Source organism: Scomber japonicus, chromosome 12 (genome assembly GCF_027409825.1).
Source record: "Scomber japonicus isolate fScoJap1 chromosome 12, fScoJap1.pri, whole genome shotgun sequence".
NCBI lineage: Eukaryota > Metazoa > Chordata > Actinopteri > Scombriformes > Scombridae > Scomber > Scomber japonicus.
In genome coordinates, this window is record NC_070589.1 from 20730301 (window position 1) to 20869771 (window position 139471).

General features: G+C 39.3%; 6 protein-coding genes across 6 annotated transcripts; 3 read left to right on the top strand and 3 right to left on the bottom strand.

Annotated features, from left to right (window-relative positions):
• Positions 1 to 241: 241 nt before the first annotated feature.
• On the bottom strand, positions 242 to 21313 carry wnt9a (wingless-type MMTV integration site family, member 9A). Its single transcript, XM_053330224.1, is given in 4 exon segments — positions 242 to 4106; positions 7446 to 7708; positions 7926 to 8185; positions 21108 to 21313. Coding segments are annotated over 4 exon segments (1218 nt in total). The 3' UTR covers positions 242 to 3617.
• A 10536-nt stretch (positions 21314 to 31849) lies between these two features.
• wnt3a (wingless-type MMTV integration site family, member 3A) lies at positions 31850 to 43732 on the top strand. The gene is made up of 4 exons (XM_053329712.1): positions 31850 to 31962; positions 36892 to 37133; positions 42899 to 43164; positions 43253 to 43732. Exons 1-4 carry the CDS (start codon positions 31871 to 31873, stop codon positions 43730 to 43732), a joined length of 1080 nt encoding a protein of 359 aa, XP_053185687.1. The 5' UTR covers positions 31850 to 31870.
• Positions 43733 to 58707: 14975 nt separating this feature from the next.
• arf1 (ADP-ribosylation factor 1) lies at positions 58708 to 62341 on the top strand. The gene is made up of 5 exons (XM_053329433.1): positions 58708 to 58730; positions 60001 to 60187; positions 60287 to 60397; positions 60500 to 60624; positions 60763 to 62341. Exons 2-5 carry the CDS (start codon positions 60043 to 60045, stop codon positions 60919 to 60921), a joined length of 540 nt encoding a protein of 179 aa, XP_053185408.1. The 5' UTR covers positions 58708 to 58730; positions 60001 to 60042; the 3' UTR covers positions 60922 to 62341.
• Positions 62342 to 63849: 1508 nt separating this feature from the next.
• c12h1orf35 (chromosome 12 C1orf35 homolog) lies at positions 63850 to 69452 on the bottom strand. The gene is made up of 8 exons (XM_053329459.1): positions 68925 to 69452; positions 67630 to 67780; positions 67501 to 67546; positions 67317 to 67399; positions 66643 to 66715; positions 66329 to 66408; positions 66023 to 66151; positions 63850 to 64609 (listed from the first exon to the last, which is right to left on the bottom strand). The coding sequence occupies exons 1-8, from the start codon at positions 69019 to 69021 to the stop codon at positions 64354 to 64356; spliced, it is 915 nt and encodes a 304-aa protein (XP_053185434.1). The 5' UTR covers positions 69022 to 69452; the 3' UTR covers positions 63850 to 64353.
• On the top strand, positions 68593 to 77355 carry guk1a (guanylate kinase 1a). Its single transcript, XM_053329460.1, has 7 exons — positions 68593 to 68796; positions 72782 to 72895; positions 73854 to 73895; positions 74014 to 74249; positions 74405 to 74489; positions 74581 to 74666; positions 75518 to 77355. Exons 1-7 carry the CDS (start codon positions 68775 to 68777, stop codon positions 75554 to 75556), a joined length of 624 nt encoding a protein of 207 aa, XP_053185435.1. The 5' UTR covers positions 68593 to 68774; the 3' UTR covers positions 75557 to 77355.
• A 993-nt stretch (positions 77356 to 78348) lies between these two features.
• Positions 78349 to 134974, bottom strand: obscnb (obscurin, cytoskeletal calmodulin and titin-interacting RhoGEF b). The gene is made up of 78 exons (XM_053329461.1): positions 133903 to 134974; positions 130291 to 130560; positions 129833 to 130093; positions 128999 to 129304; positions 128614 to 128880; positions 128310 to 128416; positions 127993 to 128161; positions 127272 to 127547; positions 126898 to 127179; positions 126205 to 126480; positions 125447 to 125722; positions 124689 to 124964; positions 124317 to 124592; positions 122498 to 122767; positions 121987 to 122262; positions 121625 to 121897; positions 121247 to 121513; positions 120888 to 121157; positions 120528 to 120794; positions 120103 to 120369; positions 119900 to 120012; positions 119604 to 119757; positions 119291 to 119452; positions 119042 to 119146; positions 117782 to 118048; positions 116332 to 116601; positions 115945 to 116211; positions 115567 to 115833; positions 115111 to 115377; positions 114758 to 115027; positions 114404 to 114673; positions 113967 to 114233; positions 112578 to 112844; positions 112066 to 112332; positions 111223 to 111489; positions 109236 to 109502; positions 108720 to 108986; positions 101913 to 102179; positions 101492 to 101758; positions 100924 to 101190; positions 100250 to 100519; positions 99234 to 99500; positions 97996 to 98274; positions 97244 to 97501; positions 96741 to 97007; positions 96134 to 96406; positions 93461 to 93727; positions 92951 to 93226; positions 92544 to 92816; positions 91882 to 92172; positions 90020 to 91345; positions 89517 to 89798; positions 89079 to 89160; positions 88842 to 88963; positions 88532 to 88729; positions 88373 to 88405; positions 88167 to 88265; positions 87779 to 87997; positions 87504 to 87537; positions 87353 to 87405; positions 87136 to 87234; positions 85928 to 85984; positions 84792 to 84931; positions 84200 to 84400; positions 84011 to 84087; positions 83733 to 83903; positions 83380 to 83539; positions 82991 to 83107; positions 82674 to 82838; positions 82421 to 82579; positions 82147 to 82324; positions 81947 to 82060; positions 81640 to 81807; positions 81283 to 81385; positions 81018 to 81147; positions 80692 to 80785; positions 80505 to 80547; positions 78349 to 79895 (listed from the first exon to the last, which is right to left on the bottom strand). The coding sequence occupies exons 1-78, from the start codon at positions 134972 to 134974 to the stop codon at positions 78773 to 78775; spliced, it is 19287 nt and encodes a 6428-aa protein (XP_053185436.1). The 3' UTR covers positions 78349 to 78772.
• Positions 134975 to 139471: the final 4497 nt, after the last annotated feature.

The window sequence follows — 139471 nt, forward strand, 5'->3', positions numbered from 1 at the left end:
TTTAGATGTAAAACTTTAAAATAAGTGCTCACAGCTTCTTCTTTTTTTTTGCATTTCTTCTTTAAAAATAATCATGTTGATTGTTTTTTGTGGATTATTCACATAATAATTTCAGCACCACACATCAATGTGCCAAAATCATAACTAAAACATTATGATTTCAGTGTTATCATATCTCATTGACAGTGATCTTAAACTAACCAAATGTCACTGAAGAATAAAATCACACATAAATAATTTAAAAATTCATTTATTATTTCAGATTTTTTTCGCCTTTGTTATACAAAGATGTTAAATAACTTAAATACATTCTTACCAGTCATTTGTGATCTGTTTATACCTACAAGCTATACACATGAGGTAGAGGAAAATAATTTAGGGTTCCCATAAGACATGAATAAGTGAACATGGAAAAAGCTTTGTTGGTGTAGTGTCATCACAAAGGGCAATACATGGTTGGTGTGTTTTTTATCTTTGTTTTACAAGCACAGCACAAATCCTAACAAAAAGTACATGCACATGTAAAAGTGACACAATCATCAACATTAGCACTTTATACCGTATCATATGGTGATAACCAACATTACAAAGCCAAGAGCCTTTTCACAAAATAGAGGATTATACAAACAGATCAGATGCTATGAAAATATTGATGATGACTGTAATTTAGCTTGAATACTTTCAGAAATGTCTGGTGATCGTGCACAAGAATAAAAGCCAGTTCAAAGTGAGTCGATTCTAAATTTGTTAGGATTTCTTAGTGCTTAGATAACAGCAAATGTTGAGATATGAAATGAAATATATTTAAAGTATACACTGCTTCTTGAAGCCTCCACCCCAAAAGAAACAAACACCCAAAAAGAAAAAAACAGAGTAAAAAACACAGGATATAAAATCAATTTAGACTTTGACGTTATTTACACTAAACACATGCTCATAATATATTTAAAAATAATTTATCTTTTATTTTTTTCTACAAAATAGAATTTTGTACATGATCCACTGACAACTAAACAGTGCAGAGTTTTGGATTTGAGAATATGGACGAGTGTGACAACAACATCTAAAAACCGACTGACTGCTGCATCATGCTCCTCTTTCACGGGAGGACTTTTAGGCCTATATACAATCTATAAACAAACAAAAATGCACTCGGTGAGCATTTGGTATTCCTGTCATGCCTGTTTTGAGTCCATTCAATAGTAGAGAACCTCAGTGTTTTTGGGCCGAGGAGTGTGTTGAGAGCGCACACACCAAAAGCTGTGGGAAGCAGGCATTTATGCTTCGAGTCTCAGCATAGCTATTATGGTTTCCATGTAGCGTGCAAAGTTCTATGTATATGTTTTGACCAGTCTTTATTTGGCATGCCTCCTCATATCAAAATGCTTGGAATTCATCTACCCAGGACAAATAACCCATGCAAGGCTCTCTTCCTGAAGCATGGTTTTGCTGAAGCTGGTTTAATTTCAAATATTGCGATAATCATCTTTAAAGACTAAACTCTCTGTTATAGGTAAAAGCCATTTTTTAAGGATGTTTGGCATGGTGCAGTATCTCTGATTACAATCTGTAACCGTCCTGTTACAGCAGCTGTTTGCTGTATTCATGGTGCACCACCACAAATGTCTAACATTTCTTATTGCTACCAATTTCTGTTGCTTGTGAGAGTTAAACATGTGCCTCACTTTTGTCTATATACCACAGGAGAAGAAACCTTTGCTATTTACATTTTTTTTAAGCGTCTGCACTGCACTGTATCGATAAATACAGATCTTTAAATACTTTATAGGGCTTTGGGGCTTCAGTGCGTGAATGGTGCTATAATACAAAGCTGGGTCCCTCACTCAGTAGTTAATTCACACCCATCTAAAACAAGGCATATAAGGTCCTATATCTTATGGTTTATAACAAAATGTTCCTAGAAGCTAAGTGCTGAGAATACAATGAATTCTTGTCTGCATTGTTTGTGTTAAGTCATCTTTGTGGTCTTTAATTGTCACTGTAGTTGCATGGCAGAGTTCAGTATGCTGTTTTTTGTTAACTGTATCACTGTGTGCCAGGCAACAAGTATAAAATGTGAAAAATCAACTAATGCATTACAAAAATGTCACTGACTTCTTAATGAAGACAGCAGATTTGCTAAACATGACACAAAATATTAGTCTTATAAAACATATATTAGCTATGAAGCTTGCGCATTCATCTTCACTCGAGAAATTCTGCAGACATGTCAAGTTAGATTTCCGTCTCTTTTACCCCACACTGTTTGGACTGACAGACGCAGCTCCTACTGCACATTCTGCATGTCTACATGTTGAATATGGCTCAATCAAATCGTGGCAGCTGAAGAGGAAAGAAGGATGTGAAATGGTAGGGGGCTACATTCCTCCAGTTCTCCACAGTTTTCTTTACAACTTCAAAGTATTCAAAGTTAAACAAAATCCTAATAAGTAGATTTAAGCTCCACAGAGCTCTACAATTTTTGATCTGAGTCACACGTGGACCGTTTGCTGGTCAAGTGATCACCTGTTGCACTAAAGTTGGCTATAATAACAAGGCCACTGTCATCTCCAACTTGGATATATTTAGCATTTGAGCTATTTCTCTCTACTTTATCCAAATAGTAATAGTGGTTTAAGTTATTCCCTGAACACTGGTTCGCTCAAGGCCGAGAATAGCCTAAACTGACTGGTTTAGATATTTTCTGTTAATGCATTGCCTAACAGCTTCATATTATATTATTACAAAAAAAAGTTTTAAAAGAAGAATTGAGATATTTTTCTCCCTGTGAAGGAGTAGTCCCAAAGGATCTATAAATTATCCACAGCAAGACGACGGACACAAGTGTGCTGCTTTCCAAAGGGCCTTGTCAAAAATTATGAAGAAAAATGAGCAAGAGCACACAAACAACAAAACATTTGTGTGGTTAGTGGTTTGTTTTAACATAGTAAGATAAGTGGCTTGTATAATATCATTACAATATAACTGAATTTATTTACATACATATGAAAACACACAATGTGTGTGAGTGTAAATATGTGCGTGTAAAGTAATTCTTACACCCTGTCTTTTTTTTTAGCAGTCTCTGAATATGGTTTTCATTGCCATAGAAGTCGTCATTCAAACCCCCCCATCTCTCACTATCGACTAAATGCTCACGTACAAACACACACAAAAAGAGTGACAAATACAAACACAAACACACACACCATCCTTCTTTGGGCAAGGCCCTAAAACCAGTCTGTAGGTGTTACTGTCCTTGTATTGGATCCACTTTTAATCTCTGTTTTCTTGTGAAAAGATGCAATTGGACATTTTTAAAAGGAAAGTAGAAGCTTCTCTCTTTAAGGCAGCGCTGTGAAAAAAAGCTTGAGATGTTGACCCAGTTGTCTGAGAAGGTTTTTAATTCTGCAAACCCTCAGGACCTCTGAACCCCAACCCACAGAAATCCCTCAAAGTGCTTATTGCTTCTCCAATGGCTCGCTCCCCTTTGTTTGTAGAACACTGTTCTGACAGCAGAAGCAAAACCTTTTTGGAGAACAAACTGACGACTCCTCTCTCATCTTTCACTTGCTCCTCTGGTCAGTAGGCCAAATAGGGGCCAACAGGTGACTGGGTTACCCTTTGCAGGTATAGACCTCCTCCCTCTGCGTACACTGCTTGCAGTCGACGTAGCAGCACCAGCGCACCTGGCACTGGCAAGCCCTGGTCACCTCCCTGCTTTGAGTGTTATGGCCTCGCCCGCAGCAGATAGCATCACAGTTCTTGTCCTTGTAGCACTTTCGGGCTGCGGTGCCCAATGAGTACTTGCTGGGTCTACAGAAACTGGGTGAGTCCTCAATGTGGAGCAAGTCCATAGTGCGGGGGATCTGGTCGTTTAGGCCAGGCAGAGACTGAGGCTGTGGCTGGCTTCGGCCAGTGGAGATTTCTCCCTCCCCCGTGGCCTCGTTGGTGGAGCTTCCGACCTTGACGGAGGTCTCGTAGCGCTGCTTCAGCTGTTTGCTGATCTCCTGGAAGGGTAGGAGCTGCCTCCAGCAGGTCTGAACGGTGCAGGAGCCGGAGACGCCGTGGCATTTGCAAGTGGTCTCCACACCGGCCTTAATTACCTGGTTCAGAGATGGAGAAATGCTGTTAACTGCCAAGAAACATTAAAGGAACATAATGAAACGTGATTTAATGTGCCTTTGCAGCACTTCAAAGAGCCAAATTACCCAAATATGCTCACAGTTAGCCGATTAGGGTGGAGCACAGCAGTTTGGGAGGAATATGAAGACACAATGGAAAATTATTACACTCGCTGCTCTGTTTGATATCATAATAGAAGGGAAAAATCCACGTCTTCACTTATTGCTCATGAACTATCATCAAAATAATTCCAAGGGGAACAATATAACATTTTGTCTAAGGCTTCACATAAACAAGTGAATAATAGTTGGTAGGCGGATTGATTTTGTTTATGATAACCACGGATGACATTTTGATTAAACTCAATAACTGTTATTATGAAAAGTGAGGGGAGGTTAGCACTATATAATAGATCCATTCAGAGAGCCATGTGAAAAAGAAGATACTTAGGATACTGGGCACTATTCTCGTCCTTTTACTGTAAATTTGTTTTCTAAACCCTGAGTTGATCAACCTAATCTTTGTAAATATGTCATAACAGATACGTTAAGTCATGCAAATAGTTGGCAAGAGAAAGAATAGTAAAGAAAGTCATCCCTTTTTTAAACTCATACATAATTGCAAATGAAATAAAGAGGTTGTCAGCTAAAAAGACCACTACTCATTATTGTAAAGGTACTTGACCTCTTAGTGGACAGCCAAAGTTCACTGGAGAATCAACCACAATGTTGAAAAGCAGTGTGGGCGTGGAAATCGATGACAATAACACATTGTCTTAGGAGGGGATTGGATAACATCTACAGTACTTTTCTCAGACTGCGAAAGAGATCGGGGAGCAGGAAGTGCATATTCATCACACCAGCAGGTCAAGAAAATTTGATAGGTCAGCTTTTAAATGTCGGGGGGGATGCAGAGGCAAGCACATTCCAGTTTCGTCCTCTGTGTGGGAATTTATCCCGAATGCGGTACACCTCACTACATGTGCAAATCAAAAAAAAAAGAGAGAGAAAAAACAATGTTGTAAATCTTTTATCACAAATAAAATCTCATGAGAGATTGGATTTTGGAGAGCCAAGCTGAAAAGGAAGAGCCTGCATTGGTCTTTCGGGAGAGTTTTGTGTCTGCTAACATTTGGGAAGTGTGCCTCTGCTATAATTCATTTTGAAACCAAAATGAAAATGGCTACAATATGAGAAAACCCGAATAAAAGTAACAGATTCCAGACTTTTAGTTTGCTTTGGCTTGACAGATTAAGACCATTCCCTCTTTTTTATTTTACTATTAAAAATGCTTCCAAGACGAAAAGCCCATATTTGCTCACCACAAACAATTGCTGAATTGTGCCAAAGCACAAATGAGAGTCATTGCCTATCTAATCTGAGAGTGAAAACCAAATATTGACTAATGAGCACTTTCAAATTTACAGTAGCAATTACTTTAATCAGTTTGGGTTTTTCTTTTTCCAGCTTTCATGGAGATGCTTGAACCTCTACAGTATTTTTTCAGTAATTTTACTCTCCAGGGATACTCTCTGTTGAACTCTATCAATGTCATTCTGTTGCGGTCAAATTAAATTCCTCTGAAGTCATTTTAACTATATATATTTGGACAGTGTGTTTTGTCTTGGACAGCAGTCATATACCAGCACTGTAATGTTTAAACTCCAGCATTGCAAAAGCAATACCAAGATATGGTATAAAAGTATATCCCTGATAAGGTGCACAATGAACTGGCACTTCATACTGTTGTTTATCTACATAATTAAACAGGGCTCAGACTGTATTGTCTTATCACCATTTTCCCACCATTTAACTGATTCATGTGAGCAATTAGCCAACATTACTGTTTAAATACTGTCTGTGACTCCAAATGAACTCTGACCATATTTGAACCAGTCTTTTTATGAGTGTTTCCTGGTTGGCCTCATTTATGGTTTATAACTCTAACTCAGTATTAAATTATTTAAATTATTACTTTAATAAAAAGCAAAGTGGCAGATATAATAACATCAATAATGAATATACTGCTATAAGATGATTGTATGATTAAATGTTTTCTTTCCTTTGAATGAAACTCCCTAAAATGTTATGAATCATTGGCTAACGCAACTTAAATTAAGTCATATTTTAATGTCTTAGATATCTTATCAGCTAATAAAATACTGTTGCTATCACAGTCACAGACAAGGAATGAATGGAAAATAAAACAGGACCTTAAAAGGGAACCATTCCATGAAATTGTGGCAATCACCTGAGTCACATTAAAACAAGACTGATCAAAATCGATCCAGCAGAGGCTCCATTTGTACATTAATCATTAATTTCTTCCACTTTTTGTGAGGGAAGACTTTTATTATGACTATTACTCTACTATTTACTCTCTGCTACTCTTTGTAGTTTTTGCCATGCTTCCTTAAACTGGCAGGAAGAGCCAGACATAGGTGACCTTTCAGCTTATTGGGCTAAAATTTCAAGAACATGGTCACGCAATATGAATTACATTTACACCTGACTGAGATCACAGTGCGTATCTGATCGCATCATTCCGATCACAATTAATGCATTTACACCTTGGGTTAACATGTGTTTTTCCTTACCCAGATAACATATCCAGATGCAGATTGCCTTTTAATGCCAGTAGTAAAAGGGGTATGAGTCCCTAATACTGCTTGGGTTAACTTGGCTGAAGCTCCAAAAACACTGGATTCTACACTTCCCATATTGCAGCCTGATAGTGTTTTTCTTTGACCCTCACTGGTAATTAGTACCCACATTGTTTCAACTCTACAACCCTACTTTGTAACACAGTGAGGAAAAAGTTTGCAGTTTCCAGACCGAGATTACATAAACCTGCAAAAGTTCATTTTTTGGCCACTTGGGAACAGCAAAAAAGCTGTTAACACAACACATTATCATATTATCACTTTGTAAATTTATCATGGCAGAATTATTAGCAAACATTTGCTTATTTACACCATGCCAAGTAAGTAGCATACAGAGTCTTTTCACTGAAAACAGCTGCCTGCTGCGGTGAGAGTGAACCAAAACAATAAAGCTGCGAGCTGTAAAACCGAACAAATGCTAACGTGCTAAAACACTCCAGAGAGCTGAGGGGAACTGCAGAGTCAGGTGATAATCCTTTGTGGGTCTGTGATTACGAGCGACCCTTTCACATTACACATAGTCATTTGAGCCAGTCATATTATAAAAATATTGATTAGAGTAGCTGTAAGTCACAGTTTGAGTTGTGCCCCTCAGAACTATGTTGACTTTGACCCTAACCCTTTAATAAACCATCATCTTCTGATCCTATGTGCTTACCTTCATGCCCACATTTGTGTTGTGCATGTCCACACGTGCACGGAGGTCCTTGTTGGAGCGTTTGCCCAGGAAGTCCTTGACAAATTTGTTGGCGTATTTGAGATTGTCTCCGCAGCCTCCCCACTGCCATGCCTTGCGGTTCTCCAGGTCCGGGGCCTCGTCACACGTGCAACGCTCCATCCGTCCTGCGCTGCACGCTTTGGCCATCGCATGGGTTAGGCCCGCCGAGGAGATGGCATACAAGAAGGCTGTCTCTTTAAATCCTGCAGGAGTACAGGGGAGTGTGAGAGATTAAATGCAGCTCAATTTCAAAGTTCAAATTTTGTTTGTTTCTTTCAGTTCTTGTTTTAAGCACAGTTGAGTAAAATACACTGATTTTATACCATCATCAGTGTGCAATATTGAAAAACAGATATGGCCTACCACTTCCTTTGAGTTCAGTATAAAAAGAAAGATCTGTAACAACATATTTTCCCATACCTCTCTTTAGTATGTTGGCTCGGTGGCGCCCCTCTAAGGTGCAGTTCCACCTCTCAAAGCGGAATTGATACTGGCATTCTATGGCGCTCATGGTGATGGCCTCTCTCAGGGTCTCTGCTACACCCGGGTCTCGTCTACACATCCTTCGCTGCTTCTTTTCCAGTTTGAGCCGGTCGCACAGCTTGTAGTGGGCCCTGCCCATGTTCTCCTCTGGTAGAGAGTTCAGTGGCAGGATAGACAACGGTTCATTACCTGTCAACCTAGAGTGAAAGATTGCAAACACAAAGACACGCTCAGTTGAAACAGTGCACAAGGAGGGAATGGATACATCTTGATAAAGGTTCCAATAAAGCTCAGGATGCTGACCTTCCTGGATAAACAATAAAAGTTGCAAAGATATACTACATAAACAGCACAGGAAGAACAGCTGGGGCATATAATGCTCAAAAGTTTGGTTAATGTTCAAATGAATTCAGCTGTTCGGTGGTTAATGTTCAGGGGAATTCAACATTAGCTGGAGATTGAGATCAACCTCCAGCACAGGCGTGTCTGTGTATAGAGCAAATTCTCTGCAGAGGTGGAAGAGTTCTTTCTTTTCATCATGTTCCTGAAGCTGTTTTGTCCCTGTTCGGATCTCTATCACTCCAATCAAATCACAGCACCAGCAGTTCAGCCTGCAGTATTTAATACTGCAGTTTGAGATAATACATAGTGTATTATTAATAATAAAGTGTTCAGCTGGTATGAACACATATTCAAAACGATGGTATGCAGTGAACGTGACAGCCATACCAAATGCATGTGAAACAGTAGCCAACAGATACTTGGTTTAATATTTATATCATACCCTGAGGGGGGGGAATGTCACTCACAGCAGCATTGTATAGATTTCAACATGATCACACAGCAGGATTTACACTCTCATTATAGACTCCCCATAGAGAAGTCCACTATTCAGGATCTTAAAGCTGCAATCAATTTGAAATATAACAAGCAGAAGTCTTAGTTCTAAACATGGTATGGAGAACATGTGGTAGACTTGCACTCCTTTCGTCAGTTTATTTAAGGGAAGCGTATATAAAACACACAAGCGGGGACTGCCACATAGCTGGCAAAACCGAAGACCAGCGTTCTGAGGTTGTGATGGGGAAAGCAGAGCATTACTTTCATAAACACACACAGGGGACATGACTGTCAGCCTGTGACCATTTTGGTCACAGCAACTGACAGGATTGGCACCGTAGTTGTTCATTATGTGTAATTTCTGGCCTCCTTTACACCCTTAAAGTGAAACTGTAGAATAAATGGATTTACAGAACTCACAAAAGCACAAGTCTTCAGGCCAACGTGCATTCGCACACGGCTTTGGGACACTTGTGTGCGTGAATTGACACTTCATTTAGTGCTGCATTGATCAACCATTGATGCAACATTTTCCATCAATTGCAGGTTGCAGTCCAATTTTGAATGCTTGTATAAAAAATAAAAAAAGATCCCCCCCCACCCCCCCCACACACACACACACACATACAACATGTAGCTTTACAATGAATGTCCTATACAGTACATGACAGTTAATGGAGCTAAGGAGGTGCTAATCATTATGGTTATTTTGATATGGTAATCTGAAAATCGCAATGTGAAATTAAACTGAAATTTAAATTACAATTAATTGTATTTCTTATTTCAGTTTTCACAACCAATTTGCTTGTTATCATCAATTTAGGCAAAATAAGCTTATATTATGAGATCACAGCATTATTTAATTGTAGTCCATGCCTTCTTCTTGAGTGTATAAAGTCAACATTCAAAATAAATTAGAGAAACGTACAACTACGACTAGGAAGAGTAACCACAGCAAACGGGAACCCTGCCACAGACTTTAATTCAGCCAAGCAGTGTAAAAGAAATTATTCTTCAGAGCACCTGCTGGATGTCTATGCTGGTTTAGTTAATGTTAACCTGAATTGCCAAGTCATCCTTGGAGACTGTTTGGAAAAGGGCAGGCACTTTCAAAAAATACTTGGCTGGTGATTGGATGAACCATCGGTCTACCACCATCTGTCTTACCTTGGGAGGTAGCTGGATTCGCAGCACGGATTGGTCCGAACCCCTGGTGGTTCAGACACAAGCGCATAACTTAAAGCCTGATCTTAAATCCAGCTGTCTCACAAGGTGAAGTTAATGTATCAAAAGTGTTGACCGGTGATCTACATTACTTACATTTTTGACTTCATTACTGTTTTTCTGAGAAGCTTCTGTCACCACTCATATGCGTCTACCAGAAGGTCACAAGGGTTGTTTAACAAGAGATTTGTTTTATTAAGTCCAATAACTGACTGAAATGATTCCCCTCAAGTCTTCAGTTTCATACCAGTGGACTTAATAGTTCACATATGCTATATGATATTGTCTTATAATGCATTCACAGCTTGGTTGAGGATCTGAGCAGTCAAATCAAACAGGGAGCGTCAGGATTTGCTTTCAGATTGGGTCAAATGGTTTCCTTTTTACAAAGTGTGTTTGCCTTCCCTTAACTTGTCTGACAGCTATGAATTTTCAAATGGAAACCTGGCAAGCTGTGTCTTGACAAAGATTGCTCTCCCAACACACTTAAGAGAGAAAAATGTATGGTCTGAGGCGTACAGAAGGAGGCATACACAATGCGCGAGCACAATGTCTCTGTGAATAACTGGCATTTTCCTCGTAATTGTTTCAAGCTTTGTTAAAAAACACTCTGCTAACAATGCCAAGGAAACATGTTTAAAGAGCCAAAACAAACAAATCCAATTGAACCAGTATGTTACAAATGACTGACAACCGTTCCACAACATTTCATGGCAGGGTAGTTGAGGATTGAATGATGGCGCCCCGTGGAATACCTGCTTAATTCCATTTGCAACATCAATAAGGAAGAAAAATCACGACAATTCAAGATATTAAAATCCACACATGCACCAAGAAGCAGCAATATTTCTGGATACGTGTGTAATTTAAAAAAATAAGTACATACTGATTCTAATTTGTACTTCGTATTGCTTAACAAAAAGATCCAAGTCTTAACTGGTGGTCTTAATTTACTCAATACCACCAACATGACGTGCACATTCCTCACTAAGACATGCATAGTAACACCATTCAGCGTCAAATCTTCCGAAAGCCTGCATGCCTGCCAAAGAGACCATTAGAATGACAGCCCTCAACTGTCTGTGTGACGTCTGCCTGTCTGAGACAAAAAGATGGTCTGAGCAAAGCTTGGAGGGAGGCCAAAGATGACATGACACTGCTCTCAGCGCTACTGTCTCCTTAGTTTCTTTCTTTTTCTTTTTTTTTTGTACACAAAGGCATATTTCTAGCTAGTTCCAAAGACAGCCTGGGGGCAAAGTGCGGAGGAGAGAGATTTGAGAGCGGAGAAACACTTTACGTCTCCAGAGAAGAAACTACTGGCCAGGGTTAGCGCTTGTGCATGTTTCCGCTCTGTGGCAGACCAGAAAACAGTCAAATTGTATCACAGATGTACGCTGACATTTCCTCTGTATTTGTATTTAAAGGACCTCCTGTTTATCAGCAGATGCACTTTTAAAAAATATTTTTACAACGCTAAAAGCAGAGTTTGATGTCAATCATTACTTTTAAATTCAAGTTTGCATGAAATTAAAGATAATATTTTCATTGGATCCGAAAAATGTGACCCCCGCTGTCACAGAAAAAAAATGGGTCACACATTCCAATATGGTGATCAGCAATATAAAAAAAATTACTCTGCTGTTTGCTGAAGAACGAACTCAGTCAACTCACTTAGAGGAAAAGAGATTTGGAAAAAGGTAGAGTGGTTGACTCACAAAAATCATTACAAATCTGAACTTGAAATCTTTGGTCAAACAGAAACCATTATTGTGTTTTCCCATAACGATGACTACTTTTATGAGGAAAAATGTAATCTCTGACAACTCAGTCAAACTCTATAATATACTCTATAATACAGTATAATGAAGTCTCTTCATCATGAAAGGTAAAGTGCAGGCACTAACACGTTATCTACCCCCTATTAATTTAGAACGCAAGAGCATGAAGCTCTGTGTTTTCTCATCATGGACCATTTTCTGTAGGTGTTTTTGTTTGAGGTGTTGGCACAGCAACACCAATTACACATGGAATATAACACCAACATATAAAACTCATTATTATCCTACACGAGGTGGGATTCTTAGTGGTGTTTGCTCAGCTTTGCTTTTTCCATTCACACACTTGCCTCTACAGACTCCTAGCAGACATCACTGACCTCCTCTCACGCTGCGCCTCCTCCACCGTCTCTCACTTACTAAACTCTGGAGTTTGTTTAGTCCTTTCTCTCTGCATGTCAGCACCTCCTATTGCCTGTGACATTTACTTTATATACATTTTCCAATGCGGCGTGTTTGCGTGAAAACGGCTCACTTCACACCGTGGAGCCTCAGAATCAATCCCTTGAGGAAATCATTGACTAGCACTAAACTTTGCCATCATCACTCCCTCTCTGGCTTTACATTATAGTCATGGAAGTGACATGGAAGTTGGTATGTAAATAGTTAAAGAAGAGTAATAATGTGGAAAACATACGATCACTCATACATTACCGTTTTTGGCCTATATGTAAATGCTTGCTCCATGTATAAGCTACAAACACACAGTGCTTTGTTGCAACTGCTGGTGTTATTCATACACCCATACAGCCATATATAAACAGAACAGCTCGTCCATGTGGTATAGATTAATCTTGGGAGGTTAAAGCAGAAAACTTTACAAATGATTTGCAGATTAATTGATGACTCACAAGTCAATTATCAAGCAAAAAAGACAAACATTCTCAGCTTCTCAAATGTGGTTATTTGCAGCTTTATTCTGTGTTATATCATTGTGAATTTAATATTTGAGTTTTAGACTGTTGGTCAGACTTAAAGTAGTCACTATCTCATTAATGTTTAACATTTGAGATTTCATTAATTGGCTCATTGGTTCAGTCAGTCATCAGCTTTAGCTTTGCAGACATAGTGTGTATGGCTGTTGATGAGTAACAAGAAAATTATGTAACAAATGCCAAAAAAATTAAGCTCATTTAGAAACAGTGTAGTAACCATTATTTGTTTTACAGAGAACAATGAGAAAATCTCCCTGTAAGTACATACAGTATCTCGGTCACAGTTTCTTAAAAACTAATTTAAGAGATCAAAAATGTTGTTTATATATTTACATCAAAAAATTAATGCTGGCAATATATAATTCAATATAGAGATTTTTTAAAACTCTGAAATATTGCATTATTAGTCTCAAAAATATTTGTCAGGCTTTAGTTGCTGCTGTATGCAGATGTTTGTTTCACTCATCACTGAGATTTCACTTGAACTACTGGTGACATACACATTCTTCAAACAACTGATATTACAGACAATAAGACCGTTCCCACTGAGAGGACTGATACTTACTGTCTCCAAAGGAAAATCTCTCTTTGTTGTTGAGCAGTGTCAGTGTAAAAATGTTGAACTCCTTCTACAAGTTAACAGAAATCAAAGAAAATATTTCTGGCATATTGTTATTTTTCAAATTTGGAGATAAGGATGAAAACACTGTTCGGACAATTTTCAGTCACAGGGTCTGTTTATCATCTCCATCCCCCACAGGACTAACAGGTGCTGGCTACGTTTGTGTATGTAGTTACCGTATACATGTGTGCTTGCATGTGCACATGCATATGGGCACTTACTACCTTAAGTCAACACCTATAAGAGTCCGTCGTGGCTGAACGCGCCCAGGCAGAAAAAAGCACAAAAGCCACAGTTTCTCCATCAGCCTGAACTTGCAGATTGTGTGGTCTGGTGTCTCCTAGATCACAAGCAACCCCCCCTACTCTTACTCCTTCTTTTTTTTTTTCTCCCAACTTCTCCTATTCCCACTGGTCAATTACTCTAAATGAATGCCAATCATTCCGCCCAGCTGTTGGCTCCAAACAAAGACCCCTCTAGACAAAACCACTGCTGTCTACAAACGTAACCTACACAAGACAATGACAGACATGAATATGTGTCCTGGAAAAGTTCCGCAGCCTTGAATGCAAACTACTACACTCACCTGAGACTAATCTGTGTATATTAAAACATGTTTGTATTATTCATTAAATTAAACATTAGAGTTTTTGTAGGAAATTAAACTTGCCAGTGCTGATCTCCGTTTCTCTCTTTCACTTTTTCCTCCTGCCTCCACAGCGTTTAAATGCTCCTTTTGGGGGAAAAAAGTGAGTGTTTTTCTCAGAAATGTTGGATGAACTTCAGACCACCCTGCCCAAGTCCCATCTGGTGTATCACAGCCCAAGCCATGCCAGAGGTAGTAGGAATGTGAGTGTGTGTGGTGTTTTCCCTCTGGCCCACTCTAACTATGGCTGACAACGTGCTCCACAGCTTAAACTTTGAATAATTGAAGAAACCATGATTCAGTGTCGAATGACTCTCTGGTTCAGGGAGTCTCTGGGCTATTGTGCGCCTCAAAGAAGTTTATAACAGAAGAAATTCTGCGCTGAATTGCACTTAAAAATCAACATTTTCTTCCCAACCACCATAGAGACACTGCTCCTTCCCCCAAGTCATTAAAACCAGAAATAGGGGAAAGAGTAAACGATTATGTATGAGGCTAAGATAAGATTAGTCAGTGGTTGAAAGCACTGGGTGTTGTGACTACTCCTAACAAGCTGTGACTGACACAGTACAGTAACATGACAAAACCGACTTTGAAAACAAAGTGGTACTGGCTTGGGACTTAGTAAGTCATTATTAGTTGAGTAATGAGCCTTTCTACGTAGTGGGAATGTAATGCAACATCTACAAGAACTGCTATTCACAATTTGAAAGGGGAAAGTCTGCTATCTTGTATGACTTAACAGGATATGACCCAATGTTATGTCATCTGCTGTCCCTTCTGGTCATTTACAACCCACATAGGACATGATGGACCACTCCCACTAATTGACTGATCTGGGCAAGTTCCTGTACATGTACTCTCTTGATATTTCAAATGTGAATGACACGGCGCATTAGATATACTTCCTTTTAAGTCAGAGCAACTTAAAGTGCCTGTCATTGTACTCTCACACAAATGGTTCCACTAGCAAAGCTATTTTTCTTTTTCAATTCATGAAAAAAGTAGAAAAAGTCACTGCTCAGCCTAATTTTTTAATCTACAGCAGTGCAAGCAAGCGCTGGTAGCTGAGCAGTAGGACTACAGGACCTGGGTTTGGGAATGGGAGTGTGGGGCATGGTAAGAGGTTTAACTGCTATGTGAGAACTCAAGGCTTCTAAGGTCAGCAGCTCAGTTATAGTCACTGTGTGACTGGCACAGATTGGGCGCGCAGCAGTGTCCGCATGACTCCCCTGTTCTAGCCTACGCCATGGCACAAAGCAGCCCTGTACCAGCGCACCGACGCACCAAACACGTTCAGGCACACATACTGTACTCGGCTCTCACCGATTCCAACATGCTGACACAAGACTCAGACCACGTTTATTTGGTAAGAGAGGAAAACAATTTGACTATAAACTCAGTGCTCTACTCTACCCTACTCTACTAAGCAGATATTTTAAATGTGTGCAGAAACTGGCGGCTTTGTTCATTTATGTTACACTGGGCAAAAGCACCTCTGTGAATAAACCGAGCATGCAAAGTCAAACCACAAAATCCAAAACAAAACAGTAGCTGTTTTGAATCACTCATGCCTCAGTAACTACAAGTGGCTAAGTTTATTAACGGTTATTTACTCTTACTACTGAAAGATTAGACTTTTCCTCCTGTTCCTAATTGCTAAAAGGCCTACAGAACCCAAATGCAAAACATTAAATGCAAATTATTGTTTGTTATTTGCTGTAAAATATTAAATCTCAATCATTTATTGTCACATTAATTACAAGTTACAGGAGGAAAGTGTTGTTGTTGTTGAGTGTGTGGGTATTTTTGATATTTTCCTGGTATTTTTCATTTACTGCCTGCATTCAGCAGAGTGTTCACTGCAGCAGAGAGAGCTTGCTGTGTCCTGGCTCATTCAAGTTGATTGTGTCCATTGTCAAACTAACGCTCAGACTTTATAGATACATATGCCTTTAAACTTTATTCTATACAATAACACCCATTTGGGAAACACACACATTCAAGTGAAGTGCATGTCAGGTCATATTATTGTGTGTATGCAAGATGATCGCACAGATAAAGTGCAGTAATAGTCTAACCCTGTAGTTTTGAGAAGGTACGGTCAAATGTTTTTCAGTCCTCTGTAAAATCATAAATCTTTACGAACAAGTGTATGAGATTAAAAACTATTTTATGTTGCGCACTGCAGAACGTTTTTTTAATTCTCATATTATGTCAAGAGAAAGGCACAGATATCCTCTTAAAGCCCAAAACCTTTACTGAGGGTTTGTCAATCTGCTAATCTTGGCACATGCGAAGCGTCATCTTTTCTATCCCCACAAACTAGGCAGAGAAATTCGCCTGTGGTCAAGGATGGAAAACACAGGACATAGCGGTCACACTAACTAGCATCATCTCATCAATGCCTGACCACTAAAAGTATCTTGAGTCTATATTAGTTTTCCTGTTTTGCAAATTGCCCATGTCTCCAACCCCATCTGCAAAGATCATCATGTGAGTTTGACCAACAAGAGTTTCCTTCAATGGGAGTTTCCTTCCCATATCTTCTGACCATCCACCAATGAAGTGCTCAGCTGACTAGTGGGACTAAGCCGGAGCTGCCGTCTTTTTAAAATCAAATATGTCTTCACTGCGGTCTCTTCGGCACGCTGATGACACTAGAACTGTAAGTCTTGCGGATGTGAGCACGCCAAACACATTTTAAAAGCCCTACCACACCATGTAATCTTCAAAAACATTCAGTACAACCATGTTATTATACAGTATGAGCCCCTTAACAACCCACCACAGACATCCCTGAAACCTTCATAACAAAGGTGTGTACCAACCTTTACCGTTTCTGATGATTCAGCCTGTAAAATGAACAGTAATGCTGTGCATCACTCAGTTTAGAGAAGACATGAAAAGTGAATTTTCACTCTGTAAGCTAAAGTTCAAAGACACGTTGTACATGTCATGCATGTTGACCACAACTAAGCATATGTAGAACTATTTTCCTTTCCCAAATTATTTTTACACAGGGTTGGCAGTCTTTACATTTTCTGTTTTCACATTTCATTTCCCACTCTCCTACTGTTACACAAAAAGGTTACAAAGTGCTGATTGAGGATCATCCTGCACTCTCAGAAGACGCTGCACCACCCTGTGGCATCCTCAGGCATAGCAGGCCTTTACAGAGGGATGTCATGGAGCATAGTGCTCAAAGCAAAGCACGGCTTAACTCAAATCCGGATGTATCAAACAGAAATTTAAAGAAAACAAAGCTCTCTCTTTTCAGAGGCCATGCGGTCTGTTATCTAAGCCTCCAGGTCTCCGTGATCTCACCACGCTACACGGTCACACCGTCAATGCTGAGAGAATCCTATCTTCTTGGCTCACGGTAAAGTGATACCCTTCGAGGTGTGGCTGTAGCCACAGGATATCCTATGAAGTTGGGAAATCCCTCTATCAACGGTGCTCCCCGCCCTACAGCACGTCAGGGCTAATCAGTCCTTAAGGCCTGGTAATGAGACGCCCGCCACCACTGTCTGCCGGGCAACGCCAGCCTGAGCCCACACTAACTCTGCTGCTCCTAATGAGTGGTAATCACCCAGCAGCTCCCCACAAACCACTGTAGGGATACCAGCACGCACATGAGGCAGGCAAACCAGAGGACAGGAGTGGAGAAAAAGAAGGGAACAAAAGGAAATGTTTACATGGAGCCTCTTAAATAACAACTTGTAACATTTCTGTGCTGTGCTAAAGAAATGAGGCTCTTTTAAATTTGCTGTTTGATACACACCAGCAACTAATTCAGCAGAGTGATAAAAACCTTTTACAGCTGCACACTGAAAAATCACTCCTCCTCAGTAAATTTACACACATCCCATTTGTTAGCGTGTTGTTTTTGGCATGCTGCCTCACTTAATGGAGCGCTGAAAACAATAATACCATCTGAAAGGGCATCAGGAACAAACTGATGATAGAGTGTTTAAGGATATCACAGTAATCAAATAGCAAGTAATAGCAACCACTATATTTGCGTCTTCCAGATACTGTGGTGCCTCAGTGATTGGTAAATCCCAGTTGCATGACTGTGGGCAGCCTTCCTGTATATGTCGCACATGAACTAAATAAAAACAAACTCTTGACTCAGTGTTAGGCCTCACATTCAGCACAGTTTACAAGACCACAGAATGACATGCCTTTTACCAAAACTCAAATTTAAACCGATGGAGTCTCTCAGACAGCACTCTGAGCCTGGACGGGGTCAACTGAGCAAACAAATCACTTCCTTCTTTGACAGTTTACACAATATCTCATCGAGGTGCTGCAACCTATTAAGACAAGTAATGAAAACTCCACGAACATCACTGATTGAGACTCTAATGATAACGGATTTAGCAGAACCAGCACCTGCCACAACAGGCTGAGGGAAAGAAAATGAGTGCTCACATTCTTGTGGCAAAGGATGACAATTTAAGCGGGTGCTTGACTACGCCAGGAATCCCACCCCACCCTCGGCTGCGCAGACTATGGGCAGGAGAGATTGTGTTTATGTTACACTTACGCTCCACCGCACTCTGGAAATTGGGTATGCAACATTGACCCTCTATTTTGAGTAAATCAGTACCCAGGAGCCCTAGGATGCCTCGTGCTCATGGAATATTTATTTGAACAGGTTTGCGTTGTATGTCTCACAGTCAAAGCCAAGCAGGACTGAGCTGGAGTGTCACCGGTGTCGAGTTTCTGGGAAGTTGGCCATAGGGCAGTCACATTTTGTATCTGTGTCACCTGTGCAGACTCTTTCAGTATGTTTCATGTTCCTCAGCTGCAGGGCTAAATCATTTACTGACACTCATTCATATTCCTTTCTCACCGGGCCACGGAATAATAAATCTGGAATATTGTAATACCACATGTCTCTTTGCACTACACAGGCCACAGATAGAGAACAGGCTGACAGAGGGAATTGAAAACAAGTGCTAACTGAATAAGTAAATATGCATTACCATTAGGACCATTAAGACTGATGTGAGTGCCAATTTGGCATGTCAGCCTTAATACATACTGCCTGCCAAGGGCGACTCTGTAACAGGGAGGGAGACATAAACAGGGACCAGGGTTACATTTGTCCTTCTAATGCAACTTTAGAGCTGCGCTGACACTAAAGACAGGAGTCAGAGACAGAGAGAGTACTTGATATGTGCATGAGTGTTACAGATGATGACGTTTTTTACTGAGAAGGGCTGAGATATTTCCATCATACAGAGCTATTACAGGTGCCATACAGCATGTTTGCATCACCCAGTTTCCAGAAACGAGTGCCAACACTTTGGTGTAACACCCAAGAGAATAACATCTACCCAGAGACATGAAAAGCTGGGTGTACACTACAACTAGCCGGTTTATTCAGATGTTTGATATCTAGAACATTTTCAAGTACTTAGGAAATTGCTGTTTCTTTGTTGCTTTTTAACTTTTCATAAGATCTTTACACCAATATATCTTGTTTATGATGACCTTTACATTGAGGAGAAGGTAAAACCCAATTCAACAGGTCTAACACACCAGTCTAACGGCCCCTTAGGGGACACTTCCTATGCTCACAACAGTTCCCAGATCACCTAACACTTCTGGATCCTGCACAACACCCATACCTACCATAAATTTGACTCTGCTGGAAAGACTTCAAGTGTCATCACTCTGCAGTCTACAGCCATTTGTCACTGTGCGGTTCTGCACTGGTAACAGCCAAGGGGAGCACTAACAACATCCAGCAGAGATATTTGTGGATAATATAGGGAAAAAAACAAGATATTGGTTGTGTTTCGTATGAGATGGCAACCATGATTATTTTAAAGATATTGCCTTGTCAAATTGCTAAAGATTAGGTGTCACTCTTTGGGGATTTTTTAATCAAAACTCTTGAGTTCCAGGTAAAACAAGGCTGCGCTCCCACCTTACATGGTGACCACATTTGAATGACTTTAACTTAAATGCTCTTTCAGATTCTTCTATGACTAAGAGCAAAACTGTGAGGAAGCACATGTGAGCACACAAGCTGGAGTTCGGTGCATTAGTAGCCACTCTGAAGTGGAGGTCATAGTGGGCTACACCTAAAAATCCAAGGCGTTCCCTGGGAAAGACTCACTTTGAAATATACACCCTTGTGCTCTTTTTTTAAAATTAAACATTATTGTGTGTATGACATGATTCATGAAACGCTAAATTTTCAAGATTAATTTCCCAACACGTGTTCCAAGTGTTTTTTAAACCTGATGGAGGCAGCAGAAAACCCCTGCCAGAGTTGTGTGATGTTTATGCTGGATGGGGGAATTTTCTGTGCAAGCTGAGCAGACGTTTCGGCCACCAGTTCAGTTCAGTCAGTCAGATTGCTTTATTGTTACCAGCTGTTGAGTCTGAGGCATATACACACACTCACCTTTCGCTCCGCGGCTGTTTTCAGAGTCGACTAAGGATATGATTTTACAAGTGTTTCAGCAAAATAATCACTCGACCGCTACCTGCCATTCAAACGTGCCAGGGGGTTACTTTACAGTGGGCGCTGGCTCAATTGTCAAGGAAAGAATGGGGGGAACTCTCCTCGGCCAACATTGCTCCGAAGCTGCGTATGTCTACCTATATAGGTACTGTGTTTATAAGGATTTTGTTGCCTGCTGGACCCGCCCTGACAGTACCTGTCATAAAATCTGCATTTGTCAGCAGCTTCGGAGAGGTCAAATCATGTGCAGACAACCTGCTGCAGCCACCAGCTGTGAGGCCGCTGAGCGCTGCGCAAACCGCCGCCAAGTGACACCCTACTGATCCGCAGATATGGATGCAACCAAAACAAGTCATTTCATTCTACATGCTTTTTTGGTGTTGTTTTTGTTGAAAAGTTATTGATTGAGCTTATCTTAAAGTCCATTTTCTGTTTGTTTAAAGAGAAAAAAGTTTAGGCTACCTGCTTTTTCAAGAACCAATCAAATCAATGAGAGCAGCATCATGCACATTATGTCTATCAGTGCTTACCCGAAATATGCTGCGGTCGGTCCAGGCAAGTTGAGAAGATACACTATAACTGTGAACGATAACCATCCCAGGAGTAGGTGTCCATCCAGCATTTTGCTGCGGCTCCAGGGCAGATCATTTCGTTTCTCCTGAGTAGCTGTGTAAAATCCCTTGTTGAACGTTCAACACTTCTTATACAGAGAGGAGTTGCGCTGCGCTCCTCCCATCAGCAGTGAGAGAGAGTGAGTGAGTGAGTGAGAGAGAGAGAGAGAGAGAGAGAGAGAGAGGGAGAGAGAGAGAGAGAGAGAGAGAGAGAGAGAGAGAGTTATATGGCAATACAAACTGTCTGAGAGCTGCACTGATTCACAATTCACTCTCAAGTTTCATGCAGATAAATCTTCTCAGTTGTCTTAATTTATGATTGGCTTTTCAGTTTCTCCTCTGTGGGCGTTTTAAGCACCATACCGTCAGTGTTTGTGCAGGCTGAGGTCAGTCTGAGCTGGCCTGCGCTGAATGATAGAATATTTGTTTACCTTCAGTCTGTCTTGCCTCATTTTATTTCCAGAATGGCAAATCCTAAATTGGTTCAATCCAACAGGAGCAGCATAATGCAGCAATACTAGTTTATATACTGGATTGTATGGAAATGTAGTCCAAACTGCCACAATTTTTGTTCTCATTTTAAGCTTTTTCACTTACATTTTCACAAAGTACAGTTTTGACTTACTTGACAAAACAGTCGGATAAAAAGGGCAACTTAACCTGCTGGGGAAGATCATGTGGTCCGATCAAAAACTCCAGAACTGCTACTACTATTCAGTTTAATGGTGATATTTCCAGGATCAAGAATGGACTTTCAATCCAAGACATACTTCAATTTAAGTGACTATTCTTTTACAAAACATTTAAGTGGCAAACACATTTAACTCTTCTTCATCAATTGACAGTTATAGCTACTAGTTTCTGTGAAGATTAAGATTTTATATAGAAAATATATACGTTTACAAAATGTGTTATACTACATTTATTCCATAGTATAAAGCTAAAATTCACTCTACCTTGACCAGCTACAGCAGTACAACACTCACACCGTAATAGTAACAGTAACAATCCAATAACAAAGTATATACTGATACCCTCATGGATCATTCTTTCTGCATAATGAATACTTGTATACACTTCTACACTTTTACATTGTTGTATAATACATATTTTATTTAAGTAAAGGGTCTGAATATTTTGTTCAGCAATGTATACAGTCCAAACTGGCTCAGACCTTGCTTCCAGCCTGTGCATTTTTAAACTAGTTCACCTCTGTGCCCCAACATTGTCAAGTCTGTGTTGATTTCATCATTCAAAAAGACATCATATTACTGCAGAAAGACACCACGTTTAGAAGATTTTGGTTAAGGATTGCCTGTTGAAGTTAAATATCAGTCTGGTCTTGCCTTTTCGAGACATAGTGATCAGCTCTCCCAAACCACATTTGCTGAGGTGAGTTGTGAGTTCATATCCAGTCCACAATGAAGAAAGCAAAAGTTTGTCAGCAAATATAACTGCAGGCAATTGCACAAGAGCAGAAGACGAAACCTTTTAATCACTGCGAAATTTCATATTGAGAACTGTAAATCAATTGGCAAACTATCAATCACTCTGGCAAGTAATCTGAACCATTTGGCAGGCCTGCTCATGAAAAATATTTACTCTTCCTACGCATTTGATTCCTTAAGATATGGAGATTAACGAAAGGTTTAGATATTTTCACAGAAGACTTTCTCTAACATGCAAACAGTACCGACTCACTTACTTCCATATAATAAAGCAAACTTGTTTCATAAAAGGGGGCAAAGGTTAATATTCTGTAATGTAATATGTAAAGAAAAATACTTTAAAAATGGCTAAAGGACAACTATTTTCATGACAACATTTACAGATTTATTCACCAGTGTGTCTGCCATAACATCTAAGAAGCAGCAACACAGATTTGTTGACTAAATTGGCCTCTTGACTTGTAAATAATATCCACCGACTGTTTGGCAGCTGAGAATGTCTTTAGTCAGGGACAACCCTACTTAACTCCTGTGTAAACACCTTTCAGTGGCTCAGCTACCACCTAACATCTTTTGTGTCCACACACACCTTGATTTCTGGCACGAAAATAGAGAGAGGTATCTGAACTTGGTAAAGATCCAGGTTTTCTCAGCTACACCTGGGGAGCGCTGCTGCCAGGATTCGGGATGAAGTCTATTCATTCCCTATCTCAAACAATATCCAGCCCATTCACTGCAGATCACAAACAGCCACATATGGGCCAAGTGGCTTCACAGGGGCCAACTTTTTACTTACTGTGTGTAAACAAAATAGCACCTCAAATTAGAGATTAAAGTGAACGCGGCTGATAATTATGGTTGCACATTTCACATGATACCTACATCTGATGATCACTCCCGTCAACAGATTGCCAGTTTTTAAGCTTTTACACATCGTATAATCATTATTTGAGTATGAGTGAGTATGACAGCATCGTAAAATGATATATAATCTAATTTCCACACAAGAAGACAGATATATCCATGTAGAATAGTATTAGTCAGTGCAGTCACAGCTAAATCCTACAAATGTGCTTTTTGCATGATTTCACTTTCAACTAATGCTCAATATAATTTGAGAATTCATACAGGTGAGCACATGAAAGCACAGGAATGCATTTTTTTTAACATTATAAGCTTGTCACTCAATTCTAAAGGGTATTCAAAAGCCTATATGCCCCCAGTAAGGGCCTTGCTTCTTAATAACACCTGGTTTTAAGGAGATCAGCAGGAGGTTTTGTCAGTACATGACAAGAATGGACACTAATCCCAAGCAATACCCACTGGTCCTGCACGTCTCTTGAGTGGAATAATTGATTCCCACACCCTTCTTAAGACACTCTCGCCCCCCTCTTCTTCTTTTTTTCTCAGACCAGGCAACCAAGAAAGCAGAGCTTGTTTCATTCTGGTGTCGAGGGAACATGAGCATGTGGACAAAAGTGTGTGGTTTCTTACCCGGACTCCTATGAGGATTGAACTGAGGGTTGTCATAAGTGTTGTAGGTGGTAGCAGAAATTTGTTTGGTAATAGACACTAATCTCTTTAGGTTGTCAGAAGTATTTCCCTCCCTGCTGTTGGAGATACCACCCTTCTCTGTGTCTCTGTTTTCAGCAATTCTCACTCAGAAACTGTTCATGCATAGAATTGAATAAAACATATATCATATGTGAATATTAAAGTCCCGTCTAAAAACGGCCATATCAGATATCCATGAGAAAGTCACTCTTAAGTAATAGTGTAGCTTCAGCTCCATATGTGACCAGAATACCGAGTTCAGATTAGAGTGTTAGCCTGCAGTGTTACATTTCTTTGCAATTACAATGAGGTTCCTCTGGGCATTGAGGTTAGTGTGTGCACCGACTATTCAAATGAGATGGAATGTGCTGAAGGATGTTGATGGAGTTGGAGGTATTTCCTTGAAAGGGGCAAAAAACATTCAAAACAGTATATGTTTTTGACAAGCGAAGCATCTGCTACCTGTCAACAAAGATCTGATAAATTGGGAGATCTGCAAAGATAATTACAGTAATATAATGCAAGGCAGATTGTATCTCATGCAATATGGTATTGATTCGTTCTTTTTTTAAATTCAGTTTTAGTAAAGAGCCATTCAGATTATATTCCTCCTCCTCCCTCCCCTCAGAGTCTTATGTATTAGCCTTGGTCTGACCTTGTCTTGATATCACATCCCTGGAGAGGAATGTAAATCGTATCCGTCCAATCCCAACCCAGTTACCACCAAACTCCTCATTCTCACCACCCCTACTCCGCTGCAGGGCCACATGATCTTTTCCATGTACCAGACATAATTTGTGGCTTAGGTTTGGAGGCTGACGGTGCGTCTGCGCCACTCTGCTGTTTCAGGCATCGGGTGCACCATGTGCAGCAGTTCTCAGGATTCTGGATTCAGGAAAAGTCCGTCTTCAGGGGCTGGGGAGGTAGCTGTTGTTTTTGAAACCCAAGAGCACTGTCAACCACCTGTGTTGGTTTGATTGCATTGCAGAGAGCAACAAATCAAAATGCAGAATAAAAGAAGCAAAAAATAGCCAGATCTTTTCACAACTTACAACAAGAAACTAACAAAATGAAGAATCTACACCTCCAAAAAGACATCCACACATCTTAGAGGATTACAAAATGATTGCTTAATAGTGTTTCCTGGATTTACCTTGTGCGCAGAAAGAAAAACAGTAGCATCAGTTTAAAGAGGGAGCACCTTACAATCAAAAACACATTGTAGTGGAACATAATCCAAGTGCTTCATTTATGGCATGTAACCTATGGTCCATGCATATTTTCTAGTGAAGTGTTATGACACACTTGAGCCAAATTGTAAGTGAGCATGCTGTGGCTTGTCCATTCTTGAAGGTGTTTAAGTAGGCACATCTAAGCTGCTGTTGCTGCAGTGTAACCATGGGAGTGTTGGACAGTGAACAACTGGAAGTAACATGAAAAATCTTGGTTGTTTTTTACTAAAGATTAAGTTTGGTGTGATGTTAGAGAAACTTTTTTTTCAAAGGCCTAGTTTGGTTCATTTTTCCAACATTTCCATCCCATTGGCAGCCAACAGCTTTGCTCATCCAAGCATTAGTTACATTTCCTTTCTTGCAAACAATGACATTAATATCTGACAGTAATATCAAACTACACTCTACTAGGTCTTTTATTGCCAAAGCCACAAAATACTATCCATTCTTTGGTTTCCCAGCAACTTGTGAAACAGCATGCTTGAATGGTGTTTACAGAATCACAATTTTCAATTTGCCCTTGAGCAAACACAGCCATTCATCCAGGTTGAGTTTGTTTCACTGGAGAAAGCATCTACAATGACACAACACAGTCTCAACAGTAAGGGTAGTGACACGTTAGCAATCCGAGTACAGGTCGCAACATACGTAGACAGACGATATGGTAGAGGTATAGTGAATGGGTCTCGCTCTTGACCAGCAGATGGTGTTGATGGGATGGTATGATCTGGTTTACTTAGCATTAATGAAACAAGACAGAGTCCAGCTGAGCAGCTGCAGTCGGCACAGCCTTCGCTCTCAGCTGATTGTGACCTGGGATGACCCAGAAGAAAGTGTCATTGTGTGGAAAAGACTAGGGAAGAAGAACAGACTGAAAGAAGGTGGGGAAATGGAGCATCTCTCTCTCTGTCTCGCTCTGAGCACTTGATAGAAAACACTGCACCCTAATATGACAGCAGGGCTGTTCCTGTAATTAAAGCTGTGTTGTCTCTTCTTGTTTTCTGGCCTCCAGAGCTTCATCCCGCTTCCTTAATGTGTGACCTCAGCACTAACACAACTATCTAAGTCCCTCTGAGGAAAAACCTTGTGACCAAAGACTCCCATCATAATATGTTAGAGACTCCAGACTCCAGTTGTAGACAAAATGAGACGTTACATGCTACACATGCAGTTAGGCAAAATGATTTCAGGCCTTCAGGTGCACATGTTTTCAGTCCCTAGAAATCAGTTGTAACCTCTTTACTCATAATACAGATGACAAATTAAGGAGTAGTTTGACATTTTGGGAAATATACATGTTTTCTTGCCAAGAGTTAGATACCTATGGACCTGGAGAGTGGAGATGGTTAACTAAGAATAAAGACTGGAAACAAGGGGAAACACCCTGGGTCCATCCAAAATTAACAAAATCCATCTACCAACACCCCTAAAGCTCACTAATTAACAAGTTATATCTTATTTGTTTAATCCATACAAAAACTGAACAACCTGACACTGACGACAAGACTCCAGGAAGTCACGGAGCCCGGCCAAGAAGTCCATTACTTAACTATTACATAACTTCCCTTTGATCTCAGTTGTCAGTTTTACACTTTGGTTTTTGTACAGAATGGAAATATTTATCATTACTCATTTGTCACTCGTTGTCACCCATACATGGCTGGACTACATATTCATGACCCTGCTCAGTTAGCATAACCTACCATTCAGTGAATGACATGTTATAGGTGTGTAATGTGTTCAAAAGCAACAACTCTGACCTAAGAGATTTCCAAGACAGTTTACATTAAGATTGGAAGTCGTCTCCCATGATTTCCCTTATCAGTCCTTTTTACACCCTGTATTGCCAAGAGGCGAGCTGGGGAGATAGGGACGTCAACGCCTGCGGTAATGCCCATCCTGACGATAAAGTCAAAGCAGAGGCAGACCCTTTGCTTTGTTTCCCATGTCTGGAGACCAACGGAGGAGTGCAAGGGAAAGTAATAAGTTGTTTCCAGGTGTGAGCTCCTAGGGTGTGTCATAACTATGAAGACACACCTCTCCTCCTTTTCCCCATAAAGTTTATAATTCAAACAGAGAATGTAGTCATCATTAGAAGCGCTTTTAGTCATCTTTGCTTTGTCTTTTACATCTGGGTTTGTTTTTGATGATCTTCTACAGAAAAAAAGCATTCAACAACACATCACAGATTATTACTAGTGTGTAGTAAATTCTATCATTGACTTATGTTGTCACAGTGCTCGGTCTGCATTATTTTAGTTTTCTTAAATGCTTGCTTGAACTAAACAGAAACCTTATTTTTCTGAGGCAGGTCCCTGTCAAGATAATCCACCACAGACTGTAACTCAAAACATCTAAAAAATATATTTTTTTTAATTGATATTGTTAAACTGTTGAAGTTGAATTCATATTGAATACGAGCACAAAAGAACACACTTGGACTGATTAAGTACTTCCGTTTTATTACTTTATTTCCAGTCTCCATTTTGGGTCTCATTTCTTTCTTTTTTCTTATCTTTTTTTGTTTCTGTTTTGTTTTTCGTTACTATATTTTATCTTACTTCATATCTATCATTTATTTTATTTCTAATGGATTATATTTAAGAAATGTTTTTTGTGTTTTAAAAAATTGTTCTAATGCTATTTTTGCTTTATGTAAAGCACTTTGAATGGCTTCTGTTTTCGAAAGGTGCTATGAAAATGAACTTGCCTTGCCTTAACGTTTCACAAAAAAAAAATATGGACCACATGTGCTTCCAATTGAGATTTTTTTCTATTCTCAAATTCAGCTATGACAATTGACATTATATAATTCCACTACAATGCTGACATCTAGTGGTGCTGTCACATTTGTACAAACCACTGGTCTTAAATACAGTACACATAAACTGTGCATTAATCAAATGTTTTCTGTGTTTATTGCACCTTATTAGAACCCTTGAATGCACAAATGAGCATTAAAAGCTTCATGGCGCATCAGGAAAATATTCAAGGAAAACTCAGTGAAGTCATGAAAATGTGATTAGTTCAATATTTGTGTATAGCATGATGTTAGTGTGGCTGTGTTATGTCAAGTGGAGGGAGTCTGACTGAGAGCTATGATGCAGAGCAACGACAAGACTCACTTGTCGGACATGACTTGGTGCTAACAGCATGTTGCTAAATGACATCACCATCACAGTGAGGTCACCATGGGCACACAGAGGTGCCATGATGTCCTTCTGTTTGCTCAGTGGGGGGAAATCTGAATGGATCAACTGCAGAGAGGGAGGGACATTATGTTGGTAAAGTGTGTTCACTGACTGAAAATGTGTTGATTTTTATGGTATGAAGGAGTTAAACATATTTGACACAGTTGTTAAGTACTTTAAGATTATCACCAGTGCTCCAGACATACATTTGCTTTACTGAGCTGAACAGGCATCACATTTTTTTCTCATGCATTTAACACCCTTGCTGACTTGGCTTCAGTGCCAGTGCTGACAGCTACTGGGGAGAGGAAAATGCCCATTTCATAACTGCTCTGAATTCTCACTTCATGCCTCCATAGTCCAGATTTCCCCCTCCGCAGCTGCCCAAAACCTATTTACTCCTCTGTGAAGCTCTCCTAGTTTCCAGTAAGTTATCATGGAATTATTGTATTATCAGTAGTGGTGGCAGTAAAACTAGTGGTGGCTGTTGTTGTAATAACAGAGGTAGTATCAGCAGTAGTTGTTGGTGCAGTGCTATAAAAGCAAAAAGTTATGTACAACTTATTTGCCAATTATTCATTTTCCTATTACTATTACAGTTATACTGTAACAACTACTACTTCAGTCATAATCCTTTTCATTGCTGGAATGTTGAGTCTAATTTTAATGTTTGTTTATCAAATGTTATTAATAATCACCCTTGATGTTGTGAACAGTGGTAAAAGACGTGTCCTGGTCAGGTGTTTAAAAAGTAGAAATACCACAAAGTAAAAATACAACATTAAAATAAAAAAAAACATTGATCCATGCATTAAAAATAATGTGTGTTATCTGCAAAACGCACTGAAACTATCAAAAGTAAAACTAATGCAGCAGAATATTCAGGGTTATCATTGTAGATATCATTGTACATTATATAAATGAATTATTATTACTGATGTATTACTAATGTTGTCTACTGTAGGTAACCTACTTTATAATGTGTTTAATGTGTAAAATCTGCAATGTAACTGCAGCTGTCAAAAGGTAGTCACGTAAAAATCATAAATATTTCCCTATGAAATGTAGAGGAGAAGAAGTATAAAGTTGCAGAAAACTAATTCAATACACAAAAAATATTCAAGTAATGGTACCAAAAAAAAGTACCAAAAACTATCCTCAATTAATTTCCAGCACACGGCGTTAAAGTTACATTTCAGTCTCATGTTTTACTTTAAGCTGTAAAGGTCTTGGGTCAATCAGGCTTAGTGCACATGAACGTCCACTAGATGGCACTCACTTCTTTTCTTCACCCTGTCTAAATCGGCTGCTGGATGAATTACCTTACCTCCGGGCAAGTTATTAACGTTAAGCATATGAACACTTTTTGGAAATTAGACAACAATGGCAGTCCGACTGAATAGATAAATAGTCTATTGTAAGACTGAAAGACGAGTTATGCACCTGTGAACGAGTAAACAACAGGAGGAAATGAACAGAAAAGGTCAAACACTAATTAATGGCCTCATTTAACCGCAATTTGGAGATTAGTCCTTTAAAAAACACTTAAATGATGAAATATAAACGTCCTGTATTAATTAACGTTAATTAAAATTGTTCGGACAGTATGTAAGTGGATTTAAAAGTCGAATCCAATAAATGCTCAATCAAGATATTTTGATGAAAAATTCGTTTCTATTTAATTTTATAGATTGATGTTAAAAAGCTGCAGTCTCTTTTAAACTCATTGAGTGTGAGAACTGTCATGCATTCGCGTTATTAATCTAAAATTAAGCTAAAATCTGCTGCTGTGAGTCTTAAACTGCTATATGTTTAAAAAGAACAGCCATATACAGCATTTTTCTTATGCACTACTTTTTCCTGCTTTTGGACAATTTTATCTTCGTGAACATTCCATTTGTGATCAGTCTCTCCTTGCAGCAAATCTGCTGAAACATCTATTTGGTAGGCAATCATTATTCAGTACTTTCAATAATCACTAGTCTAATTATTTAATTACCAACTAAAAACTAAAAACATTACTTGAGTTAAATAGAGAGATTTACTTTTTGTTCCCTCTTTACAACCCTGTTTGTCACTGAGGTTGCGCAATTACCCTACAGATATATTTTTTTTAATCTTCGGATGAGCATCAGTGCCTGTAAGTGGAGATACCGGTCCACCTCCTATTAGATCAGCCATCAACAGCCACTTGACATTGAGAAAGGGAAACAGACAGTCTGCCTTTTAGAGTCAGTGGTGCGGCCAACTTTATCGGATATTTTCGTTGGAATAAGCAATCTGGCAGCTTATCGTGGTGCAGGCAGTTATTGGCTCTCCAGGCTGTAAACACAACACGTTTGTAAAAGTGCAGTAGGTAAAAAGCTTTGAGGAAAAAAAACTATTTTCCCTCCTTAATTAATACTGCAAATATGGCATTTATCTACACCTCAGGAGACGTCTAATTTATGACGATAAGAACATTAAAATACTTTTTTCAATTTAGTAAAAACATCAGATCATATTAAAAGTGTATTAACAGAGTCGACGGTTTTAGTTTTCTATCACCAATAAATACGATGCGATAGATGTCAATTATTTAAAAAGAAAATCTAATAGCAATTTATCCGTTTAGTTTATTTAATTCGTTGTGAATCCATCACTACACAAGAAAAACGTCTAAACTTTTCATTTTGCATTCATTGCAAACAGCCACAAATAAAGGACTGGCGACGTTAATAATGGTCTCAAGCAATTCACACATATTTATTTCTGCATTTTAGAAGCTTCAAGCCAGGGAGTGAAATCCGGACAGGTTGTTATAGCTACGCAATCCACAGGGGTTCCGATGTCTATTTAAAACCCCTCAGACCCTCCCTCTCTCCTTTAAACTACATTATATATCACACACACACTGCATGCTAATGCGACCAATTCTCAATGAGCACTAAAACACATCTTAAAATTAGTTCATTCAGGTGTCTGAGTCCAAACTGACTGACTGGAGAACAGAGAGAGAACATATCATCACAATTCACCCTTTGGCGATACCTGCTGATTGGGTCCTAAAGAAGCAAGCAGCGCTTAACTTTTAATATTTGGCTCCCGAGTTCTGCCACGAGTAGTCGCGAAAGATAGATTGTCTCTCAATTTTTTTTTCTTTTTGTTCCTTTTTTCTGGAGGATAGAAATAAACATCCATCAGTGCAGATTCCGTTTTTGCTCCTCAGTTAAAATTTCTGTGCGCGTAAGAGCGCGCATGAAGGCATTCTGCTGGAGATGTTTTGCGAAACTTTAAGGATGATATACTTTGGATGTTTCCTGTTGCTCTGTGGGCTTACGCATGCCATGGCAAGTTATCCCATCTGGTGGTAAGTTTTATTTTCATTATTATCCCTTGACAAATGGCGACGCGTTTTTAAGACATGCTCAGGAGTTGCTGATAATCCGCTTTGATTTGTTTTAGTTGCAATTAGAAGCGTGCCATTGAAGTGCACTGATGGTTAAACGAAAAAAGGTTGTTCCAGCTTGATTTTGAGACGTTTGACATGAGTGTTCATTATCTAAGATGTAAAGGCTCAATGGCTTGAAAGAAAACACGTGAGTCAATGACGCTTTTGATTATAAAACATGTAACAGGTTTGTAGACAGCAGCACTTACTGACTAAAATTGTGGACGACAAATTATTTTAATGTATATTATTCCCCTAACAACCTCAGTATTTATAGTATAATAGTATGACCACTGATATTTGACTTGAAGCAGAGCAATTTTCATATATTCAGAGTGCAGCAGGTGCAAAGTTTGTGTGCTTGCAAGTGTGTGTGTGTGTGTGTGTGTGTGTGTGTGTGTGTGTTTTTGTGTGGGAAAGGGGTCAAAGTGGCACAAATCTTTCCCAGGTTTAGCCTTAATACAAGGGATGCTCATGAGCATACTGATATGTATGTATGGTGTTTAATGATGATGATGGTTAAATTGATGTTAGTAGGGAACACTTGAAATTTAATTTTGACTATTCCCTCAATTTGAAATATAAACAAAGGCTTTACAAGCTTCACAAGTGGGTGCAGTATATGCTGTCACCAGTTCCTCTTCATTTTCATAATGTTCCTAAAATCAAAAATATTAAAAATCACATTTCTTGTGAGGACTGCAGCATTTAACATTAATGACACTGACAATAACTGATGCCTTTCTTGCATTCTCTCTCTCTCTTTAATCACACAAGAGGCAACAAGTCACTGCAGTGTGTACACTAATGACACTGTAAAGGAATGGTACAGTAACCTAATTATTTGTTGAATGACAGGTATTGTTATTGATCAGTTTGTTCACATTTTATTTTTGATAAATATAGGCTACTGTCACTTACTGTGGAGCAGCTCTTGCCTGATTTAACAATGTTTGTGCTTCAATTATCAGACACACTCATCAATCACAAATATCTTTTTTTTTAGTAAATCATTCAATATTTGGTTGTTGGTCAGATATTGGGTGTAACCTAATCTACTTCCCTTAATGGGTCCCCTGGTGGTAATACTGATGAGAAACTAATTACACGCTCAGCTGGAAGGAAATCCTGATATAACAGTGGGCCCTCTGCACTGAGAGATGGAAAAAGACTGGCCCAAATCAGCACACTCCTGCTTCTCAGAGTTAGCACATGCATACACACTGGATGCTTTTCCAAGACGCTTGATGTTCAAAATATCTTTTGTAGGATGTGTGTGTTTTAACCATCATACATGAACATGTTTCTTTCTTTCTTTCTGGTTGCCAGTGTGTGTCAATGCTGTGTATCTGGCAAACGGAGCAAAGAAAGGCCTTGAATTTCAATCTCCATACAAGCCTTTTTTTTCCATTTCTTTCTTGTGGAGCCACTTATGAATGACACAATGGAAGGCAGGTTTCCATTCTGTCATAACAGAAACCCTGCAGCAACTCAAGTACTAAGCAAAAGAGTGGCAAGTAAACATAACGGTAGCAGGTTTGCTGTATCACTCCTACTAATACAAACAATCTTTGACTGCAAAAGTAGCACATGAAGTCACCTTTGAGTCTTGACTCTTTGACGTAATACTGAACTTTTTTTTTTCTTTCTTGTGAGTCTACTGGTGTTTTTTTTTCTTTTTTTGTCCCATGGCAACTCATCCCAAGTCAAATAACGCAGTTTCTATTGAATCCACTCAGTATTATTGCATTGTCTCTCCGTTTGCAAACTGCACGTCAACTATCAGAGAGCTATCACTTCTATGAAAAGAAACTGGTGATGTTTTGCTGACAGCAGCTGCTGAACTTGGATTTAAGTGGCCATCAGAGCTGCATCGCGCTCACCCTCTGTACCACAGTAGTCTCTGGGGATCTGCACTAAGACAGGTTCATGTCTGTCTCTTCTCAACCTGCCATGACATAGCCTGACTGCACCCGCCGCCTCACCACCACCCCCTTCTCTAGTCCACCCCACCTTAGAAGATAAATACCTGGAGGTGAAAGCTTGCCGCACATTCCTTTTCCAAAACATATTCTCTTGATGTCAAAGTCGGCTCCAAGGCCCCAGGGCCCACAAGTAAAGTGGTAATTCTAAGGTACCCTGCTTGGGCTTGCTGAAATATGCATTAAACCTGTGCTGGATACACTTAGATGAGAGGGGGAAAGTCTGTACTGAGACAAAAAATCGAATGCAATGCATGTTTTGCTTAAGTATTTATTTGTAACAGTTTTAACTAAAGTGTTCATTTGTAGCAGGGAACAAGCTCAGTTCCTGGGAACATACATTCTGTTATATTGACCATCAGTTTATTCAGAGAGCAGCTGAAGCATGGATGGATTTTTCTGTAGGAATTAGAAAGGAATGACATCAAGAGCCCTCAATACATAAAATACCAGAAGTTATGTGTAAATATTTGTTAGAGCTGGTATCCAACAACACTGTTCTTTATTCAATAGCTCCTTAAAAAAATCATAAATCATCCCTGGTAGAACATGCCCTGCCTCCTCTCTTGGGCCATTTCCTAACACAGGAAGAAGTTTTGTGGATTACTCAGCCCCATTGAGACAGACACATAGAGTGGTATGAGTAGAGCAACCTAAGCATATTGACTCATGATGATTTTATGTGAGATGGTTCAAGAAAATGACCTGGTAGAAATGCATGTAAATAGACCCTCACATGTGTAGTTCTGATGAGTACTGAGGCTCATTACATAATCTGACCAGAGAAAACTGCTGTTTCTAGCTCAACTAATGTAAAATGCAACACTTTTCAAAAATACATCTTTGTTATATATAATTTTCTACTGTTCAGATACATTTGTGCTCATTTCTTAACGAAACTTTCAGCCGTAGCGCACTTTTTTCTTCTGTGATAGAATAAACAAGCAGATGAGGTTCAAGACTTGACTGACAAGCGACTATACTTATAAAAAATGCAAGCCTGCCGCACTTGTTTCCACTTCACTTCCGTCTCAGTAAACCAAAAATCTGTGCCACTTTGGGATGTGGACTCAGGTTTCTGCTGGGAATGATGTGCTTCAGGGTATATGGACTGACAAGGGCCAAATAGAGGTCAATTTGTAACAGGAGTGCCCATGTTTATTGATGGATATTGCTGACAAACTGCAGATGCAGATCCAAGTGTGATGTCCTCTGAAGTCATTTTCAACTTGTCATTGCTTGCTTACTGCATGTCTCATTTATGATTAACCATAGCGGTCTAGTCTGCTGAAATTAGACAAGAAATTCTGTTAAAAAGCAGTGTGACACATAGCTCTGCCATTTGCTCGAGGGAAATGAAAGCATAGTTCACTTACCAGGTCAGCTGATGACTGAAACACACCTTGACACCTGACAGACAACATTAAAATGTAATCTTGAAACAGACATTTTAACATGCAATTTATATGTCAGCCTCAACATTTCAATACATAATTGAGGTATTCAAGGTCAACATGTTTGAAGCCATTAGAGGCCATCAGCCAAGGGTCATTTGGCTTTTAGTTTTTGGGGCTGTGAGGTTTTAAAGAAAACAGCCCAGGGCCAGTGTCAGGAGTTTTGGTAATCGTGTTGTGATCAGTGATTAGTCCTCGAACAACAGCGAACAGGTCAACAGATAGTGAGCTAAACTGAGCAATGAAAGACTGCACACCTGCTCTGGCTTTGCCTCTGCGCGAGAAGACATAGTAACTGTTACCAAGCCCTATATCACTCAGGGGAGGATCATCAGATTACTGCTGCCAGTGTTCAATCTTTAATAGACAGTTGATGTGAAATGAAGCCTTGTCTGGACTGCCAACTAGCTACTTTGTAGCTACTCTGTAGAGCATTTGCCAAAGATAATAGGAACTCTGCTATTAAATAATTTGGCTCTTTTATGATGGTATCATGTAGTCACAATATTGCTTTTGGTAGGTTTCTCCTGAAGCTTTGATCAAGGTCAGCAGTTCATGTATTTATAGATAAAATGGTATTCATTACAATAATGCTTACAGCATTTATTTCATCATGTAATACAGAATATAACACCCAAACCAAGTCCATTAACCACCTTCATATGCACAGTATATACACATATATATAAGGCTTTCTGTGATGTGTAAATGCTGACAGATAGTGACAAATGGTCATATATGATTGTACTATCACAAAATGTTCAATGACACAATGGAAATCCCATTTCTATGATTACTAGTCACTAACAGTCCTAATTGAGAGGACAGAGAAAATAAAGACAGAAAGACAGAGAGAAAGCAATAAAGGCAGCGAGACAGAGAGATGTAATCAGTGAACCAAGTTTGCACTTGTTGTATCCCAGAGAACCTTCCTCAAAGGAAAAGAGGGGGGGGGTGAGTTTCTGTGTTACACTTAATACACTCTCTGAAGTTTCAATGTAGGGTTTGCACTCTTATTAGCCTAAGCTGAAGGCCTGTTAAGTGTGCGGTTAATAACAAGGTGTAGTTTTCCAAGTTGTCAGCTTAGGGTCTATGAAGACCTCTAGATGCATTGTGGACTTTCATCTTAGACAGAAACACTGCTTGCCTCTGTGGTAGCAGGGCTGCAATTTCAATACACACAAAGGCCAGGTGTAGGCAGAAAGGGTAGTTGAAGGGATAAAGGATATGCAACTAATGGTAGCATCTGATACAGCAAACAAACACACTCAATCAAACATACACAGACACAAGATTATGCTGGGCCTTGGGAGGGAAATCAGTCTGACACTTTAAATCAATAGAAACAAACACAAATGCACAGGGAGATGCCATCTGATGTAAAAATACTGACACTGTGACTTTGTTTGCAGGTCACTAGCAGTGGGCCACCAGTACTCATCACTGGGCACTCAACCTATCCTATGTGGCAGCATCCCAGGTCTGGTGCCCAAACAGTTGCGTTTCTGCCGGAACTACGTGGAAATCATGCCCAGCGTGGCGGAAGGGGTGAAGATTGGCATCCAGGAGTGCCAGCACCAGTTCAGAGGCCGACGCTGGAACTGTACAACAGTCAATGACAATCTGGCCATTTTTGGGCCAGTGTTAGATAAAGGTAATGCAAACATGCTTTGGTTTTTTATAATTATATTGTTTTCATTATTTGTCACAGTTATTTAATGCAGAAAACATGTGAGTGTACCACAGGCCCTTAGCCAGTTAGGCAATTTTCTTCTTGTTTAACCCCCGCAAAATTCCTGGTTTTTGGATTAGTCATCATCCTCGTAATTTATTTGACTCAGCTGTAACAAACATTAATCAAAGACATCACCTAACTTTATCTCAAACATTTCATAACTTTTTAAGAGGGCAAACAAAATTGTCTTGCCCAAAAATGAGCCAGAGTTCAATTATTAAAGTAAGAAGAAGTCAAAAGTTTACATTACCAGCATTACAAACATGAGAGGAACACATACATTACACAGAAAAAAAGTACCCAGTATAATTTATCCCTTTCAGTCATAATCCAAACTTGTCACCACAGGTGAGGGCTAGAATGTAGAGTGAATGGTAAATTGGGAACCTTTCCTTCGACTCAGCCCTTTCTTTACCCCAAGAATCTGTTACAATGTCTACTACTGCATTGATCTGCCTTTCAACCTCACACTCCATCTTTCTTCAAGACCCCAAGATACTTGAACTCCATCACTTGGGGCATCAACTCACTCCCATCCTAGAGGGAGAAGTCCACCTTTTTCTAAATGTATGAGTTAAGAAGTATATTACCTCCCGATATGTAGTGAAATACAAAGTATCATCAAATTCAAAGTATAAGCACATTGAGTGTCCTACAGTACTTTAGTGAAATGTACTATTTACTGTTAGCTATGATGACACTGTCTGACCCCACTGGCCTCAAATTATGTCCCTGCTGCTTAAAATTTCTCCTGCAGTGAGTGTATAACTGTCCCCACATCCATCCGATTACATGCGATTATCATGAAACAAATTCAAACCACCTGAAAAAAGATCACTGGGAAAAAATGAAAGTGACATACTTCTATGCTGATTAAATCTTCTATTCTAAATCCTCTATATCTTGTATTTGCATTAGAAAAGCTGCACTCCCTGCGCACATCATTAATTATGCTCATTCAAATCCTTGTTTAAATAGATTTTAGACTGCACAAGCTCTATGCAGCCTGTATACATGAAATAATGTACACAGTCAAGTAGAGTGAGTTCTGTCTTGTTGGAGTTTTCTTTAGGAGGGAATACCCTGTGATTGTTCTGCCGTATGTCCCTCTGAAGTGCATTACACAAGACTTTAAACTATGGGGTTATGGAGTTCTACGAAACACATTACTCCCAGTAGATTATGTGATGATGCATTACAACCTGTAGACGTGTGTCATTTCTGGTCTAATCAGGGGCTCAGGCTGCAGAAATCCCCCATGTGCAATACACAACATGACAAAAAAAAGTCATTAATCAATCTATGTTTTGACTGTATTTTACATCTACCATCAGCATGTACTGTATTTTGTCTAACATGGACATTATCTAAACACATGAATATCATTATTAAAATATAGCAGCCTGGATTTATGGATTTAATCTTAATGGCTTCACTAAGAAAAGAAGATGCTTTTTTATAAGATGATGCTTTTTTCTGCTTTTCCTCTTCTGTATGAGTCGGAAATTAGTTAACGGCTTCAAATTTGAGAATGAGCACAGAACATTAGGGGTTGAGGGTCTGGGACCTAATTTAAGAAGATTGATGTAAACGGGGGGGTTGGAGGTTAGTTAGGGCAATTGCTTTTAATAAACTCTTGAGCCAGTTGATAGAGGAGGCTTGAGCTCAAGTAGGTGGCTAACGATAGGGGTTCTCAATCTGAATCCCATTGTGGTGCAAAATGCCACCACATCTCTCCTAGTGCCTCCCCTCCCAGGCCTAAATTGCAGGGGTACTGACTGGAAAGAGGAGGCAGCTACTGGGCTTTAGTAAATCATTTTGATTGGATTAAGGTCACTGAGGCCCTTAATAATGTGAGAGGTCAAAGTGGCTGGATTAAGTGCCTTTGTCAGAGGCCAAGGAGAGTGACTCAGGGGCTCACAGGCCTTTGATAGGGCTTAGTAGGAGAGGGCTTCCATTTCATTGGATTTGATTGATGCTGGTGTTTGTCTGTGCAACTGGGCCTTTGTCCTCACTGGTGTCTGTTTGTCTGCAATTCAGACTGTAGTGTGTCGGTTTCCTCCTGCCTTTTTGGGGGCAAAGCTGAAAGGAAGAGTGTAGGTGCCTTTATAGGCCTCAAGAGGCTTAGTTCCTATCAGTTGGCCCTTAATGTCCATGTACTCCTCACCTTAGCTGTGGATGTTAGAAGTTTGTGTTACTGAGGTGGATTAAGTATAATACTAGAAGAATGAAAAACTTGCACCTTTATGGAGATAGGTCAATTTTGTGAATTAAGATTAAGATAAAATAAACACTGAAACGGAAATATTTTAAAGTTTCTTTCCTGCTTCTATCTTAAGTACACACTGTCACGTATACACAACCTTATGTACACGTACCGAAAGATAAAACAGTTGAAAAATAATTTCTGCCTTTAAAATTGACATGTTCTTCTCTCTCCCTTACACATTTGGTCTCATCCTTTCACCATGTTTCTCTCTCTCCACACCCTAAATCACGAGCCCTACCTCTAGGCAAATGTCTGCGTCAGCACTCATTAATTTACATTAAGTAAAGTGTCAAAACATGCACTGCTGGAATCTGCCTGTGATGAAAGGTAATAGAAAGCTGCGCAGGTGTTCTGAGGCCGCAGAGCCGATCCCAGAGCTGTTTCGGCATTCTTGGTATTTACTGAACACTTACCCACTATATGGGTATAATCAGCCCTTCAGTTTATGAGTCATATGATAGAATCAGTGGGGGCAACTTTGCTGCAAAAAGTGGACAGTCACAATTTCACAGGTGTTACCATCCATACAGGTTTAGACATGCACTGTCACTATCCTACTTCAAACCATTAAATTAAAATGTGGTTTATAGGAAACTCCTATTATGTAATATGTAAAGCATGTGGAAAGGATTGCAAGGTTTCATCCTGCTGTAAATCAGACTTATCTAACCTTCATTCTTTGTAGGTACTTCTGCCCTACCCTAATTCTGCGCACCAGGTAATCCAACTAATAAATTAACCTAAATCACTCAGTCCCATCTAAAACTAACTGGAAAAGGTCAGGGGATGTGGGTTACGACCTATGACCTGAGGATGAGAAAGTGTAACTATTTAGGATGAGCTAAGAGGTATCTGCTTTTCATGAGACGTATGTCTCTCCATGCTGGGGGAGGGAAGCTAGCACACCAGTATATCATTAACTCTGGGCAAGAAAGAAAGAAGGGGTGTGGTAAATGGAGTTGATGGGGGGACCTTAGCCCCACTCCCTGCTGGGCACTGCTCAGAGCACAATATCTTCGCAACCATGAGATTAAGCAGGAGAAAAAGTGCTTTTCCCCATTCACACGCCCTTTAGATTGTTTTATTAAACCATTTGAATAGGGATTTCCCCGTCTGCCGACAAGCGGGGTCCAGCCAATGCATAGTTCTCTGTTGCTATGACTTAACTTGGTCCCCACTAATCACTGGCCAGGGCAAATTTCATATAAAATATCTGGGCCCATTGTGGGACTAACACAGCGTGACAGTGGAAGCACAATAGGGGATTCAACCCCCCAGCAGGTTGTAGGGACCACTTGGCCTGCCAGGGTCTGGCAAAGTTTGGTGGAGAGCATTGTCAGAAGAAAAGTGTCCTGAAATACCATAAACTGCTGTTTAAACCAAGAAACATAGTGGAACTAATGTATGATCTGGTGTTTTCTGGTGAAATGAATGCTGTTATAGGTGTATTTAGTAGCACATGTTGTCACCATGTTGTACAAAACACCAAGTAACCTATGTAATATCAGTAGTAGTTTTATGAAGTTTATATGAGTACAGCCGTAAATGGCTCAGTCACACACCAAATTAAACTTTATTGGTACCAGGTTTACAGTGTGAGGTGAATGCATAGATTCACATTGTTCTTATAAACCATCTGCGTTCTGCATCTGCTTAAATAGTGAAGGTTTCTGGATGCAGTAACCCTGTTCTTGTAACAAAACAATACAATTAAAACATTTTACCCAGTTTTTAAAAAATGTTTAAATAATCTTTTTCCCCTCTTTTCGCCCCCCATACCAACATGTCAGCACATATTTAGTTTTAGTCTCAGTTCTACTCCTTTGCTCATTTTATGTCAAGATAATCCTCTTTTCCTCTTCCATTTTCATCCCTCCACCCCTTTATGCTCTGCAGCATCATTGCCAGTCATCCTTTAGGTTTCAATTTTCCAGAGATGTTCCCCAGGGATCCGTTTTGGGTTCTTATTTTTTATAAATAATCATAGTCATTGAGTGACGCAAAATTTAATGAACATCAAGAAAAAAAGGAAATTACAGAACACCTTAAATTGAATAATTTGATTTAAAAAACAGGAAGTATATACAGTACATTGACAGTTTTAGATCATGGATGATGATTGTAAATAATTACAGTGTCTTACAGTAAATCTTAAAGTCTTCAGTTACTTTGATTGCAATAAAAAATGATCCATGATGTTCACACTGTTAGATGGAGTAAGAGGGGCTTGAGTAAGGACAGGTTGAATGTTGGTAACCTTGTGTGCATACAGTAGTAGTGTGAAGTGGGTGGTGGAGGATGACAGTAGACCTTTTCTCTTGCATCATTGTTTCTAATGCCCTTTAGTCCTCAAACTGGTTGGAACCTGCTATAAGGGAGGAGCTCCCTACTCCCTTTAGCTTTATACTCCTCCCTGCTTTCTTTTCTTTCTTTTTCTCTGTCCTTCTTGTTCTTTAGACAGAAACATGCACATGCATTGCCTCTTTCTTTCTTGAAAACACACACATATGCAGACATTGATTGAATTAATTTGATTTTGCCCTCCTGGTTATCCTGGTTATCACCTTGATCATTTCATGCTTCCATTTACTTGCTCTGTCTTTCTCTCTGTCTTTTATTGTGTGTGTGAAATGTGCAGGACCATGCAAGTAGCTACCTATATTTAAGGCAACCTCACTGTAATAAGGAATCCTGGCAAAGCAAGGAATAATGAAGCTATGAACATCCTTAGTTGTAACTTTTAATACAACTAAGTGTCACCTGGGATATCTGGACAGTCCCATCACACCCATCTGTGTGTTGTGTCTATGATTTGTCCCCGCGGTGTGAGGCCATCTCCAAACCTTTCAAAAGCTTAATTGAGTCTCTTAATTATAGGCCTGTCAGGACCGTCTCTTCCTCTCATCTCTTTGGAAGATCCTGATCCCTCTGAGTCATCAGTTAGCTATGTCAGACAGAGACAAAGGCCTTGCTGGCCTTATTCAGAGACAGGACGATTGATGTCTGGGCTGGATGAATCCACACACTGGTACACCTTGGTGTATATGACCTAAACACATGCAGCTAACAATAGTAATGTTGACTAGAGTATGTAAATTTAACCACTTAACCACTATGTTTGAAGTTGTCTTATTAGATTGGGTTGAAAAATATTTGCCACTGCAATTATGCAAGACTGAACATATGTTATCCAAATAAAAGGTACATTCTTTTGCAATAAGCACATATATTCCCCATCATAGTATATTGCAACCTTTCTTTAATACAGAAAGTAATCATTAGCACGAGTAATGTCATTACTCATGTGACAATCCATGATTATTTATTTCTGCAGAAGTGTTTCTCTGCAGGACATTGTCTTCGAGTATTTTTCCTCCGCTCTATGTCTCACAGATATCTGTAATTCTCTTTCCAGCCACCCGAGAGTCAGCGTTTGTTCATGCTATTGCCTCAGCTGGAGTGGCATTTGCAGTGACCCGTGCTTGTGCCGAGGGTTTAGCCACCATCTGTGGATGTGACACACGCCATAAGGGCCCCCCCGGTGAGGGATGGAAGTGGGGTGGCTGCAGTGAGGATGTGGAGTTTGGGAGCATGGTGTCCCGGGAGTTTGCTGATGCAAGGGAGAATCGTCCTGATGCACGCTCAGCCATGAACCGCCATAACAATGAGGCAGGCAGAATGGTAAGTTTTTAAGAAGGGCTTTTTGCATTTTGTGTCATATCAGTTCTTCTACTTTCAGGTGTTTGATTAACCATTTTTTTTCCATTAGTCCCTTAACGACAACATGTTCCTGAAGTGTAAGTGCCATGGGCTCTCGGGCAGCTGTGAGGTCAAGACATGCTGGTGGTCTCAGCCTGACTTCCGAGTTATCGGTGACTACATGAAGGATAAGTATGACAGCGCATCTGAGATGGTGGTGGAGAAACATAAGGAATCCCGTGGATGGGTTGAGACCCTGAGACCCAAGTACAACTACTTCAAACCCCCCACAGAGCGAGACCTGGTTTATTATGAAAGCTCACCCAATTTCTGTGACCCTAATCCTGAGACCGGCTCCTTTGGCACCCGTGATCGCATCTGCAACCTGACATCCCATGGCATTGATGGGTGCGACCTCCTCTGTTGTGGCAGAGGCCACAACACCCGGACTGAGAAGAGAAAAGAGAAGTGCCACTGTATTTTCCACTGGTGCTGCTACGTCAGCTGTCAGGAGTGTGTGAGAGTCTACGATGTGCACACCTGCAAATAACAACACTGGGTTCTTGTGCTTTCTCACCAAAATTTAAAGACCAGTAGGCACATGAACAAATACAGGAATGAAACCAAGACATGAGACTGTGAACTTGTCTGATCTGTCCATTGACTCCAGTGACAGACACAACAGCCTTGTATTTTGTGCTGTGATGCTATAAAGAGCAAGTCTCTGCCTTAATGAACTGGAACAGTTGAGTAGATGTTGACATCAGAAACATCACCCATATGAACCGTGAAAGTGGGGATGAGGACAACAAAGTTGATGTCTATAGTGATGATGAAAGAGTTTTCATATACTGACACTGGAAAGGAGAACTGTTGGCTAATCGACACTCACCATATTGGTGATTTTTTTCTGTCTTCCAAGTAGTTACTTTTGTTGAGAATAGTACAGCATTGCCCATGCTTTCAAGTCAATGGGGCAAACAATGAAAATGTCCCATTTTCTTTTGTGTTTAATAACTTATTCCTTCACAAATTTGTTTTGCCACAAAAAGTGACAACATTTATGAGAAATTTACAGAAACAGACGCTCAACAGCATGCATTCTCCTCCTCAACATTATTAGTATGTATGTGCATATCTGAAAACTAACATTATCATAGTGTGAATGAGTATTTGTTTAATAGTGTTAATATGTTACTGATGTTTGGGTAAGAATGCACTTGCACCTGAGTGAATGTAGTTATTACGCTGTAATGTGTTTACATATTCTCAAAATTCTTAAGCTAACAAGTTAATATCTGCTTTAAACAACTAATTTTATCTGAGAGTATACATGAGCCACATCCACTGAACATCTGCCAAACAAGAGTATACACAGTCTGCACATCTCCTGAAACACCTGAAAACACTGGAAACGTTTTGTTAAGAGTGACAACGCTTTGAACAACACAGAAAGTTACAACCAAAGACACGAAAAAGAAAACCCAATCTAAGTCTGCGGTGGTCAGAGAGCTGCCAATGAATCTTAAAGGTCAGCACTTGTGTCCCGTTGAGAAATATGAAGCATGTTCTCATTATTTTTATCAGTATTAGCAATGTGTCATGTGACTGGGTGTGGGGAAAAACTGTTATTTATAAAAGGGATATTCCCACTATCTTTGTTTCTTTTATACACATATATTATTCTTTTATTTCGATATTTGACCAAGTAGAAGTAAATTCTGTATTCCCAGGGGGGAAAAACACAAAAGGCAAACAAACCGCAAACTAAGCTGTATCATATAAGCTCTGTGTAATGCAGAATAATTTGCAGTTGTAGTAAAATGATGACCAAAACCTGTGCATGTGATGATTCTCAGCTGTGGCTTCTTGTTCCCCAAAACTAAACAACAAGCAGCATCACTGAAACTATCAATACTTCCCTTACTTTAATGCTGCTAAGTAAAGATAATATGTGTCTGTGTGTGTCCTTAAATACATTATGTCTTTGTCTATCTGTGTGATATGTATATTCTTTGCATGTATTGATTCTTTCTGTGAAAGAAATCTATTATATATATATATAGTTTGGAGGAAACAAATGTGAAGTTTTGACTAATTCTTGCATACAGTAATTTCAATTTTAACCAAATAGACCAAAATAGAGTTTGATGTTATTTTAGTTGCCTTGTAGTCATGCTAAACATCAGGGCAAAAATGATTCACGTTGCTCTCCCTTAATTCAAGAAGATGAGAAACAACTGGTATTTATTTATTTGGAAAGTGAAGAACTACTGAAAGCTGAAACACAATTTTGTAAAAAAGTAACAAATCTGTAAAATCACTGATGAATTATTGTTTACAGCCAATTTAATGCTACATCTCAGGCTTATATAGTTCTCAGATTTGAATTGAAATCGCCCACCCATGATTACTTTTCATCATGACTGAAAATATTAATGAGTGGCCATAACCAGTTTCACATTTTAAATCATCTTTAATAAAGTACACAGCAACCATTATCAGTACAAGATCATTTATCTTGTATTCATTACCATACACTTTATATGTCATTGATTGCTTGTGTGGACAATTTGCTTATGTTCTAATTTTTTCTTTAAATCCAAAGTTTTGTACAGACTAGTTTTTTTGGTTGTCTTTTTTTTGTGTTTCTATGGATTTCTAAAATTTGATGTTTTTTATAATTATTTATTTTATGCTATGTACATATTAGTAAGTAAAAATATATATTTGCAGAAACACGTTTTTGTTTTTTTAAACAGTGTTGTGACTTGTAACACTGTAGCCTTTTTACCTCATCTCTGTTTTTTCACTGACTGCACACAGGTATCGTTTGTCCTGCTGCCTGTAGTAGATTTCTTAATGTTAACTCTGTAACACCAAATAAAACAACATAAACTACCAAACTGTTGGTCGATTACAACTGAATTTACATGTGAAGGTTTTGATGGATCACTGACAGAATGAGTGGGGCCACTGTCCAGGAACCTCGGAGCATGGAGGCTTGAGCCTAGGATGATATGAGGGACCTCAACACAGGAGCTAATATCAGTGTGTGCGGAAGTGCAGCACTTCAATCTGACATGATAAGATATGAATATGATATGACATAAGTTATCCTGGGTCTTCAGACAGCAGAGGCCTTGGGGGGGAGAAAGAAAAATGGGGGGTGTTGGTCCAAAGATGCTTTCACTGCAAATAATTCTAATGTTCTAAGGTACTGAGATGCTTTAAAAACTTACAGGTACATTAAACATTTTTTTCTGGGTAGAATTTGCATTAATACTGATGCATATTTCAGATTTAACTGCAGAGTGATATTAGTGTGATTATCCTACTCTCTGACGTCATTCATTTGATTACATATCACAGTTCAAATATTTCCAATACGTATTTTTTTGTATCTCTTTCCACTGATGTCCTCTCACATTACAAATATGTTCTTGCCTTACATTTCATTGATGAAGGATGTTGACATAAGAGACATTCAATTCAATTCAATTCAATTCAATTCAATTCAAAACACTTCATTTGTCCCGGAGGGGCAATTTAAAAGGCATGAGGAACAGCATCATTAAAGAAAAAAAAAATGTTGCAATTATATCCAGAAAAACAGGTGGCAGACATAATCCACATGAACATTTTGTCTGCTGTTTGTAGAATATGATGAATGTAGATTTAAATTGTAAATAGTTAAACATGTGAATCAAGTAAAATCAGTAAATCCTCATTGTCTTGTTGGACATGAAAAAGTTAAGTTTGATCAAGCTACAGTTTGCATTGCATTCCCCTTTAAATGTTGTGTTACTAAAAGTCAAATAAATGCTGAACCCTTCTCAGTGACAATCTACATGTAGGTAACATTATAGTTGGCACAGAGGAGATCTGAACCGCGTTGATTCCATATGTCTGCAGATATCACTGAGAAGTTATTAGTGCCTACGTCAAATAATACTGATGCCTTACATTAACATTTTTTTTCCAGTGCACACAATGAAAAATCTAATCATAGTCACATACTTTGGAAATAGGCTGTCATTCATGAACACTAATAGATTAAGACCATAATGCCCAAACATGAGCTGTGGATTTGTCATTGGAAGAAAGAAGCTGGACTAATAATTTGAATCCTTTGAGAGACTACAGAAGCCAGCTGTGCTTTTTTGAGAATCAAAAATAGAAAAGAAAAATCTTAGTGATGAGAGTTTAGAAATAGATGGAGCTTTGCTGAAGAGAAAGACCTGATCTCAAGATAGATTAGGGGTCTGATGTGAATAGAGCCCACCAGTGCTCCGGCTCAGCCTCTGGACCCCTGATAGTCTTTGAGCCCTGCAACAATGTCACCACCAGAGGCCAGGTCTCACTGCTATCTAACCCCATTATCACACAGAAAGATTGATACACACCCCCTCTGGAGTGGAAGCACCACAAAAAGTGATACCCTTCCGTTCTCATTCATATGGATTCACTTGTGTGCCCACCCCCACATCAAACTATATTTTAAGCTGTCTTTCACAGATTGTCCTAGAGTAGAGCAGAGTAGAGTAGAGTAGAACTTGGGTGGACTTATTTTCCCAGACCTTCATAAAAATGCTATTGCATTTAAACCCTGCCTCATGATGGGAAATGAATAAAGACTTGCTGGAAACTCTGTTGTGCATGAAGTCCTGGGAGCCAGCCAGGCTCAGGTTTGGTTTAGTGACTAGGAGGCTGTCAGCAGCTCATTCCACACCTCGACCTTTGACACTTTTCACACCATCTGAATGAGAGAAAACAAGTTCAAAACATGAAACAGATCACAGGATGGACAGAAACTCCGGCCTTGCAGCAACGCTGTCTTTTTGCTGAAGGAAATGGGCCCTTCCCTTCAGCCAGACCCACCTAGTAGCTTTGTCACCCACGTGAGATGAACATTGTTAGCAGATAGTTGTAAGAGGAGGCTATGGTGGCTGCAGTGGGAGAGATGGCATCCTGACTGTGAGAACTTCGACGCGACCAGACTGCAAGTGGCACAACCCAATAACCATATAAATGGGAGACAATGGGCCTAATTGCAATCAGTGTCCTTTCTATTTTATGTCCTGTTTTTGCCAAAGAGAGGAGGAACCTGAGTTTCACCCTGACATTCACAAGAGACTACTGCATGCATTTCAATAAAGCCATGTTGTTGTGGCAAAGCGACATATATACAGCAGAGTGGTGCAAAGGCCCACACTCAAATGACATGATGCAAATACTCCCACAGAAGTCACACTTTTTGTTACTGGCGGCTTCTGTTTCACTGTTCTCAAGGCTGTTTGATGTTTGGACAGTTGAAGATGAAAATCTCTTCCAACCTGCAAGCTTGGCATATGATGGCTTCAACTGATGTGTTTTATCTTCTTGTAAAAATGTAATATGCTATGAGATGATGTATCAGAGAGACACGGCTGCTCTGTTGCTCAACTTTTCTGTGTGAAATGTCTTTGAGGAAAGACTGCAGCTTTAAAGAATGCGACTCTCACATCGCTTCTTGTGCAGGTCATGAACACCAAAGGTGACGGACCACAACTGAACTACAGAGGGGAGTGCATGTGTGTGGGTATTCCATTATGTAAGTGACTTTGAAGCCTGTCTTTTGATGTCTGTGTGTTCGTCTGTCTGAAATTAGATCACTCTCTTGGACTCAGTTCATCTTTTAAACAACACAGAGGACCATCTAGATCTGAAGATGATTAAAAGTAAACCTATTTTTGTTGCACCTGCAAAGCCTAATTTGAAAACCTGATGCGCATCATTTCTTGTTTGTGAATCCAAAAATTCTGAATATTAAAATGACATTATTTTGCCTGATAAGCTTTGTATTCATATGGCCTGTAATTGACAATGTTTCTCACTTCTGTTTTCTGAATAAATAGATTGTGATCAGCACTCACACCTTTATCTAACACTTCAGCCACTAAATTCTAACTAAAGCTTCTCCCATGTGTTGTTTATCACACAATACTCACTTTTTTGCCACTTTTGGAAAAACGCCATTAACAGTAGACAGACAAAATAATCTAACTTCTATAGATAGCTCTACCCACTCAAAGATAAACCTTCATCTCCTTACATTAATGGCCATATTGAAGCATCTTAACATCTGTAGCAATCATGGCGGCATATTTTCTCTTTTACAGCCAAAGAGGGGGAACGTGCGAAGTATGTCACCTGCCTTGAATGAGGAATGATGGGTTATCTGCAAGATTTCTAAAGAGGACAGCCATCATCAGAAGAGATGTGACACCTGTAAAGCAGCCTTATCCCTTTTGAAGTGCCTGTTTGTATTGTTGAAGCGAACAAAGGAATTTTGCCACCTCTGTACTTACAAGAGAACATTAGTCATGGAGATAAGAGAGAGAGAGGGGGGGGGTGATATGGGAGACATACTAATGCAGTCTGCATGTGTGTGTTTGCACGTGCTTGTGTGGTGTGTGCCCTTGATTTCTAAACTTACTGCACAGTACACGGTAGTGTTTCAGAGGAGCCTCCTGTGTTCAGGTATGCTGCTGTAAGATGTGGTGTGGTCGTGCTGGAGGTGGGTTTGCCAAGGCCTGAAGGTTGACAAGGGGTCATTCACATCAATGTGGTCTGGAGGTTGTAGTGTGGAGAAGGAGGCAAACATGATCACTCATTAGTCACCTTTTCACCTCTGTGTAGCTCAAAGCCATTCAGGTCTTTCTGTCTTGCAGGTGGGATAGTCAGGATCAAGAGTCAGTATTCATAATCTACCCATAATATCCATGAAAAGTTGAGATTTTGTAGCCACTAATCAAAAATGAATCCCAATGTTCTTCTTTGTTGTCATTAGTAAATATACAGTTATAGTATTATTATAGCTTTATAAGTGAGGGTACAGTTATTGCATTGTTGACCTTACCTCAGTGAAAGAATATGTTAACATGTACTTAAATACTTTAATTATAGCTGCAGGTTGGCAAAGATAATTGTAATTTTCATGTAAACACTAGTTTTTGTCAGTCTTTCAAATGATTTTGACCTTGTAAAAAGCAACGTCTGTTTTCTGCTCTTGTGTTGTGATTCTGCATGTGTGTCTTGAGGTCACATAGTATTAGTTACACATTGTGTGTGTTTGAAGAAAGATTGTCATAGCTATCAATGTTGGGAACAAATAGTGAAGGGAAGGGTAACACTGAAGCTAAACTAACAGAATCTGTGTGTAAAACACAGGAAACAACAAACACTTACCAACATCCCCCATTTTCCTATTATATTCCTGTTTCCTGTTTGGCATCTGTACATCTTTCATAAAAATCTCATAAATTCAGATGATCTTGGTTAATTCAGACTGGATTAGTACATTTAGTAAGATTAGTATGTGCTTTCATCAAATATTTCCTTAATCTATGCAGTCATAGATTATTCTTGAATCAATCCCGTTTTTTGGGAACTTCTATTTTCCAGTGATGGAAAACATCAGCCTGGTTCATGTCCAAAATTTTATCTGCAATAATGTGAACATGTCCTGAGTGAGTGAGATTGGGTATATCAATTACAAGGTGACTAGCAGGGGAGAGGAGCGGGGTTATCATTAGCAGGGACTGGCGCTGGCCTCTGGTAGTTCCAGTAATTACCTCACAAAGGGTGGTGCTTGCCTTCCCACTGCTTTTCCCACACTGCACTGCAGGCTCAGAATTCCAATCGGCCCCAGACCTGCAATCTCCTCGGTTTTAGACAGCAAATTACTGACAAGTCCCATTCTTCACAGCACTGTAATTGCTTTTTAGTGCTGTTTTTATTGAGGCAACCCCAACCCCCTTGCCCTTCCCTCAATAAAGCTAAGTCAGGGAGGGGGCGAAGGGTTAATATAGATAACATTAGTCCCTAATTGGAAGGTCTTGGACAGCAGGAAAGTTTCCTACATGTCATATCATTTTGTTGAATCTATTGGAATTTCTGGTGTTTTTATTTTTATTTTTTTAGTAAGACATGTTTTCTTTAAGTTAATTAGTTTCTCATTCGTTCTGCAGATATGTCTAAACTCTGCCATCATGCTCCTGCGTGTTTGCTCCAAAAAAGTGATATCATTAAAGCTCTTCACATCCCATACAAAGAGAGGCACTGAGCATCTTGGCTACTCTACCACTTAAATCACTCCGTGTTGTCTTTCCCACCCCTGCGCATTACTTTCTCAATCTATTACTTTGTGGAAATCATTAGTCTCCATGTCAATACAAGCTCAGAGCAGAGAAAACATCTCATTATGGGACTTAAAGAGATCCGTAGCATTCTTGGCTCTGTCAAGCTGTTCTTCCTTTCTTCAATATAGTTACTTTCTTTTCACTGAGAGGACAAATTCTCAACGTTCCAATGCCGGACAACCAAACAGTTGCCATTTGAAATGAGAAAAAGAGAAAGAATGGAAAATGGCTGAGGGATTAGAGGATCTAAACAGGATAAAGGGATAGGAGATTCTTGGTGTGATCCAGTTTAGTTTGAAAGATGGAGGGTCTTAACAAGGATTTGAGACTTTAGAAATCATTGTGCCATTATTTCCATCCTGTGCAGTTTCAGCTAAATTGTTTGGTATTTTGTGGCTCATACAAGCCCCTTGTTCTTCACATTCTCTCATGCAAGAGTACACACACAATATTTAAAATTAGTGTGACATAATGTGCTTATCCTGATTTATGTTCTGTTTGTTTCAAATGGTATGTTTCCATGTTTGCTCTGGACATGCAAATGCAAAATTAATTGAAGAGCTGTGCAAAACATTTCATGCAACATGTGAATACATATTTCAAAAGCTTTTTCTATTTACCTTGCAGTTTTTTCAGGAAGAGGAATAATACACAATACAGAGTTGATTCAAATACAGTTTAAATGTTGAAGAGTGATTGCATTTCTTCTGTTTCTGTCTGAGCAACAAACGTGACAACATCAAGGCTTTATTGATGTAGCAGCCAAGTGCCCTAGGGCTGCAACCTGCAATTGACTTGGATAGCAACCTAATTCGCCTGTGCCCTTATGTGTCCGTATCCCTGTCAGTCTGAGCAGGTTGACACCTCTGACCCTGTCAAGAGTGTCAAATAGGTTGTCAGAGGCCTTCAATAAAGTACAATGACAAGCCCTCCAATGCATTACCACACGAGTGCCAGCCAGAAATGAGAGGCTGTAGCCTTTCCAGCCTCAAGGCAGACAGGTGCGCCATCAAGCAATGCACACACGCACACACAATGACCAGGAATCACTGATAACACTGCTTCACTGCTTATATGTCAGTTATGTGTTTTAACATTTTAAGACTAAACAAGCACTATGATATTAAGGAGATCTTATCATCAAAATAATAATCTTTTGGTCTGTGATGCCCACACTTGCTATGTTCAAAATGCCTCCAAATGTATTATTCAATCAGTTAAGGATTATGTTCAAGAGGCTTACAAAACTGAAAGAGATCAGTTGTCAGTAGCAATAAAAAACACCCCACCTGGACCACCTTGAGTGCATGTTAGGCCTGTCACCATGAGGCCTCTCTAAAGGGCCCAAAGGGCCACTTACAATCAACCTGTCAATGTCACGGATGCCTGAATGTTGGAGAAATAAGATGAGACCGTGTTACAAATCATTTGGCATCAACATGACAAGTGAGGGATCCCAAATGCCAAATCTGGACACCTACCTGGTTTTGATGCCACGGGTTTTGGTAGGTGCTGGTTGTCCTCAAGGCCCTGCTTCGACATGCTGTGCATTCCAACCAATTATCTACCCCAAGGTGCAACAGGTTCACACTTTAATCTTTGATGCCTCCTCCAATGGGATATAGCTGGATTTAAAACAGGGAACAGGGGTGGGACAGCCCTTAAAAATCTGTATACATAGCAAACATGAATCAACTTCAAACCAACCCACTGAGGAAAACAAAAAAGTCTTTCAAAGAAATACCTTTATCCTCACTATTGTTTCATCTTGCAATGGCTCGTCATGGCCTATTTGGATGCTTGAAGCAAGTTTCAAAGAGAGAGCAGCAGCTGTAGCCTTAAACATTACAGCGGTCAAAATGTCCTTTAAGTTAATACAAGGTAGTGAAATGTGCTTTTAGATGCAGGTCATTTAAAGGGTGTTGAAAATTTGAAGAAATGGACCATGGAAACCTCACGTCCAACCAAGTCATCCTTTACCAGGAAATCCAGTTCCCTGGCATGGATGTCGTGTTCTATGTGTACCCTTACACCTTGCCAGTATACCCACATCCTGCAAGCCAGCGATTCCCATTCCTTGTCTCAACCATCTGTCACGGATGTCCCAGGACATCTCCTATCGTCTCCAATGGCTCCCACATGTACTGCGCTGTGTGTGATTGGGAGAATGAAAGGGTCACATGGCAAATGAAAACCAATATTTGAGTTACATCATATGCATAGTAGTACAACTGCTCACTTCAGTGTCGAAGAGGTTAAAGATCGGTTATGGCCTCTGGTATGAAAAAATGTGTATTGCAACAGTATGTTTTCGGCAAACTGATTAATCCAAAAAACATGACGAGGCATGGTTTATTCATTACTTCACCACTTTATCACTTCCAGTAAACGAGATGACCTCATAACCTTTGTTTTCATAAACTGGGCTGTCAAAGTACGTGAGAACAACCTTTACGCCATAATGACTCAATATGGAATCAAACATTTCCGTATGTACCCGGGGCGGAGTGCAAAATGTTATGTAAATCCCCTTAACGACCTTTTCAGGCTGCCGACAATCACCATACAAAAGTGATTGGCAGCCGACACTGGTGTGCATTTATCCTTTGCCCCTGCCTGTCTCTCTCTGTAGCGCCCCCTACTGTGAGAGGCGTGGGGTAGGGTGCCCAGTGGCACTTGTTGCCAATGGATGAAGCCAGCATGGATCCTCTCATGCCAACGATGCGGGTCGTTGTAATAATGTTCGGTTTGTTTCCTGCTTCACACCTCCTTTGGGATTTTGCCCGACCTATAATCCAGTACATGAGACGCAGAGGGAGGCATCCCATGCCTGTCCATCTGAGTTCCAGCACTGCTTACCCCAAACTCGCTCCTTTGTACGACTTACACAGCAGTCTATTGGTTGTCCAAGGGCCATTTCATAAAGTGCGTCTACTACCATGATTATTATGATTAATGAACCCCACACCATACGCCCCAAAACCAGAACCACATTTTTTTAACACAATGTAAAGACTCATGAAACTGCAAATAAGACACTTTCTTCTATGTACAAACACACATTCTCTCTCTGTCACACACACACACACCAGATCAGCATTCCCAAGCCCCTTACTGAGCGTTTTTATCCTTGCTAGGCCTCATCTCAGAGGGGAGTAAGGCCCCTACTGGGATCCTTACCCACTTCCTACTGCGAAGCCTCTTTGGCCCCTTGGCAGCCCTCCTCCATTCACAAACTGCAGTTTAGCCTCACTCGTTGCTTCTTTAGCCATAAATTTACTTTGATTTGGGCATGACTGACTCAGCGACTTGGATAACGCCTCACAAGTGATGATGTAGTCCATATACAATAACCAGAAATATACCAAAAGCATATTTTCCTGCTGAGAGGGATTACTTTGACAGTCTCCAGGGTTCTACTGTAGGTCCCTCAGCATGTGGGACTGTGGCCCCCAGGTGGGGATAGGTGTTCTGAGGAGATTTAAAAAATAAAGAGAGAGAGAGTGCATGTGTGTGTCTGGGGGTGCATGTTTGTGCACGTGTAAGAGAACGTTTTTAAGCGTGTACACCCAGAATTTGTTTGTGTGTTTGTGTGTGTGTTATTTGGGGGGGTGATATATACACCCCCTACGGTCCTGTTTCTAGCCCTCCGTCCACACATCACAACTGTCAGTATCTAGTGAGATATGAAGCCGAAAAGAAGGAAGGCGAAAAGAGGAAAGAGAAAACCCTTGGATTGGATATTACCGCTGTGTTCGCCTGTGGAGCGTGGGAAGGTGGAATTAGCTGTACGTCTAGGATCTTCACTGTATATTCGGCTCACTATGGTATGTTGTGAATGCATATTATGATATTGGCATCCAATAAAATCAGCTTTTTACATGTTTTGTTTCAATCCTCATACAAAAGGGAGATAAACTACTATTGATATTTTTATTTTAATTATCCAATTTATCATTGAACATTATTTTCTGCTTCATATATCTCATTTGAATCCAAAACATACATTTTAGAAGACAACAATAACAATTTGTCTGCAATGGTGCATAGACAGTATTGCATGTATTTCAATACACAGTATTTTCCAATCTGAATGTGTAATATTCCAGATGGGATTATCTCAGAGTCCAGATATGTGAATTGGCTAAGGAGTGCAGCAGAAGATACAGCAGTTATAAAATACGATTTTGACAGGTTTTATCACACCTGGTCTTTGTTTTCACCCTACCCCCCCACAGCTGTATCAGCAAATCAAACAAAGGTTTTTAGATACATTTTACTTCTTGTGTTAAATTGGCCTTTGAAAAACAGCCCACAGTTTATGCATGAGAAGAGCATATAATTTATTTCTGTTCTCAGCTGCTTTTCTATTTATTAATTAATGTTTTCATGTAATTTAAGTTTGGTGTTTAAGTACAGGGGTTCATACTGATCCAACTGATGGAACCACATAAAAGTTAAGATGCTCAACAATGCCAATGTTAGACTTGCGTTTTGCTCTAAATGCTCACATAACTTTGTTTTTAAAACAACTGAATAATAATCATTTTGAAAATATGTGTTTCACATCATCCGTACTACAGTATGGGGGGGAAAGTGAATTGCTTTTTATGCAAATGTGACTTTCCCAACTCTACCTACCTAAGGTGGACTCAGACTTTATGCCTCAGATGTTTATGGTGTGTTTTTTTTTTATCATACTTAGTTTGTTTAGAATAGCTTTGATAAGATGCAGAACTTCTTTTTATTAAAGAAAGCATGGAATTTGTAGAAATTATTCACCAAACTGGCAGGTGTCAAAATGTATGTCTTTGGCAGACCACAACCTGAGCCATATGAATGTGTTCTTTTTCAGAGATTGTTACATACAGTGCACATTTAAACCAAATTTGCAATGTAAGTTTTAATATGTTTTAAAACCTCCTTTGAATTGTTTGCTTTATTGGGTTCAAGTAAAATCTGTAATAAGAGGAAGAGAAAGTGAGGGAGACAAAGACAGAGAGCATAATTAATACCAGTTTGTTTTATAGTTACTAGGGGTTTTGATTGCAACATTGATTGTCAATCATTTTATACTCATACGTGTGCAACAGTCACATACTGAACACTGAAAGAAAAAAAAGCCTTTGCTTAATGATTCTGAGCTAAAAGTATGAATCTACAAGAATCTTAACAAACTCCGTAACCACCTTTCACACAAAAGACAGCAGTTGCTGTGAAGATATGCTGAAAGCGGTCTCTCGGGCGGTCAAAACCACAAATTATGGTTGCAGAGTGAGACGGCATTATGACTCTTCACTGTGTGGTCCATCACCAGCTATAGACCCTTCTCCCTCCCGCTGTTCTCTCCTGCCCTTCTCCCCTCCTGCTGCCCCCTCTGCTGGGGGTAGCAGGCATAGTTGACCCTGGTTAAAATTCAATTGACAATAATGTGCTTAGACCTTTTGTCAATGACCTGCTCAGGGATCAAAAGGAAGTGGAAGTTGCAAAGTTGGAAAACAAATACCTCAATAGGTTTAAATTGACTGTACAGTGACAGTCATCACCTAAAGGCCCCTTTGGCAGCTGTTGTAAAAGACTTCCTATTGATAAGCATCATGTAGATACTAGACAGTTAATACTAAGGACTTTATTCAATTCACACTATATGAGAAGTTTCTGTGCTGTTTCATGTCAACACCCCTAAATAGATTAGACATCTGAAACTTGTAAACGCATTTAATTTACAGGTACAAACCCCAAATTTAAACCCCCATTTTTCTTTTAGTTTGACATGTAACATATCTCATTACATTCACTCTAACAGCACTGCAATGCAGATATAATTGAACAGGATATCACCAGTGACGTTTCGAGCTTTATGCTCTTCTTCAGATAAGGCTCGAATGGCTGTCATGAGCCTTAGATGAGGTGAAACCACAGTGTGTGTCATGCAACATGGAGCAGTTAAACTCCAGTCCACTCATGCCGTGGGAAAATGTGAAAAAACACCTCACTTCTGTAAATGTGATGGTTTGGTTAGAGAGAAGAAGGGGCAGACACAGAGGAAGAAACAAAGGGAGGGAGGATCCTACATCCTAAAAGGATGTGAAATGTATTCGAGTATTTGCGCCTTTCCGAAGATTTGTGTGTACGGCAAGAACAATTATCAGATATGAAATAGATAAAATGCTGAGGCCAGACAGAAATATGTCTACATTATTCTCTAAATGATGTGATTTTGTTGTTTTTGCCTTTTACACACTTAACACAGACTTTTTGTTGCAACATGCAATTGTATGACAGAGGTTCCGTTGAATAATGTAGTAATGTATAGATGTATGGATGATGCCTTAATGAGGAAAAATACAAAAACACAATTGACTACTTTTAAAACAGTTCTTTGGACATTGACTGTCTTCACTTGATACAGTGAAAATGTATTTTGCATTTTGGTGGCAGTGATGCCCTTGAAGTTATACACCTTTGACAGATTAGTTGCTATGTTGAGTGAGTGACAGCCTTTTGCAGGACAAATGAATTGTGCTGCACATTCTGAATTGATGTGATGATCATGTTACACCCACCAGCCACAGACAGCAGGTTCAAATGCCTTGAATGCATAAAAGAATAGGAAGCAAAGTTATATCAAAAATACAAATCTTTAAAATACAAAATATAGTTATATAGAATCACTTTAGGCACCAAACAGGAAGTTGGTTGATAGCAATACATTTAAGGGCCACGCACTTTCCTTTAACATCTGGATCAGATTAATAGGTCAAAACAGATATAGAAAGGATAATCAAAGAGGTGGATTGCAATAATGTGATTTGGTACAGTGTGACATTTTGACTTGTGTTGTTTGTTCTCTCTCTCTTTTTATTATTATTTTTTTGTTACACTTTTTAAATTCTCCTATGTTGTTTTGAATGTTTTTGGCTTGGTTTGATTAAAAAAGGGTGAAAGACTAGAAAAGTTCCTTGTGTCATCCTACACCCTTTTGAACATTGAATGGTTATTATTTTGATGTTTATCTAAAAAAAAATGCTGTTACTTCTATTGAGTTTTATTTCGTTGCCTATATGTTTTATTTTGTTATTTTAACATGTTTGAATAAATAAAAATAAACTAGTACGATTATGATCTGATTGAAGTAACTTTTGTTTTGAGAGCTGCAAGTTTTTCAGAAAATGTGATTATAAGCGAGTGAGAAAACCTTGGCTGGGCTGAAGGTGTAGTTATCCGCTCGGCCACAGGGGGAAGCACCTCCCGGTCTGAGGCTCACGGAAGTCTTGCAGAACGGAACCTCTGACGTGTCAAATTGTCGCCATTTTCCTGAGGAAGGAAACGCCTTGAGAGGAAAGGAGGAAACACATCAATTCTGTACGTATGTGAGAGAGACTTTAGTTAAGCCAATTTAATAGTATATTCACTTAAATGTAATTGTACAAAAAAAGCTACACGTGTGAGCAAAGTCTTGTTTGTGTCCGCGGTTACAACAGAGAGAACGCCGAGAGAGGAACAGCGACAGTGACCCACTGCTAAAAGCTAACTTTACCGATTAGCTGACTTACCTTAAACGATTTATTTGACTTCCTCAAGGTAACATTCTCATTTTCCAACCCGGGTCCACACTCTTGCTACGTTTAATTAGCATTAAAGGTGCACCGAGGCTCTTAACATGCCAGACAATATATTGATATTTGGACTAATGTTAGCATTGCTATTTAGCAAGCTAACACTCGCCGTTTGTTTACGTGGTTTTTAACCATCGCACCGTGACAAATTTGCTATAAATTAACACCAGTTAGCCACTTTATGTCACCGGTAATGGCATACTTTGGGGTCGTAACAGCTAGCCTGTGTGAAAACGACTTTAAGAGCTACATCCTGCTTAGTGTTATACGCGTTTGAGGCCAAGTTAACAAGTGTTAGCATCATTTGTCAATGACAGGACTCTCTTACTTCTAATAAATAAAGTTTCCGGTGGGTTGTGTGTTTTCAGTGATATTTTCGTCATGTTTCAGATATGTACCGCCAATCCGGAAAGGTAAAACGTTTCCTCGTACCTGAATCGGCGTTTAAATCCGGTGTTGCTTCAAATGTCGTAGGTTTAGCTGGTATATACAATTATAATGGTCGAGTTTCAGCCCCGAAAAAACCCATTCGCCAATTGGTATGCGTTGTCAACTAATATTTCCCTAATAGAAAGTAGTTAAAAGCGGCCACCACGATTTCCTGAAGGCCTATATGCCGTCTTCAAATAGTTTTTTGGGCAATTAAAAGCCCTAAACCCAAAGATGAATAATTTACTGCACTTTTACAATAATACGAGTTAGTTACACAAATAAGATGCCAATGTTTGACATTTTTGCTTGAATAATTAAACAATTAATTGAGATAGTTCGATAATCGAAAACCTAGTGTCGTAGTTCGATAATCGAAAACCTAGTGTCGTAGTTCGATAATCGAAAACCTAGTGTCGTAGTTCGATAATCGAAACATAATGTCTGTCAATTAACTAATCAGATAGATTTCCAGCTCCAGTCAGAATTACTTCTATGAATTGGGTTTAATTCCAAATCATGTTTACTATTGGCATGCTTCCTCCATTGCACCTGATTTTAATAACTGGTCTGTTGTTTCTCCTCAGGTTTTTTTTTTACACCAAAGTAGGTTCCCATCACCAGCCGCCATGGGGAATATGTTTGCAGGACTCTTTAAAATGTTCGGGAAGAAGGAGATGAGGATTCTCATGGTGGGTCTCGACGCTGCTGGCAAGACAACTATTTTGTACAAGCTCAAACTTGGAGAGATAGTGACCACCATTCCTACAATAGGTATGTCAAAGACCTCAGATTTGTTAAATTACTACTTTTTTATTATTATTGTAGCACTTTGAGTTTTTTAATGTGACTTGTTTCGTTTTTTCTTCTCAGGTTTTAATGTAGAAACAGTAGAGTACAAGAACATCAGTTTCACAGTGTGGGATGTCGGTGGTCAGGACAAAATTCGGCCGCTGTGGCGTCACTACTTTCAGAACACACAGGGTACATTTTGTTGTGATTTAGATCAATACTTTTTTTTAAATATTCATGTTAATTACACTGCACAGACAGAGTTAAATACACTATTCTCCATATGCTTTCCAGGTCTCATCTTTGTTGTGGACAGCAATGATAGAGAGCGATGCACTGAGGCCCGTGAAGAGCTCATGAGGATGTTGGCTGAGGATGAGCTGCGTAATGCTGTGCTATTAGTGTTTGCCAACAAACAAGTGAGTGAGACTTTTTTTTAATAGTAGCAGGTGTGTGGCATAACCAGTTCCCTGCAAGTTTTTCTTGTTCCTACCAGTCAGCCTCTTGTAGTCCCAGGATAGGCCCCTAATACTTTTTCCACTGTTTCATGTTTGTAGGACTTGCCAAATGCTATGAATGCAGCAGAACTGACAGACAAGATGAACCTCCACTCCCTACGTGACAGACACTGGTACATCCAGGCAACCTGTGCCACCACTGGGGACGGTCTCTATGAAGGACTGGATTGGTTGTCTAATCAGCTCAAGAACCATTAATAATTATGTGCTAGCCACAACTAATTTACTCCACCCGACCTCTGTCCTTGCTCTCTATTCTTAAGGTGTTGCAAAACTGAGCTACCCTGTTCAAAAAAAAAAATTAAGTACTGGAAGTTGCCCTCATGTCCGCTGTTATTTCCACACACATGCAGGCCAGTGGTAGGGATGATCTATTCTTGTAAAGCTGTCATTTTTTTGTTTTTGTTTTATTTTATGTAATTGTAAATATATTTGGTAATGGGGCAGCTTATTTTATTTTTTCTACCGTGGTTATTTCACTTTCTGGCTGTTGGGCAGCCATGTGTGTGTTGAATAAGAAAAGGGAGGCATGGAATAAAAAATGTACCAGCAAATGTTGAACCCAGGATCTCATTACAATCTGATGACTTATCATCTGGGCACACGTACGTAGGGAGTGATCCACGAGGGTCTGTTGATTTACAAAAACTGAATGAAATATTGATGCACTACTCGCAGCTACTATGGTTACTTTTAATAGTGACTACGAGTGACACCCCCTTTCCAAAAAATTCTGTTTAATAAACACTGGCATTGACTATTTGTACTCTGTACTGACATCACTCTGTCCAAGTTGAGAACTCCTGTGAACACTTACCAGCGTTTGTTATACAGTATGCCTGCTTGAATTTTAGAACTGCTGTAATGAGCTCATATTTCGTGGTGGTTTGGAGGGCAGTTTTTTGAGTCAGCGTTGGGTTTTTGTATTCCTATAAGTCTCAGGTTGATCATGTTCTGCCGATGTACTTGTTAGCAAAACTGCATGATGTGATCTGTTGGTCTTTAAGGGCATGCATAAATGGACTGGCTGTTTACATCATTAGGCTGCACAAGAACTATTACTCCAATGATTGCTTATTTCAACAGCCCTATAACTGTAACTTGTGTGTCCTGTGTGAGGAAATGGTAACAAAAGGAGTTTCACACTACAATATCCCTTGTGTCCTAAACTAAATGCCCTAGCAAGTCATGCCTTTTTTAATTCAGTTATCACAATGTGGGAAGTGGCGTTCGATGGCAATACGAAATCAGTTTCAACTACATGTTCAGCTTTGTGCGCTTATTTCTTCCTTTGCTGCACATTGTCCTTGGCGTTAACAGGAAGCCATACATATGCCTTCTTATCCAAGACACATGTTGCCTCTTTATTTTCAAGCTTCTTTTCTAAAAGGTGTGGGTGTTACTATACTATTCTGATTATGTGTTGGGGGTGCATTTCACTTTTTTTTGATTTATAACTGCCTAAATGTTTGAAAACCATGTTAATCTCAAGTTTGTTTTATGTAAAGCTTTTGTTTTGTGAGGATAAAGCACTGTAATTAAAGCGACTGGATAAAAATGTTTCTGCAACTGATTTTCATTCTGTTTCACTCTATGCAATAAAATTACTGAACGTTAAGGTGTTTAATGTAGCTTGTCTCCCTGCTTAGCAGTCATTTGTCCAATTCAGTTGAAATGTATAGAGCTTTAACAATTATTATCGATTTAATACATTATTTTCCTGATTAGTTTTGGCTACGAAAAAGTCGAGCTCAGTTTCCCAAAGCCAAAGATGTAACCTAAAATGTCCTGTTTTGTCCTGGCCAAAAAAACATAACCCAAAATTATTCAGATTACTATCACTGATGACTAAAGAAACCAGAAAGTATTCCAAGAAAGGTCAAATTCTGTTGATAAAATAAAGTCCCCTAGCAGTCTGGCCCTCCTATTTTGCTATTTTCAAAAAAAAAACCTTGAATATTTTGGACAAAAAAAGTAAACGTTTGCAATTTTCTGTCATTTCATTGACTGAACGATTAATCAAAACAAAATTTACAGGCTCTGATATCAATAATATAAGTTTCAGGTCTTATAGACAATAGTAATATATTTCAAGAAACAATACTATAATAATGGTGTCATAGCAACCTGTTTGGGCCATCACCCTTTGACCCAGGAAGAAATGTGATGCCCCAAGGTGATTGTAACTACCGAATGTTTGTGTTAAAGCAGTAATGTGGATAGCACACCCTGTTTCACATTGTGTAGGGGCGGTAATCTAGGACAGCATTCTTGCAGGTTGATTAGGCTGCTATGGTTAATGCAGCCAAGCCTATAAAACATGGCAGGAGAGTATGGTGGTGCTGGAAGGGGAGGGAGTTAGAGTCCTGGGTCCCTCATAGGGTGGCTTTGTCTGGCCCTGTCTCCTGCTGCTCCATCAGCTTGGTTTGTGTGTGGCAGTCTAACGGTACTCGGCCATATAAAAAGGACCCGCCTGGTTTTTTGCACTCTTCTTTATGAATGCCTTGCTCTTTTTAGTGCACCCCCCAGGTGCCAGCCAGCAGAATACCCCCTTTCAGACCAATTCAAGGCAAACGCAAACACTACACTCTATTATGACCAGTGGAGAGCATTCCAATGGTATCGCACCAGTCAGGGAGCTAAACCTAGAACGGTGAGGGATTAAGGAGCGCTGGCGTGATTGAGAAAAAGAAAAGGACCGGAGCTGCTGAGTAGTGCAAGAGGCACAGTAGGATAGAGATGTGCATGGATGAAAAGGCATCAAGAAGCATCTTTCAACAACCCTAAAAAAAAAAAAAAAAGCTTGATGTCATGTCCTATAGTTAAATATGCTCTTGTAGCACTGATGTTCCTTACTACAAAATATATTGTGCTAGTTAGTGGTAACACAGCTTTCCGCAAGCTTCAAAAGTTTTAGCCTCACTAACGTCAAAAGCTGCTGGACGTATAATATAAAAAAAGACAAGTTTATTTAGAGCGATAATTAAATCAGTGTCATTTTCTTAAACTGTAATAAGAAGGAAGACACCCCCACACTGTATTATGTGTATTATGCGCCGAAAGGTCGTCTTGGTATATAATTAAATCACGGGAGCTCACAATACAGTGTGCGGATGTCTTCCTTCTTATTACAGCTGCACTTATTTTCACTCAGCACCTATTAAATCAAGTTTAGATGTGCGTGCATTTTCATTCTTTATTTTCTTAAACTGTTATTAACAGTGTTAGGTTTCCTGGGCAGTAACAGCCACCAGAACCAGACGTAAGAATGAAAAATCATTGTCTTTACTTTGCAAAAATATTTTATATTGCATTGTATTTTATGTAATAAAAACAAAAATTGACAACCTATCACAATACAGAAAATGTGATATTTGGTGGTTTAATCACATAGATTGCGTTGAAAACTACCTCATTGTCAAACATAACAAAAAATTACACAAAAGACAACTCATTGTGGGTGAAAAAGTTCAAACATGTGGTCAAAACCTGTTGGTGAGACACATGGACCTGCATCCATCCACAATTCATTTGTCTGTCCAGGGTAAATGAGGTCTTCAGGGCCAGTCAAGCTGCTGTAGAGTGCTCTGTCCACATAATGCATCTTTGAATGAGGGGGTGGGGAGGACATTAGTCGTCCGAGTCTGTGTCGTGGCGCCGCTTGTGGCTTTGTGTGGCACCACCAGGGGCCGTCTTGTGGCTGGCAGGGTTACGGGGGACAGGAGACCCCCCATCAGAAGAGTCTGTGTCGTGCCGCTGCTGCCGATGATGGGGGTAGGAGGGCTGTCGCTCTGTCTTTGCTCCCCCCCTTGAATGGCTGTCATGGGGTCTGGCTCCACTCTGACTATGGTATGATGGATTATGATGATGGTGGTCCTTTCTGTGCCTGAAGAGTAAAAGGAAACAAACAATCAATGACTGGCGGGGATCGGGTAAGCTGTTGTGAGGCTGGGGAGGAAATAGCTTCCCAATGAGCTTATTTAGCTCCCAGTATGCAGGCCTACTTGTGGTTCCTAGTATCTCTAAAAGTAGAATGGAGGCAGAGCCTTCAGCTATCAGGCTCCTCTCCTATGGAACCATCTTTCCAGATTAGGTTTAAAACTTTCCTTTTTGATAAAGCTTATAGTTAGGGTCCGGTCAGGCCTGTCCTGAACCAACTCCTAGTTTATGCTGCTATAGGCTTAGACTGCCGGGGGACTCCCACTCCTGTGATGCACTGAGCTCCTCTCTCCTCCTCCTCTCCTATCCATTAATATTCATGTACTATTCATGCATTCAATAAACTAAACCTAAAAAAGTTGTCTGTGTCTCGTCTCACAGGTAATCTGGGCCTGTAGATGTCCGGATAACAGATTCCAGTCCCAGACGTACTAGCTTCAATGTTGATTTTCAATGTGCTTCTCTCTCCTATTCTTCCTCTCTCTCCTCTTTACCCCAACCGGTCGAGGCAGATGGCCGTCCACTTTGAGCCTGGTTCTGCCTGAGGTTTCTTCACATTAAAATTGAGTTTTATCTTGCCACTGTCACCAAGTGCTTGCTCATGTGGGAATGTTGGATCTCTTTAAAATTAAAACCTGAAGAGTTCGGTTTCGAACCTGCTCTATGTGTAAAGTGCCTTGAGATTACTTTGTTGTGATTTGGCGCTATACAAATAAAGATTGATTGAAATTGATTGATTTATAGTGACACCAACAGAAAACTCCAAATGGCAGCTACAAATAAATATAACTTATGTTTGCACAAGTTCAGCATATTAAAAAAAAATCTATTCCTCATTAATTCTGTGCACTACTTCTGTGTTTACATTATGATTCTTCTATGTTAAAACTTAGTGAAGCACCTAAATAACATTACTCAGGCTGGTATGTATATCTGTCTTCTACACACCTGATTTACAGGATTTATCTAAGGTCTTGGGGTACATGCTCCCAAACTTTAAAAGATGAGGCTCCTAGTTGCTCTCTGTAGGACAGTACCTCAGTGCCCTCTAGTGCTGACAGAGAAAAGCTCTTGTAAAGCAAAGCTGCAGGTTTGCTAACTTGTCCGCTATACTGAAGTTGGACATGTTAACGGGAGCATTGTGTAATATGATTCAGTACAATAGTCTTGTAAACTTTTTTTTGCAACTTTTAAAAAATATTTGCAGTAATTAAAATTGGATTCAGACTGTGTCAACGTTACCAAATATATGCATCAGCCCGATCCATATATTTGGTATAGTTTTTTTAAAGCCATAGTTTGTAGTGTTCATGTTATTTTGTCCACCCTCAGGTGACAGCTAATGGAGAGATAAGCAAACCTCTTTCTGTTGTCATCTGATTCGTCGGAGGACGAGTCTCTCCTTTGTCTCTTCTTTTTCTTTTCCTTCTTCTTTTTCTCCTTTTTGCTCTTCTTTTCCTTCTTCTTTTTCTCCTTTTTGCTCTCACGCCTACAAAAGTTAAAAACAAGGAGTGAGGATATTTATTGTTAAAGTAAAATAGCAAATTGGGTACCAGGCCTAATTTTATCCACCAAAACTATGTTGTTTTGTGTTTGCAGTGTCTGTAACATCACATTAGTGTTGAACAAAATATCATACACATAGTTCCTTATACAACATACTCACCGTTGTTCCATCGCCTCTTTTTCTACACTCTCAGATGTTGTTCCTGTTGAGGTTTTTGGATGACCCTCTGTCTTATGGTGCTGTAAAGAAAGGATTTTTTCCATCAAGCTGTAAAACCAAGAAATAATCTTTGACATAAACTCTGTGAACTGTTCCTTCACAACCCTCAAAAACATGTTAAAACGGCCTTTCTGATTCATTAAGACCTACAACTCATTTCCATCCAAACAGTTTAGTAATTGCTGTCTCAATCCTACAAATCTGAATCATCCGTGACCTTTCAAATGGCAGCAAGGGGAAAGGAAAGAACTTACTGTGAAAACTGGCAAGCCCATTTTAGCAGCCTCCTTTTCCTTTTGGGAGAGTACCATTTTCCGTGACCCCACACTGTAAATAGAAACACACACACTTGAAAACAAACATTCGACAATCATACTGCACTGAGATAAGCCGCTGTCTCACCAACACTTGAATGTCAAGAGGAACATTTTTAATGACTCTTAATAGAACACAAATAGAACATAGTGAGGGGCAGAGAGGGATGTTGCTTTTGTTGCTTAAGCTATTACATGTGTTTGCTCCAAACCTAAATAATCTAACACACATTAAAAACTGAAACCCTTAAAAGTGGTGAACCTTTTACATTTTTGAAATAGTATATTTATATATGAAGAGCATCTTCAAACTAGGCAAAATTGTTTGCAAATATTTGAAATCCTTTTGATATAATAGCGGTGATAAATTCTTAGCATGTGTGAATGTTATGGCATATGCATGTTATGACATTCATGTTGTTTTTCTGCATATTTCCACGTGTAAAAAAATGTGTATTGAATCAATGGTTGTTTATTTTCTACATGTTGAGGTTCCACTTTTTTCTTTGCGACATATACTATCCTTTTTAACTTGGTGATTCATATAGTAGGCCATATCCTAAAGTATTTATCCTCTAAAAACCATATCTTCTTATTAAAAAAGAAAAAATCACCTGGAGCTTCCCAAGCCTGAGATACGATCCACATTCTTCTCCTCGCCATCAACTTCTTCCCTTCTGCAAACATCAGCCAGGTCCTGGTATGACAAAAAAACATTTAATATTTTTAATGAAGCAAAAATCTTTCAAAAAAAGTGTACAAGCCTATGAGTGAATATAACTCAAGTAAGTGAAATACCTCTTTTGTCAGGCCAGTTGGTTGCCTCTTTATATTCTTGTGCCCACTAGATGGAGAATTTAAAAAGTGACTTAATAGGCCTTTACTTGCATTTGTCAATTATTTATTTTTTTGGGACTTAATACGTACAGAGCAGCCATCAATGCCTCGTGTTCTGCAGCCTTGACAGCAGCAATCTCTTCTTCTTTGGTCAATGGTTTGCCATCTTTCTTGTCTTTTGCATACCATGTCAGATCTTTGCCTTTCTGCCATCGTCCTACTGGTGCCATCAAAGAGTTCCCTGGAAACAACACGGAGAGTGGTTGAGAAAGATGAAAGATTGCAATGGAAAGAGATGAGATATAATGATATGCAGAGTGATACATAGCATGATCATCATACTACTGTAGTCCCTTTACCAATCCCTTTAACCCTCTGGTTGCATTAAACAATTAGGTAATATATCAACGCAATAATTTATGGCAATATTAGATATATAAAATTATAGGCCAAACAAATAATCGATTAATCAAGAAAATAGTTGACAGATTAATTTATTAGGAAAATAGTTGATAGTGTAATTGATTATCTATTGTGAACAAAAATCAAATCAGTGCAGTCTGTAACTAATTAAAGAGGACCCAGTCCATAAAATGTCACACAATAACATGATCAAACAAGTTCTAGTCTTGGTGGGTTTAAGTCTGTATGTGTTTGTAGATGTTTGAAACGGACTGAAACAGAAAAATATAGATTTTCTGTGTATGTTTACATTTTAGATTCAGATTTGTATTGCCGACTGTATCTTCATCAACATGGCAAAACAAGAGCACCAATGAATTAAGTGAAAAATCAAATACCTAATGCTTAAAAATACTTAATGTAACACATGCATGAATTAAGAGGTACTATTTCATTTTGGAGAGTGTGCCTCCTCCTGACAATCCCCTGATGACCTCACCAAACTTTTTAAAAAGCCCCTGCTGCCGACTGGATGTATTTCATCAATAAGGTTTAAAACTTCATCTTGACATCTAAATAACATCTTTACTGGAGTTTGTCCGGCGAAATTATTCAACTGAACCCGAAGATGAAGTGGTTTATTGTGTTTCCATCTTTTTTATGTCACAGCTGGGATGGCCTTTTACGTAGCTCTCCTGGTTGGCATGCTGACATGTTGGCAGCGGTGCGCGGAGCTGAGATAGCCAGTGTGTCTGCTCAGGGGCAGCGATGAAAAGGTGCAGTTTGGAGAGAGGACAACAGGACTAACACCAACTAAACCGAAACACCGTGTGATGAGGGACGCTACAACAAAAGGTATGATATTAAAACCATGATATTTGGTGTTTAAAATGTCTTTCTCTGTGGGAGCGGACAGCTGTTAGCTTCAAAGCCGCCAGCGTTTCCTCCGGCTGTTGAGCGCTGATAATTTAGTTTGCACTTACCGAGATAATTTTCTCTGTGTTTGTCCACTTTCACGTCGTCCCAGTTGAACTGGTCCTGGCCTCCTCTGACCCCTCCAGATCTCGAGGAACCAAACATGTTTAGTTAGGTAGTTTTTTTTTTTTTTTTTTATAAAAGCAGTCAGCTAACTTTAGCCACGTTTAGCACACGAGCAGATTGATCAGGGCCTTCGCCGTCCGCTCATCCGGGGAGTTTTCCGGTATGTTGACCTCGGAGCAACGTGTTTCCTTGTGGTGATGTTTGCTTTGACCGTCGCGGCTAAAGTCTGGTAGTTATCTCCTAAAATATCGAGAGAAGTAGCTCGCAGTCAGTGCTACTTAGCTAACTTTACTCTGCGGTTAAAACATAAAAGCTTACATGAAATAAAGAGCTTGTTCGTGCGAAGGTGTATGTTCCCGTTTAGTCAGAAGCTGTAGCTGCCAGCCTGTTACATTACTATATTTAAAACACCTTCGTTTTGGAGAGTATTTCCTTTTTTAAAAGCTAATATTAGAAAACACGTTTCTGTGTTTTGTCGTACGCAATCTTGACGCTCGTTAACGTGTTGGTGTTTGTGGCACGGCGTGATGACGTAGGCAGTAGAAATAACGCAGATGGCAGGCGCAGCAGGAGAGACGGAGGCAAGGAGGGAGACGATCCTCCGGAGACGGTCGTTAAACCTTGTCTTGGAGTAGCTCCTGATGTTAATGAGATACGTTTCCAGGCTATATTCAGGTAGGAAGGAAGGAGGATCTTTGTCTCCTCTGTCGATTATTTATCTGTCATTAACTGAGGCTGCCATTCATCTCCCGTAGTGAGATGGGAGTCAGATTGTTTCTGCTGCAGGGAAAGAAGATGATTCCCATATTCCACTTTTATTTTCACTCTGTATTGTTAATAGTGTGAGTGCTTTACAGTTGTAATGCTACCAAGACGACTGATGATGTATATGGAACTTTTACTGCTTTTCTGCCAAAGACATCCATTGTTTTCATATCTCAGCAAATGTACACAGTACACACTTGATAGCGCTGCGACTTATGATTATGATTATTATTATCTTTTATATATGCTTAAAGTTTATAAAGTATTTTTCGTTAAGAACAATGGCACTGAAATAACCATACAAGTACATCTCAGTGTCAGCATAACAACTTCCATTTCGACCATAGTGTGATTTGGATTACAGCAATCATAAATACATTTATGCATATTATATTATACAATATACAGCAGTAGAGAGGTAACTGACATTTTAAGATATGATAATATCAGTGTCGACTATCAACCACACCCCTAACCAAACACATACAAAATCCATTTTGTCCATCTTCCAATGTCCAGGTCTTTTCTCAGTCGCAGAAGAAAGGTTAGCTTTTCCATCTCAGTGATCTCCTTAATAATATCTAAACCAGTTATCTACTGGTTTAGATAGATAGACCTGAAACCGTTTACATGTAATTGCTTTCTTTGCTGCTGCTGTGAGTATTTTGGGATTTGTAGTCCCAAAATGTAACTAATGATTATTTTCATTATCAATCAGTTTTAGACTAATGTGTTGAGGAATCGATTAGTAAAAGACATGCAACCTAAAATGTCTTTTCTGTCCTGACCAATAGTCCATAACACAAATATATTTGGTTAACTCTCATGAAGTACTAAAGGAACTAGAAATATTCACATTTAATAAACTGGAACCAGAAAATGTTGGCCATTGGACAAATAATCCCTCAGGAAATGCATTTACCATCCCCTACATATGAATTCAGCATTACACTATTGCTTTGTATTGCTTAACATTGTGTCAAAGTGCAGTTCACAATGCCTGAGCTTGTTGTTTTTATCTCTTAGGTCAGTCAGGTCCAAGTTTCAGACACTTGTAACTCTCTCTCTTAAGTAATAATAAAGACTACTGAGACCTAATGGATTTCACATGATTCAGTCAAATATGAGTCACATGGTGTTCACTGCACATGGTTAAAGTCAAGTACAGTGAAGCCTTCAATTAGTGTCAGCCCGTGCACATGAACTCACGTCTCTCATTTCCTGTCACGCAGCTCTAGGTATGAAAGGTTGAGTCTTATGTGGGTGTGGATTCTAGGAAACTGCACGTTTCATAAGTCTTGTTGATAAGATATGCAAATGAGATTTTATTAGACAATAGTCTGGAAAACTGCCAAACCCCTGCCTGAGTTTTGCTTATTTGTTTGAACTATTCTTGTATAAGCTTTATTCAAATTTAAGCAGCATACATGCCAATAGCCATGGAATGATCCTTTTTTATTTCTAGAGCTGAGAGAGCCAAAATGAGTGCTTGTCTTTGTTTTATATAATTATAAATGATATATTTCTGGGTTTTGCACAACTAGAAGGCATCTTCTTGTGCTCCAGGACATTTTTACTATGTTTGGATGCTTTGTAGACAATTTATAAAAAAAAAATCATAGATAAATTAAGAAAAGATAAAAATAACTGTTAGGTCCAACCCCAGTTTATTCTAAATGATATCAGGAATCGGATGCAAATTGCTAGAATATAATCCTGGATAACTAACCTAAACAGTTGATTTATTTTACAAATGGAAATAAAGATCTCTCATTGAACCAATCAAAGCAGTATAATGCTGCTGCTGCTGTGCTTTTAAACAGTGCAGGTGTTTCAGATTCAGAGGTTTGAGGCTGAGCCGCTAGTCTATATAATTAATGGGATACACTGCAGTCCAATACTAGAACACAACCCTAAAAATGTCAAGCCTCTTCACTGACCTCTAAAAAAAGGTCCTGCACCTTTAATTAGCCATGTTGCCGTTTATGGAAACATTCAAGAGGCAATGGAGAGTGACTTTTGTCACTTGCACCTGCTTCCTTGGAGACAAGAAGGCTCACGATGCTGTGATTTAGTCCTCCAGGTTTGCTAAAGTCCAGGACAATTTCCTTTTGTTATAGTAAAATTTAGTTTCTATGTATTTATTTGTAATTTGGAGCATGTCAGAATGTCATGGATTACCTCATTTTCAGATTAATTCTCAACCCATCTGATTACTGACCTTGATGTAAGTAATGGGTCAAAGTTGTTAACAAGTAACCATGATGGTTAATGTTTGCTTTATATTGTTGTACTTTAATTGTTTAATAGCCAATCTGTAACTGGTTTCTTGTCGTGACTATGTGCCTGGAAGACTGAAAATCAGATGACTTCCTTTTTATTGTAGTTGTATTGTTCTTTGCAGCCAATTGTGTTTGAGCTTGTGTATTCAGGAAAGAAAAGAACAAAAACAGCAGTACTTTCACTTTCATTTAGTAGCCTGCTTAAAAACTATCGATGGTAAAAGAGAAGTTGGATAAAGTCACGAGAGAGAAAAGGTAAGATTTTGAAGGAAAACTGATCTATTTTTGGAAATATACACAGGGTGTTTTAAGCTTTGGTTTATATTAATATGAGCCTGTTGTCTGCAATGAAAAGCAGATTTTCCTCTTATCCTTTTAATAATTCTTAGTTGCTCTGTTCTTTCCTGCGCCCACAAGCTGAGTAAGGCCCTCCAATTAGTGAGTAATTGCTCCTCGACCTTACTGGTAAGCTCTCAGCTTGTTAAATAGCTGATTGCCTCTGCTCTTGTGAGACATGTTTTTGTCTCATCATCTGTGTTGCCTTTGACAACAGCTGGCTTATCATTTTTATCAACCGTATCCCACAGGAGCATGGACTTGTCTGAACATGTCAACCTTCTGTAATGCTGTGAATGCTTGTTGTCTTTATAAAGCCATATGTTGGTTCTTATGATGACTCACATTGTAAGATTTCAGCCTCACTCACTTGTTTACTATATTGAAATCTCCTCTGCTGTGCTCCTCCCTTTCAGCTATGGCTGGACCCAGGCCTGTGGTGCTTAGCGGCCCATCGGGGGCAGGAAAGAGCACTCTGCTGAAGAAACTCATGAAAGAATACGACAGCGTGTTTGGCTTCAGCGTCTCCCGTAAGTGTACCAGTCTGTGGTACTATTGACAAATGACCAATTCATTTATATCATTGTTAAACATATTTGAACCTGTAGGTCATCAGTGTTTTCTAGAAGATGTAATGTATTTTCTAAAAATTCAAATAGGGCTGCAACTAATGATAATTTTCATGAAATGTGTTGTATTAGTCTGACAGCTTTAAAAACTCAAAGATGTTCAATTCACAGTGATATTAAACCGAAATACAGCAAACTAGTTGCAACCAGACAATTTTCTGCATTTTTGTTTTAAAAAAATAATTAAAGGGGACATATGATGCACATGTCCAGGTGTATATTTTTATTCTTAGGTGCCACTGAAATATCCTTTAAAAAAACAACTCATTATTGTTTTATTATCTTGTACTGGACCTTAATGCAGTTTGGTTGTTTTGGCTCCTGTCTCTTCCTGAGGAGCCCTTTTCTAGGCTTCGTAAACAAACAGTAGTGGTAGTAGCAGAAATTCACTTTTTGTCTCATTTTTTACTCGAAATAGAAACTTATGTACAACTGTACTTTCTCGAGCCAGAATATGATTCAAAATATGCAAGTGGATGGCGTAACAACTCGTAGAACAATCTTAACAACAAAGACTACCAACAGTCAGTCAGTTGTGGTCAATCTGAAGTCATCATGAGGAGGAAGTAGAGGTAATAATGCAAAGAGGCCATGGTTTGTAACATGCAGGCAGCATTTCTACATACATTCACCTCAAGATTTGGAACATTAACCATGTTTTAACATAGACATCTGACATTATAACTGCAAAAAATAACAAAGCTCTCAATATGTCCCCTTTTAAACAATGAATCTATTATCAAAATAGTTGGTGATTCATTTTCTTTTGATCAATTAATGGAATAATTGACCATCTGTTTCAGCTGTACATTCAAAATTGAGTATAGTATATAACAATAAATGCTGTATTATCCCTCAGATACAACAAGAAACCCTCGACCTGGAGAAGAGAACGGGAAAGGTACAGCGTTGTTCCTCCTCTTTGGTCTTTATAGTGAATCATATCTTTAAATTTCAAGTCGGTAATTGTGTATCACATTGTGTGTACTCTATTTCTCTCCTTTTTGTGGGGGTTTCAGATTACCATTACGTCACACGGGAAGTGATGCAGGCAGGGATCGACAATGGCGAATTCATCGAGAACGCAGTGTTTTCAGGGAACATGTACGGGACAAGTAAAGCCGCTGTGCAAGACGTCCAGGCCAAGAACCTCATTTGTATACTTGACATTGACATGCAGGGTGTGAGGAACATCAAAAAGACAGACCTCAGTCCTATCTACATCTCCATCCAACCACCATCCATGGCAGTCCTGGTGAGAACAGAACAAAATGACATTGAATGGATAAATACTCTGACTTTGAGTTTGCTTTGTCACAGTGATCTGGTCAAACAGGTTGTGTGTGCACTATGGATATTTCTGGAATGTCTTTTAGGTTGATGCCACTTTTCTGGTTTGTTTCATTTCAGGAGAAACGTTTAAGAGACAGGAAAACTGAGTCCGAGGAGAGTCTCCAGAAGCGTTTACATGCAGCTAAAGTAGATATGGAGTATAGTAAGTGCTTCTGTTTTGTTCACAAAGATTAAGAACTCAAAACCACATAAATGTTCAGAACACAACTAAGCATGATTTTATCTCCTTCTAGGTAAAGAACCTGGTATATTTGATGTCATAATCATCAATGAAGATTTGGAGGATGCCTATGGGAAGTTAAAAGATACTCTTATTGAGGTAAGTTGCCATTGAAGAGCAAAAGTTAGTTGTTAACTGGTTGTTCCACATCCTTTTCTCTTGAAACATTAAAACCTGAAACATACTGTGTGAAAATATAACCAATAAAGCATAAATCTAACATGTTTGCTTTGATGATACAAAATCTGCCAACAACATCCGAGTTGGTAATATTTACTGTCACCCACTGTAAATGAGAAGCCTGTTTTTGTCTTCTTAGGATCTATTGTTACTAAATTTACCACAAATACTAAGAAGATTTGTGTAAACGTCATATGTGCTGCACAGGACAGACGTAGCAACAGTAATTAAGGGTGGCAGAGCTTAGCGACCTGCCAGTTCATGAGAAATAAAACACACCCTTGCTCAGTACAATACAGTCAGTGGTTTTACTGCCACAGCCTTGCTTTGTACTATGATCATGGTGGCATATGAGCCTCTTTAGTACATGCAATCTATCTGTGAAAAGTTCAGGAGCATTTCCTGCATGGGATCATGTGTGAATGGGAGCAGGGATTGATATTCAAGAAAATCTGTACCACCAATTTCCCACCTCAAGACCTCATAACATTACAGGGAAAATGCTGGTATGTCTGTTGTGAATGAGAGCAGTAACTTTACAGGACCATGAGTGTCTGATGAACCAACTTGCAACTTGTTTACGGTTGCCTTGCCAACTGACAATACATTTGTTGACTTTATGACTTTTCTTTACTTGTGTTCAAGTTATTTAGTCTTAGTAAATGAGCTAGTTAATTGTTGTGGATTTCTCTGTATTGTCTGATCAACCTTATTGTAGCTACCTACATGTATTTACACCATCATAAATATGTTTTTTTTCCTTTCTCTAGGAAATTACTAAAGTCAAGAAAGTCAGCATGTCTTCGTAGGGGACGAGCATCGGAACACCTTTTTAGTCCCGTCCAGCCACTCCTCAAAAAAAAACGCAGACCTCCATTCCAGTCGTCAACATTCCCTCAAATGGCGGTCTGTGAAGCTCAGACAACATCCCTCAGCGGATACATAGATGCGTAGCTTTTACACAGTATTTAGAAGTAGTTATCAAATGGTAACATATTGTAACGTGGAACATTTTCTTTTTTTACTGACCGAGAGCGCTTTCCAGATTCTTACTTTCATTTGTATGAAGAAAAAAAAAAGATACTCCAATAATGCTTACTTGATATATGACAGGCATGGTATACATGACTTTGGACAGGGTCACTGAACATGGATATACTGCTTGCAGCCTCATCCTTTCATCATCTTGGACTAACAAAAGAGTAACATAACTCATTCCAACATGTGGGTAAACTGGTCTGTCAAGGGTATGAATAAGCACATCTCTAGATTCATTGGTAACTGATAGTGAGTTATGCTACTCTTATCTCTAGAGGGTTTTTTTAGTGTGTAGTCAAGACTGGGTGGAAACGAGTTTGAGAGTCAGTCCGAAATATTCAGCCCCTGCATTCGTTTACTTCAGGCAGGAAATACAGCTCTAACTTCAGCTAGGGCTGGGCGATATGGACAAAATCAAATATCCCGATATTTTAGATCAAATACCTCTATCGATATTGCAACAGTATTGTAGAGATGACTGTCAATGCTTTCACAAAATGTTTACACCATGAAATCTTTGATAATCATCAGTAATGTGGATATAATGAAAAAGTGGGTAAAAAGTAAATAACAGAACAGCTCGAACAATCTAGTAAATTCAGAAAATTACATATTTTACTGTAATACAGCATTTAAAACCAGGAAAAGACAACTCTGATGACATATTGCAATATTACAATAACCAAAATCTAAGACGATATCTTGTCTCATATCACAATATCGATATCATTTCAATATATTGCCCAGCCCTAACTTCAGCATTAAGACTGATTTCTGGAACATGGCGGCTGTCAACTTTACTGTTGAAACAAAAAAACTATTCCAGTGCTGGTTAAGGTTTTTTTTTTCTTTTTTTTTTTAATAGACTCCCATTTAAGTTTGCTGTAGAACAATAAATACTGCTGTGCTCTATAAGGATTGAATCCCATGACATATAGGTAATGTCCCTTGAAACAAAAAAAACTGTGTTATGTGGAATGTCCTTTAGGATATGACTTTTTATTTTTTTGTGGAGTTGTGACAGAACAATTTACCTGTTTTATTTTATATTGTGTAATAGTATCATTAGGCAGCCTCACCTCCACAGCAAAATGGTATTCAGTGGACATGCTTTTTAACTTTGAAGATATTGCTTAGAATCAAGCACACTATAAATCTCCTTTTTACTGTAAAACTGAGAACATATTTATATCCTGTTATCCTGTCACCTTCCCAGTTGATAACAACTGTAATTTGGTACCTTTTATTTCTTTATACGATCAATTCAATTTCATGGGATATTAAAAATTCACAGATTTTGTGACACCCATTCCTTTGTTCATATGATTTTGTATTCCTGTCATATTGTACAGTAATAGTGCAAATGTTACATCATACTCAAAGAGATGCATGCAGTCCTCTACTTTGCCATTTAACACTTAACCAGCTCTTAAAAATGTGCTACTTGTGTTATTATGTATTTCTTAAATCCATTAAACAGCCAGCATTGACATATGTTGCTTGTTGAAACTTCAATAAATGTTACAATATTTAAAGAAAAGTACTGTTTGTATTTGTGTTTAGATATGAATAAGAAGACACTGATCATTTGCAGTACATTAATTTAATTCAGATCGAACACTTTTGGAAGACAAACGTCTTTCAGAAACTACACATGTGCAAGCGATTACAATCTGTTAGTGCTGTAACACTGAAATACATAACATGATTCTTGTAACTGACTAAAAAATCTTTAAACAACACACACACACACACATATTTGGAGGAAATTATTCTAGACACTTAAATTGCATAATGAAGGTAGTAAATTCTGTACTTGGCACAAACATTTCTTCGTTATTAAATACAACATCACATTACTTTGAATAAACAACTGCTTTAAAAAAAGCAGATACATGCAGTCACTCATCTAACTATATATCACTTACACTGAAATTTCCCTGTGATTATCCTGTGAGTTCACATGGCACCGCACCGCATTAACAGACACAGATATGTCTACAAACTGAGTACTGCATGAAAATCACAATCAATGTAGAAACATCTGTTTCACACAAATAAATTATATAATTGCTATAGTCATTTGAGATCTGTTGTTTCAGTCTACCTAACAAATGATTTGCTTGTAGTAATGTCATGTTTGCTGCCCACCTTCAAAATCATTCACTAACAAAGGTGTTGTGAACTTATTTTTGATAACGTTGGAGGTTGAGTATATTTGACAGCCTTTGGTTAAACTTACAACTGATCATGAACCACAACTGTCACCAAAGGTCTGTTCAGGTTGACATAATGAGTATTGCATTATTTAAATTAACTTATTGCAATACAGTAATAGAAAGGTCTATACTTGACCTCATTAATATTCATTAACTCCAACTATTGCTGTTCCAGGAATTGGTAACTGCAAAAGTGAAAAAGGTAGCATTTCTTGAAAGGTACAAAAGTAAATACCAAAAATATATATTGTGTATGTAAATATATTGCTATTTGTTTATGTATAGAGCATCACTAAGTCTACTGCCTGTATTCACGACTGTGAAACTATGTGTAAATGAAATAAACATTTTGTAATGTTAGAGCCTTCAAAAGTCCATCAGTCAAATGTCAAGCCTTGGTTTCTTGGCTACTGTCCACTGTGTATTATACAACACATACATGAAATGTCATAACTGAACAGTGTGGGACTGAAACCTGCTTATAGTGACATAATTTATACTCACGTTTTCTCTCTTCTTTAGAGTTTTGTCAATAGAATTGTCTAAACACCTAAGAGACCATCTGACTCTAACCATTTGACAAGAAAAAGACCTGATGAGCCTATTTTCTGATGGGTAGTTTCAAAATGGAATGGTTTGTCAAATACAGTAAATATACTTCAGGTTAGGATATGTCTTATTCATCATGTAAGTGGAAATGTCCCCATTTAAGACTAAGAGGGTTTGTGTCAGTACATTATCTTTTATTATAGCCCAGTTATTTTAAAGCTACTGGTTCTGATAAAGATTATCACTTATTTGAAGAGTGACTGGGTTCCCCACTGATGTGTAGCCGTAGGTCTGAGTTGACACTTTGGTTTTAAAGCTCTGCTGCCCACCTTCAACTCTCTGCACCTCGGAGCAGTATGAAGGCTTCACTTCCAGCTTTGCATGGCTCACTTGAATGGGGACGTGCCTCTCCGTTGTAGACCGGGCGCCGCTGGCTTGGGGGACAGCAGATGAGAAAAGGCTGCTGGAGAGTTGATCCCTGAAGCGACCGAAGAAGCCACTCCTCTGCCTCGGGGCCACGATGGGCCGACCCACGTTGAGGAGCACCGGCTGTCCCACCGTGGATCCGCCAATCTCCCTCTGGAGCACAGAGATCTCACAGGGCTTTTCAACAGGGGTGTGGTGGGTACTGGAGGAGCCGTAGGTCTCACCTTCTTCTGGGACATAATCTTCCAGGTCCTCGAGTGTCAAAACACGGTCTCCGTGTGTCAGGATCTTCGGTTCCTGCTTTCTGTAAAGGTCAAGATCATTATCTTCATCATCGGGCTCAAAGATGACAGTCTGTTGGTCATCCAGGTCCTCACTGTCCTCTACATCTGTGGTAAGGACAGATGAGAGCTCATATGGCTCCCCGATGACTGCAGTGACAGAACCAGAGGGAGCGTTACCATCCTCGTCTTCCCAAGAGAGAGGCTGGCTGCTGACGTCTCCTTGCAGCTGGGCCTCTGCCTGCTCCACCAGCTTGTTGTTGGAATTATTGGCATTTGGGTTTTCTGGTGGAGACCTTTTGGGTCTGGAGGGAGTGGCTGCACGATCAGATGCTGCTGGTGAGATGCCTCTCCTCCTGGGCATCCTGGGAGATTTATTGACCTTGTACTCAATGACCTCCTCTACCTCAACCCACTTGGGCTTGCTCTCCGTGACCCTGGCCTCAGCACCTTCGGGCTCAGTAACATAGAGGGTTGGGATGGTGGTCTTTCTTGGAGTGGGTATCCTCCTTTGCCTGGCTGTGGGGGGCTCTGGGGTGGCAGTCTCTAAGCGGTGGGTTCCAGCAAGAGTCAAGCCAGGGGACCTGTGCCTCCTCATACGTGGGTTCTTCACCACAGTGGTTATAGTCTCCTCACTGGAATTAAGACGAAGACTTTCTGTACAAAATACTGGACTGCATGCAGTTTTCACACAGACTATGGAAGGGGGGGGGCTTCAAACACTGTACAACTGACACCAAACTATGCATCTAAATTTGAAAAGCTGACTCCCCACAAACTAGAAAGGAAGGAAAGTACATGTCACCAGGAGCATGCTTGGCTGTTCATTGTCTATGCTTTAAAATGATTCAGTATGAAGTCTTGGATTCAAATATAAATGCTGTGTGACGAGGCGCAATTATAAAGTTGCCGTTTAAAGTCGACAGCACCCTGGTGAAAACAGCCCATCCTTTCATCATCCTTGTGATAGACTCCTTTGCACTCAGGCTTTAAATATTGCATACATGGGGCCAGTGAGGGATGCACACACACACACATGCAAAATTGCTCCAAATTTCCTGTTCAGCAAGCCAACTCTGCAAGGCCAAAACTAATCTGAATCACATATGTACTTATCTTTTTTATCTTATAGCCTATTCACATTTCTTACTACTAATGAGGACATGAAATACACAGTTTAAATAATGATAAGATGTCCTACCAGTCAACAAACTGCTTTATGCACAAGCCCTGTTCACACTTACATGATTATGGTTTTCTTTGGTATTTTAGTCTCCTGCTCTGTAACTAAGGAGGAAGCAGAATGAGTACAATTTAATGGGCATAGAACAGTAATAAAGCTAGAGATGAAGTAACATATTGCAACATATTGAAAACCTGAAAAAGATATACAAAGAGTCTGTTTTGTGAGTATTAAGTCAGTGTTCCTACCTTCAATCCTGATTGCCTGCTCACCACTGCGAGCCACAGCGGAGGGTGGAATTAAATCAGCAGCACACTTGGCACTGCCGAGACGGTTGGACAACTGGCAACACAAGGATTATATTTTTAGAGTCCTAAAGATGATTTATTGTTGTTAATTGATATCAACTCACATAGAGTCAACTCTTTTGTGTAGACACAATTGTGGGACCAAATTAAAGTGATTCGTTTTTTTTAACAAAACATTCTGGATAGAATTAATGTATCTTACATATTAGTGAAAACAACAATATAATTAGTTCTGAGATTCAAGAATGATGTTACTATAGACCTACCTCACACTCGTAGTGTCCCAGATCTCTCTCTGTTAGGCTTTTTATTACCAAGACCAGAACTCCACTACGGAGTTCACTGTAGGTCTGATACTTTTCCTGATCAGTCAGCAGCCTGCCATCCTTGAACCACCTTGACCATACACAGGTACATGCAATCAGAGAGCAGAGGTTAACACACAAAGTGACAAATAATTTCAAACAACCATCTCAATTTAATCAAAATATTCTGAAAATGTCAAACATATAGTGAGGGAAGTGTATATACCTGATCTTTGGGCTGGGAGCACTCTGTATGACGCAGGTGAACTGAGCATCCTCACCAGCAACAAAGATAGCGTTCCTCATTTTATTGACAAAACGAGGAGGCACTACAAGAAAGATATAAGAATTTAATACAAATTTAAGCACTAGAATTAAGACATAGAGATTATGCTTAAGTGATGTTTTTTTGTCTATTTGATAACTACATTGGTTATCTGTTCCTTAATTTCAGTAGTTGAATTCCAGTCTGTTAGTTTAATTGCAGAATGACTCATTTCTGATATTTCTTGTGCTGCATTACGGTTATAAATGAAAATATGGTGTTTTGGGACACTACACTGTGTCAATGTATGCCACTTACCCTGAACAGTGATCTTGCCAAGAGTGCTGGCATTGCCAGCTGCACTTGTGGCAAAGCACATGTACTGGCCAGAATCATCTGCTGTCATGTTATCGAGGATCAGTGTGCAGGAACCATCTGGGTCCTCAATGATGATGTGATGAGGATCTGCCTCCACTGCACGTCCATCTGCAATCAACAAGTAACCCATGTATTGATGTAACACATACCTCAGACTGCTAGCATAGAGAAATTAATCTGTCATTCAAGTCAGGGCATCTGGTGTTACTCCATCACCCGGTGGAGGAAATAATGAAAATTGTTGTACCCTTGTACCAGGTGACCACAGGCTTGGGTACTCCAGTGGCTTTACAAGCCAGTTTAACAGTCTGTCCCAGTTCCGCTGTACAATTTGCCAGAATTTCATCAAAGTCTGGGTGACCTATAAAAGCAGATAAACCATGGAAAACAATGTTTGAAAATTGTAGTGATAAAAGAGAAACATCTTAGATTGTGTGTCCCACTCACTCCAAGATGGCATGCTGTATCGCTGCTGTAGTTCTCGGAAGTCTCTCAGCCATGAGTTTTTGATGGTAACCGTTCTGGCCTGCAAGGTATATTTCCTGACTGAGTCCTCGCGTTCATGCCAGATCTCAAAAGCACGGTCATCACCCTCCACTGTCTCATTCACATCGATGTTGTTCAGCTGCAGGATGAAGAACAGAGTAATCATCATTCAGACTGCAGACCACAAGACATAAGATGGCATCTAAACAAGACATGACAATATCAAAAGTCTTACCTTCATCATGTTCTTGAAGACATATGCTTGTGTATCAGTGTTGCTGTCTCTCTTGGGTTTGCAGATTACACAGTAGTTCTTAAAGAGAAAGACGTGGCGGTGGTGACCTCTAGAGGACGTCCTAATTCCAGGAGCTCCCTCCCACACTTGGAAAGGTCCCTGGTGCAAAAAGAGGAGAAGAAAACATATACACAATCAAACAATAAGACAATCAAGCCTCTAACCATTGCATTACTCATTAACTATACCCCACCTGTCTAAGTGGCTCTCCTAGTGCTTCCAGGGTTGCAGGATAGTTCTCAATCATGGAGACATGGTGCGTATTCTCAGAGCGCTGAGGAAGTGCAGAGACCATGGCATATGCTTCTTCCAGGAGGCAGCAGTTCTGACCATTTCTCGCCTTGTTTTTAATGAGCTCCTGAAGATGTTGAGTAGAAATTTTAATAAAACTGAGGTGATACTCACTGAGAAGTAGTTGTGACCGAACACATGCAAGTGATGAGTTCCCATCTGTAATGTAGAGAGGTGATCCTAACAAGATTGCTGCATGTCCTGTATCAAAGCTGTCACCTTGAGGAAGGCCTTGTACTTCTGAATCCTATCCAGTGGTTGTTGGACATAGGTGTTGATGCTGCGTACAGGGGGACCTGCTGGGTCTGCAGTGGCTTGCTCTTTCTCACTGTACTCCTACAATATAATGAAAGGTGGACATTTTTATTTCAAGTCATTATATTGGTGAAGTCCTTTCACAGTCAGCCTAATGACTATTTACAAGGTAACAACTACAAGTGTACAGACGCGAGTTGTCAAATAACAGCTTTAACAAAGTTGGCACAACAAACTGAAACAACAGAGATATATCTTTATTATGCGGTAGCAGACGTCAGGAAGTGTAATGGGTTTGTCTCATTGCATAATCCACAGTGCAACAATAACAGTTCTGTGAAAAGCTGTGTTACCTTAAAGAAGCGGTGGACAGTCTTGTCACTGAGGGCAGATTCAGCCTGAGGCTGACCTACAAGATACTGGAGGTACTGCTCAAAGCCCCCTTTGTTCTTCAGGAAGCACATGGCTATATCATCATCTGTCTCACAGTCATTTAACTTTGGGAGGAAGGCACTACAAACAAAATTATTCATTCAATGAGGATGAAAGAAATTTCACTGTAAATCTCACTGTATGTCATTAAATTGATTTGATAGGAGAATACAAATTGTTTTCTGTATAGATGATAAAGATGCAAAACACATGTTTTTCTTTTCTTTTCTAAAACAGCTGACTACAAAGACTAGTCATCAAGAGGTGAGCTCACTTGCTGTGGAAGGCCTTGATATCATCAATGTTCCTAAATATGTCTTTCTTGCAGCTGCTGACATCCGGTGGTGCATCAGCACAGTCTGCATGCTTCAGGTGATGGGAGGTAAAGAAGTTCACCTCTTTCACAAACTCTGATTCACCTTTGATCAAGTCCTGAATCAATTGGCTAGGGACATGAAACAATATAAATAAGAATGTATTATTATTACATCAGTTATGATGCTGTGCTTGGTTTCAGTGTTTTCTTAGTGAGAGTAGATTTGGTTTACTTACAATAATTTCCTCTTGTATTCTCCCTCAGATACCTCCTCTACATTCGTTTCTGGAAGATCACCTGTATCAGCAGTGAGCTGGAGGAATACACATTTTTATTAGCAGTTTTAAATGTTCAAAGGCTTCAAGAACTGATGTTGGTGGAAACAACTTTAGATGTTCCATTGCTGCTGTGGCCTTAAGACATACTTTTAGTTTCCTGTCCAGGTAGGCAGGTGAAACGAATCCTTGGCGAGATGGTGTAGTTTTGGTGGGTTTGGTCCGGACTAACCACTTGAGTGGATGAGCTGAATCCAAAACCTCAACATACTGCCCCTCCTTCAGGGAGATGGATTCTTTGCTTGCAATGGTTGGGTTGTAGTCAGCCGTTGCCACATAGATGTCAAACATCTGTAAATAATTTATATGAATGACAGCTCACATACTGTATGCACTGTGCAATATAATAATAATAATATGATAATATAGAAATTCAGAATGCTGAAAAGCTGTTTGTCTGGTTTTGTACTATACTGTAATATTTTTTTGTCTTCCACATATGTTAATAAGGCTGGCAGTGCAATGCCATCACTACTTACAGCCACAATATGTAGTGTAGAAACACATGGGGTAGTCTCAGCAGAAAAGGATACTGCAAAATTGTAATATTGCATGGTATTGCACATGTTTCTAGTTGTCTGGAGTAAATGTATGCGAACCCTTTTTAAGGATGATTGCTTCATACTTAATACAAGCAAACTTTGGCCAGTGTTACATGTATAATTTCCATACAGTATCTCACCTCTCCTCTGGCATCCCCCTCATCAGACTCAGAGGAGGAGTCCGCAATGAGGGAGGGAGGACGAGAGCGACCGTGATGAGGTGATGGAGAAGGGGTCTTAGTCTCGTCATCACTGTCACCACCTGGTACACGTAATGAAGCTGGGGCAGCACGCAGGGAGGAAGGTAATCAGAGCTTGACAGGTCAATTGTGAAAAATGCAACAACACGTACAGGTATGATGATCCATCTATCTTTTAAACTTAAGTACTTTGCTCAAGATGAAGAAGTATCAGTTTTGGGTTTGAATGTGGGACCACTCCATTTAGTGTGTCAGAGCTCAGCTGTGGCAGGACAAGTTAGCAAGAAGTCACATTTCAAGCAATCAATAGTTCTGTGCTGGTATCTACTGGTGTTTAATTTAATGTTTTTTTAATCCAAAAAGGCAAATCATTACTGCAATATATAATTTCAAATTTAAAAATAAATGAATAAATAAATATTTTGCAGACTTAAAGAAGGGGTGTCAGAGGGTCCGACACCCCATACTCCCGGAGAACCCCCCAGAGGACTCCCAGAGGGACACAGTCGAATGCCTTCTCCAAGTCCACAAAACCCATGGACTGGTTGGGCAAACTCCCATGCACCCTCAAGGATCCTGCATAGGGAGTAGAGCTGGTCCACAGTTCCACGACCCGGACGAAATGTAAATGATGTAAATGTATTATGTAAATGTATTATGTAAATGTATTATGGATTTTGTTAGTATTGTGACAACATGCAACAAAAGCTCTAGTACAGAGTACAGATAACGTTCGTGATCTGAGCTTTACACATACATGTCAGTCTGTGAACATGTATTCAAGCTATAACTCGCGACTAATTTCAAAACAATTTTGAAATGTCAAGCAAACCTCATTGGTGATGAAATAAGCGGCATGAAATGGGAAAAGATGTTCGAAGAGTTAGAAAATGATGGAGCTGTTGTGATAGCTCAAAACATAATAGAATGTTTTCCTACATTTATAAGGAAATGTAAGACAACATTGTTTCCACAAGGAATCTCCTTAGTGACCTGCTAAATGATACCTCACCAAGTCATATATCTTGTGGAAAAATGTATAATTATTGTGAAGCTGATGCACTTGAGATACATACTGGTAGCTTTGGGCCAAGTTTTCATCCACTGGAGCACTTCGTGATTCTGTGAGCTGTCTGAATAACACATTCATGATTGGATGAGCACTTAATTGGTTGGGTTGGTAAACTTATGGATGTAAAAGTGATAAAGGAATGATGTCTGTATGAAGAAACAAGGGCCTGTAAGTCATATACACATCAATGAAGCAACACATGCTGAAAAACAGAATGGACAAAAGGAAGAACAGGTTTGTTGCCAATTTCATCTCCATGAGATGTGAATTCAAATTCAAGAATTGCAGTGTTAAAGCATTCAGATTAAATAACACAATCACAATTCTTGAATTATCATAATAAATTCACTGAATTCAACCAAACCTGTGACTGGTACGTAACAAAACACTTAACAGCACTGTATCCAACACAGTGTTTGGACTGATTTTGTAAGCATCTTTAGTATTAGCTACTTGCAAAGTCATTCATAGCAGCTTGCATGTTTCATATACAGTGTTCATGACAAGCATCAGAAGATTAATATTCAGTATAATTTAGCAAAGCAATAGGCAACCATTATAATATAACACCATGTGATTCAACAGTGTAATAATCTGGTCAGTGTAGTCTTTGGCTGGAATAAAAATGTAAATGCACTCTGTGGCCTTGGTTGCCTATCTTGTATGTTATTGGGTCAGTTAGGTTGCTGCATGTATGATGACAACAACATTGATAATCAACATTTAATCACATAGCATGTGATTATATTTCATTCTACCTTAACACCAACACATGCATTTTGAATGTTAAACACAGTAAACAGCCAAAGTACCACCCACATTCGTAGCTTGTGTGTTTTGTACTAGCATCTCAATAATTTATTTAATCAAAATCAGATTATTACATCTTTCTTTCTGAAGGGCTGAAACAATTGTGTGTGTTTAGCTTGGAGCTGTGTGGTTCTAAGCTAAATTGGTTGACTATTGCTGTTATATTTTTAGATACTAAAAGTTAAAAACATAGTCATTACCTCAACATAGCCTGTTTATGTTAGCTTTAAGATTGGTTTCTGGAATATACAGTATAGTATGTCCAGCATTTTTAGTGATATACTAATTTCTCAGCATTTGTCTGGAAGAAAGTCTTGTAAACTTCTATTAGAATGTCTATTACCTTATCAAATAATGTAATACTCTACTACATACACACAATGGTCTGTGATATACACTTACCTTGAGTGAACTTGGCTGATACCATTTCAGTAATCTGGGAGGTGAGTTTCATGAGGAATTCCTCTGTACCAACTTCCCCTAGGTAGGGCATTTTACCCTCTTGATTGAAGTCACAAAGAATACCATAAACATTTCAGTATTTACAGTCTATAAACAACAAACAGGGTTACTAAAATTGTACTTGTATATGACAGCATATAAAGGTGATATATCTCACCTTTTCCTCTGTTAGCCTCATCCTCTGGAGGACTAACTGTAATCCCAAGAACCCTGAGGATTATTAAATTATGCATTTTATTTTCAATGTATTAACAATGTACAGATTATACTTTTTGCTGTGACATTTCACATCTCCAACAAAAACTTACTCTGTGACTTTGGTCTCTTGCTTTGGTTGTGGTGCTGAGGATTTGGATGAAACGATAAACATCAAGGATAACTTGATCAGACTTAAATAATAATGCCAATATTGAAATTTTGACATGATATATTTTTAGCCATAACTAATATGACATATGTATGTGCTAATGTTTCTTCAAAATCCAGATGACTCATGATGAAGTTAGAGGTTTGTACTCTACTTAGTGTACTCATTGATCATGATAATATACACAGACAATCTAGATGATTTTGTTTTCCTTACTGTCATCCACCTCGAGGTGGGCTGTGAAGATGGACTGTCCTGCCCTATTTGTGGCGATACACGTATAGGCACCAGTGTACTCTGTTCCCACGTCCATCAAGATGAGGCTGTGCTGGCGCCCGGAACTCGCTATTTTGTACCCCTTGGTATCAGGCTTGATCCACAGGACATCCTCAATTGATTCCTCCTTTAGCCAGGAGACCATAGGAGTAGGAGACCCTGAAAGATTAAAGATGAGCATTGAGAATCTGCAATACATGCTGCACCAGATACTATCACTGGAGTTGCACAACTGGGTTTTTATCTTGGTACAATTATCTTTTTGCACACAAACCACAGACAAAATGTTTGCAGGTGTTTAAACAATCAAACAATAAAGTGAACAAACCTTCTACTTTGACAGACAAAGTGATGCTGGTTCCTTGTTTCACCTTCCTGTTACTGAATCTTTCAAGGAAGCGTGGTGGCACCAGGGGTTCTTTGGGGGCTGTAAAAATGCAGTATAACACTAGAGCTCAGTCACTTATAATATATCATTATATCTTCAAAAGAACCTGTATTGGTGCCATGTCTGTAGAATAAATGTCCAATTACCTGTTTTATCTTGAGGCATAATCTCTCCTGGTTCTGTTAGAAAACATGGTTGTTAATATATAAACATCTTAACTGCATTTTTAAGCTCAGAGTAAATCAATATGATGTACAGTATGTCATGCTGGGTTTTTTTGTAGTCAGTTGTTCAAGAACACATACTTAGGACAATCAGTCGGGCAGAGGAGTAAGCAGAACCGGCTGCATTGCTAATGTAAGCAGAGTACTCCCCCATGTCCTCTTTCTTCACCTCCAGGATCTCCACGCCATGAACATCTCGCCCTGCTTGCAACAGAATCCTTTTTGAGGCCCGCAGAGGATGGCCGTCTTTGAACCAGTATATTCTGGGTTTGGGGAAGCCTGGAACACAGTAGACATTTCAGAAATACTACTCTTTTGTGTAAGTTGTGTAAGGCTCACAATCCACTATTATTTGTACAAACTAATGATTTGTATTTATTAATGAACATACCCTTTACTCTGAGCTGCAACTTTGCAATAGGTGCACCTGGACTGACATGAACATCATGAAGTTCATCCACAACTTGTGGTAACTGATCATCTTCAGTCACAGACTCAAAGGTCTCAGTTTCCCTGCTCAAGGAAGAGTAAAGCGATTCATATCATATCAAGTACTCAACATTTAAAAATATTATAAAATTATATTATCAACACGTCTTTTTAAACACTATGAAAACTGTAAATTCACCTGGACAGGTAGCCCTTGGCACTGACATAGGAAGATGTCTCAGTGGCATCAGCAGCAGTGTCATAATCTGAGCTGCAAGACACTGTTGGAAAAGATTGACATGCTGCATTATACGATGACCAGTGGAGTCAATAAGTAATTTTGCTAGCCCTCTGAGAAGCAGTATTAGTTTTTAAACATCAATGTTCAGCAATATTGTTGCAAAATAGGGTAAGATAGGGTTTAAGATAACGGTTATGTAGATGCTGGATACACCAACACCGTTATGTAATGTCAAACATCTATGTTCAATCCATTCAATTTCTTATTTTTTAAGAATTTTTAGATTTTGCCATAACTGTTTGCCATCACATGAACAAAATGTAACACTTGAAAGTACAAATATTTGTTAAAAAACTAAACAAAACACATATGTGTATGTAATGTACATTCACTCACTGTCAACCCTGAGTTCAGCCTTAGTGGCTGCAATGCCGCTGCTGTTTTCAGCTGTACAGCGATAGACACCCATGTCAGTGGGCAGCACAGTGGTGATAATTAGTTGGTGGCAGCCCTCTTGGTCTTCATTGATCATGTAATGGTCATTCTCCTCCAGCAATTTGCCATCCTTATACCAGCGAATGGTGGGAGAGGGCTTGCCAATCACCACACAGTCAAAGCTAACTGGATATCCATCTGGAACATCCTGACTCCGTAGCTCTGTCAGGAAGACTGGGGCAGCTGGTTAACAAGAACATATCAAGTCAGAAAATCCAAATAAATCACATAAAGTTTGAGCCACTAATAAACTGTATATCACTAGGTATATTGGGCTTTAGCATTAATCACAATAGTAAACACGCAAAGTAAGTGTAAAAGGAAATAAAGTGATTAATTGATGATTTAGAAATTGTATAAAAATGTTTAAAGGAGGAGGAGGGCCACTCTTATGTATTTCCTACCAGGCGCTCCAGTCATGAATGCAGGAGGCTCTCTATCTTGTGTAGGGGTCTCTGTGCCATCTTCAGAGTAGCCCATCTTTTTAATTCGCAGCTCCACTTTAAGACCTGCCTCTAGGATGGTTGTCTCTACAGGAACCCCATGGATTGTAAACATCTCCTGGAACCTCTTTGAGGCGACCTCAGCCTCTGTTCGTGAATCAAAGCGAATGTAAATGTAGTTGTCATCCTCACGATAAGAATGAGGATCTGGGGGACGCAGGTCTCCTTCATCTGCACTGACAAATGGTTCTTCCTCCACATCTGGAGGGAGACGTGTACGCAACAAGCGCCTGAGGCGTCTGCTTGCCTGCCTCAGTGACTCATCCATCTCACTACCTGATGAGCTCTCAGGCTCGCTGTCAGCACTGTAGCCCACCGTCAGTGGCCTTCGCCCAGATGACTCTCTTACTGTTCCCACTGTAACCTTACCACTATGAGAGGTGACTCCAAACTTGTTGGTGACTTCACAGGTGTAAACTCCAGTATCCTTTGTGGTGATGGCAGTGATGACCAGTGAGCAAGTACCATCATTGTAGATATCAATATGATGGTGTTTGCCATCCGTCAGTGGTTCTCCATCCTTCAGCCAGCGCACCTTATCTGGTTTACCTTCTGCCACACATTCCAGATGTATGGTGCCACTAGGTTCTTTGGTCTGGTCTTTGAATACATCTTTGAAAACAGGACGCATGTCTTTGCGGGTCTTGTAGCCCTTAAAGGCAGCTTGAATCTTAACAGCAGCATCTCTGAGCTCAGGCTCATCACCTTGACTTATCTCCATGATGTTAGTCTCCTCTGTAGACACTTGTTTTGTATCTGTCTGCTGAATTATGGTTGTTTTCACTTCAGTCTGCTGCACTGTTTTCTGCTCTGTCATCTGGAAATGTGCAAAGAACCTATCAGTGGCCAGAGTCTCTGACTCACCTGTTGCTGTGACAGAAGAAGTCTTGCTGCTTTTCTTAAGGTAGGACACAAGCGTTGGACCCCCAGTCACTGACTCATCCTCAGAGCTGGTGTACAAACTGGACTCTGTTTTAGTAACAATGGCCTGCTCCTTCTCGGTTGACTTTGTTTCCACTTTCTCCTCCTTCTGTTCTGATTTCTTTTGACCACCTTTACCATCGTCTTCTGGCTGTTCAGTGATGGAATCCAGAGTGGGCTCTCGACTCATGCGTCGTTTCTTTGCTGATGCCTCCCATAATTCATGGACATCACCTTCTTCTGCAGCTTCAGGGGGCAGACTGGGCTGCTTCATTATTTCAGACTCTAGTGGTGTTGCCTCTGTACCTATAACCACAATGGAGTTTTCAATGTGACTGTGGTTAAACTCTCAAAAAGTCAGATCCTATCAAATAAAACTTTACTTATTCAAATTTGGCATGGCAGATATTCCTAAAATCTGGTTTGAGAGGGATAACTTGATAAAGGTGTAACCACAGTTGAAGATGTAGAATGAATACAAAAACTGGTGCAACAAACACAATGTCTTACCTGGGCAAACTGTTTGCTGCACAGGTGCCTCTGTAACAATAAAAGAGAAATACACATATAATATAGTCATTTAGAAAACTTAACCTTCCTATATATTACAACAAAATAGATTATTTACGTTGTAATCTATGGTACTCAACAATATACTACTAAACAAAACAATGTCAAGTATTTCTGTGTAAAGAGGGATGAGGGTTTCCATCTTATATCAATAAAAAATAATAAAAAACAGCAGTTAATATTGCCTTGGCAAATTAAGCAAGTCCATCCTTGACAGAAAATAGAGAGACAGAGAAATGTAATTTCATGAACATAACCACACATCCACTCACCAAGCTGCACAGTCTGAGGCAGCTCAACAGGTTCTCCAATCCCAGCTCTGTTGATGGCTGCCACTCTAAACCTGTAGCTACTCCCTGGAAGAAGATTTTCAACCAAAAACTCTGTGTTGCACACAGGTTCAGACTGGCATGGGAGCCAGAGGGCACTGTCTACAAGCCGCATCTCCACCCTATAGCCCAGAATGGGACTCCCTCCATTATGTAGAGGAGTGAACCAAGAAAGGGTGACAGACTGTTGAGTCTTACTGAGGACCTCTGGGTCCTCTGGAGGATCCGGTACAGCTGTTGGGAAGAAAACAGCGATAGAACTCTTAAGGACAACTCCAGATTACAATGTTGATCTGTCAATGTCTGTTCTCTATTCCTTCAAAACTATCATCCATTAAATTCATACACTAAATTCATAAGTGGTTTCATGCTCACAGGTGGTTTGTTTTAAAGTATTAATCCATGTCACCAGGACATATGGAATATGGTGAAAAAATATTCACTCAGAGAACCATAACTACAAATGTATCTTTCAGATTTATATCTAAATAGATCTTATATTTAAAACACGAAAACAATATTAATATTAAATATTATATTCTTTTAAAATTAAGTTGCTCAACATAACAGTGTTTCTTAGAAGTACTGTTTGTGTAAACACTTACTGACAATGGTGAGCTTGGCCAAAGAGAGAGCATCTCTAGCTGCGAATGTAATTTCCTGCTGGGGCAAAAGAGGTGCCTGTCTCAGGACAAGGCAATAAGAGCAGCCATCAGCCCTCATAGCCCAGAGGTCACTAGGCTTGAGCTCGATTCCATTGGCATACCAGGCTACTTCTGCTCCAGGGACAGGCTCGGTCAACTCAACACAAAACTCAACCTTCTCTCCCACTGCAGCCACCTTGTCCTCCAGACCCTTTACAACTTCAAGCTGCCAGCCTTTTAGGAGAAAATTAACAATTAAATGTAAAAGGTAATTTGAAGCTGATCACATGAGATTATTTATGATTAAAGCAAAATATTAATATAATACAATAATACAAAGTTTTGTGTCATTAATTTGAGTTACTCACCTTTGACAGAGAGTTGGGCAGATGTGGACGCTGTACCAGCTTTGAAGGTCACTGTGCAACTGTCTTTAACACTCAACTCTTTGAGCAGGAGCAGGTGACGACGACCACTCTCAAATGACACAATCTCAGCATTAGGTGATTCTTTCACTGGTTTCCCATCAAGAAGCCAACAGCAATCTTTGCTCTCAGGACGAGAGAGGGCACACTCAAACAATGTTTCACCTCCATCAAAGGTTTCCATATTCTCCAGGCCCTGGACAATTTCAATGGGTTTGGCTAAAGGTCAGAATGGAAGAAATGAAGAAAAAAAGAGAGCACAAGAGTTTAACTATTAAAGAAGACTTGCAATGTTTAGGAAGTCAAATCATTTGAGATGTTGTAAACAGAAGACACAAACTTTGTGACAACCAGCAACTGATCAGTTTACTGGGCCACAGAATTGTCAGATATGAGGGAATCAGAGGAGGCTCCCTAAAGGCTGGTGCTCTTTCCATGTGGAGGGAAGCTCACCTTCCACATGAAGTGAAGCTACCACACAGGTCCCCTCTGCTTCACAGGAGTATGTGCCCTTGTCCACAGCGGACACTCGGCTAATGTACAAGCGAGCCACATTCCAGTCCTGCTCCACCACCACCCTTCGGCCGTCAGGCTGCAATGGTTGGCCGTCTTTCATCCATTGAGCCTTGACTGGCCTTGAGAACTGGCAGATGAACTCAGCCGGTTGGTTTTCAAGCACCCGAAGGTCCTCCATTTCATTCACCACTTCAACTGTGGGATCTGAGGTTGGAGTCAGGGGTCAAAGTTATAGGGCTTGACCATAAGACATAACGATATGCACAGGCCATGCCAAATGACATATAGGCTTTATAACCCCCAGAACAACTTCAGATATTCATATGCAAGGGATGTTAATATGGTTTGGGGGATTGTCTGGTACACATTGTGTATTCCAAATGGTACACATTCACTGTGACCACTGTGTTGACTCTAAAATTGACTAGGGGGTCAAAAAGCTCAACTGTCAAGATTCGGGGCAATGGTCATAACCAAGGGCCAATAAATGTTGGCCATTGATAACAGAGGGAGGTGTGATAAGTGAAGAGCTCCCAAACTCATTGGGAAGGTATTGGAAGGTTAGAGACTTTCGTGCTTGCAGGTTAGGGGCAGGGCCAGTTGGTGAGATGGCACAATGGCGATGAGAATAAAGGTAAGTAGTGGAAAGCGACTGGCCTGAGTGGATGGGTGGAGCAGCACTTTACTAACACAACATGTCTGTTGTTACTATTTGTTGGTTCACTTACTCTCTCCAATAAAACTCAATACTGAAAACCAGGCCTACTATACGTTATTCAATGAATCCAATCACCAATTAAGTATCTCTCATCATTTACATTACCAAGATATACATATATAGTCAGGGCTGAATATTAAACCAAACAATAATCACGATCATGCTTATGAAACCTACAGTAAAATTTGATCAAGTGCCACTTGACAATTTAAGAGTGCCTGGTCTAAAACAATCAAAGGGATCCCAAGACACAAATGTATGTTTCCAGTATGTTCACTCTGTCTCCAAAACAAACTTACATGTTGTAATGATTTTTTTTAACAGTTGTTTGGCTAAAGTTCCAACAGCAGTCTTTCTGAGATGCAACTGACAATGTACAAATGCCAACCATCTGCAAGTGATGTAACTGGCACAATCATTCGCAATCCATAAATGTATCTCAAATAGGCAATCTTTCTGGGATTCAAATGTAAGCAATCATTTATATGATCCAAAGAACATTAGATTGAACAGAAGATTTGCGAAACAGCAGGTCAATGTCAGAAATGTCAGTGAGTATGCAGATAATCCGAAGTTAGCCACCAGGACTAGAGAGCATAATGAATGATCCAGCTGTAAGGGAAACCTCTTGTGGAGATGGTAAACACATCCAATGCCAACACACACAAGACAACAGTTGACAGTAACGCTAGCACAGATTAGCTACCAACAGTAGCCATTTAGAGAGCCAATACATGGGTTGTATTGTCTGATCTTTGCTAATCACTAAAAAGTGCACCATGGTTGTTGAGTGGTTGATATGTACAGTATTTGTCCTTAACTCCAGTTAATTAGAAATACAAGGTCAGAAGACATAAGCTTTAACCTCATTGCTCTAACATTTACATAGGAGACCCTGATTCCATGTCACACCTTATAACTGAAGCAAGCTTTACACTGCAAAAGTAGAGACCGCTTTAAAAAGCTTAAGACCTATTAAATTAATCTGTTCCCAAAAACAGACAAATAAGGGCCCTTGTGCCATTCTGGTAAAGACCCATACCATGTGACTACAACAGTATGTTAAATTACACACAGACCTCCACAGCACTGCCAACTATTAAAGGAAGGTAAAAATGCCAACAAAAAAAACAATCTTAAAGATGGATGAATATTTGCGATAAATGATTGTGATCTCAGAAGAGAGAAACATAATCGTGATTATCATTTCATCATTTCAGAAGCCTGACATACAGCAGATAGGAAGGATTCAAACAGAACTTGAAATACATTTGTCTAAATATTTTAAATGAAATTTAATAAATCAATTTAAAATTAATATAACATTTTTGTTACAACAAATTGCTGATCATTTTTTTTTAAAACACTACCGCATTTGACTAGTTTTAGTCACTCTAAACTTTGTTGTGTTGCTGCACCCATTTGTGTTTTTGAATGTATCAAAGCAAAGAGCATGGAGCTACTTCTATTATCATTATCATTATTATTATTAATGATGCTCATGCAAGACAAAGCACCAAAATATCATGTTAATCTATTAATGAAGTTCAGACATTTTACAGAACCCTGCAGAAAACAATCATAATTCATAATATTTTCACTCATATTCTTTAAATAGCATTGCACCAATTTTAATTTGGGAAATGTTGATCATTGAGTAGAAAATAGAGGAAATTTTGTAAATTGTAGTCACCTGTACCCACTATTTAATTCACAGTTATGATAAATGTTACCATAAATTGTACATTGTATAAACAACCCTGGATTTTTATCAACCTGTACTAATTATTTAAGTATACAAGATTTCACATGTATACTTAAAATTCTGCAGGGTTTAAAAAAAGAGTGCAACTTGATTATCTGCTTTTTCGGTTATTGCCGTAATGTGATACCTTTGACTAGGAGCTTGGCTGTTGATGTTAAACTGCCAGCTTTGAACGTGACAGTGCCAGAGTCATCTGTGGCCAGGTTCTTTAAGGTGAGTGTATGGATGTGGCTCTCGTTCAGCTCTATCTCACTAAAAGGGCTGTTCTCCAGCAAATTGCCATCCAACCACCACTGCACTTTGCCAGGTGCCCTATCAGACAGCTGGCAGGAGAAGGTTGCCCATTCTCCAACAAAGACGTCAGTGGTCTTAAGACCACACACAATGAAGACTTCTTTCACTGTTGAGTGAAAAATACACATATACAAACACTGAGCCTCTACCTTACTTATCAACATTATGTCAACTTAAATGTCAAAGTAAAATGACATCATACCAGACAGACAGAAAATGAAGCTGTGAAACATCACAGCTTACAAAGAGGAAGGCCTGCCCTAAAAACACAACTACTTTTCTGTTTATTACAGCAATACATTTTCAATTAACCTTAATGTTTTTAATATTTATTTGAATTTTCTTATTCATTACAAATCACTTTTTTTTAAAAATCAAACTGAAACTCATTGACCTTAATTTCAATTGTAGACAAATGCAACAGTATTAAAATAGGCTACCTTGCACTGCCAAGGAGGCTGTAGTGAGCTGCTCTCCTGTGTCACAGGTGTAGTAGCCACAGTCTTCCGGCTCCAGGTTCCGTATGCAGAGCTCTTGAATGCACCTTTCCTGCCTCATCTCATACTTCTTACCAGGCTGGAGGACCTTGCCTCCTTTCCTCCACTCAACACGAACACCTGGCTTAGACAGCTCACAGCAAAGAGTAGCGTCATCACCCTCCATGGCATCCAGGTTCTTGAGCTCCTTCTGGAAGACTGCTGGGGCCCCTGGTGAAATTTCAAAGATGTTAGATGACAGATATGGTATCCGACAATTGAGATGACGAGACGAACATTTCTGAGGGATTTTAGACAAAGTTTTGCAGAGGAGAGGGAAATGCAGCCTGGTTGTGTGAAAGGGGGCTGTGGAAGTTCAAGAACATTCCAGTTCATTTAAATCCTATCTTGGTCCATAATCGTGAATCTCATAAGAGATTAGTTTTGGCTGAGGCATTATTCTTTACCTTCCACAGTCAAGGTGACGTCACACTGTGCATCTCCAGTGTCACAGGTGTACATCCCTGAATCCTCAGGCACCAGGTTATGGATCCGAAGCTGTTGGAATGCTCCATTTTTCCTTAGGTCATACTTGAGACCTGCTTTGATGGCTGTGTTGTTTCTCATCCAGGTGACATTAGCCTTGGAGTCAGAGATGGTGCAGGCCAGAGTGACAGTTTCACCCTCTACTGCCACAGTGTCATGTGGCTTCTCTAGTATTAGCACTGTAAATATGGGAAACCCCAAACTAGATTCAATAATGATAGCATTTCCATTTATCTTCCTTTACAGCCTTGGCATTCATAAGGTCGAAGTCATATACATAAATATATTGATGCATGCAGTAACTACTATATGCTATCACACATTTTTCAGCAGGCTGAATAAAGACATAAGTGTAACATATAATACATTAAGAAGTGAAAACTATACATATTTGATAAATACTAACAATTAACAATATTACATAGCTTATCTGCTTAAATTACAATGTTTCTATTAGCACTTGGATAGCATATATTTCTATAGAAAAGACTACAAAACAAATATATTCTATAGATTATACCATAAATGCAAAAAAAGGAAAATACATCTAAAATTTAGGATGATGAAGATGTTGCCAGTAGATTTCCAATTGCCAAGATAAAGCTGTTTGGTGGTCGATGGAGATGGATATGAAGACTTTAAAAAACTCTAGTGACCATGTCATCTTCTTTACCTTTGGGTTTCTCCTCCACCTGCAGACACGCCACACACTTCTCTTCTCCCACTACGAAGGCAACATCTCCTGATTCATCTGTGGTTACCATCTTCAAGGCCAAACGGTGCACTCTACCATGGATGCTCATTTGATTCAGATCATTATTTTGAAGGAGATTGTCTCCGAGCCACCATTCCCCATTTGTTACACCTGAGTGAGACAACTCGACTTCAAAGACAGCATCCTGCCCAGTGGTCGCAGTCATATCACAGAGTTCCCGGATGATGCGCACATGTTCTGAGGGTGAATGGGATGGTGGGAGGTCAGTGATCAGAGCTCAGCAGGGCTTCCACAAGGCATCAGAAAGAGGATGTATCCATCACCAACAACCTCATTTTTAATACTTGTTAGTTCATGCCCAAAGTGTGATCTGAGGAACATAGATACTGTGCTCTGGCATGTTCCATGTCATTCTTATGAAAACTAACTTGGCCCTTAGCATCTTACAAAAAATATAGATAAATGATAACAGCTCAATAAAAACTTGAATTCTCCTTAAAAAAAGGCAAAAAATAAAAACATTAAAGAATCATAAGTCAAGATGATTTTTAAAGTTATTTTAACTTCTGTTTAATTCTGTATGTAGGAATCGGAAATTCGTTCTCATTAGCGACACTTGTGGCAGTTAAGCTTGTATGTATGCATACAAGCTGTGTTAGCTGTGTACTTTGTTGTGAATTGTGTCATGGTCGATGGAGGCAGCTAGCCATCTCATTAGCTGGAGAGCATCTGCAGGGTGTTTCCAGTTGGATAGCATCGATTTTTGTGTCATTGTGTTGTTTGTTGACATTAGTGGGAGAGAGGCAAGGCACTCAGGACCACACAAAAACATCACATCCTTTGAATTTTCGCAGTAAATCTGGCCAGGGTAATTCAAATAGAAATCAGTCCACAGGCTGTTACTGGCAACTGAGAAAGTCGGGGAAGGTCTCATTTTTTCAAGTTACATTGGGACCGATTCAATCATTGGCAATAAAAAACTATTAATACACATAAATTGCTTCGAAATTCTACATATATAACCTTTAACTCTAAGGGCAACTAAGAAATCAAACTTATAACTGTGAAAAGCAAGAGAAAAGGAAGAGGACATAATCCAGTATTTGAGAATGGGGTGGATAAATGCAAAAGAGACTTCGGGAAGGATTGTGACAAGAGTAGACAAGAGACATAGATGAGAAGATGGATTCTTTTACCTTTCACAGTCACGGTAGCAGTGCTTTTCTTGTCACCTGTATCACAGGTATACTCTCCACTATCGTCCACATTCAGCTTGTGTATAACCAGGTTGTGAGTGGTGGCTCTCTGCTCCATAGTATACTTCTCCCCATGAGTAAGCAGACTCGAGCCCTTCCGCCAGGTCACCTTGCAATCAGGGCTGGATGTCTCGCAGGACAGAGTGATTTTGTCGCCTTCTGTGGCCTCTTGACTCTCCAGCTCCTTCTTGAATAATACAGCTGCAGCTGTTGGAAAAACCATTATTATTTAGAATCAATTATTTAGGACCTTCACAAAACACACTGCACTCATAAGCATGTTGTGCATATTTTCTATATGCACAATTCTATACCATAAAAAAGCATGGAAAAACTTGAAAGCGACTGGTTTACTTACACTCAGCCCACATTTAGGATTGAGGAAACACTTTCAGAGTTAATCAGACAATTGGACAATATATGAACACTGACATAATAATTAAAAACTGACTAAGGTTTGGTCAGTTGATAGTGGTGCAATGAAAGGAAGTTATTTGAACAAAGTGTATAGTAAAAAACAGCAATGAAATTGTACAGTGAGGAATACTTGCTATAAAAAATAATTATACAGAAACATATTGACCATCATGATCAACATAAAATTTTAAATACAAAGTTGAAAAGGATGTGATTAGTTCAAATTCAGTGAAAGGAATAATGAACATGCATCTACTGTACAAATGTGACAGGATAGACTGTAAAGTGCACATAAAACAGAAAAGAGAGGTTAATGTGGAACAAATCAACAGAAAGTGAAAGCTACATTTAAATAAAAAGTGAGCCTCCAGGAATGAAGAAAAGCATCCAAGTTTTGAGATGCTTTTTAAGAACTTTTAAAAAGATGGAGAGAAAGTGTCCAATAAGGAGGACATGGACAAGTGACCATCAAGTGTTACCATCAAAGCAAAATGCCTACATATGTATATACTATGTATCAAGTGAAATATTTCCCTTACCTCTGACTGTCAGAGAGGCAGTGGATGTGTGGCTACCCACCGAGAAAGTCACTGTGCCTGAGTCAGCTGTGGTGACACCACGCAGTGTGAGGCTGTGCGACTGGCCTTCAGTCTCAATAAGATTCATTTCGTTATTCTGTAGTGGGACGTCCTGGAGTTTCCAGTGGGCCAGAGGTGCCTCTTCATGAGAAACCAGACATTTGAAGTGGACATCTTCACCTTCAGATACGACGCAGCTCTCCAAGAATTTAAGTATTGTAACCTCAACCTCTGCTTGACAAATTAATACAGCACCACAGTTACATATTTGACAGCTGAGGTGAGCAAGTGCTTGACAAATATTAAGTTCATTGTGATCACAGTGTGATACACGTTTAAAGGTTTAGTAGTTGTTGTAAACACCAAGTGAAGAAAGAGTATGGTGTGTTAATGTTGTGAAGAGAGACCAGGGACAGATGCAGACGATGAGATGAGATCAAGAACAACAGAAAAGTGTTTGTGCAAATAACTACAAGTGCTTCGAAAACAGTGAACCGAAAAGCAAGAACTTTGTAGATGCACTCCATGTGTAAGGGATGTCAAGTGAGAAAAAAGCTGACAAAGTGACACAAAGAAAGACGTGACTCGTCGTGTGTGAGAAATATTAAAAAAGGTTTTGAAGAGAAAAATCCTACCCTGCACAGTGAGGACACCTGAAGTCCTCTGACTGCCTGTATCACATGAATACTCCCCTGAGTCAGCTCCCTGAAGTTTAAAGATGACAAGCTCTACTACCGTCCCTTCTTGTTTTAGGTGATACTTGCTGCTGGATGCCAGCACCCTGTCACCACACCTCCAGATCACACTGGCTCCTGGCTTTGTGGTCTCACAACAAAGGCTAGCGCTCTCGCCTGCCTGTTTTTCAATGTTCTGCAGCTGGGTTTTGAAAAGGACAGGCTGGGCTGCAGAGAAGGAAATGGAGGAAATGAGAAGAAAAGTTTGAGAGAACTGAGATAGGTAAATGGACTGTAGAAGTTAAAAAGTAGCACATGTTGAAACAAATCATATATGTCCAAACCTCTATTCTAAAAGTCTTAATCCTAAAGTCAAGTTAAATCACAAATTTGATTATTCCTCAGTGATCACAATCACAATCACAAATAGTCCCAGATAATATAGTAATTCCCAATCCAAGTACTTTAGCCAAACAAGTCAATTAACTCCAACTCCATAACACAAAACCAACAACTGTATTAAGCATACCCTTCACAGTTAGTTGTGCAGTGCTTTGATGATCCCCAGTGTCACATGTGTAACATCCAGCATCCTCTACATCTACATCATGGATCACTAGTGTGTTGAGGTGTTCCGTCTGTCTAATTTCATACTTGGCACATGGGCAAAGACCAAGTTCTCCTTTCCTCCACTCCAAAGGAACACCAGGTTTAGAGAGCTCACAGCACAGAGTGACACTGTCCCCTTCCTTTGTTGTTTGACTCTCCAGCTCTTTTGTGAAAGTAACTGGGAGAGCTGAGGAATGAAAAGAAATAACCAAAGATTGTTTTATCTACAGTACACAGCTGTGAATGGGGTTGAAGAAATGATATAAAGACCGATAAATAAGATGAAATGAAAGAGTTCATGACTGGAAACGACAGCATGAAACGATGAGTCTCCATCCTACCATTTACTGTAAGAGAGGCTGAGCTTATTGCATCCTCTGAAGAGCAAGAGTAGCTTCCTGTGTCTTCAGGTCTCAAATCAAAGATCTGTAATTCATAACTGAATCCTGTTTGGTTCATCTGGTACTTTTCTCCACAACTCAGGACTTGACTTCCCTTCTTCCACTCGACAGATAATCCAGGTCTAGAAAGCTTGCAACGCAGAGTAACACTGCTTCCCTCCTCAGCCTCTTGACTTTCCACATTTTGAAGAAATATGACTGGAGAAGCTGTAGATTTAATAAATCAAGTAAGAGTCTGATATATTTCAGGTAGGTTGGATACCAGATAAAGACTTCAATATGCTGTTTTAAAAATATGTTCATTTTCAACTTACCTGACAGAGAATCAAAACAAAAAAATACAAAACACAGCAAATATATGACTGCTGAAAATCACACAAACACACACACACACACAAAACAACACTGATGTCAGTCAAACTCAGCCCTCAGTTATCACCATCAGAGGACAACAGTTTACCAGAATATATCAAATCTGAGTGAGCAACTTCCAACTAGACTGAATACACATCATACAGAAATCCACATGGTAACCAAATCAAAACTGAGGGGAATAAACAATATCCAGGTGCTTAAAAAAAACAAAAGATTCATTTTGGAATCCAGCTGTATAGACTCTGGCTTTGGGATTATTCCAGAAACAGCAAGCTTTTCCATCCCTGCTGTTTTAATACATTTAAATTAGACCTTCAATATCTACGGTGATGAACATATCACAGGAATAACACAGCCGTTAATGGTGGCAATTTAAGATGAATGTAGAGACCAACATTTTGGTGAACTGATAAATTACACAAAAAATAGCCACGATAATGAAATCACCAGTGAATAACTGATTGACTTGAACTAAATGTAACTGTGGCTACGCAATTTCCAACTCATCAGCCAACAAAAACATAAGTGCCAGACTGTTGACAAATCCCTCAAGACAGAAGGATGTTATGTCACAACATAACTGTCTGCACCTGCTTTGACAGCATGTGCTTTGGCAAAAACCCAGCATCCAAAATACCTACTCAAAACAATCTGTGCCCTTGTATTTTCTTTAGAAAACTACCACATACCTTCAGCTCTGTTTTCGGATTCCTTCTTCTCAGGCTCAACTTTGGAGGTTACTACTGCAGCTGGTGTGATCTCTGCTGTAATTTCGGGTATTTGTAGACATATAATGTAGGTTTTAATTCAGCTGATGTAAATTGGAACACTTTATCAACGATGCAGCGAATAAAAAGCAACGTGCCACGAGAGTCACAATGTTTGAGACAAAACCGTACATTTCATTTGAATCCAAATATCCATGCAGACCTACAGAAAGTGCCATGACCAAAAGCTTGTTCCCCAACAAAGACAACAGCAGCATGGCGACAAATGAAAACCACCTCCAACACACGGAGAAGCACATTTCAAATAAAACCAGTCCATTATAGTTTATAGGAACATAAACTAACCATGTTAGCAGTCAGTTCCATGTCTCACAAACAACCATGTCTTCAGTGACATGACTATTGTTGACAATTAAGCTACTTTGGGAAATGTCTTCTTACAAATCTCTTATTTGCTACAGTCTTTAAATTATGTAACGATAACCAAAATCCAAGAAAAGCATTAACATTCAACAAAAGGAAACTGAAGAAACTGCAGTGCATGAACAATTGAAAAACAGCACATACTGTCACAGTTATGGCCAAGCATTCAAGCAATAATTCAATATCCAATATAATCCAATTCTATACAATTTCTCCCTTTATAGACAATGAGACATTCAATTAACCTAGCCTTAGAAATTAATTAACCATGTTGCAGCACAAACAAGCTACAGCCAAACATGTAATACATATCATGATACACAATGGAAAATAAAAAACTTCAGTAAAGCAGAAACACCTGCATTTGGCAATGCAAAGAATGAGGAATGTGGCAGGAGAAGAAGAGGCGGGAAGCTAGTTAACAACTAATATCCTTGCATACCCTCTGTTGGTTCTTTGGTCCACTGTTCCTTCTGTGTATCTTGTTTGGCAGTTGTAACAGCAGCAGTCATCTCAACTGGGTTAAAACACAATGTTAGCCTCACAGATTCACAGTGATGAGTTTTTGAGCCTGAAGACAACAGCCAACCAGAGCTAGCAAAGTGCACATAATCACAAAAGACCCAGCACACCCACGTTACTGTCACCTGTTCACACTATGGCAATTTACACGTTGATTTCACATCAACGGTACGCAACATCTGTGATAACAGAAAGCAATCAACATCAATGGAGCTACAATCAAAAACAATTAAAGCCTCTCTTTACTTTCACAGAACATTGTCAATAGTTCAACACAAAGTGACAGACCAGCAAAGTACTACAAAAGTACCGCATGATGCAACAAAATGTTCAACATTCAAGAAAGATCAGGGACAAAACATATTACATTAACATAGCTAGAAAACATATACCAAGGAATGAACACTATAGCAACACAAAGCTAACAGTAACAAAAGCCATCTTGTTTTATATTTGAACCAACTGCATTTTCGTTAAGCCAAAATGAACTGTCAACAACACTGTCAATTTAATCTGGAATTATAAAAAAGGTAGCCATGCCTAGAGCACTGACAGATGTTTCAATATCTGACAAAAGCCAAGCAAACAAACCAGTGTGTCTCATTACCTTCAACTCCAACTTTGAGCTCCTGTATCTGAGTCTCCTGTTTCACGAGCTGCTGTGTTGGAGTCTCTCCAGTGGTTTGCAGTGTCAATACTATGAAATTGAACACAACGTTGGCTCCCAAATTTGAAATTGCCTTGCTATGTGATATTGACTGGTCTTAAGAATCGGAGAAATCGTGGAATAAAACCATATCATCATACCAACATGCAAGCCTCCATAGAGTACAACAAAGTAACCAGGAGACCACAAATCCACAAATATTGAAATTAGGGCTGTCAGCGTTAACGTGTTAATCGCGATTAGATTAATGCAATCCATAACGCGTTAATTTTTTTAAATCATCAGCATTTTAATTTTGCAAGCCTTTTTGTCCCTTCTACTCACCCGTAGACGGCTCCTCTAGCTGTAGCGCTATGCTTTGAAGTGGCCTCCTGCAGTAAACCTACCGCGCTGATGGAAAGTAAGAGAGCTACTGGACTTTTGAACGGCTTGTTTAACTTTAAAAAACTTCCAGACGGTTCAGTTGACAAGTCAAAAGTAAAATGCAACCTGTGTCAAACGGAGTTTAACTACCACCGGAGTACGTCGAGTTTGAGTTAGCACCTCCACGCTAAACACCCAGGTGCAGCCAAGCGAGCCTCAGCTCCACCAAAGTACCATTTTGGAGTGTGGGAGTCGCAGCAGAGCCGTGATTGATTCCCAGTTAAGACACTCTGGTAAGAAATGCTTTACATTATGGGCTTAAAACTGCCTTGAAATGTAAAATAACAGGATTTTAAACATGCAATTCAAAACGTGATTAATCATGATTAACTACGGAAATTCTGCGATTAATCACGATAAAAAAATAATAATCGTTTGACAGCCCTAGTTGAAATGTTTTCTTTGTTTAGCGATTTTTGCACACACACCGATTTATTACAAATACACATGGACTACATAAACAAACAAAGCTGACAATGTACAGAGAATTACCTGCTACTGTTTCAGTTATCTCCTGCCTCTCCAGGTTGTCTTTAGCAACTACAGATGGAGCTTCAAGCTTCTTGGCTGAAATGCAAGTATGATATTATAAGTATAATGACAGCAACCAGTGAGACACTTGAGCGTAGCCAGTATGAATGCCACAAATTCAAAGATCTTCCATTCTTTCAAATATATAATCTGAAGTGCAATGCATCCTGCCACAATTAAGAAAATGACGCACATGGCAGCTCCAAACAACAGACAACAGATATTCAATTCACGCCATCAACATGTTACCAGTGCAACTGAGCAATACAAAGGTGTCTGTATGTTCTTTCCATTCTTTATAATAAGCTGGCTTCATTACATACGTATACTGCAATGCAACACTGAGGAAAAAGACCCACATGAACATGGCAAGAGGCAATCCCACTGTCAGACAGAGGCATCATTTGACAAAGCAGAGTTACAGAAACCGCATAACAAAACATATATACTAGAAAGAACAAATGCTGCAACAACATCTCTATCACAACCTGTAGAGGCCACAAAGTATAGACCCAATTTGATTGCAGACTACACACGGAAAAACAAAAGCCATTATCAAGATGGACGGAGCACATAATGTTGAAAGTCAAGCTAAAACGTTGCCATCTTCCCTCCATACCTTCCACTGTTTTATCTGCCTCCTTCCTCTTAGATTCAGGTTCAGCAGCAGAGGGAGGAGCTGATGGCTTCACAGCTGAGAGGAAACAATTTAAATACAGAATCAATGTAACATACTTGGTCATCTGCTTTGCAATTACTCCTAAAAGCAAGATATCGCCTGACAAAATGGCCCACAATTTGCAAATAAATATGTCAGAAATCAGAAAGCACCACAAAACCCTGCTGACAGCGACAATATATCATGGACTAAGATCCAACTGGCTTTGCTCATTAAACAGATAATAAGAGTTTATAGAACAGCAAACATACATTGTAAGTGACCAAACCAACCACCAATAAAAACAGCAACATAAACTTTACAAAGAGAAACAAGAAGCACAGCCTGCTACAATGACAAGTTGTGTGATGTGAAAAAAGGACATGTAATGTCGAAATGTTGAAATGTTTTCTTTGTTTACAATACCACAAAAAAGGACGGACACTATGACACAAGTCATGACTTTAAAAACACGTGAATTAAAAATCCACATTTACTTTGTATGACTATCAGTTATCAATATCAGTCAGGCCAAAAAAACATCTGATGCAAGACGACCAAATATTTAGCTTTCAAGCATTTCTTGAAGGAAAAATGTATTAGGTAAGCCAATTCATGACCCATCAAGCCCCTGTCTGTTAACACAAGTCAGCAGCCAAAAAAATAGATAAAAAAAAATGAATTGACAATATTTTAAGTATTTAAGAGCTGCTTCTATTTTCTCACTGTTTGCTTTCATTGAACAAAGCGATTTTTGCACACACACCGATTTATTACAAATACACATGGACTAAATAAACAAACAAAGCTGACAATGTACAGAGAATTACCTTCTACTGGCTCATTTATCTCCTGCCTCTCCAGGCTGTCTTTAGCAACTACAGATGGAGCTTCAAGCTTCTTGGCTGAAATGCAAGTATGATATTATAAGTGTAATGACAGCAACCAGTGAGACACTTGAGCGTAGCCAGTATGAATGCCAAAATTCAAAGATCAAGTGCAATGAATCCTGCCACAATTAAGCAAATGACGCACATGTCAGCTCCAAACAACAGACAACAGGTATTCAATTCACGCCATCAACATGTTACCAGTGCAACTGAGCAATATAAAGGTGTCTGTATGTTCTTTCCATTCTTTATAATAAGCTGGCTTTATTACATACGTATACTGCAATGCAACACTGAGGAAAAAGACCCACATGAACATGGCAAGAGGCAATCCCACTGTCAGACAGAGGCATCATTTGACAAAGCAGAGTTACAGAAACCGCATAACAAAAAATATATACTAGAAAGAACAAATGCTGCAACAACATCTCTATCACAACCTGTAGAGGCCACAAAGTATAGGCCCAATTTGTTTGCAGACTGCACACGGAAAAACAAAAGCCATTATCAAGATGGACGGAGCACGTAATGTTGAAAGTCAAGCTAAAACATTGCCATCTTCCCTCCATACCTTCCACTGTTTTATCTGCCTCCTTCCTCTTAGATTCAGGTTCAGCAGCAGAGGGAGGAGCTGATGGCTTCACAGCTGAGAGGAAACAATTTAAATACAGAATCAATGTAACATACTTGGCCATCTGCTTTGCAATTACTCCTAAAAGCAAGATATCGCCTGACAAAATGGCCCACAATTTGCAAATCAATATGTCAGAAATCAGAAAGCACCACAAAACCCTGCTGACAGCGACAATATATCATGGACTAAGATCCAACTGGCGTTGCTCATTAAACAGATAAGAAGAGTTTATAAAACAGCAAACACACATTGTAAATGCCCAAACCAACCGCCAATAAAAACAGCAACATAAACTTTACAAAGAGGAGCAAGAAGCACAGCCTGCTACAATGACAAGTTGTGTGATGTGAAAAAAGGACATGGAAAAAGATCTTGTCCAAGCATTGTTTTTCTTGCGTTTCACATGCACAGTGTGAAAAAGAAATACTGATAAAAATGATGTATAACCATCTACAAAAGATAAAAATTCAAACTCTGTATTGCGGCACACTGCACATTGCACACTGTAAAAAAGACATTTGTGCAAATACATCCAACCTAATGATGCACCACAAACAAAGTGAAGGAAACATGTCATGAATCTGTAAACACACACACACCCGCACACACACAGAAAGCTGATATTTTATGAGTGAACAAACAGAAACAAGGCAACATAAAAAACAACATGAGGGCAAAGCAAATTTTACAATAAACACAAGTGCTTTGGTTCAGATAAAATTAAAGTATAATACAAATATTCCTCCTAAAACAAAGAAAACATAAAGAAAAAACATGAGCAAACAATGAAGCATTATATAATTTGCATGCAGTGACAAACAGTGCACAACAGGTTGATTTTTCTAAAGCACTGAGATACTTCTCAACATAGAGGTTCACATCACAAATCCTCCTACCCTTGATCTTGAGACTGGCAGTAGTCTTCTGGTCTCCACATATACAGCTGTAGTCTCCACTGTCTTCTGGCACCACTTTAGCAATCTGGAGTTCATTCACAGAGGTCGTCTGCTTCATCTGGTACTTCTCTCCAGCCTTCAGTACTTGCACTCCCTTCTTCCACTCCACTGAGACTCCAGGTTTAGAGATCTCACAGCGTAACGTAACACTAGCTCCTTCCTCTGCCTCCTGACTCTCCAACTTCTGTTTGAATGTCACTGGTTGGGCTGAGCATTTATTGATTGATTAGCAAACTGTTGCATGCCATTACATAGAATTATTAAAATATATAAAGTATGTAAAAAATAAAGTAAATAAACAAACACAGAACATAAAAACTAACAATTACAAGTTGCAATCCTTGGTGATATGCAGGCTCCACAACAAATATGTTTAAATTCTTTACATATACATGAAAAACTATTCTACTTGGTTTTTAAAAAGCCATTCCATGGACAGACTCTTCCTCCTCCTACCCTTAACGTTGAGGTTGGCTGTTGTTTTCTCGTCTCCACACATACAGCTGTAGTCTCCACTGTCTTCTGGCACTACTTTGTTAATCAGAAGTTCATTCACGGAGGCCGTCTGCTTCATCCTGTACTTTTCTCCAGCCTTCAGGACCTGTGTTCCCTTCTTCCACTCCACTTGGACTCCAGGTTTAGAGATCTCACATTGCATAGTAACACTGGCTCCTTCCTCTGCCTCCTGACTTTGCAGCTTCTGTTTGAAGGTCACTGGTTGGGCTGAGCATTGATTAGTTAGTTAGTACAGTAAATAGTGGCAATCCAATAAGAAACAACACAGGAAAATAAAAGTAGGACAAATGACAATAGTGGCAAATGTAGTACAACAGAATTGCAAAAACTGCCACAAAAACACTCAAACATTGAAAACACACAAAACAAAACTGGCAGGTTGCAGTGCAAACATAATGACATGCTGACTCCAAAACACACATGTGTAAACACACATATAAAAATATGTGCTATGAAAGTTCCATGGACCAACTCTTCGTACCCTTAATGTTGAGCCTGGCTATGGTCTTCTGGTCTCCACACACACAGCTGTAGTCTCCACTGTCTTCTGGCATCACTTGAGAGATCAGAAGTTCATTCACGGAAGCCGTCTGCTTCATATGGTACTTTTCTCCTGACTTCAGCACCTGCGTTTCCTTCTTCCACTCGACAGGGACTCCAGGTTTAGAGATCTCACAGCGCAGAGTGACACTAGCCCCTTCTTCAGCCTCTTGACTCTTCAACATTTCTTTGAAGGTCACCGGTTGAGCTGGGCATTTATGAGTTGGTTAGCAGTCAGTTGCATTACATGCGTTTCATGCATTACATAAAAATGAAAAAATACAGTATATATACATATGGATACAGTTGGTACAAAAGCCATGTTACAATCCATGATAACATGCAGACTCCGAAACAAACATTACTACAGATGTACATATGAAAGGCTGTACTATACAACTTTGAAATAGTCCTCCTACCCTTGATCTTGAGGCTGGCAGTAGTCTTCTGGTCTCCACACACACAGCTGTAGTCTCCACTGTCTTCTGGCACCACTTTAGCGATCTGGAGTTCATTCACAGAGCCCACCTGCTTCATCTGGTACTTCTCTCCAGACTTCAGGACTTCTGATCCTTTCTTCCACTCCACTGGGACTCCAGGTTTAGAGATCTCACAACGAAGACTAATGTCAACTCCCTCCTCAGCTTCCTGGCTCTCCAACTTCTGTTTGAACGTCACTGGTTGGGCTGAGCATTTATGAGTTGGTTAGCAATCAGTTGCATGCCAATAGATGCAACAGAAAAAACTATATGTGATCAAATCTGGTACAAAAAACCAGACACTGCAATCCATGTTAACATGCAGATTAAACAAACACACATGATTAACTACACACATAAGAACAGCAGAGCTATACAATTTTTAGGCTCTGTGGACTGGCTCTATGAAAATCGTCCTCCTACCCTTGATCTTGAGGCTGGCAGTAGTCTTCTGGTCTCCACACACACAGCTGTAGTCTCCACTGTCTTCTGGCACCACTTTAGCGATCTGGAGTTCATTCACAGAGCCCACCTGCTTCATCTGGTACTTCTCTCCAGACTTCAGGACTTCTGATCCTTTCTTCCACTCCACTGGGACTCCAGGTTTAGAGATCTCACAACGAAGACTAATGTCAACTCCCTCCTCAGCTTCCTGGCTCTCCAACTTCTGTTTGAACGTCACTGGTTGGGCTGAGCATTTATGAGTTGGTTAGCAATCAGTTGCATGCCAATAGATGCAACAGAAAAAAACTATATGTGATTAAAATCTGGTGCAAAAAACCAGACATTGCAATCCATGTTAACATGCAGATTAAACAAACACACATGATTAACTACACACATAAGAACAGCAGAGCTATACAATTTTTAGGCTCTGTGGACTGGCTCTATGAAAATCGTCCTCCTACCCTTGATCTTGAGGCTGGCAGTAGTCTTCTGGTCTCCACACACACAGCTGTAGTCTCCACTGTCTTCTGGCACCACTTTAGCAATCTGGAGTTCATTCACAGAGCCCACCTGCTTCATCTGGTACTTCTCTCCAGACTTCAGGACTTCTGATCCTTTCTTCCACTCCACTGGGACTCCAGGTTTAGAGATCTCACAGCGTAAAATAACACTAGCTCCTTCCTCTGACTCCTGGCTTTCCAACTTCTGTTTGAACGTCACTGGTTGAGCTGTGTATTTTTTAGTGGGTTAGCATCAGTTACAAACAAACCAAAAACACTGATATAAAGTATGATATGTATGTATGATATCACTAATATAAAGCATCTGTAACCAGGTTCAACCAAAGTTATACAGCTGAAGAGCTGTTGTGGCAGCAATGTCAGCATTGCATTTCTGGTTCTACAGTTCCAGTTCTTTACGTGCACTTTGGAGGCACAAGTGTTAAAAATACAGCAGCGTCAATACTTTTCATCTAAGTGACTCCATCAAATGTGTGCATCTGTAGGTCTAATCTGGTGCTGCTATTACATTATTTTCCAATAGACAGAACAGACTGCCATGTATAGAACTGGTCTGACAATGACTGAACAGCTCCCCAGTGTGGATAAGCTAAAACCTACTTTCAATACCAGAAAATACTATAATACATGGTAACCTAATAAAAATCAATAACATAAACTGGTAAAAACAAACAAAAAAACAAACACAGAATGCATACAAAAATGTCACTGTCTGAATATGTCAAACTATGTGTGAAAATCTTTTGCATACAGTTTTCAAAATTGATCAAATCCTCTTCCTACCCTTAATTTTGAGACTGGCCGTGGTCTTCTGGTCTCCACACATGCAGCTGTAGTCTCCACTGTCTTCTGGCACCACTTTGTTAATCAGAAGTTCATTCACAGAGGCCGTCTGCTTCATCTGGTACTTTTCTCCAGACTTCAGGACTTGTGTTCCCTTCTTCCACTCCACTTGGACTCCAGGTTTAGAGATCTCACAACAAAGAATAATGTCGGCTCCCTCTTCAGCTTTCTGGCTCTCTAGCTTTCTTGTAAAGGTCGGTGGTAATGCTGTACAACCAAGTTTTCATAACTTGTCAAAATCAGATGAAATAGTTTGGTTTCACAAAAAAACTAACTACAAAGGCATCAGAGGTGGATATCAGAGGTTGAATATACATCACCTGTGTTATGTAAATATGAAACTGCTATGTAGTGCTGGAAAAGTAGACATTTTATGCAAAATGTATAACAGTAAATGTAACCTCCTCTTACACTTTTTAAATCATTTTAATAATTGATACCATAATCCATACCATTGACTTTCACGGTTGCAGATGTCTTCTGGTCCCCACACACGCAAGAGTACTCTCCACTATCTTCAACCTTCAAACTCTTGATCTGAAGCTCACAAGAAGTCTCCCTCTGCTTGATCTCGTACTTCTCTCCAGCTTTGAGAATTTCAGATCCTTTCTTCCACTGAACGTCAGCTGCAGGTTTTGATAACTCACAGCTAAGTGTCACAGTCTCGCCTTCCTTTTTATCCTGGTTGTTGAGCTTCCCCTTAAAAGTGGCAGGCAGGACTAAAATAAAATGAACAGAGACTTAATTATATTAAATTGGTTGATGCATTTTGTTGGGTTGTGATGGAGGATGGAAAATTATGACAGGTGAAGATAATGGAGGAGTTGACGTGCTCCAGTCGACTGACGTTAACCTTGTCAGACCCAAAAATGATTCCAACAGTTTGGCTGATCTTTTTGTTGAAGGTTAAACTACAGTGCACTTATTCTATACTGAAAAACAAACCTCTCATTAGAATAGTACAGAATGAAATCCTTTTTGATATGCACAAAGGATTATCAACACAGGAAATTTTAATCAATGAAATGAGCAGCCCTTCCAAGACAAAACAATGCATTTGGAAACAGATAACCATGAAATATTTGCACATGCTAATGGTTGCTGTTCATGATTTGTGAATCTCTCAGTCATACAAAGCCCAAGACAAAGGATAGAAATGGCTGAACAAAAGAGCAGCAGATCGTCAGAATACATTCACAATGCAACACTGAGATCACACTTCTATAGAAGAAAATACAGCAGATCTAATAACAAGTCAACAGGTATTTTCAACAAATCTACATTGTAAGTAAATCTGCAAGGGATTGAGGGCGGTGTTAGTTACCTTTGACAATAAGGGACGCGTATACCTTCTGGTCTCCAGCAACCACAGACATGGTGCCTGAGTCCCTAGGAGTCAGCTCTCTAACGGTAAGAGAGTGGAAACCACCCTCTAGAACCTGAATATCATTGAAGGGGCTTGACTGCAGAGGGGTATCATCTAAGCACCACTGCACTAGAGGCAGATCAGCAGGACTGACACGGCAAACAAATGTAGCAGATTCTCCTTCAAAGCAATTAATATCCTGCAGTGTTTCCAGTATAACCACTGACTGGCCTTCAAAGCAAAACCAAATTATACTATGAGCTGAGTCAGCATGGCACTCACCACGTATGGCACGACCAATTCATACAGGTGCAAAAAAAAAAAAAAAAAAGGATTCTTCTTCTATTAAACAGGATGGAACACACACTAGACATATAATATTAATTGTCTTTTCATACAGTGAACACTTTGTAATTTGAACACTCATACACTTGTATGTATACACATACAGTACATACCATACTTATGTTCTTACCTTTGACTGTCACCTTTGACATGCTCTTGGCAGTGCCCACGTCACAAGTGTAGATATCTGTGTCTTTTTCCTCCAGATGTTTGATGCTGAGAGTTAAGACTCCCTCCTTCTGGGACATCTCATATCGACCTCCAGCCTTGAGCTCTGTGTGACCTTTAAGCCAAATCACTGTGGATGGGGTTTGTGCAGTCTCACATTGCAAAGTCACAGAGCTCTTCTCGTCTGCTTGGCTGTCCTTTAGTTCTTTAGTAAATGTATGGATTGGCTCTGTTAAAATAAAGCATCTTCGTTAAAATTTTAGTCACCATAAGATATTATAGGATTAATATAATTGTTCCGAAAATTTGATATACTCTTGAAATTATTCTCTTTTTGGTACAGATATTGATTAGCTTTTTTTTTTAAACTGTAATTCCTGACCAAATTATTTGTCTTACCCTTGATCTCCAGCTTGGCCTTTGTGGTTGCACCTCCAACAACTTCACAGCTGTACTCTCCGGAGTCTTGAGCAGAGACATTATGGATGATCAACTTCATGACCCTATCCTCTTGGCAGATGTCATACTTCTGGCTCTTCTTGATGACTTTGCTTTCCTTGGTCCATTTCACAGTGGAAGTAGTTTGTGTCACTTCACAGGTAAATACAGCTTCTTCTCCTTCAACAACACTAACATTCTCTAGTTCCTTCGACACAGATGAAGCTTTTCCTGCAACATGGGACGATAACATGTTTGTCAGTATTCACTTTATTTAACATGTCAATCCATCCATAATTTTGTAAGATAATTTACCTTCAACTGCTAATGTTGTTTTAGAGCTCAGGTCTTTAAGGTTGAAGACCACCTCTCCAGCATCAGCCGGGGTGACATCCTTAATGGTCAGCATGTACTTGCGTCCTTTACTGGAGATCTTGTAGCGGCCTTCATTTGTAATTGTTTGGCCATTAAGAGTCCAGGAGCACTCATCTGTGCTCTCACGAGATAAGATGCACTCAAAGCTACATGTCTCTCCCTCATTCACCTCAGCTGACTTCAGCCATTTGGTGATTCCAATGCCAATTTCTACGGCAAAGAGACAGTGTATTATTCAGGTGCTACATATCTCAGACAACATTGTATATATACGTTGTGGTAACAAAACGTACCTCTTACAGTAACCTTTGACTTAGAAACTTCAGTCCCAAGATCACAACTGTATTCTCCAGCATCTTCTTTGGTGACATCCTTGATGATCAATCCCAAAGACTTGCCTGTGTGAAGAAGCTCATACTTTGGTCCAGCCTTCAAAACCTTACCTTCTTTCTTCCATATGGGGGAAACCCTGGGCTTGGAGGCCTCACATGCCAGAGTTATCATGCCTTTCTCCTCTCCAATGACATCATCCAGAGACTTGAGGAACACGGCACGTTTCTCTGGAGGTTAATTGAGAAAGTAAAAATTAATGGAGGATATATTGTGCTCTCAGCTTTTGGGTTGACTGGGTTAAACCAAACAAATAGCATTTAAATTCACTTAAATAAACTGAATATTACCGGCTTCTCTAAAGCCATTTAGGTTTAAAAATAAATCTATTTTTCGACCTTATCAACAAGAGTTCTTACCTTTAACTTTCAGTGTGACAGACTCTTTCAATTTGCGGACTTGGAAGGTGATCGTTCCCCCATCCTGAGGTGCCAAGTTCTTAAGAGAGAGCTTGTGAACTTTTCCCTCATGGGTTATGGTATTGACTTCATTAGTGAAGAGCACCTTGTCATTCAGAAGCCATTGTACCTCTTCATCTGCATAGTTAATCTCACATATAAACGTTGCATCATTGTCTTCATCAACCTCTGTGTCAGCCAAGTGGTTGGTGATCTTCATTTCACGCACTACACAGAAGAAACAAGATATGGTCTTAGTTTTAAGGTTCACTGTACTCTAGAGACACTTTTTAACAGATGCTTTATGTAATGGTTGTATTTCAAAGGTGCAAACTGTACCTTCAACAGTGAGGTTGCCTTTAGTCTCTGCAGGTCCTGACCGACAGTGGTACTCTCCACTGTCTTCCTCAGTCAACCTTTGAATTGTAAGTTGAGCCCTAGTACCATCTTGCTTAATGTTATACTTGTCTGATGCTGTCAAAGGTACCTGACCTTTGAACCAATTAATCTCTTTCGGCGAGGCAGAAAATTTGCAGGTGAGTAGGGCTGAGGCTTTCTCCTTCGCCTTCACATCTTTGATGGGCTCTGCAATCTCAAGTGGACGCTCTAAATGTGAGGAACAGTATGCAATTAGAGTCAAATTAGTTATGCTAAATATATTTACCAACAGCAATACAAAGTTATTTCGGCCAACTGTGCCATAAACATCAGATTAGACACGTTTACCTTTGACTGTGAGCTGGGCCTGAGACTTGCTCTTCCCAGCTGTGAACTGCACAGGTCCCGTCATTGATGCTTTGGTCTTTTTGAAAGTGAGACGATGCATTGTGCCCTCCTTCTCCATTTCAACATCAGCACTCTCCTGAACAACAACTCCATTCAGAGTCCAAGTAGGAGGTTTCACCAGTTCCATACTGATTTCAGCTTCGAAGACAGCTGCAAAGGGTTCTGTCACTTCTACTGAACTAATCTCCCGCACAATGCTTATGGACTGTTCTGGAGGCATCATAAAACAAGAATAGAAAAGTCAGTAATATGATTTTATATGTTTAAATGTTTCAAAAAACAGCAACATAATAAATGTGACGTTGATTTATATATTATATTATATTATATTATATTATATTATATTATATTATACTATATTATATTATAGTTAACTTATAGTATCCTATCCTTTACTATACTGATATACAATGTACATGATTTTGTGGCAAAAATCAGTGTGGTCATTTATCAATATATAAATATCATAAGAAGAATAACTCAGACATTATTACTTTCATAGTAACTTAAGGACACTTTAAAGTCCCTAAATGTGTACCTAGAAACACCCCTAAACCAATAGTTATTATTAATTAGCTGGGGATGCTCTCAGCATCAACAACATCAAGAAATAACTTAAACGGCATCTCTAATCAATCTGAAAATCCATTATTGAATGGAAAAAAGAGAAAAAACAAAACATGCTATACATTATCTAGAAGTATAACACCATTGCTGTACATGCAGTGCACATCACACAGTAATGATTAATGTAAATCTGGTACAATTATTTTTGCCCTACTTTAAAACCTCTATACACCTATGTTACACTGACACAGATCGTTTCTATAACTTGTAGGTAATGTATAACTTATACCTCAACCTGCTGATGGTTTTGTTGTACTTGCTGTTAATGATATTATTTACACCTATACTTTTCCTATTGTGACATAAACGTAAAAATGTCCTCTGTGGTAATAACTTCAACCCATGCAGAGGACAGCTTGATCAAATTAACTAAAAATACCTGTGTGGGTTACTCCACTAATAGTAGAAATAATATTACTACTGGTATAGTTTTGTTAATTCCTTTTCCTCCATGAGTAATTTGAATTTCACATTGTTATGTTAATTCATCTACTGAGTAAGCCTTGTTACAATATGGCTGAGAAATGCATCAACATTATGTTCAATTTTCTCATTAGTATAGTACATATACTTAGTATAGTACTACACAGACAGACAGACAGATACATATGCAGATACCTCATTGACTAGGAGTTTGATGGCTTGTTTTGTGTAAATACTTTGAGTATGTACATGTGTACACAGTCATAAACATTAATGCCCTACAACTGATGAATCTGACACTAAGTTCACAATCAGCGCTTGTCATCTTCCACTGTGTTACCTTCCACGAGCAGTTTACAGGATGTCTTGTCATCAGTGGCATCACAGGTATATGTGTCTTCATCCCCGGAATCCACATCATTGATGGTGAGTTTTCGGTACACATCTTCACTTTGGATCCCATACTTCTTGCTGGGTTTGAGCTCCATCTTATTCTTGTACCACTTCACCTTTGCACTGGCACGCGACACTTGGCATTCAAGATGACCACGATGCTTATACATCGCTATCTTATCCCTGAGTTTCTTCACAAACTTCACAGGCAGCTCTACAGCAATAATAACACCAAATCAATGAAGACTATCATGTATGCCACAACTGAACATTAGAGGTCAATGCCAAGGCCCTGCTGGAGCCTTTAACTAAATGCACTATAGGATAAGCAACTTCCATACTTAAATTATGTGACAGCCAAAGCAAATGGGGCTAAAATGGCACATTAGTGCATTTGATGCACTGTTGTTTCCCCACAGTTTATGCATAAGCTTAAGCAGACAGCAATAATCTTGGTACACTACATTAAAAAGTAATTACTGTGTGCCATAAATTTTTGTTTGTATGTCATTTGTTTAATTGCAATCAGCCTGACACTGAAATAGACAACAGAAAAAATGCATAGTGATCAAACTTAGAACAACTTATTGTCAGCTGATAGCAAAGTATGCTATTTAAGTCATCACAGAATATGTGCTTCTAACATAATTGTGATCTTTTTTCATAGACCTCATACTTCTAGAAGATTTCCAATCATCAATTAAACCCAAACTCTCTAAAAGCACTGGACTAATGTCGTCCCTATAGATCACAGAGGCAAACCTTTGTTCAATCAAGAAGGAAATCCCTGAAAAGTAATCCTAAAACTTGTTCTAGCAAAACACAAACAAGGCTGAGTTCCCTTTGCCATCAGGTCTCAATGAGGCATAACAATGCAGTTGAGGTATGTTGCAAATGGATTTTCTTAACTGATGAACTGTTGTCAGAATTGTGCATGGGATTAACTCTTACTTTTATTCACTTTAATTAACTTCAGGCTGGCTTTTTACATTTGGTGTACTAAGTGAGTTAGTAGTGATTGTTTAAATCTTAAAGAAAGTGATGTACATAAGAATTCAATGATTTGCAACTTTCTGACAGACGTTGTCATAATGAATAGAATGAATCCATTTGCAACACCACTTAAACATTGACACATATTAGTAAATTAATCCATGCAACAATATACACTGTTATGCAATTTCAACATTGAGTTAGATATTTTTACCTTTAACATTAAGTTTTGCAGTAGAAGAGGCCTTCTCAGCTGTAAACTTAATCTCACCGATATCTTCTGGGGAAACAGACTTAAACAGCAGTACATAGGTTCTGCCTGTGTTAGGGAGCAGACAGTTTATAGTAGCAAAACATCAATATTTGTCATAAGTGACATTAATAATTATTCAGATCATTCCTGTGACATTGCATGAATGTGCAGATAGTTGAATCACTATTTTTCTATTTGTTGAGCCTTTACCTTCTTGCCTCATCTTGATGTTGTCACTGACTTTGATTTTGGTATTTCCTTTATACCACTGGCAGTCCACTTCATCATGTGAGATTTCACAGACAAATGAAGCATTCTCCTTCTCCATCACCTCCACATCTTCCAGCTTCTTAACAATCTTAATATCTCTGGCTGCAGAAAGGAAAATATTTTCAGAGAACCTTTTGTGATGTGTTGACTAACAATTCAGTGTCAGTGTTGTTTTGTAAAATGCTAGAAATTAATAGTAGTAAATAAACCCTGATTAATGGAACCTGAACAATGTAACATGCTTGATAATTACCATGAACGGTGAGCTTGGCAGAGGTGTTATCATCAGTGGTGCGGCAGATGTAAGTGCCTGCATCTGCAGGGGCGCATTTGTGGAGGACCAAAGTACGCTTTCGGCCCAAGGAATGGATGCCAAAGTTCTTCCCTGGTTTCAGTTCCACATCATCCTACAGAATAATATTTTTTCAAAATGTTACATATGCATTGTACTCTCTCTCATGACTTATTTTAGTCACTGAAACAGTACAGTAAAAATCTCATTATTTTTCTCTGCAAACAGTAATTCAGACAGTTATTACGGCTTTTCACCTTTAACCATTTAACATCTGCATTTGTCCTGGAAACTTCACATTCAAAAGTAACCTTCTCCTTCTCTGGAACACTGATATCCATAATAGGCTTGGAGATCATAGCGGGAGGTTCTGCAGAATCAATGTAAATTGGTTAAAAAGTGACTATGCAGACTTGCTACCAAGTATGTGACTAAATAACTAAAGGAAAGCAGCCATTACCTGTGACAATCAGTTTGCCAGAAGTATGAACATCGTCTACACGGAAGGCAAAAGTTCCTTCATCCTCTCTCTTCAGATTGGACAATGTAAGGGCGTGCTTCTTTCCCAGAGCTGTGATGCGGCAATTGGACCCTAACTTAATCTTGGCCCCATCCCTGGTCCAGGTGCCTTCAACATCAGCCTGGCTGAGTTCCACCTCAAGAGTTACTGTCTCTGTCTCATGTGCCTTGATTTCTTTCAGGCCCTTTATTATCGAGATTTTCTTCACTGAAGGGAAGAGGAAATATTTGAATGTTAACATGAAAGGTTTCATAGCTTGTTACTCAGAATTAACATTCCAATACAGATTATTGGAGAATGACATCCCCTTTTTAAGATTAAGATATGCCCTTAAATAATATATATCTTATATTAAAAAATCTTACTTTCCACATTGAGCTTGGCCTGGGTCTTATCATCCAGAGTTTCACAGGAGTAGTAGCCACGGTCAGCATGAGTCACACTCTTGAAGACAAGAGCCTGCTTGGCTCCGTCTACTCGAATCTCCATATGTCCTGCAGGCTGCAACACTACACTGTTTTTCATCCACCTGACTTCATCTGATGGTTTACTGAGCTCCACCTCCAGCTTCACCTCACTCTGCTCCTCCACCGTCACATTCTCCAGCTTTTTCTTAAATGTGACAGGCTCATCTGAAAGGGACATAGAGAATGTTGAGGAGAATACAGATATTACAATACTTGTCCATAAACACAGATATTGTTACAATAAATGCATATTCTTACGTTGCACTTGCAGAGTAGCTTTGCAGCTTTTGCCTTCTGCGTCAACACTAATCTCTCCTGCATCTTTTTGTGTGACAGACATGATGGTGACTGAGTGGCTGTTGCCACCATGCTCAATCTTATACTTGGGCCCAGCAGTGATGGGTATATTGTTGTGGAACCATTTAACAATGGCGTCCGCTGGGATGACAGCACACTTGAAAATGGCCTCTTTTCCCTCCATTGCAGCCACATTGTTCAGTTTGGCACTGAGCCTCACCACTCTGGATTCTGAAAGGAATGAGTCATATCAAATAAAGCAGACTGATATGAAATATAAAAGTTTTAATGCTTCAACTGTTTGTAGATTAAACAGTTACCTTTTGAGGAGACTTTAGCAGAGGTCTTGTCATTTTTACATTCACAGCTGTATTCTCCTTCATCTTCCTTAGTCATGCCAGTCACAGTGAGAACCCGCCTTGCACCATCTGTCCTGATACTGTGCCTGGCGCCATGTTTAATCTCAGAACCATTGTGGTGCCAGACAACATCCCCTGAGGCTTGGTTTAATTCACAAATCAGGCTTAGGGTACCTCCCAATTCCACTGTATCAGGTTTCAAAGGAACAACAAACTTCAAAGCTGACTCTGCAATAAAAAAAATATGGGAGTTAGATATCAAATTAAAATCTGGCATCTGCAGAGGTCTATGAAGCAGTTCTCACAATTTTAAAGACATTTCTAGAAAAGCTGACTTACCTTTAACCTGGACTTTGAACTCTAGTTTGTCATCAGCAGTTTGACAGGAGTACGTTCCACTGTCTTTTGATTCAGCTGATTTCACTATCAGAGTACGAGAAAGGCCGTCTTTTTTCATTTCGTACTTGCTGCTCTCCTTGAGTGCCACGCCATCTCTAAACCACCTCACACTAGCACTCTCTGTGGTCAGTTCAGTGGTCAAAACAATGCTTTCAGTTGTTTGAACAATACACGTGTCCTTGACAGACTTCTTCTGGAACGTTGCAGCTACATCTACAGAGAGGAGGAATATATTTTGGTTGCTTTGTGCAGAGAATTACCAATGTTAGGAATAAAAATTAGTATGTTTAAGTACATCTTACCAGCCACCTGCAGCTTAAATACCAGCTTCTCTGTTCCGACCTCACATGTGTATTCTCCAGCATCCTTTTTCTCAATTTTTTCTATCACCAGCTCACGGCTCCTTCCCTTCGTCTCCATGTGAACTGCTTTGCTGGAGGTCAGCAACTTTCCGTCTTTGTACCACTTGACCTCAGTCTTGGAATCAGAAACCTCACAGCTCAGAGTGGCTTTCTTGGACATAGTTGCTTTCACCTCCTTCTGGACCGACTCCTTGTTAGAGAAGCCAGCCGGGGGTTCTGTAGAGCAAATTTTAAAAAATATGTAAATAAATGTTAAGATATCAGTAATGTGGAAAAGCACAAACCACACTCAATAAATAAATGGAAATATTACAACAAAAAATACTTTAATAGAAATAGATTTAATACCCAATACTACAAAACAAATAAGATAAAACAAATAATTTGATAAAGTCAAGTTATGTTGCATAGATATTTATAATTCATATTTGCATACACTTATTGCACCTACCTGCCACATGTATCTTAAAGACCAGTTTCTCAGTCCCAGCCTCACAGGTGTACTCTCCAGCATCCTTCTTCTCCACACTGTCTATCACCAGCTGACGACTCTTGCCCTTTGACTCTGCATGTATTGTCTTGCTGGAAGTCAGCAGCTTTCCATCCTTGTACCATTTCACCTCTGTCTTGGTATCAGCTACCTCACAACTAAGAGTGGCTTTCTGGGAGAGAGTGGTTTTCACCTCCTTCTGAACTGTTTCCTTGTTGGAGAAAGCTGCCTCTGCAGAGATCATTATGAATTATGTCACAACATTGTTAACACATTAAAATATGGTAAAAACTACTCTTTAGAGTGAGGCAAGCCAAAATATAACCAGGAAAATGGATTACTACAACAACAGACACTAAATTAATTGTACAAATGTGTAATATCCCAGAGCCCAGCACACAGTTTTGTGTAAGCATATAAATAAAACAACTGGAAGTATTACACAGAGTAAACACAATACAATGTTCACAGTTCAAACAAAAGCAGCATTTAACAGCATTTAACATAACTAAAAAATGAAATCCTCCATTGCTGTTTTTCTTCACCCGTATTCTTTAGACAGGCAGAGAGAAACTAAAACATTTGCACAAATCACAGCTGTCTGATATATTCGGTTTGTTTTTTGATGTCCTCATACCTACCACCTGTACTTTCAATTTATCAGTTCTGACTGACACAAATGCACTCTCTCTAGCATCTTTCCTCTACACACTGCTGAACAACAGTTGACGAATCGCACCCTTGCACTCCATCTGGAAAACACTGCTTGGAGTCAGCAGTTTGCCATCCTTTTACCATTTTTCTTCTCTCTTGTTATTGACTACCTCACAACATAGAGTAGACATAGAGTGGCTTTCACCTACTTCTGGACTAAATCTTTGTTGAGGAAAGCAGATTTAGCCTCAACCTAGAAGTAGAAGGGAGATATAGCAGCAGCACAATTACCAAATACGAAAATGGACAGAACCCTAAAACCACAGCATACACACTGCTTTGTATGAACTGGACAAACACAAGCAAGCTTTATAGGTGTTAAACACAGAACCATAAACTGTACTGAAGAATGTCAAATTGAAAGACAAACTTTGCAGTCGTAACGTGTAACCAAATTGTGTATCTGAAGGTTACCACAGAGAAGCACTATGGAGACATCAGTCACAACTCATTTCAAAAAAACTAACTATCCACTCAGATAGACAAAAAAGAAAACAACCTGACGAACAACAGAACCTCAAAACACCAGAATTTCCTCAGAAAACAAAGACTCCAGTAAATTCAGAACCTGTAGCTCAGTAGCACATAAGAGGAACAAAACCCCAAATATTCACATACTGTAATTTCAATTATTATCTAATAATATGAGTATCAAAGTCAACATTGAACCATTGACCAAAATATCTCATAATAGAAGCCGCCAACAATGCAATGACAATTCATTAATGACATTTGTATGCTCCTTTAAAGTGCTATATAAATAAAATAAAATAAACTTAAAACTTAATCACACCCACAGACTCAAATAGGAAACACAAAATATTCTCCGGCTCAGTGTTTATAAAAACATGTTTTAAAGAATTATGGAAGTAAAACGAGTAAGAAACATTTATTTCAATATTTTGATTACCAATACTTTTCATTTTCATGTATATTACAGTTTAACACTGTAACACTGTGTGAGCGAGTGATCAAAACTAGGTTTCAACTAAAATGCATCTTGTATTTATTTTATATGCTATGTCAATTGAAATAATAGTACTGGGAGTTTACTCCTTTCCCCTACCTGCCAGCTGGATTTTGAAGACCAGCTTCTCAGTCCCAGCCTCACAGATGTACTCTCCAGCATCCTTCTTCTCCACACTGTCTATCACCAGCTGGCGACTCTTGCCCTTTGACTCTGCATGTATTGTCTTGCTGGAAGTCAGCAGCTTTCCATCCTTGTACCATTTCACCTCTGTCTTGGTATCAGCTACCTCACAACTAAGAGTGGCTTTTTGGGAGAGAGTGGCTTTCACTTCCTTCTGTACCGACTCTTTACTGACGAAGGCTGGGAGGGCTTCTGATGGAGGAGTCATGAAAGGGAAAATATCAGGTGCTATTCATTCAGCGCTTACTGCTAATCATCCAATAAGTAATGACTGCTGTGTGATCTTACCTGCCACATGTATCTTAAAGACCAGTTTCTCAGTTCCAGCCTCACAGATGTACTCTCCAGAATCTTTCTTCTCCACACTGTCAATCACCAGCTGGCGACTCTTGCCCTTTGACTCTGCATGTATTGTCTTGCTGGAAGTCAGCAGCTTTCCATCCTTGTACCATTTCACCTCTGTCTTGGTATCAGCTACCTCACAACTAAGAGTGGCTTTCTGGGAGAGAGTGGTTTTCACCTCCTTCTGCACAGATTCTTTACTGACAAAAGCTGACTGGGCTTCTGATGGAGGAGTCAGACAGGGAAAACATATCAGGTGCTATTCAGTCAGAACTAACTACTTATCATCCAATAAGTAATGATTGCTGTGTGAATATGATATGGTGTCTTACCTGCCACATGTATCTTAAAGGCCACCTTGTCAGTCCCAGCCTCACAGGTGTATTCTCCAGCATCCTTCTTCTCCACACTGTCTATCACCAGCTGGCGACTAATGCCCTTTGCCTCTGCATGTATTGTCTTGCTGGAAGTCAGCAGCTTTCCATCCTTGTACCATTTCACCTCTGTCTTGGTATCAGCTACCTCACAACTAAGAGTGGCTTTCTTGGAGAGAGTGGCTTTCACTTCCTTCTGTACAGTCTCTTTACTGGCAAAGGCTGAGAGGGCTTCTGATGGAGGAATCATGAAAGGGAAAATATCAGGTGCTATTCATTCAGAGCTTACTGCTAATCATCCAATAAGTAATGACTGCTGTGTGATCTTACCTGCCACATGTATCTTAAAGACCAGTTTCTCAGTTCCAGCTTCACAGATGTACTCTCCAGAATCTTTCTTCTCCACACTGTCAATCACCAGCTGGCGACTCTTGCCCTTTGACTCTGCATGTATTGTCTTGCTGGAAGTCAGCAGCTTTCCATCCTTGTACCATTTCACCTCTGTCTTGGTATCAGCTACCTCACAACTAAGAGTGGCTTTCTGGGAGAGAGTGGCTTTCACTTCCTTCTGCACAGATTCTTTACTGACAAAAGCTGACTGGGCTTCTGATGGAGCAGTCAGGCAGGGAAAACATATCAGGTGCTATTCAGTCAGAACTAACTACTTACAATCCAATAAGTAATGATTGCTGTGTGAATATGATATGGTGTCTTACCTGCCACATGTATCTTAAAGGCCAGCTTCTCAGTCCCAGCCTCACAGATGTACTCTCCAGCATCCTTCTTCTCCACACTATCTATCACCAGCTGGCGACTCTTGCCCTTTGACTCTGCATGTATTGTCTTGCTGGAAGTCAGCAGCTTTCCATCCTTGTACCATTTCACCTCTGTCTTGGTCTCAGCTACCTCACAACTAAGAGTGGCTTTTTGGGAGAGAGTGGCTTTCACTTCCTTCTGTACAGACTCTTTACTGGCGAAGGCTGAGAGGGCTTCTGATGGAGGAGTCATGAAAGGGAAAATATCAGGTGCTATTCATTCAGAGCTTACTGCTCATCATCCAATAAGTAATGACTGCTGTGTGATCTTACCTGCCACATGTATCTTAAAGGCCAGCTTCTCAGTCCCAGCCTCACAGATGTACTCTCCAGCATCCTTCTTCTCCACACTGTCTATCACCAGCTGGCGACTCTTGCCCTTTGACTCTGCATGTATTGTCCTGCTGGAAGTCAGCAGCTTTCCATCCTTGTACCATTTCACCTCTGTCTTGGTATCAGCTACCTCACAACTAAGAGTGGCTTTTTGGGAGAGAGTGGCTTTCACTTCCTTTTGGACTGATTCCTTGTTGAAGAATGCTGACTGGTACTCTGAAGGTAAAGTTAATTAGAAATGTTATACAGTGTCATTATGGGCACAGGTAAACATTTATATTAGAGATTATTATATTAGAGGCAGTATACTGTAACAATTTCTTTAGCTTGATAAAAGAAGATATACAGCACGGGACTGAAGATTTAAAGTGATACAATCTGAGTAGATTGCAATAAATGTGATTATTCAAATTGTTTTAATTATTTATGTATTAAGGCAGGCATGCTTCAGCAAGACTTATCAGCAGATTACTTCAGAATATTAAAATTGCTATAACAACCTAAAGAAATTGTACAAAGATAGCTAAATGTGTAGTAATTTACTCCCTCTAAAACTTTGGTGCAATTTCATGTTGATAGCTCATAGACACAGAATGTAATTGTGCATATAATTGATCAAACGTTCAGTTCTACCTGACACAAATATCTTGAAGACCAGCTTATCTCCTCCAGCTTCGCAGGTATACTCTCCAGCATCCTTCTTCTCCACCTTTTCAATCACCAGTTGACGGGTATTGCCTTTGGTTTCTGAGTATATCGTCTGACTGGATATCAACTGCTTGCCATCTTTATACCATTTCACCTCTGTCTTGCTGTCAGACACATTGCAACTAAGAGTAGCTTTTTGGGAGATAGTAGCTTTTACCTCCTGCTGGACTGACTCCTTGTTGGTGAAGGCAGCTTGGGCTTGAGTTTCTGAGAGAAAAAGGATGTTTCCTATAATTCAGCCTGCAAGATGCTGTCTACAAAGCTGTTCTATGTCCTACAAATACATCATGTAGTCTTACCTTTTATCTTGACCTGGAATGTGACTTTGTCTGCTGCTGTCTCACAGGAGTAATGCCCTTCGTCACTTTTCTTGGCTTTCTTGATAATGAGTTTCCTTTGAGTCCCTTTAGAGATCATGGTAGTTCTTTGGTCCTCAGTGATCTCCACTTGATCTTTTCTCCACAAAACAGTTGCGCTGGCAGGAGAAACCTCACAGGTCAGCTCAAGATCTCCTTTAAGGGTCGATGACATTCCCATGGTACCTCTGGCCTTGTTCAGAAACTTGGCAGGTTCATCTTGGAAAAGAAGAGAGGGAAAAATGAGTATTTAGTTGGTTTTCTTTTATCAATGTATCTTTTAGTTGATGATGAATGCATCTGAAATGTAAATGCATATTAGATTTTTTTTTTAATCAGGGCAGCTCATGTGTAGGAAGACACTTTTCCCCCCCATATTAGATGACTCATACATATGCTTGGTCTATCATGTGGTATAACACACTGTTATGAAGGCTGGAGGCTGTACTACAGGCCCTAACCTTTACTCTCATGCTGTACATGTTACACTAATTGACTAACCAGCCCTCTTTATAAAATAATCTTGCAATGAGCAAGACACAAATGTGGTATTTAACAAAACTTTTGCTTCACATGCCAACATCAACACATTTTCAGATTGTCAACCCTGTGCTGTGATAAACTGTAAAGCTGCAGTAGGTGCCAATGAATTTGAGGAGTGTACCTTTAAGAGTGAGTTGCAGGGACATTCTGTCTTCAGCTAAAACACACTCATATATGCCCACATCTTCCTCTGTAACATTGTGTATCATCAGGATCCGCTTCCGTTCAGTGCTCACATATTCATACTTCTTGCCCATTTTCAACTCCCGTCCATTTTTCATCCAAACCACCTGAAGAAACAAATAGGAAACAGATTGTCAAAATATACACAATAAAAGAGTACTTTAGTTTTCTACTCAAGTACGTTTTTCACACCTGCATACTGGTAAACTCAAAGGTATATAAAAACTGGAAATGACATATGTTCCCATCACAAACCTGTGTATCGTATTCTGACAGCTCAGCAGTCAGCTGAGCAGTGTCTTGGGCACTGCAGGTCACCACCTTCTTCTCATCTGACTTATTAGTGAATCTAACAGGAGGGACTAAAAAATACATAAGTCAGGTAAGAAGGCCTGTAATGGTTTGCTTTTCACAACAAATGACAATGAACAGTTAATGGTTTGGACACACCTTCCTATTCACTTGGATGAGAAAGTGTATCCAAACTTTTGACTGGTACTAAAAAAAAAAAATTAAAACCATGTATCAATGAGATTCACAGCAGTTTAAAAGTGCATACCCTTCACAGTTATGATGCAACTGCTCTGTGAGCCTCCACCCACAAACTTGACTTCAGCTCCATTTATTTCCATGGTCACGTCTCTTATGAGCAGAGTGTGAGTGTTCTTGGACCTGGTGATGAGGTAGTCGCCTCCACTACGCAGGAGGCGCCCATTTAGAGACCAGAAGCCAGAACAGACAGCAGACAGCTCCACAGAGATAGAGAACTCCTCACCAAAGAATGCAGTGCTGTTCATCAGGCCTTTCCTGACTTCTGCAGTGGGTTCTGAAAGTAAAAGATAAACAACATATGAGAGAATAAGGATTTAAGCAGTCTGTATAGTCAGTATAGTGACATACAACAGCACCTAGTAATGACACATATCAGAAGACATCAGTTTTACCAAGATAGAAGCTTCCAGGCACTTCCAGGTAGGGACTCTGACCGAAGTCATTGAGAGCAGAGATACGGAATTCGTAGCTGGCTTCTTCAGTGAAGTTACAGATCGTGATCTCTGATGAGATAAGTGTTTCTCCAGCATTGCACCTCTGCCATGTCTGAGCGCCAACCTTCCTCCTCTCCACAATGTAGCTCTTGATGGGCACGGGGCGATCACTGTCAGGAGGAGACCACTGAATGGTGATGGATGAGTCAGTCTTGTTCTGCACCATAGCATCAACTGGGGGATCAGGAGGATGCTTCCTTGCAGCTAGAGCAGAAACAGTGATGGTCAGGCTTTTATATAACCAGAAGAGTGTTAACTGATTGGAGTAAAAGATTGACTGAGTTTTACTTTTAGTTGTACAGCATTCCTCTCAGTTATATTATATTTTATGATACTCATGTACTACTTGACCCATTGGTGCAGTACCTTTTGGTTTTTCCATCTCAACTACTTATTTGGAGGTGAAAACAATCACATTCAAAATGTAAATTGTAACAGTCCAAGTTACTTTGTAAAAACAAAGTACTGATGTCAAAATGTTCATGTCATGATTGTCTTATTTTACTTTAATCTGTGTCTGTGATATATGGGTTGGGTCTGCTAGAGATGACCATACAATTAATACAAGACAGTTAAGATAATCAACAGTACTACTTAGTCTGTTCAGTAAAGTTATCTGTAATTCAAAACTTAAAAGACAAAATACAAATTGTGCTGACCCAAATACAGTTTTGCAAATAAGTCAAAACAACAATTAGTTTGTGATAACATTTCCCCAGGTATAATCCTCACCAGTGACGGAGAATCGAGTGGACGTCTTGCAGTCTCCAGCCACAAAGGCCACCTCCCCTGAGTCATCTGCCCTGCACTCTCTAATTGTGAGAGTGTATTGTCTGAGCACACACGCAATGGAAATACGGGAATCTTCCTTTAGCTTCTCGCCATTGCGGGTCCAGTATACATCAGGGAAGGGATGCTCCAGCTCCACACAGAAGATGACAGTGTCACTGACAGGAACTACTGTCTTTCGAGGAAGCTTTTTAGTAATGTTGCCTGGAATATGGAACCAAGTAGATGTTACATAAAGAAATGCATTTAGTAGTGTAGGAGATAAAACTGAGGACAAAAGGAAATTTCTAGATAATAGATGTGACACAGATATGAAACTGTAAAATGCCCTTGCTTGTAGCAGTATTTAACAAGGTTGCATTAATTTAACTTGACAATATCACTGTGATATACCGACATACCTAGGACAGTGAGCTCAGCCACAGTGCGACTGCCTTCTTTCATCTCGCAGATATAAACGCCATCATCGTTGGTGGTGACATTGTGTATAGTGAGACGACGCAGGGTGCCTTCTTCCTCAATACGATACTTTGTATTTTCCTCCAGACGAGTTTCCTCCATAAACCAGTTGGCATGGCTGGCACTGGCAGGCACCTCACATGTCAGTGTGGCTGACTTTTTCTCTTGAACCTCCACATCTTGCAGCTTCCTCCTGAATGGGACCTTAGGCTCTGACGGTAAGGTAAAGAACAGAACCTTCAAGTTACATTGCCATACAATCTTACTTACATATTGGCATATTTTAAAATACTGTCAACCATTATACTGTTATAATAAACTTAAAAACTTGAAACTTAAAACTTGCTTTGAAATAGGTAACCCATCACAATGGGCATCTCATCTATTAAATACCAGTATTTGGTGAAAGTTACATTATTTTTCTACGGTTATGCATTCTGACTAATCCAGTATCTAAGATTTGATAATTTGCTAAAACAATGGTTTCAGTGAATGAAAGTTCCAAATTGAAATGATCCTTTTCATGAGGTGATTGCATGGTTTAGTAATTGTCATATGGAAGAAAATAAAAATGTTTATTTTTTTTTTAGAAAGATTAATAATTTGTACAGTTCATTAGCTAAATAATGCAAAAGACAGTGTGCTTAGAGATGCAAAATATGTAATGTCACTGATAATCTGTAAGAAGTGTATTTATTTAAACCTGTTTGCGGGACATTATGAGAACTTGTTCGCACAATGCTGATTAAGTCTATCCCCACCAGATAAATCTCTGTATTTCACAGTATACAGATAGGGCTGGGCCGATATGCTTTTGTGCCAATTTGATTCTCTAACGATTTTTGGGTCCCGATTCGATTTAAATTGTGATTCTGATTAAACAAGTATTGCAATTAGATTTTACCAAGTATTGTGATTTTATATTTCAATTATTGTGATTTTCTTTCGTTAAACAAGAACAGGTTGAACCAAACACTTGATAATACATCATAAGTCATATTTACAAAAAACAATACACACATCACATCAGTTTGTGAGATTCATTTTTAAAACTGTGCACCTGCCCTCACAAAAAACATTCTCATCCGCCAACATCTTACAATGAACTAAACTGCTACATTTAGCTGGTCTTTAGAAAAAAAAGAAAGAAAAAAGAAATTTAAATAAATAAATTAAAATCGATTCATGTATGAGAATCGATTTTTAAAAATCGGCAGAAAAAAATCGTGATCAACTGAACCTATATACAGAGTATGCGCACCAGAAATTTCTGCCAACCTAGCGGATAACTTACAGTTAGCCCTCTGCTAACTTGGAAGGACATAAAATAATTTAAATGTGCACCTCTTCAAGATTTTCCGAACATTATTAGACTAATGGATCAAATTCTGATTGAGCAGTCATTTCACAGGGGTTATTTGATATTCAAAACAATTTATCCACCGTTTTACAGCTGCAACAGTAGCAATAGAGTACACTACGCATGGCTTATGACGTAAGCATTCATCATCAATGTCTTTGAAATAACTCTCACTGCTAGAAGGGTGGGACAAAGGTTCCGCACTCCAGCTTTAACGTTCTTTAATGTGGACTATATGTTAGAACATGCTCACCACAACCACTACATATTGCAATGGAGGATGCAGAGTTCATCCTGTACATTGGTTTTCTTAAAATACTATGAACCACAAACAAGGGTTACTATTTCAAAATGTATCCATATCCATACATTGGATCTCACCCAACAGTTAAATCAGTGGATACTTGAGATATCAAGTGTTGAAACGTGCAACTCTCCTTTGAGTTATGGGAGAAGTCCGCTGGGTTCAGTAAATCATTCCAAGTATTCACACAACAAACATGCAAAGTTTACATTTCCATAACTTCCAATGGCTTAGTAGTTCAATATTTGTATTAAAGAATATTAGGTTCCATGAAAAACACTACAGAAAATCAATAAGGTGAGATACAGAAGGATGTTATATCCTAAATTACTCACAAGCTTTAACCACACAGAACATTAGTATTTAAAAAAATAAGTGGTTTCCTAGATTATCTACCCAGTAATGTGTCTGACCTTTTTTACCAAGACCCCACTGTTTCATATTAAAGTGATCCAATGTAAAAATGTTAAATTTAGTTTTTTGTATACAATGTTTTGTTTGTTTTGTTGAAAATGAATAGACAATTGTTTCTCATATGTAAAATGTGGATGTACTTCAGAACATCAGAAGGGACTCTTACTGTACTGTTCATACCATTTCTCTTCTATGTACTGTATATTTTTATTCAGTTCTGTAGATGATGTACTGTATTTATTGCGCATATGAACACCACAAGGTAAACTTCATAGACCATTCTGATGCAAAACTTCCACTAAAATCCAACCTACTAACAAACTCCAAGGTAAACATCAGAAGCATCCATTTTCTATCACTAACAATTAACAGGTACTTCAGTGACAAAGCCTTTTGCTATTAAAAAAATGAATAGCAGGTCAACTCTGTAGTAGTTGATCCATGTCAGATCAACTACTGACATGGATCACTTTACTAATTCTATCTTTTTGCCAATTTATGCCCAAGGGAAGTCACACTAGCGGTGGTGCCAATGGGCTCCTGTAAATGAGTGACCATCTTAGCAACTGAGAACTACTCATCACCAGCAGAAAATAGATGCAACACTACACCCTCCTTCAGAGGATGAGCCAGAATTGAACCTTGTTGTGGAAATTGCCACAGGTTTTAGAGGTTTAAAAGAAGCTTCAGTAGAGATGTGAACATGTACAGTACTGTAATTGCCAAGACTGAGTTTATCCTGCTAGCATACAGATTATTGTGATTAAACGGACAGCATTATCTACACTGTTGAACTGGGTGACATGTTCCTCTATTACAATGAATGAGGGCACTGTAGTTTATTTTAAGGTCAGACTCACATACGCCACTCTGCTGCTGTAAATATTCACTGGAGCACCCAATGTGTATTAATCCACAGCTGTAAATAGTCCCTATCCAGTGCACTATTTATTCCTGCTTGAGTCATGTTTGCTAAAAACTACAGTGCCTAGCTGTTATATGAAATTACTAAGCCTTTTTAGTAAACAACACTGCATATTTGTGGCCCTTTTTAAATATTTCAGTAGTAATAAATGGGCTTAGGGCTTTGTCACAGGAGAAACTATTGAGAAGACAGACTTACAGACTGTTTGTCTATTTATAGGATTTAACATCAGCCTCATCCTTTAATCCTTCGCTGTACGTGTTAGGAAGATGCTGTAAATGTTGGCCCTAAAATGGTTTGGAGTGTTTATAGTGTTATACTTGCTGACAGACGATGCACTTGTTTGGATGTTGTATGGGTGATGTATGTGTGATCAGGTTAGCTGCAAATGAATTGCCCTTAGTGGGATCAATAGACTTTTCTGATTCTGATTCTGATGTGTCTAATGAAAGCTCACTTGGAGAGGATTTTCTCAAATGTGAATTTGCAAAAAATTGAGTTTGCCATTGCTGATGTTGCTTATAGACAATCAATTATTGAAGAAGGCTTACCTTTTACTGTCACCAACACAGCACTGTAGGTCTGCCCGGCCATATTGGTAGCATTGCAAGTGTAGAGACCATTGTCAGCCTGCTTGCAGTACAGGATCTTGAGGATGAAGTTCTCAGCATGATCTTCATAGATGACGTGCCTACGGCCCTCACTGATGTTTGATCCATCCTTCCTCCAAGTAATATGGGGTTTGGGGTGACCTGTCACAAAGCAGCTGAGTTTGGCATGTTTGCCCTCAGTCACAGTGCAGGTACGGGTGAAGACACCTTTGGGCAGCTTTGCCAGTGCAGATGCTCTCATCTCATATTCCAGACTCAAACCATCGGTGATGTTGGTTGTGGAGGAAGAAACCGAGGAGCTATCTTCAGTGCGATAGACTGTGATGTCCTTCTTCATTTCTTCTTTGCGTTTTTGTAGATGAGAGAGGAGGGAGGTGCTCTTGTCTCCAGCCAGGCGGCGGGAATCCTGGGAGTCTACGACAAGAGCTGCTGCAGCATGTGAACGACCCACAGTGTTCTGGGCCCTGCAGGTGTAGGTGCCGCTGTCTAGGTTACGTACACTCTGGATCTTTAAGGTGCTGGTGTCGCTGTCTGAAACCATCTTGATGCGGTTAGTCTCCCCCAAGTAGCGCCCATCCTTTTCCCAGTCAAAGTTGGCATCAGGAAATGCTGCTACGCGGCAGTGGAAAACAACATCACCTCCCAAATCCACACGTGTAGAGGCAGGCTTAACTATGAAGATAGGGGCCCTCTGAGCCATCTCTGTTGGCAAGGCCACTTTCAGGGTTACAGCAGCATAAGCTTCCCCAACACTGTTTTTGGCCCGGCACATGTACTGACCACTATCATCCAGTGTTAAATCATAGATGGTCAAGCGGTACACATCTCCATCCCCAATGGTCTTGAAGCGGCCCCCAGATGTCAGCTTCAGCTTTTCCTTTTCCCAGGTGATCAGTGGGGTTGGGCTGCCCACGATAGTGCAGCTCAGTGTGGCATCCTTGCCAACACACACAGAGAATGCCTTAGGGCGGGTAAGAAACCTGGGGACCCCTCCAAACAAATTTTGATCCATTGTTTGTTTCTATAAATCAAAGAAAAGGTGAATATTACAACACAATACTAACAAGCTGAAGAAATTAACAGGGAGAATAGTGGATTGTAACTGCAAGGATTATAAAGCTAAATAATTAACTATCAATATAGTTGTCGATTTATGTTTGACATTTAATCGTTTTTATTTTTAAGGAAAAATAAGAAAAAAGGTTGAATGTGATACTAGTTTCTCAAATGTTTATATTTTCTGGTTTCTTTAGTCTTCAATTATGTTTTAGTCTTGTGAACTGTTATTTAGGACAAAGGTAATCAGCATGTTTCACTATCTTCTGGCATTTAATTAACTTTTCAAGACTACTGAGTTCATTGAGAAAATAATCATTGCAGTCCTAAAGTGTATAGTGGATAAATAAATACAAAATCTTATATAACTGTAACAAATTACCTCTCTTGTATCATTTTTGTTGTTTTGGATTTGTATCATACAAAGTTTATATCAAACATTTTACATTATAAGAGATCCTGTCAAATGTGGAGAAACAATTGTGAGATGTGACACTTTCTTTGTGTACTCTAGAAATATGTTGTGCTGTGAAAATAAATATAAACCCTGAGTTGAGATTGGCATATTTATAGCTGGCACTTACAGTAAGTGTCAGTGAACATCACCCTGTCATGGCTGAGCAGATACACTCATGAATACAAAGAACTTAACTTCATGCCCTACAGCCTACAGCCTATTTAATGCGAAGGTAGTTTAATAACACAACAACAAATAAATTCCCATGTAACAAGGTCAAATAGAGTAGATATGTGCCTTTCAAAGAGTGACATTTGCCAGCTTTGTCACCTCTGTCGCTTGAACCGCCTGTCCCAAAAATAACCTCAGCTGTCAGGCCCCGTCTCTGTCCATTGCCATTTGTAGAAGCGAAAGGGACCCATCAGCTGTTTGATAAACTTCCCAATTGAGAAACATATAACTTTATCTCTTACAATAAGCTAATGAAAACATATTTTAGAAATCATGTTGGTATTCTGTCACATATTTATGCCTTGTAAAACTGTGAAAATGGGAGCAGCCGAGCTTGAAACTATAGCTCCCATCAGGTTAAATACTGGATACTGGCTCAAAGAAGTGATACTCAAAGAAGTGATTGTAATAGTTAACCATTACAGGTGTTAATGTATGGTAGTTTGTTACATTTCAGTTTAAAATAAAATTAAAAACTATAAGTTAGGTCAGGTTGTCGGTATAATTATTCATGTAACATCTGGTATAAAAGCTAGTGTTAGTTTTCAGCCTAACATTAAACTACTTTTGTCACCTTGAGTCTTCAGCCACACAAGTAAAGTGGGCTAAAACGTCAGATGGCCGTCAAGCTTTCCGGATGAAAACTCCAACATTTGTGTTTAGGAATCCCAATTAAAAAATAAAAAAAGTCTTCTTTGTGCTCAACAAATATCCTTGAAATGGTTGTAAATTCAGGGTGGTGGAACATCCCCCAGTCTCCTGCAGTGGGCGGTTGACTAGACTTATTTTTTCTTTCTTCTCCGGTACCTCATGATGCCAAATAGCTGACGTGCCTGTTTCGGCGCTGCCTCCTTTCCAAAATAGACTTGTCATTTACTGTGGAGATAGGAGATAGCCTGTTGGTGAGGTCGAGAGGGATAGCAGCCTGGCCCGGCCTCTGCTGGGCTGCACACTGCTGCAGGCTGCAGACTACACCTCGGACAGTCAAGTCGTAAACAACTCATAATGCTGAAGATTACTACCAAAATACACCTGCAGAGTAGAAGCTGTCTGTAGCAGCACATATGTCAACGCATATGTTTTAACAGGTCATAAATAGTTCAAATACTATAGAGTAATTCCATTAAAGTTTGGGTCCCAAACATTTATAGTGAAAAGGAGGCAATATTGTTTTCAGTGGTACACTTATTAGCATTAAGTGAAATAAAATTACATTTTTTATATATTTTCAAACTGTTAAGTCATGTTCTCATATTCATTCTGATTCATTCTGTCACATTCATATAACAATACATGTTGCATGAATGTTTTTTGTTTATAGGAGCATAAATGCTTCCCTCTTTATGTTAAATGTGTTAATCAAACATATTTTGGTTAAAATAGCATAATTATGTTTGTCCAAGTTTCATGTTGCACCTTGTTACAATGTAATGCTGCACCAAAACATTTCAGAGGAAATGACGTCATTTGAGAGTTAAAACACAAGAAATTCAATTGTGGTGAGTTTTGGTTTTCTTTTAGTAGATTTTTGGTACATTTTTTTCTTTCAAAACCTTCCCTGTCAAGCATGACACACACAATCTGTATAAAATTAAATAAAAAGAAAAAGCGCCTCAACTTGCAAAATATGTTTTATTGCAGACTTTCTTCATGCTATGAAATAGACCATTCTGATGAATAAAAAAAAAACTTAAAAATTCCAAATCTGAGCAATTTCCATGGAATGACTCTTCAATTATTTAACTACTTTTTCCTTAAATTAAGTCTGGTTGCTTATCTTCAAAGTCTAGGTCCTAATCACCAACCACCTAAGAAAATTTGACCAGACACCACAAAGAAATATAGTCATATAGAAGTAATATTTTTCTTATTTTGTTAACTGTGCAATTGTACTTGATGTATATTTTATTTCCCTGTGAGGTCTTATCCCTGCTTCAAAGCCTTCTCCACACAATAACACACATTAATAAACATAATAAAATTAAGGGGATGAGATTCTGATTTATATATTTGTTCAATAGCCCTAAATGTTGTCAAATTTAAAGTAAAAAAAATGTTTTAAAATTTTTACAGTATTATTAGGAATTATAGTAGCCTGGATTTGTTACATTTTAATTGCTGTAATCTCCCCCCAGGTGCCTAAAACTGTCCAAAAAGAAAATACACTTTTTGGACATGACCCAGTGTCGTCAACGTTAGATACATCTCCGCCTTTGGTTCAAATCCTTTTCAGGTCAACCTGTATTAGATCTAGATTGAGATAGAGGCCCTGTACAAGGAGGTGGAGGGAACTTACTTTTCATTTTGTTGTAAGGCATATGTATTAAATGCAGACTTTAAATTATGTAATTGAAGGTAGTTATGGCTACTGATCACTAATTTTGTGTCAGACTATAGATACAGGCAGTCATGGTATACCAAAAATGTGTCAAGTATGAGATTATTGATGCCTTTAGTCTCACTTGTACTTTCGAGCCTTAGTTGTACATGCAATGTATGTTTGTTTGTTGTCATTGTATCAATCTTCCGCTGTCTTTAAAACAATCAAATCCATTTTTGACTGCTCCTTTTGGAGTTTGTGTTGTGGCATCATGATAATATCTATAAAATGTTGATGTCAAAGTGTTTAGCCCATATTACACTGAAGGAAAACGTGAGTGGGCTAAGAGGGATTGACTGAAACGGCCAAGAGCTTGTGACACAATGTATTCCACAACTAGCATCCTGACAGCTGCTTTACCCAGCTGGTCGGGCCCATAATTATGTGATGACTTCATGCTGTACAAAGGTCTAAAATACAACAATATTTTATATATATCTTCCATGACATCTTCTCCATGATGAAAACACTTTGCAATTCTTAAGCATAGCAAGACGTATATATCCCAGAGCATTTGTGTGCCACTTCACAGATTCAGAGACATAATTATATTTCTCAAATGTATTATCCCATTTTTCTTTTAATGCATAGAAACAAGGGTTAGCTCATCTCATTCTTTCTTCCCCTATTCTTTGGCTTCCATCATGGTATTTTCTTCCAGTGTGGGCTTTCCCCCAGTACCAGTGACTGACAGCAGCAGGTCGCCTGGACCCTGATTTAAACTCCTCGAAACTCTAGCAGACAGTAATCCACTGTTGCTGCTTGCCCCCACTTAATCCTGTTCTGGCTACTGTGTTTAGTTCACATGTTTCTGTAACTGAACAGAATAAAAAGAAAAAATACAATTAATTGTCTCTGTCTCACATTCATCCAAACCTTTTTAGATCACTTTTGTGTCATATGAGGGATAAAAATAAAATAATGTTTTGGGGTCTACATTTCATAACACCCATTCAGTAAATGGCATCATATCACATTATGGACGGTATTTCCACAACCTTTGGTAATCATCCAAAATTCTGAGCCAGTAGTATCTCATGGCGCCAAGACAGCAGAGGGCACTAGACAGGTTCACAGCACCAGGCTAAGTTTTAGCAACTATCAGACAGATAATATCTTTCGAGAAAACATTTCCTTGTGATCAGACAGTTCTCACAACATGGATGAAATGTATACTCTCCAGTACCTGACCCACATAGCCTTCCACCCGACCTTTAAGCCATTTCAAGAGTAAGGTCATGGTCATATCATGTTCAGATGCAGTCGAAACACAGGGGTGTTACCTCAAAAGAACATTTAGCAACATAGCAGATGATAAGTGAGACACTTGTCAGTTGCACCAAGGACAGATTGCTGAGAATGAACAGCAGATGGCGTATATGTCC

Excerpts from the sequence above, each read along its gene's own strand:
- guk1a (XM_053329460.1), top strand. The coding sequence starts at position 68,775 with ATGAGGGACGCTACAACAAAAG. Across the intron at positions 72,896-73,853 it reads GTTTGGCTTCAGCGTCTCCC|ATACAACAAGAAACCCTCGA; the intron begins GTAAGTGTACCA and ends ATTATCCCTCAG. Across the intron at positions 74,667-75,517 it reads TAAAAGATACTCTTATTGAG|GAAATTACTAAAGTCAAGAA; the intron begins GTAAGTTGCCAT and ends TCCTTTCTCTAG.
- wnt3a (XM_053329712.1), top strand. The coding sequence starts at position 31,871 with ATGTTTTGCGAAACTTTAAGGATGATATACTTTGGATGTTTCCTGTTG. Across the intron at positions 31,963-36,891 it reads GCAAGTTATCCCATCTGGTG|GTCACTAGCAGTGGGCCACC; the intron begins GTAAGTTTTATT and ends CTTTGTTTGCAG. Across the intron at positions 37,134-42,898 it reads TGGGCCAGTGTTAGATAAAG|CCACCCGAGAGTCAGCGTTT; the intron begins GTAATGCAAACA and ends TTCTCTTTCCAG.
- arf1 (XM_053329433.1), top strand. The coding sequence starts at position 60,043 with ATGGGGAATATGTTTGCAGGACTCTTTAAAATGTTCGGGAAGAAGGAG. Across the intron at positions 60,398-60,499 it reads CTACTTTCAGAACACACAGG|GTCTCATCTTTGTTGTGGAC; the intron begins GTACATTTTGTT and ends TATGCTTTCCAG. Across the intron at positions 60,625-60,762 it reads TAGTGTTTGCCAACAAACAA|GACTTGCCAAATGCTATGAA; the intron begins GTGAGTGAGACT and ends TCATGTTTGTAG.
- obscnb (XM_053329461.1), bottom strand. The coding sequence starts at position 134,974 with ATGGATCAAAATTTGTTTGGAGGGGTCCCCAGGTTTCTTACCCGCCCT. Across the intron at positions 130,561-133,902 it reads TGTGTTGGTGACAGTAAAAG|AGCCTAAGGTCCCATTCAGG; the intron begins GTAAGCCTTCTT and ends CCTTACCGTCAG. Across the intron at positions 108,987-109,235 it reads AGCCAACCTCAACGTTAAGG|CCCAACCAGTGACATTCAAA; the intron begins GTAGGAGGAGGA and ends ATAAATGCTCAG.
- c12h1orf35 (XM_053329459.1), bottom strand. The coding sequence starts at position 69,021 with ATGTTTGGTTCCTCGAGATCTGGAGGGGTCAGAGGAGGCCAGGACCAG. Across the intron at positions 67,781-68,924 it reads ACACAGAGAAAATTATCTCG|GGAACTCTTTGATGGCACCA; the intron begins GTAAGTGCAAAC and ends TGTTGTTTCCAG. Across the intron at positions 66,152-66,328 it reads AAAGAGGCGATGGAACAACG|GCGTGAGAGCAAAAAGGAGA; the intron begins GTGAGTATGTTG and ends TAACTTTTGTAG.